Source organism: Suncus etruscus, chromosome 11 (assembly GCF_024139225.1).
Source record: "Suncus etruscus isolate mSunEtr1 chromosome 11, mSunEtr1.pri.cur, whole genome shotgun sequence".
Lineage (NCBI taxonomy): Eukaryota > Metazoa > Chordata > Mammalia > Eulipotyphla > Soricidae > Suncus > Suncus etruscus.
The window spans coordinates 9397060-9540872 of NC_064858.1; the positions used below are offsets into that span (position 1 = coordinate 9397060).

Consider the following 143813-nt stretch of genomic DNA (forward strand, 5'->3'; position numbering starts at 1 on the left):
CTGAGTCTTCAGGTATGGGGGCTAAAGAGCCATGAATCACTCGCTTCCTTTCCTATTTCCTTCATCTGTTTCTGCAGACTGGATTGTTGCAAAGGACAGTATTGGCTTATTTTAAGACACAAATCACACCCAGGAAATGGGGCCCAAGACATCAAGTTTCCAGCCTGAGACCCCAACTCTAAACCACAGACACAGATTTTAGATTCAAACTGTGTAAAATAGAGGTAGGGATAAAGTATGTCAGCAGAAAATTCAGTAAACTGTGAATAAAAACAAACTGACCCATCTTGGTGTCTGAGCTGCTTGCCAGGTGGAGGGAGCACTTTAGGCGAGCACCAAAGGAGATGATCCTTGGACCCACACAGAATTACTGATCTCTGCTTCCAGACTGCAAAGGGCAATAGGAGAAACTTGGGGGACTGGTCTGTGAGATGGGTGCTTGTGTGAATCTGGCCACCTGATTCTGGGTTGCCCATCAGAGACACTTAGGGAAGTCTCTTAGGGAAGCCTAAGAGACACAGTCCAAGGGGGAGCACCCCAAAAAACAGGCTCTGGGATTACCACACAGACCTGGCCCTCAGGGACTCCTCACAGACCTGGTACTGGGGACCAATCACATCTGGTCCAGGAGATGTCTCGCAGACCTGCCCTATAACTAACTCCCTCACAATTTCAACCCTGAGGACTCCTAAAGTCCAGCCCTGGGGACTCCTTAGAAACTCTGCCCTGAGGGACATTCACAGGCCCACTCTGAGGATACCCAACAGACCTGGGCCTGAGGAGTCACCACAAACCTAGGCCTTGGAACATTCCTCACAGACATGGCTTTGGGGACTCCGCACAGAAGCAACCTATGGAAACTCAAAGTACTGGACATTGAGGATACCTCACAGTCCCAGCCCTGGGATATCCTCACAGACTCTGTCCTGGGGGACTCCTCATAATCCCAGCCTGAGGACCATCACTGACACTTACAAACTTGGCCCTGAAAACTGGGATCAGTCCTCCTCTGTCCCCGCAACAGCTCACACTGGCTATGGGGTCCTAGATATACATTTGTTTCCATAGTCTTCCTCCTCTAGTTTGATTAGCAGCAGCCCACAACCTGGCCAAGAATTAGGGTGATGGGGGACACCTGGATGCTTAAGGAGTGAACACCAGTCATGTGAGGGTCACTCAAGCTGCCAATTGGGCCTCTGAATAGCAGCCAGAGAATCTTGGGGCACAGACCCCAGGACCCACAAACTGTCCAGGAAAGCACCTTCGTCTGACAGCCATCCATATAGACAAGCACAAGGCAGATTCCACTGTGAGCCGCTGTCCCACCTACTGAGCCCCGCCTGCCCAGGTGGGGTGTAGGGCTAGCACTGGGCACTCGCCCACCTACAGGCCAGCCCCACCACTGTGCCATGGTGCTCCATCCTCTCCCTGCGCCTCCTCGTCCTCGGGCCAGGCGCATGCCTGGATCTGTCGGTCCAGCTCAGAGAGGGTCTCCAGAGAGTCAGAGCTGTTGTCCAGGTTGTAATCAATCTCCTCTGCGCAGGGGGGCTCATCGTCCGGCTCCAGCTCGGCACCACCACTGCTATGGCTTTGGGAAAGAAAGGAGAGGAGGATGGGGAAGACACAAGGCAAGGACAGGGGAGATGGGGGAGAGGAAGAGGACATTAGTTATTCAGAGGGAAGGGCCATGCACTCAAGAGAAATGTGTGTGGGGGCCTCCCCCAGTTTCCTGGCTAGCAAATGGGTCATCTGGAGGACCTAACCTAATCTCCAAGATATAAACAACAATCTCCTCCCTTGATTTAGGACCTCGGGTGGAGGGGTCATCTGAGCTGGGGGGCACCAATCAGAGATGGTCAGAGAGACAGCAGCAGCTCACCAGCTCCAGTACAGTGCTGGGCTTAGAACTCGGTTTCCAAGGACACTCAGATCCCCTGGGATCCTCAACCAGAAAGGCAGAGCTCTGTCTCCCTCCACTGGGGCCATAGACCTGCAGACAGACTGATGGACAAATAAAGCTCTGCAGTGTGGATGGGCCCTGGCCTTGCAGACAGAGACAGAGCCATGCAGAGTCTGAGGAATTCAGGGAATGAATGGCCAGGGAGCCACAATCTCTTCCTGCCTTGCCAGGCCCCAGACAGCAGCAGGGACAGGAGAACAGAGGGCCCCTCGGAGATCCAAGGAAAAGTGCTTCCCTTGAAGTTGCCTCTGTCCAGTCAATTTGAGGTGCTCAGGACACTCAGTGACCAACAGGAACATGTCCTTTACTGGTCAGGCCCAGCTCATCTGCCTGCCACAAGCAACATCACTATGGTAGATGTGTCAGTGGACCCAGCGGACAAGCAGCCCAAGGCTTACCCAGGCCTTCAGTGCCTGTTCCCTAGCTTGGGGTGGGAAATCACCCCAGGATGCTGGGGAAGGGGCAGCTCAAAGGCAGGTTCTGCCAGGACAGAGCTGGGACTGAGCCACATCCCCTCTAAGGAGACTGCCAGTGGCTACCATAGGGCCAGGTCAGGCCTGGCTGCCCCAAGCTTGGTCTGCGGCTGCTCCAACTTGGAGTGTTTCCTGAGCTATAAGTCAACGTCCCTTCAAGCAGAACACAATCACATACTGGAAATCAGGAACAAGCGTGCAAGGACAACAGCCCTAAATGCTGGGAACTATAAAACTTACAAACAACCCAGAAGGTCAAAAAATTAAAAGGGGGCCAAAGTGATAGCACAGCAGTAGAGGTTTGCCTTGCATGCGGCCAACCTGGGAGGGGCCTGGTTCGATTCCCAACATCTCATATGGTCCCCCAGCCTGCCAGAGGCAATTTTTGAGTGCAGAGCTAGAACCCCTAAGCATCACTGGATGTGGATCAAAAACCAATCAATCAATCAATGAAGTTTTTTTTTTTTAAAAAATTAAGAGAAAAAGGCATTCAAGAGAAAGAAATACATGGAACTAAGTAAACATTAAATTATAACATCAACATGTATGGGGTACAGAGACATGGTGGGAAGGAAATCACGGTGTTCAACATTTTTAGTAGAAAAGTCAGAATTAGAACAATAGGGGCCAGAGAAATAGTACAGCGGTAGGGCATTTGCCTTGCATGCGGCTGATCCGGGATGGACCCAGTTCAATTCCCGGCATCCCATGTGGTCCCACAGCGTGTCAGGGATGATTTCTGAGTTCAGAAATCAGGAGTGACCCCTGAGTGCCGCTGGGTGTGGCCCAAAAACCAATCAATAAATAAAAATAAGGTTTTAAAAAATAATTAAAATAACTAAGTCCCAATGCAAGGGAATATAAAGGAAAGAACAAAATAAATTCAAAACCAGCAGGACCAAAAAGGGGGGGGTGGTGGAATAATAGAGATAAGAGAGATAAGAGCAGAAATCAATGTCTTTGAAACAAAGCGGTAGAAAAATAACACCAATGCATCAGAGGAAGGCCTGGCTGGAAAATTTTGAGGAAGGGCCAACCTCTGTAAAGGCAGATGGAGAGCAGGGAGGCCTCGCACCATGGGAATGAAATAGCTCCAGCCCCTGGAAAAAGGTCGGCTGCATCCCAGGAAGGACCTTCCCAGCTGCAGCAGACAAGCCCTTCCCTCCTTAGCAGGCAGGAACGGCTGCAAACAGAGTGATCTAGATTATCTGGACTGGATAGGAACGAGCGAGGTACTGGGATTAATCATTGACAAGGCTCCAAAAGGAAGCATCGGGGCTCGGAGCATTTCCCTAGAAATTTCTACTGCAAGATCAAAGGAGCCTGAATGCCGGTTCTTCATAACCTAGTGCAGAAACTGGGAAATTGGCCACTCGCTCTGTGTCTGAGTCTTACAAGACCTGGTGTAGAAGCTACACGGGGGCCGTGGAATGAAACTGATGCAGGGCGGGAGCTGGAGAAGTGGGAAAGGCCCATTCAAGGGGTAGCATTCGAGAAATGCAATCATCCAAACAAGCGAATAGCAAATGAGGTGCAGCGTTATTCAGAAAGCCTCCTAAGAGAAATCCAGCGATGCCAAAGTGGTTCAATATTCACACACCAGTAATTATCAGCTACCGTATTAACAGGCCGAGGAAGGAGGAAACTCCTCTGATAAATTAAATTTCTCCAGAGAAAGCATGTAATAAATTCACCACGGAAGGGAGGGGAATAAGAAAGAGAGGGAAGAGCCAGAGCCCAAGCCGGGAGAATCAGAGGAATGAAGGGGAGTTCTGTCTGTCCATGCATCTGTGCATGTCTGTTTTATTCCTGTATCTCCAACTTGATCATTACCCCCCAAAGTAATGGAGCTGGTGGGGGGAGCATATTTTAAATGCACACCTGAGGTGCATCTAGGTGCATTTATATTTAGATTTAAAAATGAAATAGTTAAGTCATTTTTTTTACATTCGAAACATCTCTAGCTGCTGCCTTTGAGCGGATACAGAAATAGGCGCAAAAAAAAAAAAAAAAAAAGAAAACCAAAATTAATTCTAAAAATAAATGAAAAGCCATTAAAAGATTCCCTTGTCAGCTTTTAAATCATTTGGATGACTTGGAGAGTGCAGAATAGAGCCCTACAGTTTTCACTCTTGCATTGTTTCAGGAGGGCAGGAACTGTACTTCCATCTGAGTGCCTAAGTGCGGGGGCAAGGTTGGCGCCTCTTTTTAACTTTTATTAGTGGTTTCCATTTCAGCAGCATCATCTCAGCAACCCCACACGCAAAGATGAGGACTCTCTCTTGTCGCTAATATGGGAAGATGGGGGTCGGGGTTGGATTAGCTGATGCTTTGATCACATCTCAAGAACACACGAAAGAATCAATGAGGGACCAGAGCAATATAGCACAACGGGGACCCAGGTTTGATCCCTGGCATAATATATGCTTCCCAGGCAATGCTGGAAGTAAGTTCTGAGCACAGAGCCAGGAGTAACCCCTGAACGCTGCCATGTGTGGTTCAAAATCCAAAAACAACTGTGGCCCCATCCCCCATTCTTCCTGTACAACTTGACCTTACCTGCAAGACCCCGCCCATTCGTGGGAGAGGTCTTGGGAAGGTTAGATCAGGCCTTTGACCCAAGGGATTAGGGTCTTTTGCCAGAATGGAAGTTGGAGGAGACATGGATGAAAGAAGTAAGATGCAGGGCTAGCTAAGAATGGCCAATGCTTACATAGGTTTATGATATAGGCCACAAAGATGTTGGCCAGGGCAATAAAGATGTTATCTCTCATGAAGCCTGTCTGAGTGAGTCTGATTCCCACCGGTGACCACCTGAAGATAATGACCAGAGGGTTAATTGGGGATGGAGCCACGTGACCAGGGCCTAAGGACAAAGGCCTCCTTCTCCACCATCCAAGCCCATCCTAAGGGCTGCACTGCTGGAAGTAAGTTCTGAGTACAGAGCCAGGAATAACCCCTGAACGCTACCATGTGTGGTTCAAAATCAAAAACAACAACAACAACAACAACAAAGACAAAGAGCCCGTGAACATTTAAAGAGTATTGACTTCTCTGAGAGAAGCATCCAGATGCCAACTGGCCCAGGAACAGAGACTCTACAGGACAGGATGGGTGAGAAAGTGGGGGGGGGGGGTGACAGGGCCCCTGGATCACAGTCCTGCGAATAGAAATAGCAGCTGCTCCAGGCTGTTCATGAACATGATGGAAAATTTTGAGCATGCTTGGCCAGCTTTACTCTGCAACCTAGCAGCCATGACCCATCACAGACATCCCCAAAACAGCCGAGATGCAGAACCATGCAGACATGGGGGAGCCCTGGGCTGCAGTTGGCACCTGCCTAGATCAATCCAGGCAAGGCCAGGTGCGCATGGCAGGTAAGAGAGGGGAGAACACGATACACACAAAATTGGGCAGGGCTGTACAAAAAATGATGAAAATCTTGCTCTTTTTTTTTTTTTTTTTTGCTGCACCCAAGTCGATTCTTTGAATACAATTGCAGCCGTGACTGTGGCAGAAAATCAACTTACAGCCTTACCTCCGATGATCATAAAAACTTAATTAGAAGTGGCTTGAAAACAGTACAGAAATACATCACAGAAATATTAAAAGAAAACATAATTGTAACTTTCCATCATTGACATTTTTTTTCCCCTAAACTTGACACCAAAGACAGTTTGACTCCTGAGACAATTTCAAAGGAGCCTTTTGAACAGGAACTAGAAATCTGAGACTCACCAAAGCAGCAGAAAAAGTCTCTAAAAGCAAAGATGCTTCTTCGCAATGTACATATCAAATGGTGATTTTTGACCTAACTGAACTGCTGATGAGGTAGTCAGAGCAAGCCCCTCACCAGTGAGAAATGAAGGAAATGAGAATCAGTCATAAAGGAAGACCACAGGAAACAGAATAAAATACATATAACATGCAATATATATCATATATATGCCAAAAATAAAACTTCATCTGAAACTGAAAAGAGAAACGTGAGTCAAAATTCAGAAATGTTGTTTTTCTCATTCAAAATGAACAAAAAGAAGTGTGTCGAGGGGGTAGTGGCATCTGGGAGTGAGTCCAGCTGATGAAGGGCCCCAAACGAGGTACTGTCGGGGGGGGGGGGGGTGTAAGCCAGAAGAGGTGCAGTTCAGTGAACAGCTGGCCTAGCTAGATTTCTCTACTCCCGAATGTTTGGAGGTGAGAAGGGAAATGGCTGAGGTCTCCAACAGAGCCAGAGGGAAATGATGCGCTTCACGCCTGCTTTCTCAGGTTTACCCACAAGGAAAATGTGGAAACAGGGTTCCACCTCCCCCTGCAAACCTAACCTCCCCTCTAAGGAGCAACCTGGGCCTACAGGCTCTGGAAGATGCGGGCGGCAGCCTGACTGAAGCGCTGGCCAGAGTTCCAGTGGCCTAAGATTCCACCCTCTCACCGCCCCTAAGCCTTCTGGGGTGCAAGAAAAGTCTACTCTGGGAAAAGGGGGAACCTCATGGGGTGTAGGAGTGACAGAGGAGAGAAACTCCAGGCCATAGCAGGTAACTCGACTGCTCCCAAGAGCCTAAACCAGGGTGGCCCCTGCCTGCGAACATGTGGTCACCAGGAGAAAATGCAACAATGAGAGGATTTCAGGAGGTAGCTAGAAGATTGATTGAGGTCAGAAAGATGGGAACAACCAAAGTTTTTGGGGGGGGGCTCTGAGAGGAAATAGCTCTCTCCCCCTGCAAATGGAAGCATGGTCTGGCTCAGCCCTCTATGAGAAATAAAATGAGACATTCCATAAAAGATGAGTATGGCCCTAAGACACACAGAAGTTCTGAGCATGAGCCAGCCCCCCCACCCCCCCAAAAAAACCACAGAGCAAGATGCGGCTCCTGCAGCCAGGAAAGGAAATCCAACCTGATGTCCCACAGTAGATGAGTGGACAAGGATAGGGCGGCTGGACATGGGAGAAGGGGCTGCTTTGGGGAAAGGCCTGGTGGCTCCCAGATGGGAGGCCAAGAGGCTGAGCAAGTCCGAGGGAAACGAATAAATTGGGGATAATCTCACCCATCTGTGGTCTAGACAGACAGCACTGGACATCAGTAACACCTTGGGCTTGAGTTCCAAAATGGGGCTTGTGAGTATAGAACGATGGTGGCGGGGGCCTGGAGCACCTCAGGTGGGGTGAGTGGACCATGGACATCAACAAGACCCGCACCCTAAACATTAAACATGACCTAACGTGTAATTCAAGTTTCACACACGATAAAGAGCTCAGCAGAGCAGCTGATCAATACAAAAGGTCTAGCTGCTCCATTACAGATGAAGAGTGAATTCTAGAAACAAGTTGATACCTAACCAGGGAAGGCATCTGCCTTGCCCACACTAGCCCGGGACAAACAGTGGTTCTATCTCCCGGTGCCCCATATGATTCCCCAAGCCAAGCCAGGAGCCGTTTCTGAGCACATAGCCAGGAGTAACCCCTAAGGATCACCAGATATGACCCAAAAACCAAACAAACAAAAATAAAACCAAGATGGCCAGAATCCCCAAATTACAGGAAAACAAAGCCAGGGAGTTCCAGGGAAATAAATCAAGCTCAGAATAGATAGCAATGAAGAAAGCAGGACAAGTTCCAGAAATGGATGTTGGAGATCGGTGAGAGCAGCAAGGGGTCCGAGAGGGGTATGCGAGTGAGGCTTTTCCGTGAATCCGAAATGACTCCACCTTGGAAACATTTTCCATTTCAGTGTTTAAAAAGCAATAAAAATGTCACAGCCAGCCAGGATGAAAAGTGTCAGTGTCCCCAGGGCACTGAGGGTAAACATTTTCCAAGCTAGAGTTACACCCCAGGAGACAAGGGCCCTACACTTCATTTCTTTCTAATGAAGTTGAGATGTTTTCCCAAAATGTGTGTAGTGAGTGGCTCAGTGTACTAACGGGTGCAGTTGGCTAAGGAGGACAATGAACCCACGAAAGGAATAAGATCACAAGCAACCGTTTTTATTGGGGGGGGGGGAATTACAGGATATGTCGGGTGACAGGGAAGGACACATAGAGTTGGATGTAGGCTGTGAAATACTCACCAAGACCCAGTGAATTGAGAGTTTATAATACAACTAGCCTAGCCCTGCACATAGGCCAGACATGGTGATTTTATCCACCAAGAGAAATAAATGTTGGGGAGACCAAGGAAGAAATGTGAAGGAAGAAAGAAAATGTGAAAGGAAGTGAACAGTGAAAGAAGGAGAAAGGACGCAGGAAGGAGGAGGCATGGAAGGAAGGGACAGAAAGGAAAAGAGAGAAAGAGATGGGGTTTAAGGAACAAAGGTGGGGAAAGGAGGGAGAAGAGGGAAGGAAGAAGAAATGTGAGGAATAAGGAAGAATAGAAGGAATAAGGAGAGATGGATGAAGAAAAGATGAAGAGAGGGAAGGAAGGAGAGTGGCAGAGGGAAGGTGAGGGAGGGAGGCTGAGCAGCTCATCCCATCTTTCACCAGCTCAGCCCATATTTCTCTGTTCAAGCTTTGTCAACTGTATAGCATAGGTCTTGCGTGCATGAGACCTGTGTCCAGTCCCCAGCAACCCCTACACACATATACATACATACACATACACACACACACACACACACACCCCAATGTGTTTCCTTCCATATGTAAGGCACCGGGTTCTCCCCAAGAACGGGTACACGTCAAAGCAGTAAAATTGCTCCTATCACCCTTGTGTTTGTTTTGGGGCCATACCTGGTGGTGCTCAGGGCTTATTTCTGGTTCTGCATTCAGATGTCACCCCTGGCAGGGCTCAGAGGTCCCTCTGGAATGGAACCTGGGTCTACTGCATGTAAAATGCACAGCAAGTGCCCCACTTCACCCCAATCACAGGACAGGGCAAGGCCGAAATCTACAATTCATGCTGGTCTTTCCTCATAGGCCTTTGACCCTCTTGGCAGGCATTTAGGGACTTCCCTGTTCCTTTTGTTTCTTTTTTCTCTGTGCCTCAAAATTCTATCCCCTAGCCCCCCTGGCCCCAGGTGAGGGTCCCCTGGGCCCAGGCCTTGCATTCCACCTGTACTGGGGCATCTCACTTATTAGCTTCACTTGTGGAGCTAGAAAGGCAAAGGGAAGACAACTTCAGAACCCCCAAAGTTTATCCCCAGTGAATTTCCATTCATTTCCCTCTTTTAGCATCTAGAGACGAGGGTACTAGAGGCTAGACCCTGTCCGGTTCCTCGTCTTCATCCTTAAGCACAAACCTTCCGCACAGCTTGCAAGCAAAGCCATTAAAAAAAGTCTCTCTCTTTTCTCTCTCCTCGCTCTTCCAAGCCAGCCTGTATACAGCAATTTGCAACTTTATGATGTGATAAATAGAATTTCTTTGTTTTGATTTTGCATTTGCATATTTATTGAGATATGACGATCTTAATTAGTTCTGCTTTTTTTGTTTTGTTTGTTTTCATGCTTGGGGAAAGACAGTTTTCTAGAGTGCGAAAGAATCCTGCCTGCTAACTGGGAGAGGCGTCCCTCTGCCAGGGGGTGAGGGAGCACTGCTTAAAAGCTGGGGAGGGCATTTGCCTTGCAAGCAGCTGACCCGGGGTTGGATCCTTGGCATCCATCCCATATGGTCTCTCAAAACACTGCCAAGAGTGGTTCCTAAGTAGAGCCAGAGTCAACCCTGAGCACTGCCCCCACGGTGTGGTGCGAAACACAAACAAACAAACAAACACAAACAAAACACAGCTGGGAAGATCGACCCCTCCTTTTCTTTTAAAATGCAGAAGGTCTCAGGGACCCAGATTTCCTGCATGAGAAGGGTCTCCTGAGCTCTGCCAGGGCTGTTAACCAAACACCTGGCCTAGAGCAAGCCCTGAGCTCCACTGGCTAAGTCATATGCCTGCCCCCCCAAAGCGTGGATGTGGCTCTGGACAGTCCCCTCAGAGGAATCAGGTCCCATTTCCAACTTGGAACTGTACCACTCTGCCAGCCTTCGAACAACTGCTTCATGGATGCAATGTGCTGTGTCCATTGTGGTGACCAGTGGCTTGTCTCACCCCAACCAAATGACAATGTGCCTTGGCTCTCCCTTAGCGCCAGAAAGCAACCCGCTCCTCTCTCCTGCACCCCTTCCTCCTGCTGACACGACCTCATGTACTGTGCACGGTTTGGACTCTCTGCAGCTCACCAAAGACAGCTCTGGGGCCGTGGGTCGGGCAGGGTGGTGAGAAAGGTAGCCTAAGACTGGGCTCCGGAAATGGAGCTGCAAAAGCAAATGCAATCGGAGACCTGGGGGTAATGCCAGGCACGCAGGAGCTCTGGTTCCATCTCCAACACCCCCATCACATACCTCTGGGTGATACCCCAAATTCAGCAAGTCCCGGCCCAGGCTAGCACACAGCTCTGTGGCGTTCACTGCCAAGATCCCCTTTCACAGGGACTTAGATAACCTCCACCCTCTTTGATCCTCTGGAAAATTCCATCTCCCATCGAGGCCGTGCAGGGGATAAAGGTGCCTGGTTTGTACTTGATCCACCTGCTTACGGCTCCAGCACCCAATAGGTGCTGAGCACAGAGCCAGGAGTAAGCCCTGAATGCTTACTCTCCCCAAAACAATCCATTCCCCACCAGCCTCCTGTACTCCCCTCCCCAAAGCTGCCTGCCGCATTCACATTGACGGGGCCTCTCCAGGGCTTGAATTGGGCGAGTGGAATTGAATTCTGGGATCAATGCTGCCTTTAAAATGCAAATACCAGCCCGGCTCAACTCAGCCTTTGACGGAGCCTGGGAGCCTCTCCGCTTCCCCGTGGGCGCCCAGCTGAGCCTTCAAACTCCTCTGCACATCTGCACCTTGCAGCTCCCACATCTGTACAGGTCACCCTGTGGACACCGACGCCCCCTCGTGCCGGCGCCAGGAAGCCCAACCTTTTGCCTGCGGTTGAATCTGTGGCCACTTGCCCGGCCCACCCCTGTCCAGATACACATCCCCAACTCCAGAGCTGGGACCTGGGGGATTTTTGTTCAGACCAGCTCAGCTCTCTGCCCCACCCATTAGCACCTTTTGGATTTGCTTGGACCCTCCCACATCGGAAAAGTTTTCCACGTCCTGTTCGTGGGACATGCACTGCCTGGCCCCCCTCTCTCATCACTAAAAGACCCACAGAAAGGGGCAGCTCTGGCTTTTTGCTTCCCCCTGCCAGCCAGGCTCTTCCTGCGGCCATCTGTGAGTGACAGGAATCCTTGGAACACTGGCCAAGTAGCAAGGACCAAAATAAAATGTTTTCAAGGGTGCAGGCAAAAGACAGGGACTGATGGAGAGAGAGAGAGAGAGAGAGAGAGAGAGAGAGAGAGAGAGAGAGAGAGAGAGAGAGAGAGAGAGAGAGAGAGAAGAAAAGAAGAAGAAAAGAAGAAGAAAAGAAGAAGAAAAGAAGAAGAAGAGAAGAAGAAGAAGAAGAAGAAGAAGAAGAAGAAGAAGAAGAAGAAGAAGAAGAAGAAGAAGAAGAAGAAGAAGAAGAAGAAGAAGTAGTGTTGGAATCTTCAAGCATCAGGAGGAGAATCGAGTGCAAGGCTCAGTTTTGTTCTCTGAGGAACCAACCTTGAGTCAGGCTCCCACGTTCCAGGTGAAAGGAGTTTGTCCCACCCCAACAGACAGAGGGATTCTTCCATGGCCCTTTCTGTTATCAGAACAGAATATGGCTCTTTCTGAAAAACTCATTTAGTTCTCAGAACTTTGTGTCCTGCCTCAGTTACAGAAAGGACCAGGGGTTCCCATGTTCAAACCCGGACCATCCACATGGTCCCCAGAACCAGAAGGTTGACCTTTACTACATACAACATTGCTTTTCCCTGCCATTTCTATCCAGATGCTACCGTGTGTTTACAAGCACAGTTCTCTCTCTGGCCCATTAGCATTCGACATACAGATTTGAGTATAGCTTGTTAAGGGAAAAAAAAAAAAAAAGAACCCACTGGAGCACTGTATTAAGTAATATTTGACACCGTTAATGAGGGTGCAATTTCAGGTGCTATTTAAAAACCTTCATGCAATACCAGTATTTTCTCCAAAAATAGAGCAAAAGTTAAATAGAGCAAAAAGTAGCTAGAGAGAGACCTAGGAGTTTGCGGGTATTCATTTCGGATCTGCATGCCAGGATCCGGGAAAAATTTCCAATGAGAATTTCAACTTTCCAGAATCTCACACGTGTAAGGAAAATGTAGGAATGTTATGATCAGAAACTGGTTCAGTCAAAAAGGAAAAGGGTGTGGGAGGGGGCTGGAGCTATAGGGCATTTGCCTTGGACATGGCCATGACCCGAGTTTGATCCCCAGCATCCCATACGATTCCCTGAGCCTGCCAGGAGTGATTCCTGAGAGCCACCGGATGTGACCCCAAAACCAAAACCAAACCAAAACGGAAGGGGGAGTGGGAGACAGGGTGTGGCTCCCAGATGCCAGAGTGCTCAGCCAACCCTGCCAGTGTCCCTGCGGGCACCCGGCCCCTGGCATCCAGCCTGAAGGGAAATGCAGATGGCTCAGGAGATGAAGGGATCAGCGTTTGATAAGGTTATGATTAAATCAAGGTCTTTTTTATTCTAATTACACTGCATTTGAGTAACTGCAGTGTAGTAAGTAATTGTAATTGATATGCAATTAAACTTGTATTTATGTCACCATTGCCAGCTGCCTCTTCCTGGCCAGGGACACACAGCTGGGGGGAGGGCACCCTCCTGTCTCAGGGGTTCAGTGCTCCAAGGCCTTCTAGACATGCCCTTGCTACACCCCAAAACCTGCCCAATACCTTTGGATCCTCCCGTGGAGAATGGGGACAGAGCATCCCAAACGCGGTTCCCCCTGCCTGCTGTGACCTGGACAGGTCGGCAGGGCGGGTCAGCGGTCATGTCCCAAGGGTCCTGCAGCCTTGAGCTAAAGCAGGCTGTGGTGCCTGAAAATAGGTTATCTATACTCCTCAGGACAGTGCCCAAGGAAAAGAGCAGCACCTTGAAAACTAAGAAAACCCAATAAGAGACCAGAGCGATAGCACAGTGGGGAGGGCGTTTGCCTTGCATGCATCTGACCAAGGTTAGATCCCCAGCATCCCATAGGATTTCCCAAGCCTGCCAGGAGTGATTCCTGAGCACAAAGCCAGGAGTAAGCCCTGAGCACTGCCAGGTATGGCTCCTCCCTCCCAAAAAAACAAACAAGGGTTGTCTAAAAACTTTGAACCCATAAGGCAGTGCTCAGAGCAGAGGCTGGAATTTTGATCAGAAAATAGCAAACATGGAACAGACTATGAATTCCCACAGGACAGCACCTCTGGTCGCCTGGACTCTGAGCAGGCCCCTCTGCTCCCAGGACACCCAGCTTAGTGGGGGGACAAACCCTGGGGCTGTGTGATTGTTTAACTGCAAGGTCTGAGGCAAGGAGAATCACCAGGCTCAGTGAGGGACCCTAAACAGTTAGCTGGGAGAGGCAGTATCGACCCACAATAATGAAGGCAGAAAAGCCAGAGCAGAGCTAACTAAGCTCAGACAGGTCAGGCGGCTCTCCCCCGCCAGATGAACCATAGCCTTGTTCAACCCGTCATGGCATTTCCAGAGCCTACAACCTCAGGAACCAACGAGCATCCTGGAGACAGGGCAGCTACAGCCAGATGGGGATCGAACACGGATTATGGGGGCTCAGACCCTGGATCATGGAGGGCTCAGACACGGGTCATGAAGGGTTCGGACATGGATATTGAGAGGCTCAGGCATAGATTGTGGGGCCAGGTATGTGTTTACTGCCTCAGCTTTGACATGCTTGGTTTGAGGAGGAAGGTGGCATAAAAAGCATCTAGGAACCATTTTTCCAAGAAGGAAACTAAAAAGCATCAGGAGTCATGCCCCGGCATCCTCCTACACACATGTGAACACACAAGCATATGTGTATGCATACACTTGTACACACAAGGACACGCACGCACACACACACACACACACACACACACACACAGTTTGAGGAAATTGCTCAGAAATAGCCTGAACCAAATGGAAAATCTTTGGCTTCAGCCCGGGTTGACTCCTCCCCAATTCTGACCCGAGTACAGAATAAGGCCGAGCTTGTTAGGGACATCTCTACCCCTGAGGCTGTAATTCTAGGCAGGATATTTGGATACAGGAAAGGGGGGGTTCACCCTAGGACGAAGACGATCACATCTCCGTCCTCGTCAATGTCTCTGGGGGATCAATAAACGTTCACTGAGTACATTATTGAATTAATTTCCCAAGGAGAAAGAGAGACTCCTTCCTTGATAACTGCCGCTGAAGAACTGCAGCTGTGAGTGGAGTCAAGAGGAATGGAGAGAAAACAGTCAGGAGAAGGGGGCAGCTGCCGGAACCACGTGAATGCTTGGGAGGAAGGAGGGAGAGAGGAAAGGGAGGGAGGGAGGTGGAGGGAGGGAGAGAAGAGAGGAAAAGGAGAAAAGGAGGGAGGAAGGAGAGGGAGGAGGGTAGGAAAGAGGGGAGGTAGGAGAGAGGGAGGAAAGGAAGGGCAAGGGAGGAAGAAAAAAAGATGGAGGGAAGGAGGGAGGGAAGAAGGAAGGGGGAGGGAGGGAGGCAGGAGGGAGTAAGGGGAGCACTATAACTGGACAGATGTGGGTGCTCCTGGCCCATTTCTGCCTTCTTTGTCCTCCCTACTGGGCACCCCCAGTGGGTCAGAACTGGGACCCAGTTTATCATGAATCCCAAGAACCTATCTGGACAAGGCTAACGGGTTAAAGATGGGGAAAGGGGAGAGGATGACGAGGGAGTACCGGAGAGCAGGAGAGATGTTGCCTAGGGAGGCCATGCAGTGAAGATCGGAGCACAGTGACCCATGAGGGGAGGAGGAAGAGGTGCCAGGACCGGTGCAGGGTCCAAGTGGGAAGGATGGTGGAGACTGTGAGTGCTGGAGATGAAGAGAGGTGATGGTAGGGGCAGGAGGACTGTGGCAGGCCTGGCAGTGACAGGCAGAGTGGCTAGTGGGCAGGGATTTAGGAGAATAAGTGTCAGGCTAGGGTAGCAGCTAAAAGAACCCAGGAGGAAATGGAGGCAGGGAGAACCCCAGGTCACAGCTGGGAGGGTCCAGCTGGAGGGTCTCAGGGAGAAAGAGAGCCGGAACCAGCACAGGGAAGCTCCAGTCCAGCCGCCCTGGGCTAGAGGGATCTCACCCAGTGTTTTATCCCTTTGGCCCTGGCCCTCAAATCCCTCACTGCTGCTCTGGGGCAGAAGTGGGCCCAAACCCAGCCTAAGCTCAGTTGTGTTCCCTGAGCCACTGTCTCCCTCTAGCCCTGAGTGGGACCTTCTGCTGTGTATCAAGGAAGCTCCATAGAATATCATTTGGGGGCGGAGTTAGGGAGCTGACAGTCTATCAGAAAGTCCCCAAGACCTGCCAGGTGGAGGCTGGGAGCATCTGAGCTCCATCTGAGCCACACTGCTTGCCAAGTCCTGCCTAAAATCACATAAAATCCAACCACCACCCCCGAAACATCACAGGCCACGTGCCTCAGCCCGAGTTGTCTGAAGACTAAATATGTGAGGTGAGAAGAGGAAGATGAAAATGAACAACACCAGGGAATTGCCAAGAAGAGAGAGAAATGCAGAGACAGAAGGAGAGAGACGGAGACAGAGGGAGAAACAGGAGAGAGAGAGGAGACAGACACAGAGAGACTTAGTGTGTGTGTATGTGTATTGTAGAGTATGTGTGTGAGTGTAAGTGTTGAAAGTGTGTGTGTGTGGGGGGGGGGGGGTGATGCCTGGATCCCAGACTCTGGGAATTCCGGTAAAAATTAGATCCCTCTAGGCCTGGGTCTCCCCACTTCTTCCGTAGCAAATCTGCCAGCAGGTGGGAAAGAATGAGCTTCCCACGGCCTGACTGTACTCAGATGTCGAGGCACAGGAGAGTCCACTTGGGGTGGAAGGTACCACACTGTAAAATATAAATTCACCCAGGGAGCACAGCATCGCCTTGCACACAGCAGATCTAGGTTCAATCCCCAGCATCCCATAGAGACCCCATAACACCTCCAGGAGTGATTCCTGAGTGCTGAGCTAGGAGTAAGCCCTGAGCATCGCCAGGTGTGGCCCAAACACAGAAGGAAAAAAAGAAAAAAAGTGGATTGGGAGAAAGTGGCAGTGACCTGCAGCAGACCAGGCCCCCGAGCAACTCTGGGAGTAATTCCTGAGCATAGAACCAGAGTAGCTCCTGAGCACCTCCATGAGCAAATAAAACAAAATGTCACTCCAAATCCATGCAGATGGCACAGGCCTGTCAGTCACCAGGGCTGAGAAACAGGAAGGGGCTAGAGTGTGGGTCCAGCCCGCCAAGGTTGCTGATGACGACACTCAGAGACAATGCCCAGGGTCACCCTCCCTATGGCTCAGGGATGGTATCCAGGCCCGGCCCCACCAGGGTCCGGGGAGACAGAATGAAGAATTACACAGCACCCTCTGAGGTGCCCATCACCTTGCGGGGGTTATGTCATGTTCTCTGCCTGGGTAATTACGTGGATGTTCTCCCCATTCTTTGCTGGAGTCTTCATTTTCTGACCCAAATGCTGCCTGTTTCATGGAGATTCATCTTTGAACTTTCTGACAATTTGCGAGTTATGTGCTATCATGGTGATGTGTAGAACTGTTTCATGACGAGGTCATGATTAGTGTCAGCGACAGATCCAACTTCAGCTCTGTGTTTCCCAGTGGCCACAGGTCTGGGTGAAGATGATGATTTGGGGCCAAAGTCAACAAAACCTTAGTGAAGGTCAAGGTCTCTTTTCCACCTTTCCAGCTGCCCCAGCATGAAATTCTATCTAAATTTCAGAGCAGGGTGCAAAAGACCCCACATCACAATCAAATCCCCCTGTTCCTTTTTGCTTAAGCCCAGACTTGCTTGGGCCCATTCTCCTAAGATTATCAGGAAGCAAATTAAGGTGGGAGAAAAGCAGCCCTGCTCCCCCTCACCTCTGCCCAGCTGTGGCCTCACCCAGGAATGCTGGGAGTCCAGGACATGGAGGGGAGGGCACCTGCCTTCTTTCTCTGCCACCCAATGAGCCTCCCTCTGACCTTTATCCACAGTTCTCAGGAAGTAAGCAGCACCGATTCTGGATGGTTGGATCCCCATCTCAGGCATAGTGACCTCTTAGGTCCCTCTGGGACACAGTTAGAAACCTCCAACGCTGGCCCAGAGCCAGTCTGGTTGGTCTCAGAATAACCAGGAAAGTCTTCATTGATACAGAAATGACTTCTCACTGTGAGACAAGACCAGAAGGGACAGTGGAGGGTGACAGCACATCTGGGGTTTCAGGAGTGGGCCCCAGAGACTTTAGGGATGAGGGAACCACCGAATCACTATTGTGGGGGCCTTTTTGCTCCCCCATCAGTTCCCATTAAACAACACAACCAAGCTAGGCAGCTACTTCTCTTCTTTTACAAGCCCCAAGTCTTGGAGAAAAAAAAAATCACTAAAACTTGTGATATTTAGTGATTTTTAAGCAATATCCCTGGGTAAATGAGGCCAAAGGGGGGACCCCAAAGGTTTCTTGCCCTCATCAAGGGCTGAGGGAGAGGGGGACAGTCAGGGTGGGGGTCCCTGGCACAGGGCTGGCACTAAACCCTTATGTAGGATGTGGCAAAGAACAGCCAAAGAACCAATGGTGGCTGGAAAGCCAAAGGCAAGAGGTTTGGTTAATGCCCAATGCCCCTGGAACCAGGTGGGATGGGGAGTTGTATGGGACAGTGGGGCCAGCGATGCCTCTGCTCAAATCACCGTGTCCTTCAATACATTCTTCCCAAGACTGTAGGTCCTGAGAGTGTGAGTCCCCAGCTTAGAGCGGGGAGTGGCTGATGAGGGGTTTGAGAGCCATGGAAGCCCCCAGAAAACATACCCAGGGCCTCCCAGTTTCTGGTCACTCCCTCCTTTTGAGCAAAGTTCCATGGGTCAAAAAAGATTCTAGCAATTGGGTTTGATCCCTGGTGACATGTGGCCCTGATTGCCATGAACCATCGCTCACATACACACACACACACACACACACACACACACACACACACACACACAAACAAACCACCACCACCACCACCACAACAACAACAACAACAAACACAAACTTGGGGCTGGAGTGATAGCATAGCAAGGAGGATGTTTGCCTTGCATGCAGCTGACCTGGGTTCAATCTCCAGCATCCCATAGCATTCCCCAAGCCTGCTAGAATTTTTTTTGTTTGTTTCTGGGTCACACCTGGCAGCACTGAGGGGTTACTCTTGGCTCTAGGCTCAGAAATTGCTCCTGGCAGCTGCTAGGATTCTTAAGCTAGTAGGGTGTAACTCAAATGACCCCCTAAAGAAAGGAAGGGAGAGAAGAAAAAGAAAGAAAAGAAAGAAGCAAAGCAAAGAAGGCGAGACTGGAAAGAATCAGCGTGGGTTCTCTTAGAGGACGCATCCTTCAGGGCTAAGTGTCCCCTGGGGCTCAGCTCAGGGGAGCTGTGAGATGATCAGACAGACTTGCAGGCTCTGGCCTGGCCCTCAAAAACATTATTCCTGTCTCTTCTGTGCCCTAACAGGCCCCAGATTGGAACAGGTGCCTCATGGGAGCTTTCCAAAAGGTGCATCCCCTGCTTGTTCATGGGTAGCAGCACCATGGCCGCCTGCTCACGCAGCACCCAGCGGATGTGGCAGCCCCCCTGGGGTCCGGGGGTCTTTTTTCTGTGCCATATTAGCTAATTAAGCACCATTTAAATTGTGCTTAGTTGGGGCATGATTTCCACCCTGTGCATCACTCAGCGCATTAAATTTCATCTCAGAAGCCAAAAATCACCCATCTCAGCTTTCACTGCCTCTCTCCCCTCCGCTGTCACAATTCTCCCCTCCATGAGGCTGAGAAACAAATGGAACTATGGGAGGAGGGACAGCGTGATGCCTGAAGTCATGGGAATGAGGAGGGGACACATGTTTTTGTTCCTCATTCAATGATGGGGCCTAGAAGCAAGGGTGAGTGGAGGGAGGGAGGGTTTCTGGACACTCTGGGCCCTAGTCTAGGGGGACAATCTGGATGGCATAACAGGAGGAGAAAAGGCAGGCTTGGGAGGCTGCAGAGGGGGCAGCAGAGAGGGCAATTGCCTTGCACGCAACAGACCCAGGTTCGATTCCCAACTTCCCATAGGGTCCCCCCACAACCTCTGCCAGGAGTGATTCCTGGATGCATAGCCAGGAGTAACCCCTGAGCACCGCTGGAGGAGGACAGAGAAGGAATAAGAGGAAGGAATAAGAGGAGAGGGGTGGAAGAAGGAGGAAAGGGAGAGAAGGGAGTAGGTGGATGGGCAAGAAAGGAGAAGGGAGAGAAGAAGGGGGAAGTGAGAGAGGAAGTAGGTGGAAGAGAGAGAAGGAAGAAAGAGGAAGATAGGGAAGTAAAGAAGGATGTAGGGGAAGAGTGGGAGAGAAAGGGAAGTAGAATGAGAGGAGAGAGAAGGAAGTAGGGGGAGAATGAAAATAAAGGAGAGAGAGAGAGAGGAAGAGAACAGAGGGGGGGAAAGGAGAGGGGGCAGACAGATTGGGGGAGGAAGCCCAGTCTGTGCCCTAGTTTCCTGCCTTCCAATCAATAACACCCCTTCCCCCCCTCCATCAGGGGTCCAGCCTCTCTCCCTGCCCAGGATCTGCAATACAGTCACTAGCTGGACTCTCAGCACCAGAGGCTGGACAGCTCCAAGCTGGCCTCTTCCCCTCAGGAGTGAAGGACATTCCTGTTGGCTGACAAATCTCAGCTTGTGGCTGTAGGGACAAGGGGGATGGGAGCCCCATTTCTGTCCTCCCTCCTCCTCCCCGCTGTCCCATGGCTCAGATCCCCACCTTAACTCTGCACACTGCGCTTGGCAGGCCCCACACCCCCTTTTCGAGGACCAGGGCTCCCCTTTGCCCCAGTGAATGCTTTTTCTGCCTGTTAGGCATATCCAGCGGGACAGTGGCTACTCCTACTCCTGTTCCCCCAGGTTCGACACTTGCGCAAGGACAAGGACGTTCTTTCCTGGCCAGCCTGGGCCCCTCATTTCTCCCAAGACACCAGGCAGGTATTGGAGCTTGAATCTTGTCCCACTCAGGGTCCTTCAGGGCCAGCCCCTCTCTCTCCCCCAAGAGGCAGGCTCGCTCACAGAGATCCCGCTTTTCCAGGTTACCAGGCCCGTGCCACTCCTCGCTTCAATCTGCGTGTCTATTTTGGAGCATAAATATCGCGTAATTGTCCACCGCGGCGTCCTGTTCTCCAGAAAGGAGTAATCACCGCTTTTCCTGTTGGCACTAAATGCTTCCTTGCTAATTTATCAGAACGGTGGGGCAAAGCAAACCCCGAGCTAAAGCTGGAACTGTAAATCCTCATTTGGGTTGGTAAATACCAGTTAGCCGCTATACGTTAAATTTATTCTTCCAGCTAAGAACAATCATACTGAGTTATGCGATTATTATTCTGTCCACGCATCTCCATATTTTCCCCATAAATGAGAGATGGAAGACTTGGCAAGGACACGGGGGTGGGGAGTTGTTGTTATTATTGGGTTTGGTTTTGTTTGGTTTTGTCTTTTCATTTATCTACGGATCGCTTCTCCTGCATCAGGAATCACTGTAGGTGCTGGGAGACAGGGCAAGGTGCTTGTCTCAAGGGCTGTAAATCGAGCTGGGAGTGACGGGTTCCATGAAGAGGAGTCTCGGCAGAGGGGGCCAGGGGCGATACTTTAGGCCAAGTGGCCAGGCAAAGTCTTGCTGAGACAGTGGAATTGAAGCTTAGATGATGACATTTAAGCCAAGGCTTGAATGTCGAAGAGCAGGTTGTGATGGGGGGAGAGGGAGGGAGGAGAGAGGGGTGGGGAGAGGAGAGGCAGAGAGGGAGGGGAAAGGAGGGAGAGGGAGAAGATGGAGAGGGAGAGAGATGAGGGTGTGAGAGAGATATGAACACATGCAAGATACAGCTGCCCTGGGCTTTGGGGGAAGAGACAGACAGACATACTGCTCTGGGGCCAAAGTAACAGAACAGCAAGAAATGGTGCTTTCTTTGCACGTGGCCAACTGGAGTTTGGTCACCTGAGCACCTTCAGGAGTGATTCCTGAGCACCAGAGCCAGGAGTCAGCCCAGAGCATCCTTAGGTGTGACCCAAAAACAAAACCAGAGAGGGTTAGGGTGGGGAAAAAAAAAACAGAGACAAGATAGGGCTGCCCTTCTCAGGCTAGATGGGCACCATGTGGGAGGAAGAGGTACAACAAGGTTCCCCAGTTCCCCAACCCTCCTGCTCCACCACCAGCATCATCAACCAAAATTAAACCAGGTACCACCAGGGAGAGATCTTGGGGTCACAGGCCCCCAAGGTGTCCAGAGCACGGCACGGGTCTGGAACTCCAAACAGACTGAGCCGTGCTCTTGTGGGGGAAGGCCAAGGACGGGGGTGGGGGGTGCCGGTACTCAAGGAGGGACTGGGCATCACTTTCGTTGGCACAGCTTGCCACTGTCTTTGCTCTGCATGCCTCAATCTACCTGGTTTTGTGAGGTTTTAAGACTGTCCTGTCGACCACAGTGACATTTCCATCAAATCTGATTTGAGCCTTTTCCTCACAGGAGTCTGGTCAGTGGCTTCCGGCAACTATGCCCAGTTCCCCAAATCCCCTGTAAGGCTCCTTGGTAAATACATTCAGGACTCGCCTGCCAGTGTCCAATAGGGTGAGTAGATCTCAGACACCAGGCAGGTGTCCCCCTCTGGTCTGCACCTCATTTCTGAGATGCTTTGATGGGGGAGGCAGGATTTACTGTCTCTTCCAGGAAGGAGAAATGGGGAGGGGGGAGGCCCTCTGGTGGTGACTAAGCCCTGTCATCCAAATCCACAATGACCCACTTTCCCGGCATCTTTCCAGACTCCATGTTCCCTCCCCCAACTCAAATGCCCTCTGCCCCAGTTTCTTCTCCTGGAAGTAGCTCTTTTTCCTCTTTCTCTTCTTCCTCCCCACTCCTCCCTTCCTTCCCTAGGCTGGTTTTCTTCTAGCAACCCCTGGCACTGAAGAGCCTGGACAGCTAATCCAGGACAAGATCTGAGGTTCACTCAGGGCCCGGATATGCAGACAAAGTCCAGGCAGGAAGCAACAACAGGCCACCGGCTGGACTGTGGGACCTTGAACGATCACTGCTCATCCCCTGTGGGCCACCTTCCGGGCTTTATCTGCTTTTCCCATTTTTAACATCAACAACACACAAAGGCAGCAGAGGTGAAGGGAAGAGAGCAGGACAGGCTGGAGGCTGGACTGAAACCCTGTTCCCGGGGGTCGGAAATTCATTGGACTTTCAAGTATTTATGGATTCATGAACAGGAGACAAAGATGGCTCCCTCAGCTACCAACACCAGCCAGTTTCTCGGCTTCCACAGAATCATCAAAATAGCAATTCTTTGAGATGGACCGTCAAACCCAGCGCATATCTACAGCCCTTTCATCCCACTGCTGCGTCGCATCTGCCCTCTGCCCACAGGCCTCTGCCTGTGTGTATGACACCAGATAGACACGCTCAGCATCCTGATAGTTTCAGAAAGAACACAGCCCCAAAGCTCCCATCACCCAGGTTGAGACTCACACAACAAGAAATGGAGCATCACATGCTACCTGCAGGCACTTCTGGGGACAGGCAAGATGGAACATGCCTGTGGCTCTTGGTGCAATGATGCTATGTCAAGTCACAATTCTGTCACATCATTGCAGCTAAACCCCTCTGCAGACCTGAGCTAGATGCTGCAGAGCTAAGAGTCAAGAGGCGGTGGTTTCTTCCAAGATTCGTGGTACCAGGCGAAATTCTGAACTTCCGTGAAGCATTTTCCCCTTGTTCGGAAGAGGTGCCGGCCTCAGGAGGGTATCAGCCACACACAACTTTGTGACTTAATGATACCACAGCTCAGGGCACCAGTTAATATTTGCCCTGAATATTATCTTACACATACTCCAGCATACTCATTGTGTCCAAGGTTCCCTCATAGTTCAAAAGTCAACAACGTCTCTTGTATTTTGTGATTACCACTGCTTGGGATTTGGACTGAATCTGCAGACAAGTCCTTCGTAAGATTTCAGTGAATTCACACAATCACTTTGTGAAAATAACAGAGGTGCAGACAGAGATGTTCAGGCATTTCTCTTGCCTTCCCTTCCTCACACAATTGCTCCAAATTGCTCCCAACTACTACTGTCAGGAAAGAGAAGGGGCACATCCAAAGAAGAGCACCTGAGCTTGGTGTCTGAGATTAAATATAAGCAGAACCACTTGTATTTAATGTCCACACTGTTGTCAAAGAAATCTCACAGCAGACCGAGTGGAATTCCTACATAAGGAAGAAAGAGCCACACGCATGCAAAAAACATACCATGCAGATTCGCCCCAAAGTGAAATGAAAGCTATTTTAAAAGGTAGTATCTGAGAAATAAATAGATGAATCGATATTAAGGAATGAGAAGCTGATTTCACAGAAGGGCTAGAAATGAGCCAGGAGAGTAATTAAATACAAAACTGAATTTTAAAATCACCCGAGTGTGACTCTAAGACTAACCCAATACCACTGATAATTCTTCTTTGGGAAAATAACGAAAAAATAATTTTGTTCCAAGTAAAGTGAGACCATTTTATGGGCACTGTGAATGTGCACAGGGTCCATTAGGTTCTCGAGAACTCCATGTGTTCCAGATCACAGAACAGGGAAGGCCGAGCAGAGGTCCCACCGTGCCCCACACCTAAGCACTGACCTTCCGGTTTCTAGCCATTAGAAATGTCCGGTTCCGTGATGCACGTTCCTGCCTCCGATAATGACTGATGGGTCATGGGAAATCTATTCGCATAATCTGAGGCATTTTAAATTCCAAGGCATAATTGCTTTTTAGGACCCAAAATTTATCATCCAGTTCTGATTTTTAATTAAGCTAGGACCAGATAATGATTAATAACGAAGACTTGGGGCATTAATACCACACCAGTTGACATTTTGCTTAATTCGTTACTGCTTAGATCTTGCCACAGTGAAGAAGTCCATATATATTTTTACAAGGGATGAGGAGGCACAGGCCTGAGTCTTGCACTTAGGGGGGTCACTCCTGTGCAGGCTCAGGGGGTCCTCTGGGGGTGCCAAGGATTGAACCCTGATTGACTTGTGCTGAGCAAAGCCAAGCACCCTGCTCATTTTTGAAGGTTTTCCACACGCAGATTAATAAGGAGCGTGAAAAGTGAGCAAAACCATCAAAACGTATCAGCGAGATTAGGATCTATCTAGAGAAACAAAAATCCATACAAACACTTTGAGGCATAATAACAAGGCTTAGCGAAATCCCATGAAGCACATAACATAAGGCTGGGCCCAAGTTACCAAGAATTTTCTTATATAATGGAGAAAAGCATAATGGAGGGAAAAATCCTGTTTAGGGTCACAGGAACACACCAAATGATAAGATCTGGATTTGTGTTGCTGGGCCAGAAGGAAGTGGTCTTAACGACTTAACTGCCCAGGAGAGTCTGAAAAAAGGGGCCAGCTATGAGAATGTTGAAAAGGCAACGTAGGCAAACAACCAGGTGCCCCCCAAAATCAATCCTTTCATTGCAACCACAGTCAGGATCCCAGCAAGCCCTTTCACCCTCGGCAGTTACCTCATGACAGAATCAGTTCATTGGGAGAAACAAAGACGGGAAAATCTCAAAGCTCCATTTCAGATGCGGGTGGTGAAGCTGGCTGCATCCGCCATGAGCTCAGATCACCCAAATCACACTCAGGTCTGTGCAACAAGCAGACAGGAGTCCAGAACCAGCGCCCGGGACTGTGCACAGGCAAACACAACGAAGCTTCTAGGACTCCGGAGGGTTTGGTGATGGTGAATGAGAATAAATCTAAGAACTTCATGGTTCTTAGTCAAGTAGAGAGAGACTTAGTAGCCAACACTCATTATATTGCATTTGTTAATAACCTTTAAAATTTTTTTTTGAAAAAAAATTTTTTTTTTGGTGTCAAGGATTTAAGCTCAGGCCATAGACACACACACATGCTCTGTTGCTGGAACTCCAGACCCTTTCGGTGAATTAGCACCTTTTCAAGCACTTTTAGATTTATTATTATGCTGTGTTATATGGGTTTAGTAAAGGTGAAAACGAGGGCTGTCACATTTTTGTTAAATAACCTGATATAAGAGCCAACAAGAGATATGAATGACACTGGATGTGAGAGATGGGGAAATATTTGTGATATCTGTGACAAACGGAGACAAGTTGTCTGTTTTTAATATAGAAATGTAAAGTCAAGTATAAATTTAACATTCTGTAAAGTTGTTTGGAGAAAATGAAATAAATGAAAACAAGAACCCAAGGAATTGTGTTTAGCTTTCTTTTAGTTTGTTTCTTGTTTTTCTTATTTTGTTTGTTTGTTTTTGAGGCCACACCTAGCAGCGCTCTGGGATTACTCCTGTCTCTGGATTCAGAAATCGCTCCTGGCAGGCTTAGGAGACTATATGGGATGCTGGAGGTCGCACCCAGGCCTGTCCCTGGACGTCGGAGTGCAAGGCAAACACCCTATCACTGTGCTCACTCAGCCTCTGTTTGTTTCTTTTGGTTTGGGACCACACTCAGCAATTCTCAGGGTTTACTTCTGGCTCTGTGCTCAGGGCCCACTCCTGGCTCTGCGATCAAGGAACCAACAAGGATGCCAGGATCAAACCCAGGTTAGCTGTATGCAAGGCAAGTGCCCTACTGGGTGTATCATCACTCCAGCTTGTATTTATTTAGAGCATTTTAAAGTATAAACCACTCGTGGTACACGCCAGGGTCTGCATGCTGAAGCCCAGAGCTTTGGTGTCTGCCCCTGCCCTGGTTACCACCCCAAGTCCTCCCAAGATCATGCAGCCAGCAAAAGGCCCAGACCACTGAAGGCCATGTCTCTGGGCCAAGCCCACCTGCTGAGACCCAAGTGGAAGAACTGGCAACACCCTGAGTCTTATCTGCTGGATTCTTTCATCTGTGATCTACACTGATGGTATGACCCACAGGGTGCGGGCATTTGCAGGGCCACTTTTTTTCTCTAAGTGGCCCTTTTGGAATCTGTGCACAGGAATTCACACTTGCCCGCTTTGACCAAGACCCCAAGAGCACCATAATCCATTTATAATTGGGCACTTGGGGGAAAACCCCATTTCCATCCCGGGCCTCCCCACCAAAAGGCCATTCCATATTAGTCTTATTTGAGAGCCCCCCTAGAACACCCAAGGTGTGGGTGTCCTGTGGCAGATGGCCTAGATCTCTCTAGGCCCTAGAGAGAGCAGCAGCCAACTGGGTGTAGAATGAGGGCTGGTGGGCATGGCTGGCGACATCAGCTCTGCAGCCACATCCAACTCCAATTCACGGATCCAAAAGGCCAGCAAGATCGATCCAGAAACGACAGCTTCACTTCATCTTCCCACAACAGCAGCCCAGCGGGGAGGGAAAAAGGGGAGGGAAGTGGCAGGAACTGGGGGAGGACAGTCAGGAAGGTCCAGCCTGGGGCTGCCTTTGGGTGCTGCCCAAACAGGCGTGGACAGTGCCCCTGGCAGGGCTGGGCCATGCTGTGCCACTCATCCCCCTTTGTCATCATCTATGTGGGATGGCACCTAGCAAAGATCAGGTCCAGCAAGCCACAGAGGAAGCAGAGATTTGCAAAGCAGGATGCATTTAGCTTCTAGATCTTTCACTTCACTGAGAAGCCAACCGGCCCGGACAAGCGGACAAGAACAGGAAGGGGTGATATTAAGAGAATTCTGGAGAGGAATCAGGACCTCACTCCCAGGTCCTTCCAAAGTGTGACCAAGGAATCTGACTGCCCTTCTGGCTCTACTTTCTCTTCTCCCTTAGGATCCCTGCTGGCTCTACTCTCTCTTCTCCCCCAGGATCCCAGTGTCTGTCCTCACACCCAACATGCTTCCAATGAGTCTGATTCCGCAACAACAGCTAAAAATGCAATCAAGGAACCTCTGGGTTCTCAGTTCTGCCCCTCTGGGCTCCTCCAAGATGCTTCTAGGTCCTTAATACCTTTCTCTGCCATGTATGTATGTATGAATGAATATATGTATGTATGTATGTATTTATCTAGTGTCATGCACCTCCCTGGAGGAATGGGAGGTTTTGGCCAGTTCCTGCTCCCACACTTACCTCCACCATCAGAGAAACTGCTCAGCAGAGCCAGGTACATACACACACACACACACACACACACACACACACACACACACACACACACACACACACCTGGCAAGCCCGGACCCCTGCCATTGTGAACGCAGGTTCAGATGGCCAGTCCCTACATTGTATTCCAGACCGGGGTCCTGCCTCCGCACCATGAGGTGGCCCCCTCCTGCCTCTTAGGCGATCCCCCAAGGCTCCCACACTTCCCCGGAGGGACCTACCTGTGCAGATGTTCCCCCAGAGCTTCCCGGTCAGCCTGGCTCAGCAGAGTGGCTGCACGACCCAGGAGCTGACGGCTGCAGCCCGCCGATCGCAGCTCCAGGCCCAGCAAGCCCAGGCAGAACCAGGCTCCCATCTCCTCCAGTTCCCTCGTGCTAAACTGGAGGCCCTGTGGGGGGCAGAAGGGGGCAATGGTGAGTGATCCTCAAGTGCAGAGCCAGGACAGAGCCCTGCCGGGTGCAGCCCCCACAGAGAGCCAAACCTAATCACAAGGGTGAAAAGAGGTTGAGGGGCTGAAATGCTTCACCCTGGACCCCTGTGTGTTCCTATCTGAGCTGCACAGCACCAGGAGTACTTGGTTATGTGGGTGATCGCTTAGCTCCCGCCCCCTCTCTCCTCGGTCATGAAATCCTCCAGGGATGCCTGAAAAAGAATTCTAAATTTAGGGGCCGGAGCGGTGGCGCAGGTGGTAGGGCATTTGCCTTGCACACACACTAACTTAGGATGGACCACAGTTCAATACCCCTGGTGTCCCATATGGTCCCCCAAGCCAGGGGTGATTTCTGAGTGCATAACCAGGAGTAACCCCTGAGCATCACCGGGAGTGGCCCAATAACCAAAAAAAATCATAATAATAATAATTCGAGGATTTTTAGCTGGCACGGGCGGGCAGCTGGCAGGCCTCCGCATGTGCCAGCGGCCTCTTGGCCCGGCCTAGGGTAGGGGGGCCCGGACCTGGGTCACCCGACCCCCCTCTCCCCCTTTCCTCCGGATCTCCAGGTGGGTTCCAGGAAGGAGCTGATGGGGCACCCTGGGTTTTCCCCACTCCCAGGCCGGCTCCAGAGGTTGGCTTAGGGGGTGGAGTTTGTTCTGGGGGGTGGCAGATAGCTGCTCAGCTATACTCAGGCTGTCACTGGCAATTTCATACCAGTCTACATTTTGCAAACATATGCTCCTCCCAACCATTAGTACCCCAGATTTACCCTTCTTTTTTTTTTTTCGATCCCCCCCCCACCCCGCCAGATTTACCCTTCTTAACTTCAGTAACACAGTTCTATTCTCTGACCAAAGACATACAGTAGATCTAACAAATCCCAGAACTATCTAGAAGGACACAAATTGAACACATATTGAACACATATATCTTTTGAATATTTTATGGGTATTTTCTTTAACTGATGTAACTCTCTATATATTCTTCTACCATGATGTTTCTATCCACTTTTCATCTTGTCTTTTCTTTGTAAGCTGTTCAGTAAGGATTGTTGGTGGAACTGTCCCTCAGTTTGATACCTATGATTGAACTATGTCATGGAAATTGCTGGTCTTGTTCTTATTGCCTCCAGATGCACCAATAACGCTTCATGGCATTGATCCTTGTTTGCATAGACACATTAAAATGGGAAAACACCATACATACAGATAAGTTCTTATCTAATAAATCTCAGTACAATGTACCTTACACCCTGAACATTGATATAATGACCTGGCACAGGCCTCAGAAGAATGGGCATCCTCCATTCACGCCGGAACCAGGCAAGCTATCTACGAAACATCCAAGGTCTTTTATAGCAACAGCTGGAAGCAGTCCTCTACCAGGAAAGACTCTACCAAGGGTCTGACATCAACCTCCTAAAAAGAGACTTCCGTTTACACTGAGAAGACTTGACAACAACAATGACCTGCTCTACAGGACATGGTTCTCTCTATTGCCCCTTAAGTGTGAGGTGAAACGAGAGGATGCTCTGCACCATCCTGACTGCAATATGGGATATGCAGACTCCAGGATCTTTAATACAGAAGCATGATACCAACAACAGAGACTATGTGAGGAATGGAGGTGTATTGCCACTACAGAGGATGACTTGAATTGGACAAACTAGTTTGCCTGGAGCCTAGAGTCAGTCCTGTGCCAGGAAACGTCAGGGGTAGGGTCTCCTTGTATTTAGACCATAATTTGCCTTTCCATGTCCCTTATGTTTTGGTGGGCCTATGCAAACAAATGCCACTTTAATGCCGTTTTTTACTATGTTCCCTTGACTCCAATCCTTAAAAAAAAAAAAACCACTAAAACTTTTGAGGCTAACTTAAACTAGTAAGCATGTGCATGGAACTAGAGAAATGTACTTTGCCCTCAATGTTTAAGGAGTTACATAAGTCTAATGTCTTTAGATTATATTGTGTGCTGCTAAGAAATAGTATGTACTACAACTGGGGATTTGAGGGACAAAGTAATTGTATTGTACATGGGTTCAGTTTTGTTTTTCTTAATGTTCTTTGGCTGAAAGTTCAAGGCTGGGATATCATCGATGGGACTACCGAGAATTCTGTTTATGGGTGATTGGTCTTCCACTGTAACTTTACCCTGTCCTCTTTCTTTGAACCTTTGTTGTCATAATTAAAATAATAATAATAATAATAGTAAAATAATAATAATAATTCTAAACTTAATGATGGGGAGTGGGGCAGGATGGATCCAAACAAGACAGGATCTGGGGACTCTGATGGAGAGACATCAGCAGCAGCAGCATTGGTGGAACCTCCCATCCCCAACATACTCTCTCTCTCCCCTCTCTCTCTCCTCTCTCTCCCGCTCTCTCCCTTCTCTCTCTCCCCCTCTCTCTTCTCTCTCTTCCTCTCTCTCTTCTCTTTCTCCCCCCTCTCTCTCCTCTCTCTCCCTCTCTCCCTCTCTCATCTCTCTCCCTCTCTCTTCTCTCTTTCTCTCTCTCTCTCTCTCTCTCTCTCTCTCTCTCTCTCTCTCTCTCTCTCTCTTTCTCAGACAGATTGCCATCATTTGCAGACAGAATGCCTGAGCTCAGAGGCGGTTGGTCAGGTAATATTATTACTGAGGACATTTGCAGAGACCAGAGTGATATAGCACATTGGGGAGAGCATTTGTCTTTGCAAGCAGCTGACCCGGGTTTGATCCCTTGCGTCCCCTAGAGTCCCCTGAGGACCACCAGGAGTGATTCCTGAGTGCAGAGCTAGGAATCATCCCTGAGCACCGCAAGGTGTCGCTTGAGAACAAAAGCATAAAAAGGGGTGTGAGCATCTAGAAACCAGGGAACATCTCAGCTTTAGGGGAAGAGTGGAAAGTTCCTCACTGCAATTGCAGAAGTGGATCTGGGTGTGTGTGGGGGGCATGGTCAGTGAAAAGAGAGACCAGATCTCATGTGTGGGCAAACACAGGAACAGACAAAAGTGAATGAAAATAAGCTTTCTGGGGAACTGAAAAACAGCACACAGCAGGGAGGGCTCTTGCCCTGCACACACCGATCCAGGTTCAATTCCTGGCATCACATAAGGTTTCCTGAGCATCACCAGGAGTGATGCCTGAGTGCAGAGCAAGGATTTAGCACTGAGAACTGCCAGATGTAGGAAAAAAATAAAAAAACAGAGAAAAAGAAAAATGAGTTGTACATATTAGGAAGGAAAGAACCACATTATTCTATTAGAAGATGGATTGTTTACTGGAATAAACCAAAGGAATCAACTGAAACAAAAGTCTATTATATACAAGCCTAGCACTGAGTAAGTAGACAGGCTGCAAATTAAATACATAAAAATCAATTTTCCTTCTATAAACCAGCAAAATTATTAAGCATAATAAAAAAATCCCTCTCACAACAGCAACATGACTATAAAATATCTCCAATGGAATTAATAAGACCTCCCCCAAGTTGTAGGACAAATCCCAGGATGATATGGAGAGAGATAGGGAAAATTCACATAAATGCGGGAGCAGGCGGAATTCTGGGAAAGCAAAGCCTGCTTGCCTCACCTCTGTCTAGAAAAACAGGAAATCAAAAACCCTTGGGTTTTTTTTTTTCCAGACTTTGTAAGCTTCGTTTTCGAGTACATGGCAAAAAAAAAAAAAAATTGTCAAGAATGATTTTGGAACTGAGATAAAGCATCATTGGGCATTTTTCCTTACAAATACACCCCAAATATCTTGCAAGGTCAAGATATTTGACCTTGGTAGCAAGCTCAGAGGCCAGCATGAATTCCCAGAGGTCCCAAGTTCAGGAAGGTTTTGCCTATGAGAAAGGCTACCAATACAGACTCTTGTGCAAGGGGGAAATCTGACCCCAAACTCCCCATGGCTGCATTTCTGACAGGGTTAAGTGTTCCCTTGATAAACACATGATAAGGAGAAACCAAGATTATGGCTTTATCACTGCTAAACCAGCCAACAAAACTTTCCATATATTTTCTCTCTAAAAGTGAGAGAGGAAAAATTAGACAGCAAAAGGGGAAAAACTGAATGGTTGAATAAACCAAATACATCTAAACTGCCGGAAATAAAATGGATATGGCAAATGGCAAAAGAAACCTGATTGCAATAAAGGAAATAAAGCTGCTTTGGGGGAAAATGTAAATTGACTCAGAGCATCATACTTGAGTTTGAATGCAAATATGCCCTCCCAACCACCCCATAATTTTAGGGTGCTGAAAGCTAGACCAGATAGTCATGGGCAAGGGCATCCCCTCCCCTGAGCACAAAATCACAGATCTCAGAGTTGTGTAGGCTTTGAACAGTCACAACTTAAATTTCAGAAATTCACCTTCAGAAACTATTCCCAGAGCCAGAAAAACAGTCCAGAGTGTGGTGAAAGTTCCAACAACAGAGCTTCAAAGGATCCCCCAAGCACCACCAGGAGTGATCTCTGAGCAAAGCACTAGGAGGAGATCCTGAGCAGTTCTCTAGGTGTATCTGCTGAGCACTGTGCTAGGAGTGGCTGCAGAGCACTGCTCTAGGAGTAGCTGCTGAGCCCTTCTGGGTGCAGTGCCAATAAAACATTCAGTAGCAGCATTTGCCTCTGACACATGGGCTGGTGACTGCCAAGCAACACTATACCCCAAGCCAGGAATCCTCCATGCCACAAACATTCTCTACTAGGTGACCAAGCAGCAGGAGTTGACCAGGGACTAGGGACTCAACAATCACTATCCAGATTCAGGGTGTGTGGGGGTGGGGTGGGCCACACCCCACAGTGCTCAGGGGGTGATTAAAGGTGGGGCAGGGCGAAGTGAGTCTCCCTGACCAGAGTCCCAAAAATCAGGTAACTGAGGTTGGGGGTTCATAGAGAGAGGAAAGCAAATGGGGCGGTGGGATGGGGGGGAGAAGAGTCTGCATGCACTCCCCCTCCCCCAGGCACCCACCAACCAGCAAAGGGATGGGGCACTGTGAGCCATCAGTTCCATCGACCCAGGAGGGACAACTTCGTTCTGGAAGCTAGTGGCCAAGGAGTTTCACACTCCACAAGGAGAAGGAAAAAGCCTTTTTTGTCTTGGACATTAAAGCCGGTGTCTCCTTCAGATCTTTAACTACAAAGAGCCAAGATGCAGAGGAGGGGAGAAAAATGCGGATGGGGGAAGGAATATGTGAGGAAGTGCCGAAGCAGACATCGATCCTGTCCACACATCAGTAAAAGGGACTCAGGTCCAGCCAGAAGTCCACAGAGAAAAAGAGTCACAGGGCAGAAGGGTCCTGGGGTACCAATTCAGGCCAGGGTGCTGGGGTGCCAGCTCAAGCAAGCAACCTACACAGCAAATGTTCCCTTCCCTCTCTTCCCCATTGCAGTATCACTCTGGACCTCTAGGATATTGTTTCTGTATTTGTCTTGTCATTTAAGAAGTTGCTTTATTGGGGGGGGGTGCTCTGGAGGCCATACCTGGTGGCACTCGGGGGTTACTCCTGGCTCTGTGCTCAGAAATTACTCCTGGCAAGCTCAGAGGACTATGGGATTCCAGGGATCGAACCCAGGTCATCCGCATGAAACACCTTACATACTATCTCTCTGGCCCCAAGATTCCCCCCTTTTTTAAGAGCTCAGGTCAATTGTTTTATAAACCTTTCCATGCACCCCAAAATATGGACACATCTCACCAACCAACTGAGGTGGACAGAGGTAAGACAGGCAGAGTCAGAGAAGAGGGACTGAAGACTTGAATTTTCTCGAATGCAGTGGCTGTGCCCTATGTGCAAAGCATTGGCTCACGCACAGACTCACAGAAGCAAGTCTTTGTCGAAATAAATTAAGAAATAGAAAAGATCATCAGTGGAGTCACTTTAATACACGTTCACCGTATTACGAGTGAAGTTGCCAGAAGTATCTAGAGAGCAATGGCTGGTGATCAAACAAACGGTGTCTGGGAAGGGCGCGTGTCTGATGCTGAATGCCATGTGCAGGAAATTAGCCTGACATTTTTTAAAGCACAAAAAGAATGATTTTGAAAATCGGATGCACTGGGGCCAGAGCAGGAGCACAGCAGGTACTGCGTTTGCCTTGCATGAAGCCAATCTGAGTTCAATTCCCAGCATCCCATGGGGTCCCCGAGCCAGCCAGGAATGAGTCCTGAGTGCAGTATCAGGAGTAACCTGAGAATTACTGATATGGCCCAAAAAGCAAAAGAAAAAAAAATTTGATGTACTGAGTCCCATAACTAGAATAGGTCCAAAAGTTTGCTGAGCCCAGAATTAATTACAAAATAAAATAGCAGGCTGTCAGATGTGAGCCCAATTGGCAGGGTGTGGTTGCCAATTCCAGATGGTTGACACTGTAATTAGCCCTGATGGACAAGTTGTTTTGTGTGTGTGTGTGTGTGTGTGTGTGTGTGTATTTTCATTTTGGACCACCTAGCAGTGCTCAGGGCTTACTTCAGGCTCTGCACTCAGGACTCAACCCTGGTGGTGCTCAGGGGACCCTCTGGGATGCCGGGGATCAAACTCAGGTCAGCCACACGCAAGGCAAACACTTTTACTTGCTGTAGTGTCTCTCCACCCTCCTATGGGCAAGTTAAGACAGACATGAATTATGAATACAAAAGAAAGCATGTCAAAATAGTTGGAAGGTATCACACTGAAGCTATAATTTAAATCTTTTTATATTGACTAAATGCCACATTGCTATGTTAACATATGACATCAACTAATATTTAATTACATTAGCTAAGATATAATAAAATGTAATATAAGAAAAATAATATGTGTGGTGTATGACATATTCGATATATGTATATACATTATACAGATAATGTATATTGTAAAGTATATAACATATTTTGTATATGATATAATAAAAATGTAATTGCAGGGGACAGACCTGCAATTTGATCTGGGGATCAAACCCAGATCAGATACATACAAAGAAAGCAAGCTCACTCTCTTTCTCTCTCATCCTAAAATTTCAATTCTTATTTTGCTTAATTTACCGGTTTCTTTCCTTTAACTGCCATATAGCTTTAAAATTATAAAATTATACGTGGTTCTCATTTTCAGCTTACATTATATATCCACTGGCTGAGTTTAGTGGGGCAGTTTGTTGAGGAAAGTAATTTGATGCAACATAGCATTAAGGTTAGAGAAAAGACACATTGATCTAGGAAGAAGCTGTCTTGAGCAAGCATAAATGCAGATCATTGGGTCGGAGTGATAACACAGCGAGTAGGGCTCCATCTCCAGCATCTCATAGGGTCCCTTGAGCACTGCCAGGAGTGGTGATGATGCCTGAGCACAGAGTCAGGAGCAACCTCTGAGCGTTACTGTGTGTGTGTGTGTGTGTGTGTGTGTGTGAGAGAGAGAGAGAGAGAGAGAGAGAGAGAGAGAGAGAGAGAGAGAGAGAGAGAGCGAGCGCAAGACTCTGATACAGAGATTATCCATTTGGAAAAATAGAAAATCAGATCCAGGGCCCGGAGAGATAGCACAGCGGCGTTTGCCTTGCAAGCAGCCAATCCAGGACCAAAGGTGGTTGGTTCGAATCCCAGTGTCCCATATGGTCCCCCGTGCCTGCCAGGAACTATTTCTGAGCAAACAGCCAGGAGTAACCCCTGAGCACTGCCGGGTGTGACCCAAAAACAAAAAGAAAATCAGATCCAGAGGTTGGGGTTGGAAAAAAACATACCTGGCATCAGAAGGAATGACTTTTTTCTTTAAATAAGGTGCTAGAAAAGGACAAATCAGGAAGGCAGCAGAAACAAAGAATTCTGTGAATAATTTGATGCATTGAACTAAATATCTCATCACCTAAGAGAGTCAGGCCATAAATAGGAAAAATTTATTTGCAATGCATATCCTGACCAAAAAATTAGAATAAAAATACAGAAATAACACCTGTGGTTAAATTAGAAAAGGGGTTTCTTGAGAAGAAAACTAGGGGGGTTGGGGACAATTTAAAACATTTCTGGGAAAGAAAAAATGTTTAAATTATTCCTGAACATGTGAATTACTTCAATAAGGGCAAATAGCATTAGCATCACATGGAAACAAAACTCCATTTACATGTCCGAGAAGAACAATAAAGAGCCAGGGGTCCTAACTCAGGCCAGCACAAAAAAAGAAGGGGGAACAACTAGGGGGCAGTAGGAGAGCCATAGTCCGCATTATGTAGACATTTCACACCTGCACACACTCGGGGGATATCTAAGTCGAGTCATGGTAGGAGCTAGAGAGTGGGGTGGTCTTTGTAAAACACGAGCAGGGGGCAGGAGAATTAGGTCCAGACAGGGAAATACACCCAGAGGAGGAAGTGAAGTGGGAAGTCCCCAGCTTGGACCAGGACCAGGAGAGTTTGGGTCAGAAGACACAGATCAGGATGTTAATTGCTGGCATTGGCTCCTTCCTTACACCGAGTGGCAGACACTAGAACCATTCACAAACGTAATCATGGCTGAAGATTTGGGGGACACAGTTTTATATTTTTCATTAGCTCCAATAAATGGAAGGGAGCAACTCAGAGTTTCTGAGCATCATACGAAAATTGGACAGTTAAGGTTAAAACAACCAACAGAAGAAACTTAATCAAGGCAGTTAGGGAGAAATACAGCTCGAGACTCAATCCAAATGTTGTCAACAAGCCACTCCTAGAAGAAGTGGGGAGTGGGGAGTCAATCTCAAAATAAAAAAACACAGCCACAGTCCAGCTGAATCCTATCAGCAGAAACTTAAAGGACCGGCTTTTAGATGTAGTTGAAGACAAAGACAGAAAAGCGTGGTCTACTGCCAGAAAAATGCCAACCAACCTGCTCTTTGTAGAAAAATCCTTTGCCAAACACATAAAAATATTTCAGGAAGTCACACCGCTGACCTCATATTTCAACTTTTAAGACTTAAAAGGAAATAAGAGTTTTAGGCAAATGTCTCATTTATACCCAGAAGTAACTGGAACACTTCCATTTAGCAAAGAGGCAGACATGGAAATGGTCAAGAAGTAGAGAAATAATCCAATGTTTCTCTGTTAAGATAAATCAGTAAAAATAAAGTTGTGGGTTTTTTTTTCCTACTAACATCTCTGCCTCCGATAACATATTTTCATGTGCACTTAAGGACCCGGGAAACTGTTTGTAATAAATGTATTCCAGCGGGACATAATAGCTTTCCATGCCCACATAGCAGGGAGCACATAGTTGCATATATGTATAAACATCTTCATTCTACACACATTCATAAACGCTGTTGCTGAGTGCTAAACTGCTGATAGTAGTTTCTTCTAGTTCAAGTTCTTGTTTTAGTTCTAAGTTTTCTTTTATTGGGGGGGGGGGAATCACACCCGACAGTACTCAGAGGTTACTCCTGGCTCTGTGCTCAGAAATCGCTCCTGGCAGGCCCAGGGGACCATATGGGATGCTGGGATTCGAACCACCATCTGTCCTGGATCAGCTGCATGCAAGGCAAATGCCCTACTGCTGTGCTATCTCTCAGGCCCCATAGTTCTAAGTTTTCTACAATGATCTGATTGCTTATATAAATCAAAAAATAAATTAAAGACACACCATGTTTAAGCATACAAGTGACTTTCTCAGAGCTATTTTCAGTCTGGGTTTTAATCCTGAGCCTTACAGCCTGGGAGCATTCAGACAGATGGACAGTTTGAACAGGAACATTCTGGACAGACAGATGGGCAGGGCCTCATAGGACCATTTAGGTGCTCCTCAGAGCAGCCCCTATACACAGCAAAGGTTCCTTTACATCCCTGCGCATGGCCCCAGCATGTCCTTCTCCCTCTCCCCATACAGTTCACAGCCCAGTGCTCACTCTCTATCCCCCCTGCTCAACCCCTCACCCCTTCCTTCTCCCTTTTCACCCAAGCTCTGACATGTGCCCCACCTGAACACTGATCTGGGAGCTGTTCCTGCCGTGCCCAGCTGTCCTGATGCCGCTTCCAACCCCTGCTCACCCGCATTGCCCATCTCTCTAGCTCCAAACCTGGCCATTCGGAATGCAGCCCCTTCCAAAGCTGGGACTCTGAGACCCTGTGCCTGAACCCCAGCAAGGCTCTTGCAGACATGGGACGGTGGGCAGTGATGGACCACCAGTCCCTGGAAGGCCCAGCCCAGTGCAGCTCAGCACAGCCTGGAACCTGCCCATAGCCACCTGCAGGGAACCCCACGAGATGTCTGGAGAGACAGGCAGCAGCAGCACTGTGGCTTCGTCCCTACGGAGACCCTCCTGCCCTTCCCTGGCTTGAGAACTGAAGGTCTTGAACAACAGGGACTCCATCTGGATTCCTGAGTAAGTCACATTGACTGGCAGATCTGACAACTCACCCAATACAGGGCTTGCTGAAGACACGTTTCTACAAAGGACCATCACAGCATATTTGGGGGGTGGGGTGGGCCACACCCAGTGGTGCTCAGGGGTTATTCTTGGCTCTGTGCTCAGAAATCACTCCTGGCAGGCTGGGGTACCCTATGGGATGCCAGGATCAAACCCGGGTCAGCTGCTGCAAGGCAAATTCCCTCCCTGTTGTACTGTCACTCTGGTCCCCATCTTCTCTCCTTCTTTCTCTTCTTCTCTGTGTCTGTCTGTCTATCTCTCTCTACCTCTCTCTTCCTCTTTCTTCCTCTCTCTCTCTCTCTCTCTCTCTCTCACCTTGTCTCTGTCTTTTTCTTTCCAACTTACAGCTATTCTGGATGGACAGGAGATGAATTAGGGTTTTTTTCTGGGGTTTGGCCTCATTGATTGATTCAGCAATGAAGAGGAAAGACAGCACCATAGACATGACTCAATAGAACTTAAGAGGCCAGAGCAATAGCACATCGGTAGGGCATTTGCTTTGTAAGAGTCCAATCCAGGACAGACCATAGTTCGATTCCCGACAACCCATATGGTCCCCAAGCTTTCCAGGAGTGATTCCTGAGTGCAAAGCCAGAAATAACCCCTGAGCACAGCAGGGTGTGGCCCAAAATCAACAACAACAACAAACACAACATACAAAATGTGAACCTTTGCGCTGTGGCCCTGGCAGCAGGTTACTTGACCGCAGCCTCATCTTCATTTTTATTAGAAGCGAACAACACCTCTCCGTGTAATCCAGGGGTGTCATTCTCTCATCTCTCATGCCTACAGGATGCAGTAACTCTGCCCGAGCCGGATGGACAGAACCATGTGTGTTCTATTCCCTTGGATCTAAACACGATGCACAGAAGCGCGGATTTATGGATATAAATATAAATATAAAAATATAAATATAAAAAAAATATAAACTCGCGGACAGATGCATGACAGAAGGGCATACACACTGACGGTTCATGCCACATGGCTTCCATCTACTGCCCTGTTCCCCAACACGCTCAGATGTCCCCGCAGCTTAAAGCAGCCAAATGCAACGTCTCCTCTGGGCTTCGCCAGCTCTGCCCCATCTAAGAAGCTTCCCCCACTGTGAGTGTCTCTCTTGGGGTAGGTGTCTAAAATCCTAAGGACTGCCTGCCTGAGTCACCTCCCGCCTGCCCCAACTCTGTGCACAGAGCTGGAAAGGAGACCCAGCCCGGGTAGGACTTGGGGAAGGGGGTGGGGGGGATCCCTGCTCTGCTTCTGGCCATGGTTGCTCATAGGCGGGAACATCCCAGGGCCTGCGGCTGCAAAGTCCCTTTTATGAGGCTCTAACGAGAAGACAGATGGGGCTCTGTGTCTCCCCGACCTTGAGCGTGCTGGCCGCCCCTGTACGGGCTGCAGCAGGTCTCCCTGGAAGATGGGTAAGGGGCGAGCTGAGAGTTGCCTGGGCCCCAGGGCGCCCTGATAAAGTGTTTCTGATGAGGTGCCGACAGGGCAGTCAGGAGAGGCGGGAGCAGCCCCTCACATCTGCTGGAGGATCATTCCAGGTGACATCATGCCTGGCCCCACCCCCGTGGGAAGGTGCTCGGTGAACCAGGAACACTGGAGCCCCCGACCAAGGGCAGGGCCACCAGAGCACCCCAAGATTCTGTCCTGTCCTCCTGATTCCGAGGGACATGGCCTCACTGCCATCTCCCCCAGCTCCCGGCCTTCTTCCCAGCCACAGACCTCATGTTTCAGGAGTCTGGCCCGTGGCCACCACCCCATTTCCATGAACACATTGTGCAGGGAGGAGGCCTGTTCTGGAGAACACGGCTCACTGAGGAGCACAGGGCTAGTGCTATAGCACAGTGGTTAGCGGGCTGGTCTTGCTGGTCCCTGACATCCCATAGTGACCCCGAGCACTGCCAGAAATGATTCCTGAATGCAGAGCCAGGACTCAGCCCTGAGCACCAGCAGGTGTAACCCCCTCAAAAAAACAAACAAAACTGGGGGAGCCTAAAAGATTTCCCCTTCCACCTGGGGGGACAGCCTGGCTGCTGGAAACAGAGATGGGCTGTCTGTGGCCACCATCATCCAGGGTGAGACACACACACACTCCACAACTAGGAGAAACAGGAGCCTGTGTCTCTCTGTCCGTTGGTGTGGTGGAAAGAACTACCAGACTTCAGAGTTGGTTCCAATGAGGGCAGCAGCTCGAAAATACAACAAAACGACAAAATGTGCTGTCAAGGGGACAGACTCGGGGGCGGGGGAGGGAACATGGGGACACTGGAGGGGGATGAGGAGCATGGATGCCTGAAACTCTGTAAACTAAAAATTGCCCTGCAAACCACTGTGCCTTAATAAAAGACAGTTCTGTTTTTAAAATAAACGAATGAGTCTGCCTTCCTGAAACTCATCTACGAATCACTCTGCAAACCGCAGACTCTTACTAATAGACGCTTTTGTTTTAAAATGAACACACAAATACAGTCTCCCTCCTGGGTACAAATGGTACCACTTTAGCCCATGGCCCCAGAATGAGGTGTGTGAACCCTCCAGTTCCTGTAAACATCTCTTGAGAACTCGTCTCAAACCAGAGCTAAGAAAACGCACCCCGGTTTTCAGGCAAGTGGGTTCTGAGGAGGCTTGGGAGCAGCAGCTGAGTGCGAGTTCAGTCTCCGAGCACCATGTTGCTTCCCAACAAGAGTTAAGGGCTGGAGCGGGAGGCACCCCAGCAGCTGCGAGGTTCCTCGGTGCCAGATACCAGCAAGCAGCCCCACCGCGCCCCTCTGCCAAGTCTGAGCCAGACCAGAGAGCTCAGGTCAGCTCCAAGTCACGCGTAAATCCTCCGCCAGCCAAGGCAAGGCTGAGGGGGGCAGCAAGAACAGGTCAAAGCTTGGTTTCGAGGGAATGAAGGTTAGAATGGTCCAAATCAGTTGTGAGCTGACACAGAGACAGGTGAGCCCTAGATCTTGCATGCGAGCACACACACACACACACACACACACACACACACACACACACACACACACATCACCATGCCCATTTGCAAACTTCAAACCAGACATTTCCAAGAGATCATCCCAGGGAAGCCTGATCTTCGGGCTGAGACCTCTGGGTCTTTCTTGGAATGAAGCTGGGCCAAGTACCCTCACTGCCAGGAGGTCCTACACACACCTCACGCCCGGCATCCTCCAGCACAGAAAGGACCCAGCCTCCCAGCTCCAGACTCATCTTGAGGAGATGCCATGTTGCTCAGCTGTTCTAGCCCCACATTTGCTCCTAATCCACGGCGCTGGTGGCCCAGTGGAAGCCCTACAAATTAGATGGGAAACTTGCACAGAGGCACATTGAGCTCAGTGAACAAAAACAGGAACCCAGAGGACTCAACTCATGCCACACTGCCCGGTCCGCCCTCAGACACAGGCTTAGCAATGCCACTGGGAGGCAAACAATATCCACAGATTGATCTTGCTGTTAGTCTAAGACAGTGTTGGTTGTTCCATATGCGTTTGTCTTGGGATCAACCAGGGGGCAAGCTGGGGTCCGGTGAATGGGAAACTGGTGACACTGGTAGATGGAAGGTCCTGCTGATAGGGGAAGTGGCGTGGGAACCATAGAATGCCTGAAACAACAGGATCACGAATGACTTTGTAAATAAAACATGGCGTCACTTCTGCCCCCCTGAAGCAGGGAAGCAGTGTCCACTCCTAGTTGCCTAGGTGCTCCCACCAGCTCCTCCCTCCCTGACTGGCTTGGACTCAGCTCTGAGGAAGAGGAAGGAGGCAAGGGCCCAAAGCCCTGGACTCCACCAAAGCAGGAAGGAGAAGCAAGACCAGTAGGGGTCTGCACTGAATTGGGGTAGTGCTGGGATGTTATTGGTTTGGGTATTTTTGTTGCTAATTTTGGGCTACACCTGATGGTGCTCAGGGGTTACTTCTGGCTCTGTGCTCAGGAATCACTCCTGGTGGTGCTCAGGGGACTCTATGGGATGCCGAGGATCAAACCGGGTCAGCCGCATGCAAGGCAAATGCTCTCCCTGTTGTGCTATGGATTCGGCCCTATTGTTGGTTTTAAAGCCATACCTGGCTCTGCACTCAGGAGTTTCTCCTGGCAGAGCTCAGGGGACTGTCGGGGATGTTGAGGATCGAACCCAGGTCAGCCATGTACAAGGCAAATGCCCTATTATGTTCCAGTTCTGGATTTGGAGGGTTTTTTCCTTTTGCTTTGGGGGTCACACCCTGTAGTACTTGGGAGACCATAGGTGCCAGGGATAGAACTTGAGTGGGCCACAAATAAGGTTGGACCCCCATCTCGGGACTGAAACCTGGGAATGGAGTGGTGAGTGCAGACAACCTGAAGGGAGGAGAAAGGGGGGCCCCTGCACCCATCTGTAGCTTCTCCTCCTATGGATACCAGGCCAGGCTCAAAGCATAGATACCATCCAATGAGGATGCATCCTCATGGTCATTGGCGTGGTCAGCAGCAGGTCCACACAGTGGGACATGGCCAGGGTCAGAACTGGCTGGGCACTGTCCTAGTGAGGCCACACCAAGGGGCGGGGAAAGGCCTTCTTGAACCCTCAGTTTCTGAATCACTGAGACAGGTGTGCCCCCCCCCCCATTGGGCCACTCACTTGTGATCCTACAGGGCTGTGAGGAGACACCGCCCCACCAAACAGGGTGAGGCCCCGAAAAAGAAAAGACAGATGCCAGCCTGGCCAGCTCCTGCCTTGCACAAGAGCAACTACACCAGGGCCCGGGTCGAGCTGATTTTCCTTCCCATGCCGAGGAGCATCTAGGTTGCTGCGTGAACATGGGCCCCTCGGGGAGAAGAAGCCAGAGAGAGGGCAGCTTGCTTTCTGTCTGTTCCTTTGAAGCCAAATTATGTTGCCAGGCTTTGCAGCCATTTGAGCTGGTCGGATTATTCCAAACATCTGATCTGGCCCCCTTGGGGACCCGGCTGGGCTCTGGAAATGGGCCACTCGGAGAGTTGCTGTAATCCCGCGGAAGGTCCCCGCCGGCGACCTTATTAGCATGGCTGCCTCTTGATTTTAGATTTAATTCCTCTTAATAGCTTTTCTCGATGTTGAGCCTGGCAGATGCCCTGGGATTGAGCTCGGCCGTTGAGGGGGTGAGGGATCATGACTCAGGTGAGCCGCCTGGGAGAGCTGGCAGCCAGCATGCCTGGAGACGGTCTTCAAAAGATGCTACGGAGTCCATTAATAAGGAAGGAAGGAGGAGCACCTCCAGTTGCAGAGGACAAACTTGAATCGTGCCTCACTGGGAAATGAGGGGACAGTGTCTGGGTTTCCTACTGCCCCCCACAAAGCAAAAACATCTCCAAATCCAGGGCCAGAACAATAGTAGGGTGCTTGCTTTGCACATAGTCCAGCCCAGGTTCCATCCCCAACATTCCATAGGATTCCCTGAGCCCTGCCAAAAGTAATCCCTGAGTGCAAAACTAAGAGTGATCCCTGAACCACACAGGGACTCAAAACAGAACTAAAAACCACTGTCTTGTTTCCACCCTGAAATAACTGGCCTTTGAGAGCACAGAGATTTTGCATGGTCCCTGATATCTGAAAGGGATCTGGTCACTGGGAGGAAAACGAGAAAGAAAAGCATCAGTGAGTCAAGTCATCTGTGCCCACACACTGGTACCTGTCACAGCCAGGAGCAGCGTCTCATTTTGGGGGGGGGAGTAACATTGGGGTGGGGGAGGGAGTAATATTGGGGGTGGGTAAAGGCTGGTTTAGGAAATTCTGGCCTGGCTCTCCCAGAGAGTGGAAGCAACCAACGAACAAGCCCAGCATCTGTGGATTCTCTGAGAAGGAGCAGAGTGGGAAAAGCTGCAGCTCAGAAGTGGGGGACAGTTTTGGAACCTGTGGAGCTGCTGGAGGGGCTGAGCAATGTGTGATTCTCCCTCCCCAAATCTCCAACTGTCCCCTCACCAGCCAAGGGTATAGGGGTGATGCAGAAGCACCTCAGGGCTGCAACAGTCCAGGGGCCCACAGCCATGTGCATCTGTCCACACAAATACCCAGTAAGACTCGGGTGACCCCCCCACAGCAGGTCATAGAAGCAGGACACCCCAAAAAGTAAGTCCCCAGGGCCACCACCCCTCATTCCTTTGGACCATGTCCTTAGAGGACACATCCATCTCTCAGAGGTTGGCCAGGGCAGCCCCATGAAATACGGGGGCAGGGCAGACACAGGGCCTTGGGGGCACAGAAGCAAAAGCAGGAGAACTTCATAAAGCGACAGGAGTGACCTGAGTGTGGAAAACAGAACAGAAAAGGCCACATTAATGACGATTATCCAGAGGGAATCGCTTACGCTCCCTAACGCAGCGCGGCACAAATGTCACTGAGAGAAATGACATTTCAAGACTAAGAAATCAGACACTCGGTGTGTTGGGGCGAGTGGCTAGCACTGAGAGGGCGACAAGAAAACAGCTCATACTCCTAGAAGGGGCTAGAGCCACAGCATCCTTGATGGACCCGCAAAGTCCGGGGGACAAAGGAGAAAAGAACCGGACACCGAGCTAGGGTCCCCAGGGAACTTGCCTCCTGGCCGCCCACAAGCATCTGCAAGGAGCTCAGGCCGGAAACATCTCCAGCTCCGCTGCTCACACACATTGCAGTACTGAAGCTGTCCTGGCGCCTCTTCGCAGGGCTGGTGTGGATTGGCCCATGTAGCACCTCTGAAGGGCGGCAAGCAGCCAGCGTGGGCCGGGCTGGGGTGTTTCATATCAAGCTTGGCATGGGGACAGGGCTCAGATATCCGGTCTGGGACAGAGCCAGGGAGATGTCGCTTAGGGCCTCTCTTTCCCCCATATTTCTCTGGAAACCTCCTAGGGCCAGATCCAAAACCGGAACCCCCTGCCCCTTCTCCTGGGCAGCCCTAAAGCCACTGGGATGCTGAGAAGGATGTGGCCTGCATCATGAACCGAGGGGACTGGGGAGCTCCAACTACAACTCACAATAGAGACCAGGGTCAGGAGGACTGTCCATGGGAGAAAGCTTGTCCCAAAGAGCGAAGAATGCAGTGAGGGCAGAGAAGGGAGCACTGACAAGGAGAGTTGGGAATGATCACTCTGGACAAGAACTGGGTGCTAAAAGGCGGGAAAGTGATAGGCAGGATACCCCTTCAATAACAATATTGCAAACCACTGTGAGAGAGAGAGAGACAGAGACAGAGACAGAGACAGACAGAGAGACAAAGACAGACAGAGACAGAGAGAAAGAGAAATGTCTGACACAGAGGCAGGCAGTGGGGAGGGTGAGAGAGAAACTAGAGACATTGGTGGCAAGAAATGTGACCTGGTGAAGGGTGGGGGACATTGTATGACTAAAACTCAATCACAAACAACTTTGTGAAAGAAAAAACCCCAACTGATTTTGAGAAACCTTTGCAACCATATTTAAATAAAGTAACTTCAAAGTCTTGCATGTGGCTGACCCTGGTTAAATTCCTGGTATCCCATGGGGTTACCTGAGCCTGCCAGGAGTGATTCCTGAGCACAGAACCAGGAGTAAGTCCTAAGCACCACCAGGTGTGGCCCCAAAACAAACAAAAAGAAATGAAGATGATCCCAGCTCAGTACTCCTGGGTCAGGCTGAAACTCCCTGAACCTGGGAATTGGAAATGTGGCAGGAAATCACTGTGCTAAGGGCCAGAGTGATAGCACAGTGGTAGGGCATTTGTCTTGCACACAGCCAACCTGGGATGAACCCAAGTTTGATTCCCAGCATTTCATATGGTCCCCCAAGCCTGCCAGGAGCAATTTCGAGTGCAGAGCAAGGAATAACCCTTGAGCTCTTCGGGTATGGCCCACCCACCCCCCCAAAAAAAAGGAGAGAAATCTTTGTGTCAGGGGGCTACAGGACTGAGAGAACAGCTCTGTGGGCAACATATATACACACATACTCATACAAATAATCATGAAAATACATTCACACATATGAATCCCCTCTGGGCTGGATGAAGGGAACCCTACAAGTATATACATACAAGGGACTAGCTCTGAGAAACTGATAAAAAAAAAAGGGGGGGGGAGACAGAGATGGTGATAGAAATGGGAAATGAGACAAGGATGGAGACAGAGAGAGACAGATGGAGACAGAGACAGAGATAGACACAGAGACAGAGTTGGGGAGACAGACAGACAGATAGACGGAGAGAGGGGGAAACAGAGAGAGAGTTGAAGAGGGATACAAGGTCAGAGATAGAACCAGGGACAGAGATGAAGAAAGAGGCATGGGTACTTCCTCTATAGGTAGAGGCAGGCCAGAGAGGCAGCACCCACTGAGCTTCCCTACCTGGTAGGGCCCCCGGTTACAGCCACAGTAGCTGGTCTCCATGGTGTAGCTCCGGGCCACGCCCAACTCCCGCCACACAACCACCCGAGCTGTGGCAGCCCGTGACTTCTCCACCACGAAGCTGCAGCTGCCCATGGTGAAAGCTGGGGCCAACTTGTCCAATATCCTGGGCAGTGTCTGGTGAAGAAACACAGCAGGGTGAGGGGTCAAAAAAAGCAACTTCTAGGGCTGGAGTGATGACACAGTGACAGCTGACCCAGGACGAACTGTACTTGATCCCCCAGTGTCCCATATGGTCCCATAAGCCAGAAGCGATTTCTGAGTGCATAGCCAGGAGTAACCCCTGAGTGTCACTGGGTGTGGCCTAAAAGCCAAAAAAAAAAAAAAAAAGGGCAACATCTGGGGCCAGAGCTATGGCACAGCAGGGAGAGCGTTGGCCTTGCTTGTGGCTAACCCAGATTCGATCCCAGGTATCTCATATGATCCCATAGGTCCTGCCAGGAATGACAGAGCCAGGAAACATCCCTGAGCACCACCAGGTGTGGTCCCAAATCCCCCCACAAAACAAAAACAAGACAACACAAAAAGATAATTCCCAGAGCATGGTGTCAAGACACTTGGCGCAGTTACCAATCACGGTCATGGTCAAGATCACAGTCACAGTGCCTTGAAACCCAGACCCTCCTGTCCTTCACTATCACAGACAAGTCTTGCAGATATTATCCCCAGGGTGCCTTGTCTTGTCATTATTTGTTTTGTTTTGTTTTGGGGCCACACCCAGCGGCACTCAAGATTTACTCCTGGCTCTGTGCTCAGAAGTCACTCCTGTCAGGCTCCGGGGATTATATGGGATGCCAAGAATTGAACCTTGGTTCATCCTAAGTGGTCCGCATGCCTGACAAATGCCCTACCACTGTACTATCACTTTTTGAACAGTAACTTTGGAGGTCAGGGGAGAACTCCCAACAATGCTCAAGGATTGCTCTTGGCAATGCTGGGGGGACCCCTTGTGGTGCCACAGCCCAGCCAGCTAGTGGTTCTGAGAGGGGGGTTGCTGAGCTGTCATGGAACCATGGCAGAAACTCCCAGTCTGCGAGTGCAGGCACTTTTCCAGGTCCTGTCCCAGCTCATGTAGCAAACCAGACCCCGAGCAGAGCCCATTCTCCACCCATGGCCATGCCTGACCTTGGACGAGCCCCAGTGAGCTCCCAGAGCAGGGCATGACATGGCTTTATAAGAGAGAACCAGGGAGCACATCTCCCCTGGACTCACCCGGTAGCCAACATCCTCCAGAAGAGCGGTAGTGTCTGCGGGGCACCCTGCTTGCCACAGGGTCTCCTTGACACTGCAGCCATAAATGAACACATTCTTCTTCTGCGAGTGCCCATGGAAGTCGCAAAAGACCTGGCCAGAGGGGAGAGAGGTGAACAGGTCAGATACAGTTGATGCAGGAGCCGCAAGAGGAAAAGACCCAGAGAGGAAATGTTGGGGTCCCTGCCAGGCGCCGGCTGAGCGGGCAGAGTCTGAGGGAGAAGGGCACACACTGGGCACTCAGAGAGACCAAGGACAGGAACGTGCTGGAAAGTACCAACCCTGGGCCCTGGTTGCAGAAGTGAGGTAGCCCAGACAGGGCAGAACACAGGGCAGGGCTGAAGAGTGAAGGGCACTATGGAAGTGCAGAAACGAAACCCCAAGACCACCAAGAATGGAACATCTACACTAGAGCAAGCAGGTGACCTAAAGGACCGTTGTTTAAAGGGGGTTCAGGGTCTCAGGGCAGCAGCACAGTGGGTAGGATGCTTGCCTTGTAAGCAGCCGACCTGGGTGCCACCCCTAGCACCCCAATAGGGCCCTTCCCCAAGCCTGCCAGGAGTGATTCCTGAGCGCAGAGCCAGGAGTAACCACTGAGCACCGCAAGGTGTGGCCCCCAAACCAATAAATAAATGAATAAATAAATAATAAAAAGGCTCCCAGCAAGCCGGTGTGGGCAGAACCATCCCGGAGACATCAGGACTGAGCAGCCTGAGCTGGGGTGTGGCGAGGCACAAGTGAGCAGGCATGGCTCTGGGGATGTGGGTCTGACAGAGGGAAAGTGGGGGGAGGGGGGTCAAGGCAAGATGAGGGTGATCTTTATAAGAGACAGTTTAATGCGAAAATCAATAGAGAAGTATCCATTGGGGAGGAATTGAATATCCGAAAAGAGAAGAGAATCAATCACTGGGATTTTCTCTAGGGTCCAATCTCTCCTCTCTCCTCCCCTCTCCTCCCCTCTTTTCCTCCCCTCCATTCCCTTCTCTCCTCTCCCCTCCCCTCCACTCTTCCCTTTCCCTCTTCCCCTCCCTCCTCTCTTCTCCCCTCCCCTTCCCTCTTCTCCCCTCCTCTCCCCTCCCCTCTCCTCTCCTCTCCTCTCTTCTCCTCCCATCCCTTCCCCTCCCCTCCCCTCCTTCTCTCCTCTCATCCCTTCCCCTCCACTCTCCTCTCCATTTCTCTCCCCTCCCCTTCTCTCTTTTTTCTTCTCTCTCTCTCTCTCTCTCTCTCTCTCTCTCTCTCTCTCTCTCTCTCTCAATGCCCACCTACAGGGCAGAAGTGGCACCACTACTGAGGACCCTGGCAATAGGGTTCCTTTCTCAGAGTGGGTTCAGCCACAGGGAGTTTCAAGCCTGTCACTTCTCAGGACACAAGTCCAGATCTGAGTTGCCCAAAAACCCTAAATCAATAAACTATTGAGCAAATCAGCAAACAGAATAGGTGAAATAGATTTTCTCACCCCCAATGTGCAGGACTTGCTGTCTTAGACAACTCCCCAAATGGAGACAGATCTTGGTTTCTTGGTTTTGTACTTTGGGGAAGCCCACGTTTGGGGATTCTCAGGGGTCACTCCTAGCTCAGCTCTCAAGAATTATTCCCAGCAGTGGTCATGGTCAGGGGATCATGTGGGTGCAGGGAAACACCCAGTGTGCTGTCCTATGGCACTGGCTCCTTTTGATCCCCTTTCTGGACTGACACAGAGCACACCCCAGTGGGGATTGTTCGGGAGAGAGAAGAAGATGGATTCATTTGGGAAGAAAGGAAGGGCTGTGTGGCCTAAAGTCCCCATCACTCCAAGCTGGACTCAGTGAAGTGTCTCCAACCCTAAGTTCTTGTGCCTCCGTTTCCCTGGTTGCACGCTCACCTGCCCTCATTGGGAGAGATACCCAGTGAGCGGGTCTTCACAAGACATGGAGCTAGCAGCAAACTTCAGGCAGCGGGCAGTGGATGGGTTCTTCCCCGAGGCAGAACCAGCACACAGAGAACCCGTGTTCCCCCCACCCTTACCGCCCCCCCCAGGGGGGATGCTGTCTCTTCAGCGAGAAAGAGCCAGCTCAGTGCTGGCATGTCTCAGGGCTCAGGACTCAAATGGAGGCGGTGGGGCCTCTGTTCTGTGGGGTACTCACTTGGTGTCATTCAACTTAAGTGCTTGTAAATGGGATGGACCACGTGCTCCTGGCCATTGCAGTGGGGGGACAAGTCCCAGGAAGTGCCAAATTATTCCAGCCCTGGGCACTTTTCCTTCCCTATGGGAGGCCCCCAGAGTGTCATGGTCTATCAGGTAAGGTAAAGCTGAGACGGAGAAAGGGAAGGGAAGGTGTCAGCGATGGGTCCCCCAGAACCACTGGCACAGAGGGGGCTCCTGGTTGCTTCCTCAGCCCCATCTCCCCGTCATTCTTTCAGCCAAGTCTGGGCTTTGGGGTGAGGTGTGTGTGTCTTTCTGTCACTACGTCTGTCCAAATGTCCAGTGTATCTAAAGCAGCATGTCCAACTATGAAAGTGATATTTCCCAGTATGTCTGTCTGTCTGTCAGTTTGTCGCCAATGAGTCAAGCCCAGCGTCTCCCCCAGATCTGAGTCTCTAAAAGACCAGGATGAAGCTCCAGGAAATATGTTCTCGTAAACTCAGTAGTTTGGAAACACCTGCCACCCCTTCCCCCAACCTACAGAAACCCAGACAGCGGTGCGACCCTCCGGGCAGACCAGAGAGCTGAGCACTGGAGCGTGAGCTCTGCCGGCTCCCCAGGAACACGAGGCTCTGCCCGCCGGCTGCTCCCTCCCACGGCTCCGATGGGCCCAGCAGGGCACGAGTGTGCAGCTGTCGTGTTTACCGTTAATTACTGTTTATTTATATTTTTAAACAAGCCTTTCACCTGTCACGCTTTAAAATAAATGTTCTGCTCTTCAATTAGGCTTGTCAGAGCAGAGAGGAATCTTGTTTGCACGTGAGCACTGCAACACGCTACAGACAGAAGCCTAGCTTCGCCCACAGGCCCCAGAGCACCCCAAGGTCGGCACCCTCCCCTCCTATCTGGTCTCTCTGGCCATGGAGAATGGGGGTCCAGGAGAAAGGTTTTTCTCCTCCACAATAAAGACTGGGTCCTCTGGGACTGAAGTGTCCAAGTCCCCCGTCACCCGAGTAGGGTCTAGCGTGATATTTCTGGAACATTCTTCCAGACATGAGACCTCAGGCCACACCAGAGGGCAGACTCGGATGATAGTACTCGAGGGCTGAGTCTGGGGCCTTTGATGGTGCAGCTGCGTGTAGCTGGTTGAGAGGGGGCAGAAGGAGGTGTTTCCCTTGCATGTACCCCACCCCCAGGACCTCAAGGTCCCCGAACATCTCCAGAAGTGATCCCCTAGACCTTAATCCAGGAGTAGCCCCTAAGCACGCCCAGGTGTGGCCCCCTCCAAAACCTACAGTGGGGCACACCAGGGCTACTTAGTGTTGCCAACAGGTTCCTGGACCCTGCAGCTCTCTGGAAGAAAATCTCCCTGATCTCAGACATCACCCCCAGTGATCCCATACCAGACCTGTGGTCCTTCACCAATGGTCAGAAAACCCCAAAACAATGACTACAGACCCTGAAAATGGAAGGAAACGGTAAGCCAGGTAAGCCCTGAACCCACCTCCCAGTGACAGGGAAGCCGTCATCCCCAGAACCAGGGTTCACTGCAGGAAGAAGCCAGGTCAAGAGTCCCCCTTATTTAGTTCTTGCCAACCCCCCAAGCGCAGTCAGGTGTGCCACAAGCCCAGGTTCATACACCATATGGATGTGGCCATATGCCATTGTGTGACGCCAAGGAGGTTGGGGGTGGTGCCAGAGAGCCGTCACGAAGGGCTCTGCTCTAGAATTTAGAATTTCTCTAGAATTTCTCGAGAGAGCCCCCCTCCCCTGCACTCCCCCCTGCACTCCAGGACCCTGGGAATCATCCTCAGTTGGGCCCAGAGCAAAGGCATAGTGGGGACTCACCGTGGGCCGCCGGCCCTGGAGGCTCAGGTACTGCAGGAGGCCCTTGGTGTGGTAGACAGTGGGGTGGAGCTGGGCACTCGGTGCCTGCCAACAGCGGTTCAGGTCCTCCCCAAGTAGCGAGCACCGGTGGCTGCAGAGTGGAAAAGGCACATGTACGGTGAGGGTGCGGGGAGCACAAGGGAGGAGCACTGAAGGGAGTATGGAGAAGGGGAGCAATGCAGGGAGCACAGGAAAAGGGTCGCACAGGGAGGGAGGAACCATGGGGAACACTGGGAGAGGGGCAGCATAGAGAGTGGGACTTCCATGGAGCACAGGGAGAGGATAGGATGCACAACAGGGCATAGAAATGGCAGAGCAGGCCATGTGCCCTCCCCGCTGTCCACTGCCCATTGTATGTCCATGAGTGATGCTCACCCAGCAGCAGGTGGCCCAGTCACTTCCCCAGGGCTCATTTCACCCAGAGCCCACAGGGCCAGGAGATTTTTTTCAAAGGGTGTTTTGTGGGGTGATGATGAAATATGGCAGAGCACAGTCCTCCAGCACCCGCAAGCTCAGAGTAGCCCCTGAACACGGTTAAGTGAGATCCAGCACCTCAAATAACAATAAAAAAAAAAAATCTCAGTGCACACTGGCCTCGGTCCCAAGGTACATCAGGGAAGGCTCCTGCCTTTCATAGGGCCAATCTGGGTTTGATCTCCAGCATGATCTCTGAGCACTGCCAGAAATGATCACTGAACACAAAACCAGGAGTAACCCTGCGCATCACTAAGTGTGGTCCAAAAACCCAAAATATAAAACAAAAAAACAAGCCCTCTACTGGCCTGAGAACATGGTTCATTGAGCCAAAGACAGTGATGCGGCTTCTAAAAAGAGCCTCTCTCTGCCCCCCCACCGCCCGTTTCCCTGCAGCCCTGCCCGCCACGCTTGAGAGTGAACCCTGATACAGTGAAAGCAAAGTGTGTCCATTCTGAGTTGTTTTGACACCCTGATTTCACAGTCTCGTCCCAAATGTCCCTGGGAACCGTTGGAAGGATGAACAAGGACAAGGTGAGAAGCCGAGAGGAGGAGGGGGAACAAGACGGCAAGTGTGGCCTGAGTCAGTGTGACCAGACCCAGGGCCCATTCGCACAGCCTTCTGGGGAGGCCCAGAACCTACCAACAAATGCCCCCCCACCCCTCCCACAGAGACCCTCCTTCTTAGAGCTAACATCTAAAGCCAGTCCCCATGCACTCTTGAGTGCAGAAACAGACAGGCCCCCAAGTCTGGAATGGCAGCTGCTCTCCCAAGTCACCTGCTGAGGCCCAGACAAACCATCTCTAGGCAGGAAGATCCCTTAATCAATTTTGCAAAAAGAAAAAATAAGGGCCAGAAATGAAAAATAAAACTGAACAGATCAACTACTGATAATGAATGGTGATTATATCTGTCATGTTTTTGTTTGTTTTTTTATTTACTTCTGGGTCTTTGGGGAGGGCATACCCAGTAATGCTCAGGGGTTACTCCTGGTAGGCTATATGGAACCATATGGGATGCTGGGGATCAAACCCAGGTTGACTAAGTACAAAACTAGAGCCTTCCCTGCTATGCTATCACTCCAGTCCCTAACCTTTCTTTTTTTCTTGTTTTGTTTTCTTTTGGGGCCACATCCTGCAGGGCTCAGGACTTACTCCTGATGGTACTCAGGAAACCCTATTGGGTGTTGGTGATCAAACCCAGGGCAGGCAAGGAAAATGCCCTCCCCACTGAGCTATCACTCTGGCCCCAAATTTTAAAAAAAAATAATAATCTTCCTTAGAAGAAAGAATTTCTCATAGCCCCATAAGAAAATAAGAACTGAGAGACTGGTAATTGGGGCCAAAGTGATAGCACACCAGTAAGGCATTTGCCTTGCACACAGCTGACCCAGAACGGACCTGGGTTTGATTTCCATTATCCCATATGGCCTCTGAGCCTGCCAGAAGTGATTTCTGAGCACAGAGCCAGGAGTAACCCCTGAGTACCACTGGGTGTGACCCAAAAATGAGAGAGAGAGAGAGAGAGAGAGAGAGAGAGAGAGAGAGAGAGAGAGAGAGAGAGAGAAGAGGCTGGTAATCAGCACATTTGCTTTTCCCCCTAAATCCAGAATTCACAAATGTCCAAAAGGGAAGATGAGAGGAATTTCCGCTGAAGGGAACGAGGCAAAGATGAGAACAATGTCTGTGGTTCCTCAACACTAAACAATAAACGTGCAGGAACCAATGAACTGCGGGGAGACATCAACCAGAAACAACGATGAGAAACCAGATGGGGAATGACATCTGTTTGCAGCCACTAAATAACCATTTTTAGCAGAAATCTTTGGGGTGACCAGTTACATACAGAAAGGAGGATGCCAGGGAAAGGGGGAGCAGGGGTGGCAGTAGGCCATCTTAGCTCCAATTCCCCCTGTGGATGCTATTTACCCATGTCTGTGATCAGATAAAAAGAGAGGGTCCCTCTTTGCTGGGTCAGATTCCCAGCAGAGTTCAAAGGGTGAAACCTGGCTGTGACAGGAATGTGTCTCCCAGAGGCCATCTCGTTCCCTAAGGACAAATAAGTCCACTCCTCGAGGCTTTGACTGACTGTCCCTGTTGGTCGGGCTCATCTTTAGTAGTTCAGCCACACCCTTGAATCTGGGAGTCCTTTTAGCAATATGAGAAGCCAAGGCAGCCTTGAGCTAGATCCAGGCACCAACAGGCGGGGGAGAAAAGCCATCCTTGAGCCATGCCTATTTTAAGCGAAACGAGACATCTTAAGATTAAGGGGAGTTAATATAATTTTTCATCTCTTTATCAGAGAGAACAGTTACCAAGTAACGCTTGGAAGGAAAGAATCCAACCCAGGATGAAACCTGCTTCTCCTCCTCTTCACGCCTGCCCCCAAGTGAGATTTAAAAAATGGAGCTTTTCCTTATTAATTGTGGGGGGGGGGGATGGCATCTTCCCGGCCCAGGGCAAGTTAGGATCCTGATGGCATCTGAGTCCAGATGCACGGTCCTTGTCTCTGCAATCTGCTCTGTGGTTGCATGGCCATTGTTGGCCCAAACCCAACCAAGACACCTGCTGGGCATCATGTGGGAACAGTGAGGAAATGACACCAAAGGGAAAACAAAAGGCTGGGGTTGGGGAAAAAGCCCCTGGGGGTTGGGGATATGGATGCTCCCCTGTAAAATCAAGTTGTAAACAAATAGACACAAAGGAACCGGGGATGATCTTTGTTTTGAGTGAAATAATGTGTAACTAAACAACTCCCTTTTGTGTTTAAAAATTGAGATGGGAGGGGCTGGAGTGGTGGCACAATTGATAAGGCATCTGCTTTGCTGGAGCTAGCCTAGGACGGATCACAGTTTGATCCCCCATTGTCCCATATGGTCCCCCAAGCCAGGAGCAATTTCTGAGCGCCTAGCCAAGAGTAACCCCCTGAGCATCACCAGGTGTGGCCCAAAAAAACAAACAAAAAAAAAAAAAGATTTGAGAGGGGAACTTTAAGTCTTGGTCTATTGTTCTCTGCAAGAGGCAGGAACCCCAGATCCGAACTTATAAAAGAGGTTGTTATTTTGCATAGGCTCAGTAAAAGTTGGCTGTAACAGCATCAAGTTTAAATTGTATATAGCATTCTCAAAACTATCAGCTTTTTCCATATCTTATACATTTCACAAAAAATTTTAGACTTCTCTGAACATAAACATTAGAAGCTCTCTACAGATAACACTTAATCTGAAATTTCTTAAACAGTTTTACACCAGCACTGTAATAAAAGTTTAGATCACCCAAGTTCCTTTTCATAAACTTCTCTAAACAAAATCCCAAGAACATTTCTGCAAATATATATACACAATTTGGAAATAAGTTTGCTAAAACAATCTTATAAAGAGCACTGTAATAAGAGTATAATATCCAAGTTCCTTTTCCATTGACTTATGTGAACAAAGAGATTAGAACATTTTTGCGGACATAATTTGAGAATAAGTTGCTACATAATATACACAAACACCTGGGCTGGAGTGGTAACGCAAGCTGTAAGGCGTCTGCCTTTCGACATTAGCCTAGGACAGACCATGGTTCGATCTCCCAGCGTCCCATATGGTCCGCCCAAGCCAGGAGCAATTTCTGAGCACATAGCCAGGAGTAACCCCTGAGCATCAACGGGTTTGGCCCCAAAACAAAACAAACAAATACAAACCAAATATACACAAACACCACAGCAGTTGAGAAACATTCACTAGGATAACTGAGAACTTTTTATAAATCTAACAACACTATGCATTTCCCCAAAATTGTGCAAACTATTATTAAGCCACTGAAGCTGGATACAAAATTTTCTGACTGCAGTGGGGCAAAGAACAAAACAGTAGCTATTAAGATCCATACAGATAAAATACAGTTTAACCAGCGATATAGTAACTGATGCAAATAGGGTCAAGAGATTAACCTAGAAGAAAGTTAATTTTTTGGAGGCAACCCAGGTGTAGGAGGTTCTGAAAACAGCGTATCCTCAGTTGAGCTTTGGCTGAGCTTGGATTCACCACCCTCTGTGGTGGCTTCTGGGGTCTCCTGGATAAGCTTCTCAGCTTGGGGAGTTGAGGTCCTCGCACAAAACGTCTCTGGTAAAAGAAGTTGGTTGGCATTGGCATCTGAGATACTGCCTCGAGTCTTCAGCTCTTTCCACTTCACTGCCTTCTTCAGTCCTGCCTGAGTGTATCTCTGCTACCATGGGTGGTAGGGTGGCTGAGCAAGATGGGGGATGAAGCAACAGAATCTATGTTGATTGGGAGCATATTGGCTACCTTTCATTCTGCCAGGTCCAGATACATTAGTAGCTTTTGGTCCCCTCTCTCTCTTCATAACATCAAACTTCACCGTCTCCCCATCTCCAATGCTGCACAGAAGCTTCCTGGTATTGTTTCACCTAATAGCTCTCCAGTGAACAAAGACATTTTCTTTGGTGTCATTTCTGTTGATAAATCCATAACCATTCTGGACATTGAACCATGTAACAGTGCCCAAGACTTGGATTGCCAGCACTGGCTTGTCCACCTGACTCAATGCTTGGGGTGAGGGAATACCTCGAGTTGCGCCATTTTTAGACTCTGAGTCTGCAGGGATGGTAGCTGGCTCATCATCATCCTTGGGAGATGAGGGTCTCTCTGGTTTAGTGCCAGTAGTCAACGATAAATTCTCAGCCCTAGGAAGGCCTTCAGATCAAGAAATCATCACCTCTGGGAAGGCATCCTTCCACTCTTGGGGTATGTGCACAGGAGAATATCTAGGGATCCTGGCACGTAGTCCAGAGTTAGACATACAGTTGGATCAGAGCAACATGAGGCTGTTCAGAAGGGGGGGCCATGTGCACCAATGTTACAGCAAAAGGCATGGCACATTCAGTCCAGCTCAAGGGGGCTGTCATGGTGATTATCCACCAGAGGGTCATGTCATTCACCATCGTTGGGGTTTTCCCAGGTCCTTAGGATTTGTTTGAGTGTGCGGTATCTCTAACCCCTGGTGAATGGGTCTGAGCAGCGTCATGCATGAAATAAACCAAACGAGGTTGATGGTGAAACACATGTAGTCCGGCAATTTTTTTACCTCGTACCCCAAGCAAGCTGCCTACCAGATCTGCTTTTATTGAGTACAGAGACCACCCCCCAGGTGGGTGAGTAAAGACAGAGTAAGGGCAGATAGCTCGGGCTATCCTGAGCCAGTTTCACCCAGGTTTGCATGTAAGATAATCTCTGTTTTGGGGTAAAATCCATTTGTAAACAAATAGATATGAAGGAATCAGGGATGATCTTCATTTTGGGTAAAATAAGGTGTACTCTAACACTCCTCCATGTATCTTCTGGCCAATGAGCTGGAGAGAGGGTGACCAAGATGGTTTGGGTGTCTGAGGCTCTGAGCAGAAGCAGGAGGGAAGGACAAAGGCAGGACCAGCAGATCCTTGAGTCAGGGCAGTGGTATCCCCCTTATGTCTCCACCCAGCACCTCAGTCCCAGTAGACTCCAGTGAAAATCACTAGTGACCAAAACTCACCTCAGCGCCCACTGAGGGCTGATAATGTCAACCTTGGGAGGGTCCATTTCCCCACTATGGCTACAGCAACAGCCATGTGCCTGGCAGATGGCAGAGTGCTGAGGTGGTTCCTAGAGCAACAGCACCAAAAGGTAGACTTTGTAGCTCAGAATCATGGCAGGGAAGAAACAAGGAAAGCAACCCTGGTAAAGTCCATATCCAGGAAATAAGGCAGTTGGCAAAACCCTCCAGCGAGTACATGGTGGGAAGCTTGTCGCAAAGGACGAGGGATGGATTGAGGAGAAAGAAGAAAGCACTGTGACAGAAGAGTTGGGAGGGATTACTCTGGACAGGAACTGGGTGCTGAGAGGAGGTAAAGTGATGTGCAGGAAACCCCTCTAGTAACAACAGTGTCTGGTGGGAGGAGGAGGGAGGGAGAGAGAATGTGTGTGTGTGAGAGAGAGAGAGAGAGAGAGAGAGAGAGAGAGAGAGAGAGAGAGAGAGAGAGAGAGAGAGAGAGAGAGAGAGAGAGAGAAACAAGGCAGGAAAGATATTACAGGAGACCTGAGACATGAATAGCATAGGCAGGGCATTGTAACAACCCAGTTCAATTCCCCAGACCCGCAGAGACCCCTGAAACCCTCTCACGGACCCCACTGACAGCAGAATCCCAGCAGCTTTGTACCCCCAGGTCCTTATGCTAAACCACTGGTCCCTTTGACCAAGAGTTTCCAGGAGGAACCTGGAGCCTCCAAAGCATTATTCATGTGGGTCAGGGGTCTTGGGTACTCTGACACTGGTGTGGGGGGTGGACAGCTACATCAGGGCCTGTCCACTTCAGTCCCAGGCCCTGCCGGTGTTTCTGGGTGCCCAGAAGATAATGCTGAAAGAACATTTTCATTTTTATTCTCCTCTCCTCTTCCTCCTACTCCTCTTCTTCGCTTCTCCTCTTCTTCTCTTCTCTTCCTTTTCTCCTCCTCTTCCTTTCCTCCTACTCTCCTCCTACTTCGCCTCTTCTTCCTCCTCCTCCTCCTCCTCCTCCTTCTTCTTCCCCAGACCCTTATGATTAACCCCATTCATGTGCCATCCTCTTTGAAAGAAAACAAAAACAGACTGAAACACAGCCCTGCCATCATTCCAGCACTGTGAGAAGACATGCAGATTTTCTTTTTTAAGTTCGGGTGATAAAAAGCCCTTCTGTGATGAATAAATGCAATCCTGTTATTCTCTCATTAGCGGAAGCCTCAAACCACCTCATCATGCCAGTTCCTAAAACCAATAATCAATCAAGGCACGTAATCAATGGGGGAGAAAACATGAGAGCAGAGAGAACATCTGGCTGGAAATTTTTGCCAACAGGCCGAGAGGCTCTTCTCAGAGCCGAATATTTTTGTGCTAATTCCGATCCTAAACAATTGCGTTTTTCTCGAAGAAGCATTTCCGAGGCAAAGGCCTTACATCAGACACCCAAGAGGGACAGAAGATGCTCGAATGCAAAATAATAATAATAATAATAATGTGTCTTAAATAGCAAATTGAAATCTGCCCTGAGCCCCTCAGCCCCTGAGCCGGCTGCCAGGCCCTACTACGCAAGGCCCACCACTACGTGAAGGAGACGGAGCAGGGATGAAGAAGCAATTAATTCGGAATCGGGGGTCAATTATAAAGAGGAAAGCATAACAGCCATTTATAATTACAAGTTAATGTGCTATGTCTCCCTGGGATATTTCTAATTATGAGATGAAGGACTCTATCTCCCGTTAATAGAATTTTCCAGTGCCGGTTTAAAAAAAATCTTAATGGGAAGGATTTTTGTTTAAATGTAGGAGATTGTATTCCAGCGCTCAGTCGCGATGTCTCTGGGAGAAAACCCCTTCTCTGAAAGCTCTGGAAAGGATTTTTTAAATATTTATAAATCTTTCGACACGGAGGAGAACGTGGGAGGAGGTGACAACAGGCAAGAAACTCAACCTGGGAGCGAATGGAAGCAGCTGGAGATGAGGACAGAGACGGGGTGCAGAGGCCGCATCTGCTTGGGAGGCCAACAGAACTTTCTGGAAGCCAGGATTGACTGAAAGTCCACCTGGATTGGGTCAGCCCCGAGCCCTCTCTCCCAGGTTCTCGGATGAGTCCACAGTTCCTCCACTTTCTTTCAAAGGATCCACAGTGACCTGCATTTCCCAGCGTAGGTTTGTTTTAAGAAGGTCCATATCCAGGGGATGCTGAAGGATCTTTTCTGCCAAGGAAATGCGTCAAGACACGCCAAGAGTGGAGCTGGAGCAAGAGCACAGTGGGGAGGGTGTAATTGGTTGAACCGGACTTGAGTTTAAGTCTTGGCATCCCATAGAATCCCCTGAGCACAGCCAGAAATGATAGCTGAGAGCAGAGCAGGGATTCAGTCCTGAACACCGCTGGGTGTGACCCAACAAGCAAACAAACAAAAGGCATGCTGGGAGTGATGCCTGAGCACAGAGCCAAGAGTCAGCCCTGAGCACTTCAGGGTGAGGCCTAAAAAAAAAAAAAAAAAAAAAAACTGGGGCTGGAGAGATAGCACAATGGTAGGGCGTTTGCTTTGCACACAGCCGATCCAGGACGAATGGTAGTTCAAATCCCAGCATCCCATGTGGTTCCCAGTGCTTGCCAGGAGCGATTTCTGAGCACAGAGCCAGGAGTAATCCCTAAGCGTCACCGGGTGTGACCCAAAAAAATAAAAATTAAAATAAAACAATAAAATAAACAAAAATACTCTGGGCAGTAGTTCATGTAAGTTTGGCATCCTCAGACCTAGAGGACTGGTTTGAGGGGACAGCGAGGGAGGAGACAGACGTTCCTGAACCAAGACATGAAAAGAACCCACTTCCGTCAGGGGCCATGCCAGTTATATGGTGGGAAACCCCCAAGATGTTGGGAGCAAATAATGACAGACTGTGGAGGTGAAAACGCAGGATTTGCTGGAAAACGCCATCACCATTGGCGAGAGCTGAGCAGCTCGCAAGAGGGCAAGAAGGGAGATGTGGAGACAGTTTGGGGTGCAGAGTAAATTGCAGGACTGACTTTCCAGTTGATGATGAAATGGGTGTCATAGGATGAGACTAGGGGAGATGCGCAGGGGCCCTGACACCTTTGGGGACAGCAGAGAATGAAGGGACCCTACTAGGAAACTCAACTCCAGCAGCTGATATGAAAAGTCATTCACGTTCAATGTTTCACTTATTGTCTGCCAATGACATCCATGTTCAGTTTGTGAGAAATTCATTTTTCTTCTGGGTGGTTTTTGCATGCAAATCACGTGTCAATATTTTGTAATTAAAGAGAAATAGAAAAAAAATAAAGAAAATGACTTGGCAGCTTCCAAACTAGTGAGGGGGACAAGAAAGGAATTTTTAATAAATGATCATTCTAGGGGCTGAAGTGACAGCACAGAGGTAGTGTGTTTGCCTTGCATGCAGCTGACCGGGGACAGATCTAGGTTCGATCTCAGGCATCCCATTTAGTCCCCTAAGTCTCCCAGGAGCGACTTCTGAGCACAGAGCCACCGGGTATGGCCCAAAAGGCAAAAACAAACAAAAAAAGAATGATCATTCTAAAGAGGTAAAGATAAGGACTTTAAAAGAAAGGGGGGGGAGAAAAAATAACTATAACCAATAGGTCAAAATTAGTGAAAGAAATTCATCCAAATAGATTAATGCTCATAATACATATACAACTTAGTGGCATATAAAAAGACATGTGGCATATTCTAGAAAAAAGAAAAGAAAAAAGTCATAACCTCCCAAGTACAAACTCTTCTTACACCGCCAGAGCAAGACTGGAAACGTTTGGAAATGAAAGAGTTACCAGATGAGTCAGCAATAACAGTCTTGGGTGGGAAACAGGCTGTAAGACAAAGGCAGAGGGTTCCAAGGACTAATAATATTGTTTTTCGACTTGAAAAGAGATTGATCAGAGAGAAGCCGGGGAAACAGGCCAGAAATGGGAGCTACACAGTCCAAGTGCTTGACTGATCTGAGAATAACCATAAGAAATCATGAGGTTGGGTGGAGAGATGCGTCTGTGTCGCGATCAAGGACAGTCAGGACACTCGGGGCTGGAGGCTGGGTCAGAACCCACACTGGATGCAGATGGCCTCTGGACCCTCCCTTTGGTCTGCCCAGCGGGCTCAGGCCATGGCGAGGGGCTCAGAGGTGAAAATCTCCTATGTGAGGGGTCAGAGCTTGAGTCTGGGGGGCACACAGGAAGGAAAACAGGCAGGAGGGGCCCTTCGTTCAAAACTTAGCAGTCGGAGCTGGGCTGGGGTTGGGAGTAGAGCCTGGTCTGCTCCTGGACAAAGGCAGGAGCCCAATTTGCCACCCTGTCTGTGCAGGGTCCTAGCTGGGGACAGGGGGAGGATGAGCGAGTCTCAGGGAGGGGGGTGGCCTGTGTGCTTCTGCCCCGCAGTCTGGACCCTGCGTCCCCGCCACTCCAGCTGCAGGATCCTGCCTACAATTAGTGGCCATGACGCGGTTCCCTGGTTCTGAGACATTTTCAGGCTGCAGCTGGCTGGCGGGCGGACTGTCAGCTCCCAGCTGTTGTTTAGCTGAGACGCCACCGCCAAGGCTGTGGGCCAACAGGACCGGAAACCAAATTGGGGGCTGCGCCGGGAGGCCAGGATTAGCTCACCGCTCTCCAAGTCGGCCAGGTGGGCCCCACTTGTTGGGAAGCAAGCAGGGGGGACTAAAAACTCATCAAGAGACTTTGGGGTGTGTGTGGGGAAGTGGGGTGGGGAGGCTCACAGGACTCAGCCAACTGGGCTGGGCATTTCAGAGCTGGGGACCACCAGGGCCATCTCAGATGTATAGGGAAAGGGGGTATGACCCATCTAGGTTAGATCCCCAAGCACCCCACAGGGTTCCCCCAAACCCCACCAGGTATGGGATACTTGAGTGCAGAACAGGAGCAAGTCATGAGCACTGCCAAGCAGGGCCCAACAACCAAACCAAATGCAAAATAAAGTGGAGGACAAAAGATGAATCTTTTATGGGAGGTCTTCTCCACCAAAGCTATTGTCAGATGGACGGACAGATGGAAAGACGGATGGACAGACAGATAAGGTCTCTCCATGGCTGAGAGAAGGGCATGTGCCACTGCGCCATTACAGTCTCCACTGCACGGACATCACTGGAGGGGTGATGGGCTCCAGAAGGTCCATGTAGAAACGGGTGCATCTTTCTGGGTGAGGCCCAGAACACCCAAGACATGAAGACCTCCATTACCCACATGAAATTACGGGGTGCGGATGATTAACCAGGTGTCGACGACTTTCCATGCAGAGACCAGCAGAGATTCTAAAAGTACATTATCCATGGTGCTTCACAGCATGGAAATGAAATGGGAAAAGAGGGTTACAGAACAAAGTTTCTGCCTCCCCAGGGGGACCATGAGGACCACAGAGTGGCCAACAAAGGCCGAGGGGGGGAGGAGGAACCCTCATGGTTTGTTTAAACTAGAAGCTGCCCCATTTTCCCTTCCAATAGAAAATTATTCCCCCACCCCCCACATGCCAAGCCATCGAAGTTGGGTGATGAGAGAGAGAAGCCAGGGGTGCTACTGGGAGATGAAGGGACTCAGAGGGTAAGTCTGCAGCGCCAAGTGGGGATTCTGCCCAGAGAAGGAAGGATGGTTGGATAGAGAGAAAGAATCCCTGGGAGGCCCCAAACGGAGACTTGAGATGTAAAACTGAAGTCTTGCGGCCACTGGAGAGATGGAGCAGGATTTGCTATTCGGGCAAGGAGACAATTCCAAGTCCCACATCAAGGCCTTAAAAGGAGGAGTATGTAGGGTGTGGACAGACAGATGGACGGACAGATGGCCCTTCACCACCCTGATATGCAGGAAAGACGCAGGATGTGCTGGGGCGCTGCCACATTCACTTGTACCTCACTGAGCTGCCCCCTGCTCCATCCCTGTATCCTTCCAGACTCCGTGGCCCCAAGGCTTATCCATAATAGACTCATGGGTTTCCTGCACCCACCTTTTTGTATCTGAGTCTCCCTCCAGGCAGCCACAGAGGTTACCAATGGGCCCCACTGATCACAAGGAACTGGGGCTAGACTGTGTATACAGCAGGCTTGGGGCCATGGTCTGCTCCACCATGGCATTCCTGGTAACCCCACCTAAGCTGCAGGTCACTATGAGCTGCCCAACAGCAGGAGACATAGACACATACAGGGAGGGTGATTCGAAGTGAGCTTCAGGGGTGGCAGGGGTGTGTGTGGTGAGAATAAGGTGACAGAAATCGATAGGGAAATTTGGTTGGGACTTTTCTCAACTGCCACCACCACCACCATCACCTGTTGAACTCACCAAAGCGTTGAGAAGTTCTTCAGAGCAGCTCTACAGAGAGATAGAGATGAGAGAGAAGCAGGAGCCAGATGGACAGGGTCAGGCTCAGATGTCCCCTAAAGGTCTGTGTGTAGGGATCTGGGGTACCCCTACCCGTCTGGGCACTGCCCCAGCATTACCCTTAGACTCAGGCAAAGTCCTGTCCCTATACTGACTGCAGGAAAGCCCCATTTGGTTGATACACCCTGCTTTTGATTAGTGGAAACAGACCCATCTCAACAGACCACGGGGGCCACCTCTGAGGACTCAGAGATGACAAGGCAGTGGTTCAGGCTGCCTCTGGCTCCATCACTTCCATGGGCTGCCCCCCAACCAATGCCAGCCTATTAAGATTCTCAGCTCCAGGGGCCGGGCGGTGGCACTAAAGGTAAGGTGCCTGCCTTGCCTGCGCTAGCCTTGGACAGACCGAGGTTTGATCCCCCGGTGTCCCATATGGTCCCCCAAGCTAGGAGCAACTTCTGAGCACATAGCCAGGAGTAACCCCTGAGCGTCAAATGGGTGTGGCCCAAAAAAAAAAAAAAAAAAAAAGATTCTCAGCTCCAGGTGGCAGGTTCTCGGGTCCACATTACAGGTTCTTGGCTCCAGGCTGCAGTTTGCCAACTCCACGTTGCAGGTTCTTGACTCCAGGTTCCAGGTTCCCAACTCCAGGTTACAGTTTCCCGACTCCAGGTTGCAGGTTCTTGACTCTAGGCTGTTGTTTCCCAGCTTGAGGTTACAGGTTCGTGGCTACACATTGCAGGTTCCAGGCTCCATGCTGCAGTTTCCTGACTCTACATGCAGATTCCCTGCTCCATATTAAAGGTTCCTGGCTCCATGTTGCAGTTTCCCAGCTCCAGGTTACAAGTTCCTGGCTCCCTGTTGCAGGTTCTAGGCTCCATGCTACAGTTTTCTAGCTCTGCTTGCAGGTTCCCAGCTTCATGTTACAGGTTCCTGGCTCTAAGTTGCAGGTTCTTGGCTCTAGCTTGCAAGTTCCCGGCTCCAAGTTGCAGGTTCTCAGATCCACATTGCAAGTTCCTGGCTCCAGGCTGCAGTTCCCCAGCTCCAGGTTACAGGTTCCCAGCTCCACGTTGCAGGTTCTCAGCTCCAGGTTGCAGGTTCCTGGCTCAGGTGGCAGGTGCTTGGCTCCTCAGCCTTGCTTCTTGCTTGGGGGAAAGAAAGTGCTCCCTGCCCTGACAGCTCCAACCATGCAGACAGGAGCTCAGGCCCTCCTCAGGACAGAGCAGGAGGGAAAGGATTGGCCTCAGCAGGTGATGTTCAGCAGGTCCTCGTTAACCTTCAGGCTGTGCAGGGAACAAGCAGACGCAGTCGCTCAGTCACGTGCTCGGGCAGCTGAACGGCAGCTCCCGCGGGCTAAAATAGCGGCTGCTCCATTTGGAGACGTCGGCGGCATTTAGGCCGCCGGATTCATTTAAGCCGCATCTGTGTCGCAGTAATTGCAGGGGGAGGCAGCGAAGTTTGTTTATTTTAACTGCTCAATGTTTATATTTCCAAAACCAGTGAAACTTTTCTGTAATGGCTTCGGAGATTTTCTTGAACCATTGCATCCACCCAAATCTCTCTGTATCCCTCAGCCACAGACAATAGGCCGTGATTGGGGCTGGGAAGTGCCACCTGCTTCCAGCCCTCAACACCAGCAACCCTGCTGCTGGGGGAAGACCCCAGCCTGCAGCATAGGCTCCTGTGGGAACCATGAGGACCCAGAACATGAGGTCCATTAGAGACACTCAGTCCATACTGAGCGTCCTAGCCAGGAGAAGTCTCCAATGCTTACAGGGCAGAGACCAGACCACGAGCCACAGCACAGGACCACGGGCCATAGAACCAGACCATGGGCCACAGCATCAGACCACAGACCAAAGAATCAGACCATGGGACATGATGCACCCCACACAGCCTCAGCTAACCCCCCCCCAAGTCTGTGCTCTTCTCCTGAGACACAGAGCTACAAATGCACCCCCTATGTCTGCCCCCATGACCCAGCATCAACACACATTCACTCCCTGGAACTTTAGAAAGGGTCAATAAGATGCTTATCATCGGTTCTAGAACATTTCACCTTTCTGTCATACACCAGACTGTATCCCAGGACCCTTCTCTGAACTCTAAGAACAAAACCCCCAGCATACACGGATACCTGTGTGCATGGAAGAATAGCTCGCAGCTTAAGTGCGTTCTTTAGGGTTTGGGGAAAGCGTGGCACTGTTTTTCCACAGCCACCATCTTTTGAAGGCATGTTTCTCCCAGGAGGAAATGCCAGGCAGAACAAAGCTGGATCTGCTCCTCAAACATCCGTGGGGCACCCCTGTTCACAAGGAAGGTGGAGTGAAGCCTATTACCCTGTTACAATGCTGAGATGAGCGTCTCCGCGTTGGGATAATGGGCAGTTTCCGTTTCGTTCTAGCCGACCTCTCACTTCAGTACCACCATTAGCGCTCTCTCCAATTAGAGTGTGATCAGATCAAAGACAGCTTCCCAAACACACACTCTCATAACTCCACTCTCTTCACAACATGGGAAAGGGCCTTGTCATCAGAAAGCTGGGGACAGAGGTAATTCTCGGGGATGCGGTCACCATACATCTGAGTGTTCCCTGAGTGGGTACTGATGGCTTGGTGGTCCCTTGCTTTCCCTGGAGACAGTGAGCAGGAGGTCACTGCTGGCCACTAAGGTCACTGCTGGCCCCTTGGAAGCCTTCACTCATGTCCGGCAGCAGGGGGAAGATGGGACTAGGGCAAGTTGCTTTTTGCAAAGACTTACCCCATTCATCTCAGAGCGAAGTGTGTGAGAGAGAAGTGGTTGGGAGAAACCAAAAGCAGTGGCCAGTGGGGGGGAAACTGAGGCTGAGTTTCCAACCAACGTGTTCCAATACCACTCAAGGGAAGCCAAGAGACTGGCGTCTGCCCAGGCAGGCTGGAAAACCCTCGCAGGGAGCATCATGATCAGAGACTTACTCTGGAATCCGTGTTTCAGAAAACTCCCCAGGACAATCCCTGGACAAGGCATCTTACGAGGACAGAACAGAACCAACTAGTCAGAGGAATTTGGAGCGAACAAGACAGAAAAGGACCCACTCGTCCAAGCCGCCCCGTGTTTACTCTGCTTCAGGGGAGCTGCGGCATCTCACAGAATGAGTCGTCCAGACTTGGGGGATGATTTTGTGTGTGTCTCCCCAGTAATTATCTCCTCAAACTCAGACTCAACACCCCAGGGTTCTTCTTGGCTGCTTCATGAAAAATCCTTCACTCCGGCACCTTCTCCCCTGCACGGCGTCACTCTGTCTCCTTTGTAGGAGTTGGCGCAGAGACTGGGCTGTCAACACACATTAACTGGGGGGACAGCAGGGCCCCCCCAGCTCCCACACAGGGACAGCCCTCACAGCCTCATCCTGCCTTTGGGGAACCCCCCACTCCCAACCACACTCAGCACCAGGCCTGTCACTTCGTAGAAACACACGCAGCACTTTTTACAGAGGAGACAGAAACGAGAGAATATGTTCCCTTGTCCAGGCCCCACTAGCAGAGAGCCAGGCCTGCCCAGGCCCAGAGACTCATCCCTCAGCAGTGGGGACCCTTTGCACCCCACGAAAGCACGACTCTTTTTTGTTGCTGATTTGCTTCGCAGTCTCCCACACTCTCCTCTGCTTCCTCTGCCAGACCCCGCCCAGCTCATTCACCATGGGGTACCATGAATCCCCTCACATAATCTCCCCCCTTTTTCCTTTCTACCTTGCCCAGTCCTCTGGGCATGGCTGCTCTGTCTTGAGTTTCCAACCAGGTCTAAGGGAGCGACTGTGTGCAAGGAAAGTTAAGCAGCATTGATCACCACCTGCTTAGGGCAATAAAGTGGGTTGAAGCATTTCCCCAACCAGTGCCTATCTGTCTGGATGGAGCTGACTAATTTGGGACATCACTGGGCCACAGCGCCCCCTGCTGCTGGCACCAACGGAGCCAGGAACAGCCACCTGGGTCTGGCAAGTGTCCATTCCGAACCCCACAGATCCTCCTACCCACAGAAGGTCTGTCTGGGACCATGATCACTCTCAGGGCCCAGTCGACCCCAATCTAGCTCAGCCTAGCCCAGGCCAACCCAGGCCAGGTCAGCCCAGTCCAGGCCAGTTTTGTTCTGCTCAGTCCAGTGAAGGGAGGGAGGAGGAAGGAAAATACAAAGGGAGGGAGGAGAAGAAGAGAAGAGGGGAAGGAAGAAGGGAAGAGGAGGAAGAGGAAGTGAGAAAGAGGAAGGGAGGAGAGGGAAGAAGGAAAAAGGAGGAAGAAGAGGAAGGGGAGGAAGGAGAAAAAGGACGAGAGGAGGAGAAAGGGGAGAAAGAGGAAGGGGTGGAGGAAAGATGAGGAGGGAGGAAGGAAGGAAGGAAGGAAGGAAGGAAGGAAGGAAGGAAGGAAGGAAGGAAGGAAGGAAGGAAGGAAGGAAGGAAGGAAGGAAGGAAGGAAGGAAGGAAGGAAGGAAGGAAGGAAGGAGAGGAGAGGAGAGGAGGAAGAAGGAGGAAGGAGAGGAGGAAGAAGGAGGAAGGAGGAAGGAGGAAGGGGTGAGGGAGCCCAAAGGAACCATATCCCCCCCTCACTGAAGCGCCACCTGGCTATGGTCTGCCTGATTGGCCTTAGCCAAGCACAGAGAAGGCCCCAGAGGCCTGAGGACAACCGGGCCCTCCTTCCTGCACCCACAATGCCACAGGTGGAAGGGGCAGGAGGCAGCGTCCCGTCCTTTACCTGCGACTTGGGATTTCCCAACCTATACTGGAAGCTGAGGTGAGGAAGGGGGAAACTGAGGCCCACTTTGCCCATGCGCACCCCCTTTCTTCCCTGGAGCTCCCACAGATGGAGGGCCAGGAGAATTCACCACACAGTGCCCTCCCCGTCTGCCCGCGTGATCAATGAGTCTGTGCGGCTGGATCGTTTTGAATTTAACGCTGCTGGGAAGTGAGGGAGGGGCGCAGTTGGCAGACGCAGGGCATTAGCATTCGCACGGTTTACAGCCGCATAAATTAGGTTTACGCGGGTATAATTAATAACCCCAAATTGAGAAATAATAAATAGTAATATTTACTCGGAACTGCTGTGTCTGGGGACGGCAAGTAGAGAAGGCAAGTTATCCCCAACTCCTTCTCTGACAGGCTTCTAGAACTTTCTGCCCCAGCACCAGGCTACAGGAGTATGTGCAAATGACTCAGCAGGGCACACACACACACACACACACACACACACACACACAACACCCCTTCCTCCTTCCTCCTCTTCTCCTTCTTTCCTTCCTTTCTTCCTCCCTCCCCCTTCCTCCCTCCCTCCCTCCTTCCTCCCTCCCTCCCTTCCTTCCTTCCTTCCTTCCTTCCTCCCTCCTTCCTCATCTTTCCTCCACCCCTTCCTCTTTCTCCCCTTTCTCCTCCTCTTGTCCTTTTCCTCCTTCCTCCCCTTCTTCTTCCTCCTTTTTCCTTCTTCCCTCTCCTCCCTTCCTCTTTCTCACTTCCTCTTATTCCCCCCATACACACACACACACACACACACACACACACACACACACACACACACGCATACATGGTCCTCATCCGAACTCAAGGAAATGAATAGGAACAGCTGTTGGGGAGTCACATGGGCCCTAGGATCGGGTCCCGAAAGCTGTCTCAGCCCACCCTTTGGGAATGTAGTGCAGGTCTGCAAGGGGGATTGGTGTTTCCTGGGCAGCTATCTCCCCTTCTCAGAAAACGGAGTACCACAAACACACCAGGACCCACCTCGAACTCCACTGGCATAGGAAGTGGGCAGCAGGCAACCCACCCTCAGACTTGGAAAGAAAGTTAAATGTGGGGGCCGGAGAAATAGCATGGAGGTAGGGTGTTTGCCTTGCATGTAGAAGGATGGTGGTTCAGATCCCGGCATCCCATGTGGTCCCCCGAGCCTCCAGGAGCGATTTCTGAGCATAGAGCCAGAAGTAACTCCTGAGCGCTGCTGGGTGTGACCCAAAAAACAAAAACAAAAACAAACAAACAAACAAACAAACAAACAAAAAAGAAAGTTAAATGTGTCCCTTTAATGTCCCATAAATAAATCTTTTAATCTGTAGGGTGAAAACATTCCTCTCAGGGATCCCTTTCTGGAATCTTTGAGTGTGAAAGCAGATCTGGGAGTTAGTTCCCTGGCCCAGGGGATCCCACCAGAGGGAGATAAGAAATCAAAACTCTAATTAGCAAATTATGCTACCTACCCCATGGTACTGTGTCCTGATGGGTCTACTAAGTAGCAGGACTCAGGTGTCAGTGGCACCAGGACAATCTGGTGGCTGGTTCTAGGGTATTACCACCCCATGGAACTGTATTTGGTTGGTATTAAGGTAGCATGACTCTGTAGGACCAGAACAGTCTGGTGGTTGGTACTAGGTATTACCTTGTGGTACTGTGTCCTGGTGGTACTAAGTCAGCATGACTCAGTGCTCTGTGTGCTACGGTGACAAACGCAGGGACCCACGTACTTGCCGTTGACAACTCCATCCGGGTTGAGCATAGGGATGACCTTGAAGATGAAGTGCTCCCTGAGGAGGCTGGCCACGGGGTCTCTGCTGAGTAGGAACTCCAAGGCGCCCTTCATCACCCAGCTGCCATTGCTCTCACCTGGATGCACGCGCGCTGTCAACACCTGGTAGGGCTTCTGTCCTGGAAGAGACAGGTGAGGCCATGTCCAGACTGAGTTGTTGGCCTTATTCCCCCATGGCCTCTCCTGCCAAGCTGAATTTTTTTTTGGGGGGATGGGGTGGGGGTTACACCCTGCAGCACTCAGGGTTTACTCCTGGCTCTATGCTCAGAAATCGCTCCTGGCAGGCTCAGGGGACCATATGGGATACAGAGATTCAAATCACTGTCCTTCTGCATGCAAGGCAAATGCCCTACCTCCATGCTATCTCTTCGGCTCCCTAAGCTGAACTCTTGGGAACCTTCCAGGGCCAGTCCTGGGCTCTGGGAGCAGCTGTATCTCCAAGGGTGGGATCCCACAAAAAGCCTCCATCCCTGTGAGAGCTGGCGAACCCCTGCTCTGTCCCCAGGGAATGGCCCCAGACACGGACACTCATGCTCTAGGAACCTGGTGTCTTTGAGAAGACACGAAACACCACAAAGGAACGTTTGAGGGGTACTGCCCCCCCCCACACACACACAGTGCAGAGGGGCCGGAATTGTACCCATGGGGTTACTGGCAACCTCGAGGGGTGAAGGAAGCAGTATTTCTTCCCTAACATTAGGCATGTCCCCATTCCTAGCTGGGCTCTCCTCTCATCTCCCCTCACCCCTCTTCTCCGTCCTTTCTTCTCCCCACCTCTCCGCCCCTCTCCTCCCCTCTCCTCCCCTCCCCTTCCTTTCCCTTCTCCTCTCCCCTTCCCTCCTCCCCTCCTCTTCCTTCTTTGCCTCTCTTCTCCTCTCCTCTCCTCTCCTCTGCTCAGTGATTGAAGACTACCCCACAGCCTACTGGCGTGTCAAACTTATGAGCCTTTCAGCAGGAGGAGTAAACGGTCCACCAGAAAGCCCTGAACCAGCTCCCGCAGCTGCCACTGGCCACACAACGGGTGTTTCTCCCCATAATTGACCGTTTGGCTTTGAATAATTCATCAGAGGGGCAGGCACTTGCATAGATAGATATAGATTTAGCTATTTTTCCCTCTTCGATGTATAAAATAGGTCCCAAGGGCCTTTCAGCTCTGAGCAGGGCTGTGCGCAGTGTTGGCTGCACCGATGTCCCTGCAATGATGCCCACAGAAGGGACGTGAGGTTGAGAGCAGCACCCTGCTACCAGGCCAGTCACCCCAAGTCCTATGCCTGTGTATCTCAATGCAGTGGAGCACTAGGGCACTATGGTCTACGGCAGCCCCGGTGCGGCCTGACAAGGGTCCTGCAGGGTGGAAGATCTCCCCTGCTAGATTCATTTTGTCCTGGGCAGTGAAAGCGGGTCCCATATGGCCAGTGAAGGGAAGCCCAGACACCCTGTCGCAGCCTCAGCAGTGGAAGTCCTGTCCTAGGACAATCTCAGGCCCAGAAGAGCTAGAGTGGCTGATACCTGCCTTCCTGGGCATGAGGCCCAGACACATGCCCTGATTTCCTGCATCATGGAACTGAAGTTTCCCTACTTCGGCAACTACAGGAACTCAGCCTGCACCCCAATATTCTTGCCACTGCATTTCCCTCCATTATGGTTACCCCAGAGACAGACCCCACACACACAATCCCAAGATGGCGGGGATGGCAGCTCTGTGTGTGGAGCTGGCATGGATGGCAACCCCATGGGCTCCATAAAACAGACTGTTGTTTCCTAGCTCGCCCTAGAGAAACGTATGTGCAGCGGGAGACTCAGACTCAACATTAATGCCACTAGTGCCCAATTAGAACACACACACACACACACACACACACACACACACTGCCACCATGCATGGCTGGGAGGCCCAGAGCCCCCTGCCACTGGGCTGGAACCCAACCATGATGGGGCATCCACTCCTTCCAGGGACAATGAGAAAAACAGGGCAGAGGTTCCCAATGACCCTGGACAGGGTGAATGTGGCCTCCCCTGCCAGATGGACAGAGTTAGGACCCAGCCTCTGGGTCCTCTGGGCCAGGACATTCCTGGGAAGGGTCATTTGTGTAAACTCGCTCCTCTCTAGAACCTTTGGGCCTGGTTCTAAAAACTCAGGATCGGGGCCAGAGAGATAGTACAGAGAGGCGGCCATTTGCCTTGTATGCAGTCGACCCATGTTTGATCTCAACATCCCATAGGGTCCCCTGAGCTGGCCAGGAATAATTTCTGAGCAGAGTCAGGAGTAACCCCTAAGTACCAGTTGGGGTGCCCCTCCAGAAAAATAAATAAAAACCCAAAACCTCAGGACAACTGATGTTGGGGACCCAGAATGGAGAGATGGGAAACCCATCCCAGGGACCAGACCAACACTTTACTATTCATTCTTTCTGCTCACCCGGCCCTTTCTAACCTTGGTTCTTTCTTTGGGGGAGGGGGGCTACTCTAATGGGGGCCCCAAGTCTCATGCCATTCCAGCAATTTTCGTACTTGCACCTCTTGGTTATATTTTTATCCGGGAGCCTTCTTTATCCCTGACTAATAGGCTGTCCTAAAACTCGCTGTCAGGTGATCCATTATGATTATCCAAGTTTGCTTTGCGTTTACATGTGCAGAACTTCTCAAGGGCCATCTTAGCGTGCCTCTTGTTAGCAGAAGGGAAATCACATTCACTCGTACCCATCGGATGGCACAGGCAAAAATAGCTGCTTTAATCCAATCACTTATTGATGTCCCCGAGATGTCTGGACTCTCCTTTCAGCCGCCTTCTTTTCTGTTTGCTGGTGGGGGTTCTCCTCACTGTCCCCCTTATCTCCCTCTGGACAGAGCTCGGGTTGATAGCGCTCGATAGATTCTGCATTCTCCTCATGCTGCTTTCAAAAGTATAGATTTTTTAACGTCAGTGTTCTTAGTGGCTATCTTTATCTCATAAATCTTCAGAACAAAAGTTAAATTATTTACAGAGTGCCCCCACACACACGCTAAATATGACTGGAACGATGGCATATTGGAAGCAACTATAAATGCTGCCTCCCTCTGACTGGAGCGGTGAGGGTTCCTTTTGGCCGCAGGAAACTATCGATCCCTTTTTGTCACCAATCCTAGCTCAGCTGTCCTGTGCATCTGTCGCCTGTTTGACCATTCTCTCTCAGTCACCCGCCTCTGTTCTGACTTCAGTGTGTCCACTGATGTCTCCACTGGTGAATTCTTTTCATCTTCTTGATGGTCGCTTCCTCTTGGCTTCCTTCCCCTTTGGAAATGTGGCATCTTTCTGCTGGCTGACACTTGTCGTTTTAATCATCACTTTCAAAATCACCTCTCTTCCCTGCCTTGGATAGTATCTTTTAAAACTTTCTTTTTGGGGGCAGGAGGGCTGGAGTTATAACACAGCGGTAAGGTGTTTGCCTTGCATGTGGCCAACACAGGAGGGAACCTGGTTCAAATCCTGGCATCCATTATGGTCCTCAGAGCCTGCCAAGAGCGATTTCTGAGTGCAGAGCCAGGAGTAACCCCTGAGCATGGTCGGGTGTGACCCAAAAACAAAAATAAACTTTCTTTTTTATTCTGGGGTTTCTGTTGGGCCCTTCCTCAGCACGACTGTCCTGTGACCCCTGTTCAATATTCAAGGTGTTCTTTGCAAAGACCCACCTCTCTCCCTTTTCTCCTGCCTGTTCTATGCAACTTTCTTCCCTACATGGCTTTCTCCTCCACCCCCCATTGTCTTCCAGAGGTCACAAGACATCCATCGGGGCCCCTCAGCACATCCCCTGAATCTCGCTGTGTCCCTTCAAGGACACTCCCTTTCCCCTGATCCTTCTCTTCTGCTTCCTGGGCATGTTCCTTCTCCTACATGGAGAACTGATAGGAGCCAGAATAATAGTACAGCAGTAGGGCATTTGTCAGACATGAGGCTGACCCAGGACAGACCTGGGTTCGATTTCTGGCATCCCATATGGTCCCCTGAGCCTGCCAGGAGTGATTACTGAGCCTGGAGCCAAGAGTAACCCCTGAGTACTGTGTGACCCCAAAGCCAAAAATAAAAAAACCCAAAACTGATCCCCATCACTCTTCTGAGTGAGGCCATTGGCTTATGTATGAGACGCCTGGTGGCCACACCTCACTCACTGGGCTTTTAGCCTTCCTTCTATCTTGTGACCTCCCACATCATTTCATGCTGTCACTCAGGATCCCAGTCGGGTCCTAGGCTCCTAGGATGAAAGAGCCATTGGCGGTTTTTCCTTCAGGGAAGCTGTCTCTAAACTGCACTGGGCTATAGACTCTTCGTCCAAACCATGCCACTAAAAACAGCTTCCTCGTGGCCTCCCCACGGGATGGACCTCGGGGCCTGGCACACTGATTCAGCCTCAGCCCATGCTTGAGGCTTGAGGGCATTGGACCAACAGGAAGAAGGGCCTTGGGTTCCCAGCCCTGCCAAGCTCCCCAAAGGAGCCCCTGAGCCAGGAAGGGGAACAAAGGGCGGCAAGAGGGACCCAGAGACCTAGAAAATGTCTCCACCTACGCACAGGGCCACTTCTGGCTCTGATTCCAGCTTTTTGGAGAGGAAAAGACATTTTATTTCTCTCCTTTCCTTTTTTTTTTTTCTCCTTTTTTTTTTAAATTATGAAAAGGCACTGTAATCAGAGGCTCCATTATCACATGGATAAAATGTCAATTTTGGTCAGGATAAAATGAAGCACAGATGGGCCTTGATAGGGAAAATTAAATTTCTGGTCTCCACTTGATTTGATATTTATCACTCCTTTACCTCCAGAAATGTTCTGTCACAAAACATAAAAAAGAAAGAAACAGAAAAAAAGGAAGAAAAGGATTCATCACTCTCCAGACAAATGGGAAGGCTCTGAAAACGGAGACTGGAGAGTCACAGGGCTGAGTGAGAAAGGGAACAGAGAAAAGAGTCACTGAAAGGGAACATCTGGGGTGGCTTCACCAAGTGGGGAGAGGGTAGGGAGAAAAGCAGGCAACCCCCAGTTGATTCAAGTTGGGTCCCCACAACTGTACCCCATAGGACCCGCATCAAGCCTATCAACAGAGATGCTGAGTGCTGAGCCAGGAGGAAGCCCAGAGCATCGATGAAATGGTCCCAAAATCAAAGGAACCAAACTCTCTTGTTCTGACTCGTGAGGGCAGGTGGGCAGAAACCATGGTAACAGTTCAGGGCCAAAGTGAGACCACTCTACCGGCACCCCAGTCCCAGACAGGACACTACCCCTAACTGCAGGGAGAGTTGCAGTACCACACCTGCTCCGCCTGGGATCATCACACACATTATCTTTGGAGGGTGGAGACAGCCTAGACATGAAGAAACCCACACACATAACACACCCATACATCAGCTATCCATAAGCCTACACACAAATATATATACCACACACAGCACCACACATATATAACCATATACGCCAGCCATGCATACAGAGCACACACAAATACACATTGGATATGTACAGACCACACACAAACACACATACCATATTGTAACTCCACCCTGGATTTAGGTGTACCTATCTGAGACCCTCCCATTCCGGAGAGTGGTCTTGAAAGGTTATATAAGGCCTTTGACCCAGGGGATTAGGGCTCTGCCCTTTTGGTCTTTGGCCAGCATGGAGGTCAAAGGGAAGATGGCTGAAAGGAGTTAAGATGCAGGGCTAGCTAAGAATGGCTGTGCTTGAAAGGTTATGATATAGGCCACACACATGTGGTGAATAGGGCATGAATAAAGTTGATGCTTCCTGATGCCTGTCTCTGGATGAGTCTGATTCCGCCGTTCACCTAAACCTGGGACCCGCCAGCTGGATGGGGGTTTCGGAGCCACGTGGCCTGGGATGGCAGAGAAAAATCCCTCCATCCATCACCATCCAGATCCATCGTTAATTATTTAATGCAACACCATATAAATGCACACAGACCAAACTCATGCTCCAGCCATGCATACAGGTCACACATACTACACACGCACACACACACAGTCACGTTCATACATACCATGTATATTTAGACCATATGCATGCATACATGGTGACACACAACCAGGCACATATATAGACCACCTATCACATGCCAGAAGCTACTCTTGCTAGGTCTGTGGTCTGTCCAGTTAGGTTAGGATGAACGGGTGTGAAGTAGTTGACACAAGAGGTCCCTGGCTTGCGGCCCTGCACACTGTGCATACTACCCTGCTCCCTTTCTGGGCCCCGGATCCTGGCTGACCCCTTCTGGCTGAGTCTCTCCCGAGTCTCTGCTCTGCCCAGTGGCTCCAGCCCAGGTGACATGTTTCCAAGTAGTTGTCCCTGCTACTTGCGTCTCTCCTGTACTCGCCAAATGCACCCTTCAAATGTGTGTACCATAAAACCATGTGCCGCTGTCACTGGCGACACTCCCTGAATGAGAACCTCTTCTCTCTCTCTCTCTCTCTCTCTCTCTCTCTCTCTCTCTCTCTCTCTCTCTCTCTCTCTCTCTCTCTCTCTCTCTCTCTCTCTCTCTCTCTCTCTCTCTCTCTCTCTCTCTCGACCTCCCTCCTTCCCTTCCTTCCTCCATGCAAGATCCTGAACAAGCTACCAAGTCCCTGCTTCTCATTCATTAGGAAATGGAACCTGTCCGGAGCTGACCGGGCCACAGGCCTGTCCAGATTGCCTAGTCTGATGACCTCAGCTGTCAGGCCCGAGAACGGACAGGGAGGTGAGTTCCTGTCCTCACTGGGCCAATCTCATTTCCCAAAGAAGGTTCTCCCAGGCCTGCCTGACTCGCTCCTGGCAGCCGCCCGTCTCTTCCAACAACCTGCTGCCAGACGCTGATTCTCGCTCTGCAGCTCTGCTGTGAAACAAGCTCAGAACTGTCCGCCTGGAGCTGCTGTTGGCACGAGCAGCCAGCGCTGAGAATCCATCTGAATCCTTTTGGCCAAATGCTTCTCTGGCTCCCCAGGTTTCTTTTTGAGGAGTTGGAGCCGTACCTGGCTGTGCTCAAGTGCTACTCCCCGCTTGGAACACTAGGGCTGCTCCTAGCTGTGCTCAGGGCACCAGTTGGTGCCAGGAATCGAACCTGGGGTTCCAGGATGTGAAGACTGTGCTCTGATCTGTTAGTCTTCTCCCAGCCCCCAGTTCCTTTTGGCTGGCATCCGCTGCAGCTGGGGCCTTCTGGCTCCCAGGGCTCTGCCCAGTGGCTGCCAGGCTCTGCCCACTGACACCCAGACCACACCCACTGGCTCCAGGCTCTGCCCATTGGCTCTCAGGCTCCACCCATTGCCTTCTAGGCTCCACCCATTACTTCTCAGGCCCCCCCACAACTATCTCCGACTCCAACTCCTGGCTATACCTCATTGACTCCCAGATTCCATCCCCCTGGCCCCAGGCTCTACCCACTGGTTCCAAAGCTCTGCCTACTGACTCTCAAACTCCACCCACTGGATCCAGGCCCCACCCACTGATTCCCAAGCTCTGCCCACTGCTCTCCATGTTCCACCCACTGGCAAAGCCTCTGAGTCCCCTGTGCTTACCTTGCTAACACAAATACACTGAAAACTCAAGACCACACAGGACAGGAACCAAACACAGAAAGGGTCTCCAAGCATCTCTAGTACAGAGTTGGAAGAACAAGTCAAGAAATCCCCACGCGAATACTCAGCCACTCTGCGCTGCAGGCCACAGCCATGAGGTCCCTTCTGGGCCATTCTGAGTATGATCAATGACATCCCAGGACTGCTAGGCCATGTCCCTTGTCATCCAGAACCCTCTTCTTTCAGGGACACGTGTCCACAAAGGTCCCATTCACCACCTCCGGGGGGCATGAGTGTCGGAACACCAGCTGTTCTCTACCCTCCTCACCTCTCCCCTACACGCTCATCTCACCATCCCTTGTGCTCTGGACCCCAGAAGCGGGGCATGGAGTTTAGGTGGGTGTATCCAGGAAGTGGGGAGAGCCTGTACTTGGGTCTGAGGCCTCTTCTACCCCCCAATCCTCTGTCCTCCTCCTCATCACTTCCTCCTTCTTCCCCTCTCCTCACTCTTTCCTCTCTGATGTCCCCTTCCTTTCTCCACCTTCCTGCCCGCCGATCCCTTCCCTAGGGGGGAACGCTGCAGGAAAGTCTGTCCCCTTCTAGCAGTTTATTAAACCCATCCAGTGAGAGGAACTGTTAAAGGAATCATGAAGTCTGGAAGAAAATTACTTTTTTTAAGGTTAAGTAGCATGACAATGAGGCTGATGGAGCAAATTAAATTCACGCTGCACCAGCTATCTCATAGATGCCATTTTGCTAAGTGCTCCGGAGAAAATGCCTTCATGGGGACACAAAGCTCCAATTCAGGATGAACCCTTGTCATTTGTGGCCTCAGATTCTATTAGGTGAAATTCATTAATAGAAAGAGGGTGAATGGGAATGTCGAATTTTGCAAAATGGGCCCCAGTGTATTTTCATGGGGAGACACAGCCGTCTCTTCAGAGGAGAGCTCACTAATGGAACTCGGGGTACAGAAGGGAGGAAAACGTTTCTTCCTCCTCACTTCTGAGAGCCGTGCAAGGGTTCCTTTCTTGTGACATTTGATAAACAGGCACCGGCTTTGCTTTTCTCTCACGAGCCCAATAGAAGGCTCATCAATAACTTAGGCTTGGCAAAAAAAAAAAAAAAAAAAAGTCTGTGCCTGGGGCCAACCCCACTGTCCAGCAGAAAGAGGAAGCAGAGACCGGAGGGGTGCCCCACACCTCCAGAGTGCCATCCACAAAACAAGAACTTTCCATAACCCCTTGAACAGATTCATCCAATGGGCATTTGCCAGGAAATATTTATCGCCCATTTAGCACTGGGCTTTTCAGGCGACGCTGGTGGGAAAAAAAAAATAAATAAAGAGTTTCAAAAATCCTATTTTGCCTCCATTCGTGCAGAGGCTGCCTCATTAGTGATCAATTACCAGCCAGGTTTGCTCCAATAAGTCATTAATATGTACCTTGGACTGTCAGGTCCTGTAATTGGGCACCGTGTGTCCAATAAACCATCGGATGTTCTTATTAATAAAGCGCTCAATGTCCTGCCAGGATCCGAACGCACAAAAGAAGCGCCAAATGGAGCCATTTTTCATGCCACTCAGCTGGGCCGCCCAAGGGTCAGAGCATGGGAGACCTGTGTGCTGGGCTGGATGTTGTAGGTGGGGCCTTGTGCTGGGGTGTATTGGTGGCCTGTCTCTAAGGGCAGTGGGTGGGTGGGCCTTCTCAGGGGCACAGGTAGGTGGGACCTTCTCTAGGGCACAGAGCAGGCTGGCTCTAGACACAGCCTCCATGTGGAGAGGTCTGGACCCTCCATGGCTGGACTCTCACGTACCAAACAGTCCCTGATGGCAGGAGGGGATGAGGCGAGATGTAGGGTCATCTGCTTTGGCATGGGAAGCACCACCACCACCCTATGCCCATCAGTACACCTGGGCAATCCCTAGCCTTGCAGCCCATGGCCCTCTTGCTAGTTCACACCCTGCTCACTGGGCAACCCCTGCAGCCCAATGAGAGACTGGGGAACACCCACTGAGCCAGCTCTTCTTGAGTACCATGGGGCATGTGCTGGGCATTCTGGCCACTAGGGCTGAGGAAGGAAAGAGGCGACAGGTCAGTGCAGGGCTGAGGGTTAACTCGGTCCTCAGGATAGCAAAGCTTTGCAGAGCCTGTGCCTTGTTTATGGGAAGGAGAAAAGTCAGACTGGAAAGCGAAGCTGCTCAAATACATGCAACTGGGAACTTTGGGTCCGTGGCAGGGATGGGGAGATATCAGAGTCCTAAACCCCAATCGGCTCATACTACATAGCTTGGAGGTCCCTCAGGATGACTGACCCCTAACCACCCCTCCCGGCCACTGAGAGGTGGAGCAGTTTAAGTTCTAAAAGGAAGTTCCTAAAATTACAGAAAATTTAAAGACAAAGCTATCTGGGGCAGAGAGAGAACAATATACCCAATAGTTAAAGCAAACATATTGATTTCATTCACACATGAGATACTTAACAAATTATATACCCAGCCATAAAGATAGAACCAACAATTACCAAAGAATGGACCAGACACAGATAAATCCTACACTCATAATAAAGATAACTGAAACTACTGCTCAGTAAATCACCATTAAAGCTCCATGGATTTGAAAACATGAAAGGAAGGACAGCCCCATTCAAAGGTCAGAAATGAATCCTAGAGCAGGTTAAAAATGCTGGAAAAGGATAATAATATAACGACACATCGCTGATAACCAACCACACGATGTTTGGGGGGAAATGAATGACTTTCAGTGCATATAGAGGAAAAGAATAAGATGCAAACAAGCATAACAATGAAAATAAAAGCCAGCTGAAGAGTCTGTAAAGCATGTAAACAGATAAATGTGATCCTGGTGATGATGGCAATTTATAAATTGAGAGTAAATGGACACACAATGAGGGGTTAGGAAATGGTAACTTTCCAATGGTCTCAGAAAAATAAATTGGGAACAAAAAACAACCCATCTAACACTTTCTTTCCAAAAGGAAACACTGAATTCTAGAAGCAGATCACCCAGATTGGGGGGAGGAGCTTCACCAAGGTGGCACTCAGGACTGATTCCTGGCTCTGCACTGAGGAATCACTCCTCGCAAGACTCACAAGGCCCTATGAGATGCCGGGGATGGATCCCAGGTCAGCCTGCAAGGCCAGTGCTCTCCCCACTATCCTATTTCTCCAGTTCCAGCGAGACCTTCTCTGAGCCACATAAACTCTTCCAGAGAACAGAAGAAGCAGCAACAAAGCAAACACGCCTCATCTCGTCATGAGGGATTAGCACATCTTTGGTCCTAAAATATAGACAGTAAAAGAGAAGGACAAGCCTCTCTGGCTCAGCTCTCCATGCAAATCTCAAACAAAATAAGAGCAAATTTCATCAAGCAACGTAGCAAAAAGACAGTTGATTATACCAGATAGATTTATCCCAGGACTGCAAGTTGAGTATAATATTAGAAAATCAATTAATGTCATTTATCTCCATGAGAGATTAAGGGGGGGAATTATCTGATAATTATAATAGATGCCGAAAGAAGCACTTAATAGAATTCAGCATCCATTCACATTCAAACATCTCGCAGCAAATGGGGAATAGAAAAGCACTTTCTTCTCCTCGTAAATTATACACACATATGTGCACACACCTGCATACACACACACACACACACACACACACACCAATCTAGGCACACACAGACACCTTGAGTATGTGTCCTAGTGACTCGGATAGATGCTGAAACCATTGCTTTAAAACAAAAAAAGAACACAACGACATTCACTACCTGTTTCCACAAAACACTGTTCTACAAGTACAAGCAATCTAGAAAAACAAGACATAACATTTAGAAATAAAAGCAATAGTCCCCATTGTTGCCAAGTGTATGATTATCCATTGTAGAAAGGTCTGAGTGGTGTGCAGAAAAAATTCTTAGAGTTGATGAGCACTCCATTTCCCAGATGAGCATGCTATCAAGAGTCAATCTCTTTTAATCAGCAATCATTTTTAAATAGCATCTTAAAATATATCATTACAATAACCCACAGGTATGTAGATTTTTCAAGAATAAAATCAGGGCGCACAAGCTAAGTCTTTATACAACGAGAGGAAAATACGTAACTTTCTGAACGCAGATGGAAAACCGTATCTAAAAGGAACTAAGGATGGATATTTGGCAAGTTCTTTAGATAGCAGGATTTGGTACCATAGAGATGCCCTTTCCCCTGCAGCTACTCAACCTTAATGAAATACCAATAAGTATTTCCAGAAGTCTTTGTAGATTTTTGCTCCCTTATTAGAAAAATTGATACTATCGACACCAAGCAAAAAAGGCAAGACAAGACCATGCCCTGAGACTACTCCTGAAGGGTCCCTGAACAGCCCCATCTTTTATCCCCCATTGAGGCCCAGCTCCTGCCCATGTAGTCCCCCAAGACTCTGGAGTGGGCCAAACATGCAGGTGGGATATGTGTACAAGGGAAAGTAGGCCGGCTTGGGAAGTGGCACCCACCGGCCTCTTCCTTAGAGCTCTTGAAGTTTCCATCTCAGCCTCAGACATGGGCTATTCTAAGGCACTTGGCCCACATACATCCTAGCAGGACTCCTCCCAGCAACCCCCATGAACCTGAGCCCCATCCCTGCCAGATGTGTCCCAGAAACCCAAAGGAAGGGAAGGCACACTGAGTGTGGAAGGTGATGGGCTGGAACATTTCCTCACTTCAGAACTTCCACACAATGAGCAACACTGCCTCCTCTGCACCCCAGATAACCCACCTGGGCAACCCCCCTCTCCTCCAGGAGACACCCATCCCCTCCCTGCTTAGACCTGGGCTTGCCCCCAACCTGGTCACAGGCCTCTCCAATTCAGTCTTTTAATTCTCGGAGCACCTGCTCTCTCTGACTCACAGACCAGGACAGAGGAGGCCTCCCTCACTCGCTCACCCCAGCTTCAACTGAACCCCTTCTTGTTTCATCCAAACTCCACGCTAGGCCAAGAGTCTGCGCAGTTCATAATTAACAGGGCGGCAGTGGCGATGTGAACAAGGCAAACGCAATTCAAGTAGGTCGAAGTCAATAATTCATAAACGATAATGTATTATTTATCAATTATCGAGGTCTGAAACACACTTAATGAGATTAAGCTGATTGCCGGCTGAACTGCTGGATCCAGCCCGGTCCTGTTGGTGTGTTTAATTATACGTTGACGGTCCCTTTGCCGTGAGTCGGACTGTGTGTTCCATGGGGAGGAAACGGAAAAGGAGCCTGATTTCTCTTGCTTTCTGGAACACCAATGCTGGGGCTGGGCTGCTTTTCAGGGTCCCAAGAGCTAGAATGGGTGTGTGTGTGTGGCCAACATTGTTTGCCCTGACATTTCATGGTCAGTCCATGACTGTTGCTGGGAGTGGCCCTAAAACCAAAAGAAAAAAAAAAGAAGGAATTTTTTGTTCCCAAATGCATGTGTCTAAATGTGTATATATATGCATGTATGTATTAGTATGTGCTTTCACTGGTGTGTTTGAATATGGAAGTGCATAAATGTGTGTGAATGCGTGTGTGATTGTATGGATATGTTTGTGTGTCCATGTAAATGTACTCTGAGAACATGTGAGAATGAGTGTGTGTAGGTGTGAATTCATTGTGAGATGTGTGAGTGTATCTGTGTACGTGTGTGTGTATACGTGTGAAAGTATGTGTGTGCGCAAGTACTATGGGTCATGGTTTGAAGCAGTCTGAAAACGGAGTGTCAGGTCCAGGAAAGGCTCCTGGGTGGACCCAAGACAAGTGTCCCCATGCCCAGTAGTCAGTGGAGACACCATCAGATCTGGGATACAATCAGCGCAGCTGATGACCAGGATAGAGCGACAATGGCCTCTGGTGCATGAAGGGAAGAGGCGGGTACAGAGCTCTGCCAGGAGCCTGAGCAGAGACCATGGGCAAACCCAGGGTAGTGCATAATGAGCACCTAGACCCAGGGGCAGCACTTACCAGGTATCTAGATGTTACCCCCTTCCCAACTTCCTGTTTATCCCACCTGGATGGTCAGACCCACCCACACCAGGGAGGAACTGCTGTTGGGAATAAAGATCGGGCTGGCTAGGTCGAGAGGAGGGAGAGAGAGAGAACGGACTCAGGAAGGTTGCTTGGAGGGCAGCGAAAAGAGGCTGCAAGAAAATCTTAGCTGAGAATCCATGTGAAGAAATGCTGGCTGGTTCCTGAAACTTCAACTGAACTTCAACTGACTCCACCTTTACCCTGCAACCTATAGACCTCCCGGCCAAAGGAGCTACAGGCGCCAGGCCAAGCCGAGGAAGGCCTCACCCCCAACCATAGGACTCTATATTTTATATATGTCTCCAGAGAGGAGACAGCACACACAGCATGTCACCTCCTCATCACCAGAGACAGTACTAAGCTGCAACTCAGCGAGCTCTGACTTCGCCTTGCACCAGGCTCTTTCTTGGCATCTCTGAGCAACCATTTATAACAGGAGGTTAAAAACTGCTTTCCCAGAACCAGGAATAAAGATAACACAGGAGTTATTTCTTGGCATGCAGCCAACCCAGGTTTCACCCCTGGCACCCCCTATGACTCACCTCCTTGTCCCCAAGCCCTGTCAGGAGTGATCCCTGAACACTGCTGACTGTGGTCCCCAAACTCAAAACACAACAATAAGAACAACAAAAATCTAACGCAATCCCTTTTCCTTTTCTTACTTCACAAAGCTGTGATGTGAAACAATTCATCATAAACACTCCGTAAGCAGTTATTACAAGATAGCAATGATTGTATCAAAGGAACATGTTGAGGGCTGGAATATTCCAAGATAAGTTCTGATGAAATGTGTTTCACCTGTTTCTGCTCCAGTAACCACAATCAACTTTCAGGATCCTTGCTAATTGGGAAAGTTATTCCGTTCATGCCAAATGTGTTTGATTTCCCTTGAAAATAGATTATTGTATTTTATAGCATATCGGCTTCATAATTACATTGAGCCAGAGTTCGTATATAAATGACTCCGAAAATAAGCTTTCTGGAACTCAACAGTCTCTATCTCTCATCATCTCTCCAGTATCTCTCCATCTCTCCTGCAGCATCTCTCTGTGGAGGTGAGTTGAGCCCTCACGGACCTCTGTGATAAGTCGCTCCTGTCTCTCTCCCCAGATGAAAACTCACCCAACCTCTGAGCAGGAGACCCTGCAGCATCTCTACCCCTTCTTTCTATCTTGGGCACACACACTCACAGACACACAAACATACATATAGATCCTCACACAGACACGCATTTGCAAACAAGTGTGTGGACTTGTACAAAGACACACACGTGATACACATAATTGCCCGTGTACATGCCCATACCCTGTGTGCTACATGTGTCCATGCATAGAACATGTGCTCACATAGCCCATACCCATGGGTGCATACACCCACATGGGCTTGAACTGTGCAGCTCTGTACATAGATGTGGACATGCAGATACAGCCACATACACAACATAGACCTGTGGTGCCTGGATGGTCCCGAGTGTATATACTCCTGGGCACATGCCCATGAGCATCACACATGTGTGTATGGACACGAGCATGCAAACATGTGCTCCATTTGGGAGATGGCCACGCCTGCCCTGCCTTGGCATACCCTTCCCAACATCCCACATTCATGGTGCCTGCCCAAAAGCCCTCCACGGGAGCCCAAGGAGACAGACATCTCGAGGCAGTGGAAGGACAATTGACATCTCTGACCCCCTTTCTGAGATGCCTCCATGGAGAGCGGCCGCTGCTGGCTAGTTAACATTCACCCTCCGCCTGTCAGCAGCAGAGACACTTTGGGGAAGAGGGGCTGGACGTGGTGGGAGCAAAGCTGGAGCAAACTGAGCCTTCCCAGGTAGGGATCCCTTGTGGGGTCCCCAGCCCTAGGCCTCTTCCCCATAGGGAGATCAGGACCCTTTACAGCTGCACATTTTGCCCGAGTCCTGCCCAGGCCCTGCCCTGGTCTCCCCTACCCTGCCCAGTCCTGCCACAGTTGGCCAGCCCTGCCCTGCTCAGCCCTGCCTGCCTGCCTATCCTCGGCCGGCTCCACCTAGGTCCACCAGAGTCCCCCCACCCCAGATGCCGAGGCCAGACAGGAAGGGAAACGCCCTTGCAAAGAGGCAGGCAGGGGGCCTCATCGACTTGGAGTTTCCACCCACTCCTAATTAAAAACCACTCACAAGTGACAAGTCCCCACCTCTGCAGGTGCTGGCGGCTTGGTAACCCCTGGGGCCCGTGGCCTCCAATCTCCTCAGAGAACCGCTATTGTCTTCCCAGGAAAAGCTTTTAGCATAATGGCAGGCTGCACCAGAACACAGCTTTGTGAGAATATTCTTAAGGAGAGAAAAGGGGGGGACGGGTCTTTCTTTCACAATGAAAAGAGGCCTCGGCTCCCCGGGGTTCCGGCAGCAAGATGGAGCGTGAACCCCGGTGGAGTTGGAGACCGTCTCAGATGTCAGCAGTCGGCTCTTGCCCTGTGCGGTCCCCAGAGGAGCCGAGTTGGGACATCGGGGGACACTTCTTACCGAAAGAGCTGCCTGCACCCTAGTCCCAGGGGATGGGTGGAGACATCGGCGATGCTCTCAAGACCCACTAGTGTGACTGGACCCTCAGATGTCTTGGATGTGGGAGGAAGTGGGAACTGCCATGATGCCAGTGCCAGGATAGCCACACAGGCACCATGCGGACTTTTTTCCTGAGACTGTGGCAGATACCTGAGGAGGCCAAGGCCTACTGTGCTGCTGGCCATGGGTCTCGCTTCCACCTTAGGGTCTCCCAGGGACACCCAGAGTCCCTCAAAGGCTGTGAAGTTCAGACTCTTCCTTCAGTTCATATAATACATGTGTGCCAACATGCTTACATCACATTAATGTGCGTGAGCATGTAAGAAATGACATTCCACCTTCATAGAGTCCCTGGATGGCTGTGAGCACTAGCAGCAAGAGCAGCGTCTCCACTGGAAGGATCTCCCAGGTTTCAGTCCTTCTCCGCTCTGGGTGGTGGGGGTCCTATGTCCCAATCAGGACAGCGGAGGGGACTCGAGCTCGGAACCCCCCTGGGCCACCTGCCCTGGACACTGACCGCAGTTCACCCCTGTGGCCCTGCCCCTGGTACTCACGGAATTCCTCCAGGTGGTCGGGCTGGTCCCCTTGGGCATGGCCGTGATGGTCACCACAGGACACACATTCCCACCCAGCGTGTGGCACAGAGTCGCCTGCCGGAAGTAGATGTGTCTGGGTCCACACTCTGCTCACAGCAGCTCCAGGTGGGTCTGGGCAGAGAAGCAGCCTTAGTGTGGATGTCAGGGGTGACATGGAGACTCACAGGCACCCACAGCACCAAGGACTCACGGTCACCAAGGGAGCCTGTCACCTGGGTGTTTCTGGGGATGCTGGGGGGGGGGATCTGCAGGCCACCCCAGTGCTATGAGACTGATGGATGCAGACAATCCATGCCAGGGTTCACTGGGTCATACCAGCAAGTCTATAGGTTGTGGGAGGTCACAGAGCTGGGGTCAAACTCAGCTCCTTCTCTGCTGGAGGCATCCCAAGTTCTGCATCGGATGGTGCCTGATGTGGTGTGCTATCTGCATGGTATGTGGTATGATATATGGAGGGTAGATTGTGGTGTGTTCCTATATGCTGTGTGTAAAGTTATAGGTCATGTATGTATGGTAGATGGTATTTGGTGTGGGTATGTATGTCATATGTGTGAGGTGTGTGGGATGTTGTGCGCTACATATGTCATCGTGTGGTGTGTGGCATGTAAGAATGTGTGCTATTGTGCTGCTGAGGAATGTGTTGTGTGGTATTATGGACATGTGGATACATGTGGACACAAAGCGCTTTCTGGGTCCCTGTTCTGCTGTCCCTGTCCCCTGCCAGTAAAGAGGAGGGTGTGGTGTTGGACAATCCAGAGGACACACATGCAGCCCAAGCTTTGCTCAGGAGCAAATTCTCGCCAATACCCCTGATTTGTAGGTGCCGGAAGTCCCCCTATGCAGACTGTACTGAAAGGACAGCCCGGAGATAGAGACAAACGGAGTCATGGACAGGAATAAAGAGCAGTCAACAACCTCAGGTCTAAGTGATGACCAGAAAAACAGTCACTACTCAGTGAAAATAGGGTCATCCTCTAGGAAAATCCAACTGCCCAGTTTGGTGAACACTAGACAGGAGGAAATTAGAGAGAGCCATGGGGAGAGGGCAAACATCAAACAAAAACAGTCTCTTTACCCAGCCTCCACAGATAAGAACAGGCAGGTGAATTCACACTCAGAACCTGCAGTTGGACAAGGGTCCCTGAGAACAGCCCTGACACATCTGCTGTGGCCGTTTCCTCGGAGAAGAGCCACCCGGGCTTGCCCTGCCAGACACCTGGGAAACTGTGGCCAAGTTTCACTTGTGTCTGGCCCCAGGGGGGCTCAGAAGCCTTTCGCCTCTGTCCTGTTTTTCACGCCCCTGCTCCTAGCAGACCTGCACGTTGGGGTGGAGCCTGGGCCTGGCTTCTCTGGGATCAAATAAAAACAGCATCACCACATCCCAGAGGGCTCTGAGCCAGAGGGAAAGGGCTGCCCAGTGCCAACACTGCTGCCCATGGAGAAAGCTCAGGCTCCAATGTGTTTGCAGAACTGAAAGGGAAATGCTCGGGAATTAATTATACGTCAGTGAACGGCAGGTGAGAGGGGGCGGCGAGTCTGGCCACATTTCCTTGGGGGGAAAAAGAAAAGAGGGAGGAAAGAAAATAGCAAAAGCAAATGACAAGAAAAACCAGAGACTATTGCCAGAATAAATCAGATTCCTCCACCTCACGGAATGACGGAAACTTTGGATTTCGTTCTTAAAATCCTGCATGTCATCTGGTCTCCATGAAGTGCTTTGAAAAAGTGAGGGCCAACATGACAGGAGGGGGGAAAACACTCCCAAATTAAACCTTTTTATTTTGTTTTGCTGCTACTAATATAATTTATAAAGAGAAATATGAAAACTAAAGAAGATAAGGAAATATAAATTCTATACAGGCATGGTAACAGTAAACCCAGTAATATATGACAAAGTCATATTCGGGGCCCAAGTACATTAAATGGGACTTAAAAAAGCTTATTATGATAAAGGGTACAATTCACAAAGAACATATAAAACTCATAAATCTTAAGAATCAAATAACGTAGGATTGAAATACATGTGGCAAGATGGCAGAGGGGGAGAAATAACATGCTTGGGAAGGGAAGAGCTGAGGACAGGGGCCTTCGTCGTGAATAAATCAATTGTGGTAAAAATAATGATAGAGCGTATGTGAAACAATATTGTTTTTATCGGGTGTGTGTCAAACTTCATACCGAGAACATCCTTCATTTTTGTCTCTGTGTCCCCCTGGAACCACTACAAAAATCAATCAAACACTGAGCTATCAAAAATGTCCACCGAGCCCCCCGCTCTCCCCACGCTAGCTGAATTTTCCGACGACCAAATGAAAGAAGACATGCAAGAAGGTGGAATTTTTAACCGCCGAAATCAAGCCATCAACCACAGAACAATGGTCCTCAGGGCACAGCTTCGGGGTGGTGGGAGAAATCACACGGATTAGAGGAAAAACTCACATAGTTGCTGAATGTGGGTGAAAGGTCTGATAGGAGATGGGACATCTGGTCTCCAGGAGACACGCACAGAAGCAGTATCTGGGAATCCAAGCTCCCGTTTTAGGGCGCCACAGGAGTGCATGGGGTACATCGGCATCTCAGCTAGGTGGCAACACGAATAGGCCTCCCTCCTACCCCCATACTGCTCTATAGGGCTTCCGGGTAAAAACCTTCGTCAATGAGGGCCATCGCAGGGAAACCAGGGGCCTGGTTAGCAAGACAAGGACCCAGGAAGTGAACTGGGGAAGAGGCTGAGAAATGCTGCCTTGGTAGATATTATATGACCAACAGCTGTCAGGGTTTCGGTTTGGAGACAAGAAAGGAAGGGGGTGGTCGGAGCCACTCCTGGCAGTGCTCAGGGCTGAATCCTGACTCCATGCTCACTTCTGGCAGGGGCTCATGGGGAGCCTATGGGGTGCTGGGAATGGAACCTGGGTTGGCCGTGGACCAGGCCAGCACACCAAACTACACATCCTCACCTGCAGTTTCTTCAGCCCCTTGGAGAAATTAATGTTTTTCTTAAATGTACTTTTAATGTATAGGATTATTTGTGGGAGGGTCCTGCCCCCTAGGGTCAGCCTAAATGAGAAAATGATCACTCCAGGAGGGAATAAAGGGATCACTAGGAAATCTTCACTTCCAGAAAAGGGGGATGGAGTCACCTCTCTCGGAATGAGGACTCCGTTCAGGAGACTCTCTTCCTGCCCTCTCACTTCTCATTGAGGCTTTCATTTCCTTGCTCACTAAACTCTCCATCAGAAACTCCAATCTTGGGGACCGGCCATTTTCAACCAATTCTAAGGGGGTGAAACTCGGGGTTACCACAGACACGAGCTTTCACCTCATCATCCCAGGTCCAAGCAACACTTCCGCCATCACTGTGATTATTGATGGCCTGACAAGGATGACAAAGGGAAACTCCTTTTGCTTGCTTCATATTGCCCTGATATTGTATTCCTGCCTCTGAGCTTTATTTTAATACTATAATTTGGACAATTATCCGACAGAGTTCCCAGCACGCATCTGGAAGACATCAATTGGAAACCAGGTGATGCTAATTCTCTTATTAGGAGACAATCATAACCATTTTTTTAAACGTTTTAAAACCATACTCATGTTGAAAAGTAGCCACGTACATGTCCTCTGTAGCCAAGTCTGTGATCGAGAAACATCCACCGCTCCTCTCAGAGATAGACGAACTGTGAATTCCAGGGCTAAATGTCTTTCCCACCCTTCGACCTGAACCTGGGGACACAGGCTCATCCCTCTGGGTTTATTCGCAGAGAATCTATCCTGGGATGATTGCTCGAAGGAAAATGTCCCTCCTAAGGAAGCATCCAGAAGCCAATGGGAGGCCGGGGATGGAGAAACCCAAGAGCTCACACCTCCTAGAGAAACCTGACATCTGGTTTGGGTACCACTCTCTTCTTCTAGAAGTGAAAGCCACCAAGGGACCAACAGCCAGTCCTTCCCTCCTCTCTTCAAGAACGAGCAATGGGGCTGCAGCCTAAGAGGGGAAAACAAGCTCTAGCCAGCTCAGCCTTGCTGCTACTGCTGGGGCTCAGAAACAGGAGAGTTAGACAGCGAGGGGGGGGGGATCAGTCGGGACCATCCAGTCACCACCTTCTGCTTCCCTCCCCATGCTCCCCATGCTCGAGTTACCAATAAGGGCTGAGTAGGTGTAGGGGAAGTTGTAGGCCCAGGTAGCAGGGTGTCTCCGGCATGCGGGAAGGTGATTGAGAAAAGTGAGGCGTGTAGTTAGGCCGCTTTGGAGCTCTGGCGATAGTGGTTTCTGGAAGAGGAGAGGATTGGAGACAGTGACGGGGGAGAGGGGTGGGGGGAGTGGTATCTCCGAGCATTCTGGGAACTACAGGCAAGGGTGATAGGCTGAAGTCAGTATAATGCAGTGAGGAACCGGTTCGTAATGATGCCCACTGATTCTCCTGGAGGCACAGACAAGTGGACTCACCCCACTGCGCTGGCCACAGAGGGTATCCTTAAAAGAACCCAGATACTGGGAGTGACATAGGGCTCCCTTAGAACCTGCTCCCAGGCTCCAGTCTCTGGCACCTCCAGAGAGCAAGGCCTTTCATAAGGAAGAGGATGTCCCAGCCCCACACTGAGCAGGCCATAATGCAGCATTTCCTGTTCTCTCCTCTCTCTTTTTTTTTTCCCCCCATTCCTGCTGGTGGAAATCTGGAGCTGGTTTTCAGCCTAAAAGCTTTTGGCCCTTAAAACACTGCAAAGGTCCCTAGAGGAGTCCATGAGAGTACAAAAACCAGGGAGGTGACATGGGAAAGCAACACCTATGATGTCTGGTCATCACTCCTCCAAAAAAAAAAAAAAAAAAAAAACAGAAGTGAAATCTGATGCAGCTTCCTCCAGGGATCACTGGCTTTGCTTGGCCACAATCATATAGATGCAAAACAGCCCTGCATGCAGTGGTTTGGGCCCTTAAATCTGATTCAGACACAGGCCCTGGCCCCTATAACTCTTCTGTCCTCGCTTGGAAATAAGCATCAGAGCTCGCTCGCTCTCTCACTCTCACATCCTGAACCCATTCTGATAATAGCTTCTCAATCCCAGGGCCTGGCATGGTCTCAGAGAGATCCAACTTGATCCCACTAAATGAAGGGTCTTGTCTTGAGTTAGAAGCTAGAGGCGAGCAGGCCAAGATTGACTTGGCCCCACCTGCCTGCTAGGGCGTTTGTTCAGTTTTGGGTTTATTTTCTCTTTTTCCTTATTATGGAATTTCAGTTTGATGTGTAAAGGAAATGCTCCTCAGATTCAATGGAATAGACTTGAATATTTCTGAGACAAACCCTCAGGTAGATGATCATTAATCTTTGATGTGGGAACAAAAAAACCCAGAGTGAGGGAAGAAAAGTTTCTTCAACAAGTGGTGCTGGGGAATATTAGTCAGGTACATACAAAATAAGGAACTCAGACCCCTCTTAACACCATGTAAAAAAGGTCAAATCAAAATGAATTAAAGACCTAGATATCAAACCTGAAACCATTAAGGTACATAGAGGAAAATGTAGGCAGAAACAGTCATAACATTGACGCCAAGCATCTTCAAGAATGAAACATCACACTGGCCAAGCAAGTTGGAAGCAAAGATAAATCGATCCCCTGGCATCTCATATGCATTCCCCCCTCCCCAGCCTGTCAGGAGTAATGTCTGAGTGCAGAGCCAGGAGTAATCCCTGAGCACTGCAGGTGCAGTTCCCACCCCCCAAAAAATAAATTTTAACTAACAGAAATGGTCACCTCAGTAAGTGTGTCTGATTCTTTCATGCTAAGATATAGACAATCTGAATATTCATTATGATGGAGATGCTCCTAAGGGACAGAAGGGATGGGGACACTGCCTTTGGATTTAGCTTTGAACCTTGACACACTGACCTGTCACCCATTCATATCCCCATAGTGTCTCCCCAGCTGAACCACACGTAACAGATTCGTTCCAGGGGCCCTCCCTACATCATCAACACCCCACAGCTATGTCTGCACTTTTCCGGGGGTCTCAAAGAAGCACAGGCCTGGGGCCTGAGACCCTGCTGTTTCTCCCAAGGGCAAAGAGAATAGCTGAGGCAGGGTACAGGCAGGGGAGCAGTGGGGAGTGAAGGGCCGTCACTTACTTGTAATAGCAAATTTCTTCTCCCACCCGGGTCCAGGAAGGGTTGCCACGGAGGGCCTCCTTCACAGAGAAGAAGGCCACCTGCATCCCTGCAGGGTAGAGGGGGAGGAAGAAAGGAAGGAAGGGAAGGAAAGAAGAAAGAATGAGGAAGGAAGGAAAGGAAAGGAAGTAAGTGTGGGAGCAAGGGGAGGAAGGGAGGAGGAAGGAAGGGAGGAAGGGAGGAAGGAAGGAAGGAAGAAGGAAGGAAGGAAGGAAGAAGGAAGGAAAAGGAAGGAAGGAAGGAAGGAAGGAAGGAAGGAAGAAGGAAGGAAGGAAGGAGAGGGAGGGGGAGGAGGGAGGGAAGGAAGGAGGGAGGGAGGGAGAGAGGAAAGAAAAAAGGAAGGAAGGAGGGAGGGGAGAAGGAAGGAAGGAAGGAAGGAAGGAAGGAAGGAAGGAAGGAAGGGAAGGAAGGAAGGGAAGGAAGGAAGGAAAGGAAGGAAGGAAGGAAAGGAAGGAAGGAAAGGAAGGAAGGAAGAAGGAAGGAAGGAAGGAGGAAGGAAGGAAGGAAGGAAGAGGAAGAGGAAGGAAGGAAGGAGGAAGGAAGGAAGAAGAAGAAGGAAGGAAGGAAGGAAGGAAGGAAGGAAGGAGGGAGGAAGGAGGAGAGGGAGAGAAGAAAGGAAAAGGAAGGAAGGAGGAGGAGAAGGAAGGAAGGAAGGAAGGAAGGAAGGAGAAGGAAGGAAGGAAGGAAGGAAGGAAGGAAGGAAGGAAAGGAAGGAAGGAAGGAAGGAAGGAAGGAAGGAAAAGGAAGGAAGGAAGGAAGGAAGGAAGGAAGGAAGGAAGGAAGGAAGGAAAAGGAAGGAAGGAAGAAAGGAAAGGAAGAAGGAAAGGAAGGAAGGAAAGGAAGGAAGAAGGAAGGAAGGAAGGAAGGAAGAAGGAAGGAAGAAGGAAGGAAGGAAGGAAAGAAAGAAAGAAAGGAAGGGTGGAAGGAAGAAGTCAAGCCCTAAGGGAATATTGACTTAGACTGTATCCAGAGCCTGGGTGGCAGCTCTGGTCCCCCAGACTGCCACTGCCACAGCCGTGGGGCTGCCCTGTTTCCACCTGATTCCAGGCCTTCAGCCCCTCATTTCCTCAGGCCCATATGTCTCCCTCAGCCCCCAGAATGCTGGCTGGGAGATCAAAGGATGCCAATTATGATGGAGGCAGGTAGTGGGCAGGATCCACACCTGGGCACAGTGCCCACAGAGTGCCGGAGCGTGGAAGGGGAGTCCAGGGTTCTGAGGGTTCGAGGTTGCTGGGTGAAAGAGTCCGAGAGCACAAGGCCCAGGATCGAAGGCAAGCTCATACCATAGTTAAACTGGCTGTTGGGCTTCTCACAGTTGACCACGTTGAAGCGGTAGCACACAGAGGGCCTCATGCCGCTGACCCGGAAATAGAACCACTGCTGGTGCTGGGCACTGTTCACATCTGAGTTCATCAGCAGGTCGTATTCGAACCTGGCACAAGGAGCCAGAGCTGGGCTCAGGGACACCCAGGATTCCCAGGGTCAGTCCACAGCTCAGCGGGGAGGTTTCTGGCCTTGCACACTGCTGACCTGGGTTCAATCCTGAGCATCCCATAGTGTCCCCTAAGCCTGCCAGGAGTGATCCCTGAGCATCACCAGGTGTGACCCCAAAACAAAATAAAAACAAAAGGAAAAACAAATCTGGTACCAGGGAGTCACACACAAGGCCAGACCCAGCCCAGGAGGGATGACTTCTGCTCTGTCGCTATCCTATTTGGGGGGCCATAATGGACCCTGTCGTGCCTCCACCTGTTCTATCGCTTGCGCTCACCCTCTCCTCTGGGCCTGCCTGGTCCTCTGCCTGTGGGTGAACAGTGTCTCCCAGATTCTGGGGGGTGCCTTTCCCATGCTGTAACCTGCCCAGTGACAGGCACCTCCATGGGGATAGGACATCACTGAGGAGAAGCAGGGATTCCCACAGCATCACACTTACTCTCGTACCCGGATGGCTTTGCGGAGGTTTCCAGATTCGAATCCTGAGAAGAAGTGTAGGGCGCCGGCTGCAGGGTCATAGGGGGGCCTGGGAGGATGATGTCGGTGAGAGCAGTGTGACTAGATGTTGGATGTCATGACAGGACATGAGGGGTGAGAGGGGAAGTGAGGGCAAAGGGGAATATGAGGGGGCACTGAGTCGAGCTGCCACTGAGCCAGAAAAGGGGTCCCCTTTCAGGGGCCATGGGTCTGAGGAGCAGCCGTACTCTCATGCCACCCAGAGTCCCCCAGAAGCTCGAGTCACCCACCGAGGCACATCATCATCAAGGCTGAACACCACATGGTTGAGGATGTCCTGAGGCTGCATCAGTCTCCAAATGTCCTCCAGGATCTTCCCTCTGCAAGAGCCAAACGCCGTAAACACACACAGCCCAGCCACACCAGATTTCCTGCCTCGCCCCTGCTCCGTGAACAGGCTGGCCAGGATTGATTCTGAGCACAGAGCCAGAAGTAAATACCTGAGCATCGCTGGGTGTGGCCCAAAAGCCAAAACTGAAACTAAATTAAATAAAAATTAAAAGAAAAAACAACCTTCACGGGATCCAGGCTTGTTCCCAGGAATTTTCCTGTGTGAAGTCCAAGTTTGGGGGGAATGAGACTCCTTTCCCCCAAAACTGGAGGTCTGCAGTGAGCAAGGACAGAGGTCTGGCCTGAGGACAGAGCCTCAGCCTGCCTTGTGCTCATGGCTGGTTTTGAGAACTCTCAGGCCCAAGTGCAGGCAACAGGGTCAGAGGCAGCGACATGTGCCCAGGTAACGGACCGGTCAGTGCCTAGAGAAAAGGTACCCAAGAGGAGAAGGACAGTCCCAGGCTGGGTCCCACTTACCTCTGGACGCCATGTTTGCGCTTCAGCAGGGACTGGGCTGAAGGCGGCGGCTGATGGCCCCAGAGGTCGGGAAAGGCCAAGTTCTGAAAGTTGGCCACAGGCCGCGTGCTCCTGGACTTGGCCACATAGAGTCGGGGGTCATGGAAGGAAATCTGTCCAGAGTGAGATTCTAGAAGCTTCTCCAGCATGTCAGCAGCAACTCTAGCCCCATGAAGATGGCATCCCCGTCCACGCATCCCCATCAATGACCTCAGCCTGCCAGTTGGGGGTCTCGTTTTGGGAAGAATGTGGAGCCGGTCCCTCCTCCAGTGGTGCATTATGGCTTGGGTTCATGGAGGATCTTCTCCTGGAGCCAGAGGCATGGTGCCTTCCCCAACTTCCCAGTGCTCAGGAGGAGGCCCGCACCCTGCCTCCTCCTTCTACCCTCAAGGAGTTGAGGTCCTCATTCAAGCCCCAACGCTCCAGGGTTGCATCGGCTGGGGATGGGTGCGAGTGTAAGTTCTGATGGGCCCCATGCTGGGACTCCAGCTCCTTTGGAGAAAGCAGAGAAGTTCGTCATTGTGGTCCCTTCTAGGTAAACAGGACAGCACAGCTTATGGGGGATAAGACTGAGTCTGCCTGATACTTCCGACAACCACAAGTCAACAAAGGTGCTCCCCAAAATAAATGGGAGCCAGAGTGATAGTTACCAACACTCTGCACAAGGCCATCCCAGATTTGATCCATGCATCCTATAGGGTCCCCTGAGCCTGCCAGGAATGACTCCTGAAAACTTCTGGGTGTGGACCAAAAAACAAAACAAAATAAAAATGCTGCCCCAGGACGTGGGAGCCTCACAGGGAGAAAGAGTCTCAGTTTGCTCCAGTAACAAGCAGACCCAGGAAACCCGTCTGTGGTTCCCTCTCTGATAGGGACATGAAAAAACGCCAAAGATGTTCTCTCACAGGGGACAGACACTTGGTACCCCCAGGAAAGGACTGTCCCATCCTGAGTTCCTTGGGGTCCTGTCCAACAACAGGACCTGCATGCACCCCACTGGTCTCCCAGCCCGTTCTTCCATCTGCCCCTCCGAGCTGCAACATCAGGGAAGCAGATTTAGATGTGGGGCTATGACTTCTGTCTGCAGATGTTCGTTTGTCCCCATGCCCAGCCACCACTTCACCACCTCAAATTCAGCAAGGCCCCTTAGCATGAAACTTGCATCCACCCTACCCGGAAGCAGCTTGTGAGCTCAGGACATAGGCCTGCATACTGCTCTAGATCCTCCTTCGGCCGGTCCAGGACTGGCACCGAGCTCAGCTTGCTCAGGTCCGTTTCCAGATCATCATCCTGGGAGGGGACAGACAGAAGTGAGGAACGACTCGTACAAGGGCGAGTGACACAGAAGGCACAGCCTAAGCCGGGAAGGGCGCTTGCCTTGCACATGGCCAACCCAGGTTCAATCTCTGGCATCCCATAGGCTCCCCCAAGCACCACCAGAAGTGATTTATGAGTGCAGAACCAGGAGTAAGCCCTGAACAATGCCTGGTTTGGCCCCCAAACTCAAAGAGAGAGAGAGAAAGAAAGAAAGAAAGAAAGAAAGAAAGAAAAAGAAAGAAAGAAAGAAAGAAAGAAAGAAAGAAAAGAAAGAAAGAAAGAAGAAAGAAAGAAAGAAAGAAAGAAAGAAAGAAAAAAAAAAAAAAAAGAAAGAGAGAGAGAGAGAGAAAGAGAGAAAGAGAGAAAGAGAGAAAAGAGAAAGAAAGAAAGAAAGAAAGAAAGAAAGAAAAGGAAGGAAGGAAGGAGGGAGGGAGGGAGGGAGGGAGGAGGGAGAGAGAGAGAGAAGAGAAAGAAAGAAAGAAAAGAAAGAAAGAAAGAAAGAAAGAAAGAAAGAAAGAAAGAAAGAAAGAAAGAAAGAAAGAAAGAAAGAAAGAAAGAAAGAAAGAAAGAAAGAAAGAAAGAAAGAAAGAAAGAAGGGAGGGAGGGAGGGAGGGAGGGAGGGAGGGAGGGAGGAGGAGGAGGAGGAAGAAGAAGAAGAAGGAAGGAAGGAAGGAAGGAAGGAACGAAGGAACGAAGGAACGAAGGAACGAAGGAACGAAGGAACGAAGGAACGAAGGAAGGAAAAGGAAGGTAGGTGAGGGAGAGTTCTCAACCCATTACCCCTCCTTATGCATCAGTTTCTCCAAGTCTAACAAATGTGTCCCTGAGGGACCTACTGCCAATGTCTCTCATTGCCATGATGGCAGTTTCTCTCCTTGACAGCCCTCAAAGCCCAGAGATCTCCACGCTCCAAGTTCAGCCCCTGCCAGAACAAAGTCAACCAGCTTTGCTGGCAGCGACTCCAGAACTGAGAAGGCTCAGGGTCTGTCTGTCTCCCAGCCTCATGTCTGCAGCAGAGGCTGCCCTGTTTCCCAGGGGACACCCAGTTTGCTGGAGCCACCACAAAAGTCCAGATACTCCCACTCCATCCTTGCTGGGCTTCTCGACAAGTCACCAGCATGCGGTTGTGAAGAGCAGGGAGGGAGCCCCCATATGCTGAAGGCACTGGTGTGGGGCTGATCCAGCATCATCCTAAACACCTAAACAGGCGATAAGGCTCCGTTACCCAAGGGGGAGCAGGGGCACTGATGGACGGATGGCTGATCGGCCTGTGTTATTCAAATCATTCCGCAGCCGCCAAGAACCAATTTGCTACTGATGGCTTCCGAAATGATTCTATTTATCAGCAGAGCCCGAGAACGCCGTAGGGTCAGGAGCAGCGCCCAGTCGAGCAAGAGGAGGGGAGGAGGGAGCAGAGGGACTCCTCTGCTCTGCCAGGTTAGGCTGCCGGCAAGGTGTGTGACGGTCGTGATGGAGACAGCGAGTCTCTGTCCAGACAGCTGAGAAAGGAGGAGAGGAGGGAAGGAGGGAGAGAGGTATGGGGTGGGGTGGGGGAATCTGGCTGGACAGAGCTGAGTGGTCGGACAGGGAGGTGGGGAACAGACTGAGATGGAAACAGACAAGCAGACATACATACAGAGCGAGAGCGAGAGAGAGAGAGAGAGAGAGAGAGAGAGAGAGAGAGAGAGAGAGAGAGAGAGAGAGCTGGCATGGGCAGGACTGAATGATCAATGAATGCATCGATCAGCAGATACAACCACGACAGATAACACAGGCGAATAAAGAACATGAGACGCCTCAGCAGATAGGTCAGTGATGAAGAAAGAGGGACAGGGAACAAGGACAGGGAAAGGGACAGGAGATAGGGGCGGGGCGCGGCCGGACGCATAGATCAGAGATCAGAGCAAATACAAAGCCAGCAAGTGTGGACTTGCACCTAGGAAGCCCACAAAGGCACCAATTGCCTCTGGGTTTCTCTGCACGGCACCAGGGTGAGGTCAGTGGAAAGAGCCGGTTCACCCTTGGTGGAAGGACACATGGGCCAGGTGCCTCGAGAGATGGGGCCACATCCCCTGGAACTCAGGACTTATCAGGAGTCCAGACATCGGGATCCAGACAGAAGGGAATTTTGGTCCCTAGGAACATAAAAGCAGGCAGCGGGAAACCAGCCAGGAGGGACAAGTGGAGGGAGGGACAAGTGGCATCTAGGGGATGGAGGCCTGGGATGTCAGTAAACTCTACCACACACACACACACACACACACACACACACACACACACACACACAAAATAATGCCCCCAAGTCTCTCCAGTGCAGGGTTCAGACCCCAACTTCACTATATCCATCCCCCTGTGTTGAAATCCAGCAGGACATCTGTGGTCGAACCCACATGGGTACCCTGGGAGTTGTCTGGGATGGAGGCTAGGTGGCATCCAATGCCCAGGCACAGAGACAGAAGGACTCAGAACAGACAGAGACCCGATAGGAGACAGGCCAGCAGAGAAAGGGGAGATGCCTTCGGGAGCCTGCCTGAGTACCCCCCCAGCTGCTGAGCTAGTGATTGGGGTCAGCAGCTGACCCCTGGGTTTCAGGGAACCATGGCTCTGAGTTCTGGGGGGCAACCATGGATGAATGAAGTTGGCAGCCACCGGCCCTCTGCCTGCATCTGGGCACAGCAGACAACTGGGCTGGGAGGCAGTTTCCAGAATGGGCCCATGCAAGGAGGCGGGACTTACTTCCTCCTTCGCATCCTCAGGGTCCAGCTCTCTGTCCAGCTCATCTTCATCATCATCATCCTCGAGATCTTCTGTGGGGAGGGTAGAAAGGGCACATGGTTGGGTTTCCCATGCATGGTACCGGGGTCATGCTGCACCCACCAAGGGCTTCATGTGGCTCAGACCCTGGAACAAGGGGCATGGGTTTCCTCACCCAACTTTGAGGCGTTGGGTCTCCCCTGGAACTGGATCCAACTGAGCTTAATCCAAGGTCCAGAAGCACCTTGGTAATACCCACCTGGGGTAGAAGGTGAAACCAACACTAGAATCTTCCAAGATTTTTGACTTTTTTGGTTTGGTTTTGAAGCCACACCCAGAGATTCTCAGGACTGGCTCCTGGCACTGAGCTCAGAGACCACTCCTGGCAGGTTCAGGGTGCTGGGGTCAAACCTGGGTCAATGGTAAGCAAGGCCACCGTTGTTCTCTCTGTGCCTAGCCTGTTCTCTTGGGGACAGGAAAACCCTGCTTTCCAGGATCCTAATGGGCTTGGCCATTCCCACTTGGCCCAGAACCACTTGGTATCCATCAGCCCTTACCTTGGTGGCCTCCCCAAGGGACAGGAAGGGATTATATTCCCAGCTTGCTCGAATGACCCCCCCCTTTGTCTTTTGTGGAAAATGAAGGGCAACAGAAACAGAGAGTTTTCCCTGTTCATAGGTCTCAGAGATTGACATATAGACAGATGATGGACAGGATCACACATACACTCCCATCTGGACAGGTGCCTGAACCCCAACTCTCCTTTACCTTCACAGGGGTGGTGGGTGGATTCAGGGGAGTCACATCCAGGCACTGGGAAGGAGTAGGCACTGCTAGGCATGAGCAGGGGCAGGGGGGCCCTGGGGTGGCACTGCCGGAGCACTTGGAGCCCTTCGGCCACCAGGGCCTCAACACGACTCTCAGCCAAGCAGGTCTGCAGAGGGAGAGACAGACAGATGTGTCTGGGCTGGGACCTGCCCATGACTCACAGGGCCCTGTCTGCCTAAAGATCATCTACTCTCAGCTCATCCCGGGGAAGTTTCTGGAATCCCAGAGGGTTCTCTGAGTCCTGAATTGATGTATCAAGTTCCCAGCTCCACCGTGACTGGGGAGAATTAGGTGAGAAATGAATGAGTGCCATGAGTGGGATCCATGCATGCACCCTGTATCCACACCAGCACCTTGGATGGGAAGTATCTGAGCCCCCAAAGAAGTTGGGAAATGGGTGTCAGAGGGGCCCGAGTGATAGTACAGCAGGGAGGGCATTTGCCTTGCATGCAGTCTACTCAGGTTCGGTCCCCAGCATCCCATAGGGTCTCCCCAAGCCTGCCAGGAGTGATTTCTGAGCACCATGGGTGTAGTCCCAAAACAACAAATAAACAATCAGGCATCAGGAACAAGCATGCTATGTCTAGAGTCCCCACATGGATGGGAGCTGAACCAAGATTGTTTTGAGGGTGAAAGCTATGGAAACCTAGACATGGGGTGCAGGAGGAAAAGCCCCCAGGGGTCTTCCCTGGAGATGGTGGGCCCAGCTCCTCCATTTGCCCTTCATGGTCTGAGGGGCCCTACTCAAGCTTCACGCCTGCCCCCACTTTCCCTCCCACACCACAAGTGTTTCTGGCCAGCTTCTATTTAAGCTGCTTCCTCTGCCCCTCCAAGTTCCCCTCAGCTTGGCCACATCATCTCCCCTAGATGGTCTGAAGGGGAGGATAAACTGAGACTGGAGGGAGCCCCATATTCCCCAGTACTGAGCGGGGATTTGAACTACGTCTCTCTGCTTTAGGGTTCCCCCGTGATCCCCTGTCTCCGCACACATGGACCCCCCCAGCTGCTCACCACCCCTGTGTGTGCAGTATGGGAGGAGCAAGGGGGTCTGAGGGGTACCTTCGTGGTGCTGTAGAGCATCTCCAGACCCTGAGCAGCCAGAATGGCCTCCCGACCTGAGCGGAGAGCAGCCACACGCCGCAGGCACCGCAGAAGTGCCCGGCGGATGGGCACAAAAGCATCAGTGTGGTCATGGCGGTACCAGTCCTGGTGGAGACGGAGCAGGGCAGCCACATAGCCCCGAGTCACCACTCTGCGGCCATTGGACCCTGCAACAGGACAGGACACAGATCAGAGACCCGCACACCTTCTAAAGGGGAGCTCAGAGGACAGATAGACAGACAGATCCAGAAGTGCCCCCATGAGGCTGCCTGGAAAACTGGCAGGTCTGAGCCCCGTGAGCAGAGCTGGTGCCCAGTACAAAAGGTTCTGGTGAAGAAAGCACAGACCAGGAGAATGGGCACAGGTAGCACCATAATATTCCACATGACCCAGAGGGAACCAGCTCTCTGGTCCCCAGGGGCCCTGAAGACTAAAGAATGGGGCCCCAAAAGGATGGGCCATTGGCCCTTCTCAGAACATGATCTTTTGAGGGTCCAGTTAGCCTCTGTATAACTGGGCTGCTGTCCACCCAACCACAGCAGGGGATTTCACTGCCCCCCAGATCCTTGCAGCACTCCAGGGTGAGGAAGTGTTTCCTAATTTGGAAAATGCTAACCTAGGATCTACAGGCAGAGAAGCCTGGGTCCAGGGCTTTGGAGGGGCTGGACAGGCTTTGGGGGGCTGGGGCCTGGAATTTGAAGGTCTGGGCAGGGCTTAGCTGGGGTCCAGGCAGGGCTTTAGGGGTCCGGGTGCAGCTCTGAGAGTTTGTTTTCTGAAGGCAAGAGATGCCCCTGACTATACCCCAATGTCCTTCCCATGTCTTTCCTCCTCCTCCTCCTCTACCTCCTCTTAAATCTCCTCCTTCTCCTCCTCCTCCTCCTTTTTCTCTTCCCATTCTGGGGGGGGGAGGGGGGCTGGGGGAAATCATTAATTGTCTCAGAGAAAAATCCCTGATTCATCTCCCGGCTCTTATCCTTGATTTCCTGTTAATCCTCAGCAAACACCTCTGTATCCTGGGCCCTGTGCAGCCTCCCGGCTCAGTGCTCCTGGGGAAGGAGTGTCAGGGAGGGTCTGACCCAGAGAGGCAGGGAGGAGAGGAGGAGAGGGACCCCCTCATGCTGTGTTTCTAGAAAGTTCTGCAGGAAAAAGGCCATTCCGGGGACTGGCAGAGGGCAAGAAGACCACACCTGACTCTGAGAGGATCTGAGGGTCCGAGGTCCCCATTAGTGGCAGGCCATTGTCTATCATTCCCTCAGCTGACCCCAGAGGGGGTGGGGTGTACCCAAGGGTGGTGGTGGGGGCAACTCTCCTGACCCCTTCCTGGTGACCTGGTAGGAAGGACATTTGGCCATATGGTCTCAGGGTCACTTGGCCACTCAACATGACCCAGAAAAGAAACAAGAAGGGATGGGCTTAGCTGGGGGGACAGAGGGTGGTACTGGATGAGGTCAGGATCTGGGGAGCAGCCAGCCCCACCCTGGGAGGGCCCAGGAGGATGGAAGAGGCTGCCTGGGGTACCAGTGTCACAAGCCACTGACTGGATGGAGGTTCCTTGCCATCCCCACCCCATCCCTGCGACCCTACCTCCCTGCCCAGAGGGGCAGATCCAGCTAAATTCCTCCAAGACAGCCCATGCTGAACCGCCAATACGGCCAACCCCGAAGAAAACAGCCTTCTGGACAACAAATCACTCAGGGAGGAAACAGGGGAGCGGAGGGGCAGGCAAGGCTGGGGGAACATCGCCACCACATGGCTTCCAGGGGCACTGCAGTGGGATATGGGGGGAATGAAACTGGGGCCAGATTGCAGGTGGACAGAGATTGTAGGGAGCAGTGGGAGGAGGAGATTCAAGGTAGCCGGTGAGCAAAGGGGACAAGGGTGAGACCTGGGCAGAACAGGGAGGTTGGGGGAGGGAGCGACAGGGACTGTGGGGGCTGCGTGTGTCTGATTCACTCAGTGTGTGGGGTGCAGAGATTCATGTCTCTGCGCAGAAAGAGCCGGAAAGGCCACGTGTTCCCTAGAGGTGAGTTTATTATGCATGTATTAAATATCTGGACCCTCGGCTAACCTGGGGGATGGGAGACAATAGGGGTTCCCTGTACAGTGGTGGGGTTGTGTGGGATCTTTCTTTTTGGGGGGGTTGGGTTACACCTGGCAGCACTCAGGGGTTACTCCTGGCTCCACACTCAGAAATCGCTCCTGGCAGGCTCGGGAGACCATATGGAACGCCAGGATTCGAACCACCGTCCTTCTGCTTGCAAGGCAAATGCCTTACCTCCATGCTATCTCTCCGGCCCCAGTGTGGGATCTTTCTTGCCCACTGAGGTTCCCGTGTGAGTCTGTGCTCAGGGCCCTGAGCTGCTCAGACAATTCAGAGCAAAGTCAGGACTTTGTAGGCTGCTCGGAGGATTGAGAAAAAAGCCCAGTGCCTGGCCCAGGACAGGTGCTGATTCCAGCATCTATCCTCTCCGCTCACCCCCACCAATCTCCTAGAGCTCTTCTGCCATGCCTCCCGCAGCCGCCCAGAGTGGGAATTGGACGGTGGTATAGATACCATCTGCATAGCTGTCCCCTAGCTCCTGTGCAAGGACGCATGTGTGAGCCCGGCTGGAAAGGTCAAAGAAGGCCCCCAGCCACAAACAATATTCCTGCTCCAAAGCACAGCCCAGTGTGATTGGGTTCGTGGGGGCCCAGGCCAGCACCAGTCGTGATTCTAGCAACTGAAACCCCCCAGATTTATACATCTGGAGCGGGGCCCCACCATGAGCCCCACTGCACCTAGAACAGCCCCCACTGAAACCATGGGGACACTTACTGGATCTCAACAGCTCTGCCAGTAGGTCTGCAGCTGTCCTGTAGGAGGGCAAGGAAAGAACCATGTCAGTTTGATGCAACCACAGGTCCCATGGGCACTTGCTGATGCCCAGGACTGCCCCCACATAGCCCTATCATTCATAGGGGGCAGGGACCCCAGGGCCTGCCGCAGAGTAAATGCACTATCATCCCCTTTAAGAATCACCCTGTGCCCCCCTGAAATCAGCCTTCTGGGAACATACCCCAGGCTGCCTCTGCAGAACATTTCAGAAGGGGAAGCAGTTCCATGGGGAGGAGGCAGCCTGCACCCCTGGGCCTTACCAGGGCTCACAGACTGCAGAACAGGCACAGAACATGGTTCTGCCAACCAGAGGAGCAGCACAGCTGATACACCCTGCAGGAAGATGCCAGCAGGACCAGAACAAAAGCACAGTGGGGATGGCGCTCGCCTTAAACACTGCAGGCCTAGATTCAATCCCTGGTACCCCACTGGGTCCCTGAAGCACAACCAGGAAGGATTCCTGAGTGTAGAGGCAGGAGTAAGCCCTGAGTGTTGGAAGGAAGGAAGGAAGGAAGGAAGGAAGGAAGGAAGGAAGGAAGGAAGGAAGGAAGGAAGGAAGGAAGGAAGGAAGGAAGGAAGGAAGGAAGGAAGGAAGGAAGGAAGGAAGGAAGGAAGGAAGGAAGGAAGGAAGGAAGACAGCATGGGAACACACATGTCTCCTATGGCACCTCTACCTAAGACATGAAGTATTTGGTCCTTTCCTGTCTGGGATCACACTGGGGCCTGGGCAACCTGGTCTTGCTGGGACCAGTCTCCTTCCCCTTCCCTCCAAGCTGGGGACCCAGGTTCCATCCCACCCTCTGCCTGTCATTGCCAAGGTCACTGCCAAGGTGAAATGGTTAGCGCCGCACAAAGTGCCATCTTCCAGAGCTCAGGCCAAGAGCACTCAGCTTTCCAGAAAGTTCCCTCAAGCCACCTCCCCTGTAAGCCAAAAAGCACAGAGCACGGAGCTGTCTTCTGGTTTGGGGGGCACCGAGCGTGATTCTGTCATCTTCTCAGGCAAACAGTGAGCAGATCCGAGACCTCACACCCCATCAGTATTGTTGCTGGGGCCCAGACACACCAGCCTGACAAATGGGAGAATCCTGGGAGGAAGACAGCAGCGAGGGAAGGAGTAGCTGACAGATGAGGAGCGAAGAGAAGCCCTTGAGACCCTCATTAGGAAGCAGCACAGGCTGAGCTAGAGCAGACGGTTTCTGGTCTGCCCTTGGACGCACTCCAGGACGACACCAAATGGTGGGTTGCGAGAAGGGGCAGGAGAAACCCCTGAGCTACGGGGGGGCCAATGCCCCAGCTCTGGCTCTGTCCAGACTGGCCTGGGAGCAGTGCACCCCTCTCTCTCCCCGCTTCGGCGCTCACATTCCCCCCTCGACGGATGGGTCAGCCAGAGGCCTTGCCTTCCCCAGTAAGCAGGACCCAGACTACGTGGCCTCAACAGTGTGGAGGTGCATGAAAGGATGTGTCAGAATGTTCCAAAGGCCCCTCTGGAATCTGTTAAGGGTAAAGTGTTAAGAGTCCCGGGCCCCTTGGGGCCAGAGCAATAGCAATATCAACCCAGGTTCAGTATCCTCAACATACTATAGGATTCCCTGACCACTGCCAGGACCTCTGAGCACAAAGCCAGGAGTAACCCCTGAAAATTTAAATGCATACTAAGAAGTATTTTGAGGGGGTTGGGCCACACCCAGAAGTGCTCAGGGGTTACTCCTGGCTCTGTGCTCTGAAATCACTCCTGGCAGGCTCAGGGGCCCATATGGGATGCCAGGAATCGAACCCAGGTCCATCCTGGGTTGACCACGTACAAGGCAAACACCCTACCACTGTGCTATCTCTCTGGCCCCAAGAACTATTTTTTGTTTGGGGGACACACAAGACGTGTTCAGGGCTGACTCCTGATACAGAAATCACTCCTGGCTCTGCACTCAGGGATCACTCCCGGTGTTGATGCTTGGGAGACCTTTTAGAGTGCCGGAGATCGAATCTGGGTCACCGTGCTCCCTATTGAACTAGCACTGTGGCCCCTATTTGGGATTTTATCATGCCAGCTTCCATAGAGGTAGAGAAGAAAAAATGAGAGGAAAAGCTGGCAAGGGCTAAACAAAAGGGGGGAGGAAGAGGGAGGGAGAGGGGGCTATTGATCATGTTAGACACACCATCTTATAATCTATATCTGTATTTTTCAACTAATAATGCCTTTCATCATTCTCTCCTCACATAAAAATGCTTTAGTGGCTGCGCGGTCTCTGACGTTGCGCCTTTCCCAACAGCGCCTTTATCAACATGCTCTGGCTTCCTTTTCATTTCTGGCCTTTTGCTATTAGAGACGAAGATGCCTTGGGTACCAGGAAGTGTCGCATCAGTAGAGACAGGGTGTCCGGTGGGGGGTGGGGCAGAGCCATGGACGTAGAGATGCAGAGATCTTGTAGCTCCAACATCCAATTCATGCATGGGCTAGTCATTCCACAGCACCCATGTCGTACGTGGTTGGGTTTGTGGCCCATGCAGTGCAAAGTAGGACCTTCCTGTGATGTGGAATGGGACCCCTTTTCACTAATCAGTCCAATGAATTCGCATTGGGACACTGGATAGTGATGGACACTCATCTGTCTACTCATCTGACCACTCACTTGATCCTTGATCACAATCACTGTCTCCTCATCTTCCAGAGCAACCTGCTTAAGGCAGTACATGCCTGAAACTGGGAGGAGTGTCCATAGGACCAGGAACACAATCAGGCCCTGGGAGCTTCAGGCTCTGCCGGAATCTTTGTCCCCACAAACCCAGGAGGCTCCTGGCCTCTTCTTACTCTCAGGAATTTCTCGCATCTCTTCTTAAACTCGGGCCTTGATCTTTCTTTTCTCTTGCAGGCATATCAACAGCAGCTTTGTTTTCTTTTTTTCACTTTTTAATTTTCTTTTTTTTTCTTTTTTTCACTTTTTAATTTTCTTTCTTTCTTTCTCTTTCCTTCCTTCCTTCCTTCCTTCCTTCCTTCTTTCTTTCTTTCTTTCTATCTTTCTTTCTTTCTTTCTTTCTTTCATTTTAATGCTGACTGAGAACTTCTTGACATGTAAAAGCTCCATGTAGTCCAGCTATGTGGCTTTGCTGCTGTGGCACCCATGTGCCCTGAAAAGATGGCCCGGTCAGTTGAAGGTTAAGAAGGTTTTTTTGTTGTTGTTGTTGTTGTTGTTGTTGTTTTGCTTTTTGGGCCACACCCGGCGGTGCTCAGGGGTTACTCCTAGCTGGCAGGCATGGGGGACCATATGGGATACTGGGATTCGAACCAACCACTTTTGGCCCTGGATCAGCTGTTTGCAAGGCAAACGCCGCTGTGCTATCTCTCCAGGCCCTTAGATCTGTAATCTTAAAAAAAAAAAAAAAAAAACTCCCAGCACACACAGAGAATCCTCATAGTCACAGTTGTGCATCAGTCACATCCCGTCCCCCAAGCTCACCCATCTTGCAATTTCAACATTTTGCATATCCAGTCATGGTCCCCTAATTTCCAACCCCCAAAATGACACTATAAAGGACCTTTCTGCCTCTGCTTTTCTGTATTCTAGCTCTTTAGAGCACAGACATAAGCAGAATCATAAGCACAGATCATAAGCAGGATATTTTGGAGATTTGCTTGTTTGTTTGTTTTGGCTTTTAGTTTTTTGAGCCACACCAATCGGCACTAAGGGATTACTCCTGGTTCTGCGAGCAGGAGTCAATCCTGGCAGGCTTGGGGGACCCTGTGGAATGCCAAGGATTGAACCCTGATCAGCTATGTGCAAGGCAAATGCCCTCCCCCCTGTGCTATGACTTTGGCCCCTCAAAGTTTCTCTGACTTATTTCACTTAATATAGACTCTGCATTTACACCCATATTGTCTTACACAAATTTTTCCATTGTAAGGCTAAATAATATTCCACAGTATCTACGCATACAGATGTAGATAGGCCACATTTTTGTTTGGGGGAGGCATGGTTAATAGTCAACGATGCTTGGGAATTCTTCCTGGTGGCTTTGAGGAACCAGAGCAAATTCTCCAGAGACTCGTGTAGCTTCTTTCTAACTATCAGAAGCTTCACTAGCAGGTTGGTACTATCATGACCCACTCAGAGGCTCTGGCTACTACCCCAGTTGGCCCTGCTCAGCAGTTCTCTTTGCCCAGGTATTGGTGGGTAGGTGTGAGAATATAGGAGCATTTAGAAGACAAGGGGAGCCCTGAGAGAATGTCCAGGCAGAGGATGGAGCAGAGGCCAGGAGGGCTGGGCCAGGCTTGGCTCCGGCCCCAAGAGTGTCAAATCTGAGTGGCTCCAGCTTCACAGAGGGGAAGAAAGCACTTTACTCCTTCTCCACATCCTAGCTCTGTCTTCTTCTTCTGAGCTCGGCCTGGGCCATGCACCACCCTACTTGGCTAAGTGCTGGGAGTTCCTTTGACCAGCCTTGCTCTGCTCCAAGCCAGCTTTGATTTAATCTGGCTTCTTTTGGTCACTTCTCATCAGCTTGGTGGTTTCCTGGAAGTCAAGATTCAAGCTCGAATTTTCTTCTTTATTTCCTTTTGGGTGACCCTTCCCCCACTCCCCCTTCTCTCTTGCTCACTCTATTATCTTAGTAACTTAAATTTGAGTTCTCAAGTCCCTTGAGTTGTTGAGTCTCTTGACACCAAAGCTTTCTGATCCTGAAATCCTTGGGATTTTTATCCACGAGCACGAACAGCTTTTGTCAAGTGTCTTGAGGGTCCGGCCGACCTTCTCACCCACTCAATCTGGTTTCTTTCTTGTTTTTTTTTTTTAAATGTCCTGTGAGGCCCCATGATTTGCAGTATTGCTGATGATGAGGTTTCTTGCAAACAGCGTGAAAGGTTTCTATATGGGTCTCAAGTATCAGTGATTTTAAAACACTTGGAAGCAGGACCTCTCCAGAAAGAAATAAATTTTAAAAAGGAAAAGAGGTAGTTTTCAGAACAATTTGAATCTGTAAAGCCAAAATTGTGTCCTGGTCAGCTACATTTTAAATAGCTCTCCTCTCTCTTTCTCTCTCTTTCTCTCTCTCTCTCTTTCTCTCTCTCCTCTTTTTCCCTTCTCTCTCTCTTCTCTCTCTCCTTTCTCCATTATTTCTCCTCTCTCCTCTTTCTCTCCACTTTCTCTCCTCTCTCTCTCCTCTCTCTCCCCTCTCCTTCACACACACACACACACACACACACACACACACACACACACACACACACACACATACACGTCTCCATGTTCTACGACAACCTAAAGAAATTCAAGGCTGCTAGGTCGCTCTTGCATGGCCCCAGTCATACTCCTCCGAACTTCCCTGCAGCCTTGGAGAAAGGGCGTCAACATTGGCCTGAAAGTTTACCCCCTCTGCAACACCCCCAATTCCCCCACCTCCATCATCCTCTGGCTGCTTCCTCCTCTGCACATGGGCTATTCTTTCAGAGACAAAAATTCTGAGTCTCAAAAAAAAAAAAAAATTCTGAGTCTCTTGTCTTGTCTGTCCAGTCACAAGCACCAGAGGATCACATTGATGGTTGTTTTAAGGGACACGTGTGTTTGTCCACTATGACATGGTACAATTAACTTATTGTGTGTATAGATATCTTTGATATATTGACATATTAGGATATGTCACTCTATGCCACTGTGTACTCCAAATATAAATTAATTATAGATATTAATATTTAATTGCATAATTATTTGACTCAGTTATTGCATACCAAAATTGTAGTCATTAGTACTATTATTATCACATAATTAGTTTACTATAATTATAGAATTAATAATCCTATTTTTCTATAACCCTATTACATGGGCATTGGCTTTGTGTACGTTAAGCTAGCAAATCTGTCCCAAGACGCACTTGTATTCAGTTTCTCGTGTGTGTGTGTGTGTGTGTGTGTGTGTGTGTGTGTGTGTGTGTGTTTGGTACACACCATGCAGTCAGTACTCAGGACTAACACCAAGCTCTGCATTCAGGAATTACTCCTGGTGGCACTCTGGGGCCCTATGGGGTGGCAGGGATCGAACCTGGGTCTGCTGTGCGTGAGGCAAACATTCTCCTGCTCTCTCTTCCCTACTTTCTTGTTTCCCCTTCGTGTTTCATTCGCGAAAACTTCCTATTCTGAGTCAATAATCCTTTCTCCTGCACATGGTTGTCTTCCTTCATGCAACATGTCTGCTGGTCACACAGTGACTTTCCTCTCTCCAGCTGCCATCCCAGGCTGTGTCAAAGAATCTTTTTCCCAGCCTCGACCCCCTCTAGACTCTCAGTAGAGCGGAGCTCAGAGGCTCTCTGTCCTGACGATTCTGTCTGGAAATAGCAGTCCCCATCCCTGTACCCCATCCCCATGTCCTATATCTGGGAGGCAGGATCTGAGCCCTGTTCCCTCTGGACAAGGTGGTCTCGGCCATGCCCTTCCAGCTCCCAGTCTGTTCCACCCACCTGCATATTTGCCCAATCGAGGACCTTCTCACCATGTCTGCAGTATTCATCACCCAAGCCGCTATGAACCCCGCACTGCAGGGTTCTTACATCTGGGGTGCCTACTCACCACCTGCCTCTTCTCTCTCCATTTTCCCTTCCAGGCAGAGACCCCACTTTTTCCAATCTTGACATAAGCACAATCTTCCCCTGTGGCCACAAAGATGCTGATTTGGGGAGCACAGCTTTTCCCTAGCCAGGGTTTTATGCTGAGCTCTGACCGAGGGCAAATCTCATGCGGCTTCTGTTTACAGCATCAACAGCTTGACATTAGGATGGACACATGTATCAGGATTACTCTGCGCCTAACACAACTCACCCATTATCATGGCTCCCTGACGATAAATATTGTTGGAGCTGATGCTGCCAGGCAGGAATTTCTATCATTGATTCTCAAGTTCTGTTTTGTTTTGTTTTGTTTTTTTCTGGACAGGTTTTGTCAACCTGCGATAGATGCCCGGGTTCAGGGTGCATCATTTTCACAACATGCCGAGTCACCCCCATTTCTGCATAAAAACGTTTCCTCCATTCACATTTCCTTGCAGCATGCACAGAAGCTGCCATCCAACCAGATAGACCCTTGCCAGACACAAATGGCCATGTTTTCCATGAGCGCCAGTCACTCTGGCCACAGAACTCGGGTCTTCAGTCGAAACCACATTTTTGGGACAAGAGAGATAGCACAGCATTAAGGAATTTGCCTTGCGTGCAGCCGACCTAGGATGGACCCGGTTGGATTCCTGCATCCCATATGGTTCCCTGAGCTTGCCAGGAGTGATTTCTGAGCACAGAGCTAGGAGCAACCCCCCTGAGCATCACTGGGTGCATTGCCAAAAACAATAAATTAATAAATAAATAAACCTTAAAAAAAAGAAATCAAGTTTCTCTGATTATGGGCACATGTGTCTTTGGATTGGTCCTCATATTGCCTTCTAATTAGATGTCTCTCAAATGGTTCCTTTGATTTTCCCTTGTTAAAAAGATAGTTTCTCGGACCCGGAGAGTTAGCACAGCGGTGTTTGCCTTGCAAGCAGCCGATCCAGGACCTAAGGTGGTTGGTTTCGAAATCCCGGTGTCCCATATGGTCCCCTGTGCCTGCCAGGAGCTATTTCTGAGCACACAGCCAGGAGTAACCCCTGAGCACCGCTGGGTATGGCCCTAAAACCAAAAATAAAAAAAAAATGCTTTTCCACCACCATCCTCATCTGGCTCTTTTCCCTTCCCTAGGAAGTGGGCTTTGTTTTTTCCAAGTAAAGGCTACTCAGTAGGCCTGGAGCAAAAGCTGCCATCTTGGCTCATAATTCCACGTGGTGGAGCAACTGGCTTGTGGGTGAACAGCTTGCGGTGTGTGAGTCTCTGGTCTGCTAGACCTTTCCCAGGATTATTTCCTGCATTGGAGTTGCAGCTGGGACCTGTGTCTCTTGTCCTATCCGGGCTTGAGGCATGGGGAGCCCTCTCTCTCCTCTCTCTCTCCCTCCATCTCTCATCTCTCTCTCTCTCTCTCTCCTCTCTCTGGGGATTGTGGAACTCACAACCCACCATTTTCATAGGCACATGGCACGTTTACATGAGTACTAACAGTTTTTTCTGAATTATCTATTTTCTTTGTGAACACTGGCCAGCAAAACGCTAGATCCAGATCAAAGTGGGTGCGTCCCTGCCCTTCCCCTCTGCAAGCACCCCAGCCCTGCTGAGCCCAGGAGCGTGTATGTATATAAGTGTATTTATATGTGTATGCGTGTGTGTGTGTGTGTGTGTGTGTGTGTGTTTGTCTGTGGTCTCCGTGCTGTTCTCCCCTCTGATCCCACAATCATGCAGCTCAGGCAGCTCCAGGCTTTGACCCAAGCTCTGCGAGCTCTGCTGCCTTTATTTCCGGTGCTGATTTCCCTGTATCTCCTAAGAGATTATTCCTCACCAAAGCCCCCAATATCCATGGTGGCAGCTTCTTCCATCACCCTCAGCTGCATCGGAGCTTCTCCCATATCCCACGGGGGCTTGGATACACCCCTTAAAGAACACTTCCTCTTGAAGCCATAACAAATGGCCAGAGACACTCAAAAACAGATCCACTGATGTATGTTCCTCAGAGAATGCTCCCCAGGCCAAAACCCAGGAACTTCCATGGGAATCCTCTGGTGCCCTTTGCAAGAAATTGGTCTCACTGTGCTAACTCAGGGTTCTAGTTGTTTCCCCTCAGCTTTGCGAATGGGAATGATCAAGTGACCCCCAAAATCAATATGAAGTCATGGCCACAAAGGGGGGACATGAGGTGCTAAGTTGCCATCGCCGCCTTACTGTGCTCTGTCCTTCAGTCACCATCACCCACCGTCACTAGAGGGAGCATCTTTCTCAGGAGCACTACATCACACCTAAGTCCATACTCCACTCCTGCCAGTCCCCCCCCCACCCTCAGGGCTCTACATCAGGTACCCCTAGACAGCAGGAGCAACCTCAGGCTCCTCCATCAGGATCTCGGCCCAGATATTAGTTAGGGACCCCCGAGATCTCAGTGTGGGGGAGCTGAGATTTAGGACCTTGCTTGCCTCTGCCAAACGCCGGACACCTTTCTAGGAAATCTCTCCAGGTGGAGCCTAGAATAGACCGCCAGGTGCTCAGGGTGAGTCAGAAAGGGCTCCGTTGGAAAAAGGCTGGGAACCACAGCACAGTGGGGAAGGCACTTGCCTTGCACGTTGCCAATCTAGGCTAGATCCCTGGCATCCCATAGGTCCCCCTGAGACTGCTGCAGGAGTAATTTCTGAACACAGAGCCAGGAGTAACAGAGAGCCACCGGATGTAGCCCCCCAAAAATAGAACCAAAACAGAAATATCACCCCTGGTTAGAGAAGTTCTCACATCTCTGCGGGCAAGCCAGGCACAGTCCCCATAGTCTCATCGGCCCCACAGCAGCATCAGCAGCCAGGGGGTGCTTCTACATTCTCAGCGTCACCACCCCCCAGAAGCCCTAGTGCCAGATCTAGAGGGCCCAAGGGTTTCTGTAGGTCTGGGCCCAGCACTTCAAGGCAAAGACTTCGGGGACCAAGCCAGGGCTTGACCTTGTGGGACGCTCCGGCAGCAGTTCCTGTGACCTGCCCAGGTCCAGCTCTGGACATGCTTAGGGCTCCCCAGGGAGATGAAAGCCGTGAAGGCCACAGGGCCCCTCGCCAAGCCTGAGAGTCGGAACCTTCATCCTGCTGCGGGCAGCGGGCAGCAGGCACCACGTCCTGCCAACCAGTGCCGCGTCTGTTCCTATTTCAGGGGCGGGCACAGACTCTTGAACCACACCCCCAGAGCACAGAGGGCCATCGTGGCCAGTCTTGGCTCTCCTGGCATGGTGAAGGGCAGGAGCTATTTCCAGGCCTATAAGTGAGCGTCTGAGTCACACACACACACAGAGCACGCATGACCCAGGGACCTGTGGATTGTGCTGGGGTGTCTGCACTTGGACCAGAACCCCAGATCACACAGAACAGGGCTGAGAGAGTTCAAAGGGGTGCATGCAGGGCCTAGAGATGCTGGATGTAGAATCAAAGCTCCAGGTCACTGTGGCCCTAGGAACCTGGATCTGGCGGCTTTCTCAGCTCCCGGGGACAGGGGCAGCACTGGAAAACACGACTAGCCCAGATGTATGTGAAGGAGAGAGATGGCGGATCAGCACTAAGTGACGGTAGATGTTGGAGCATAAGTGCCCTTCGTGAGAGGAGGAAGAGGAAGAAGAGGGGGAGGAGGAGGAGAGAACACTTGCTAATCAGGCACCCGGGGAGGCAGAAAGGGGCACCAAAACGTCTCGAACATGAAAGTTCACAAGCAAAATACAGAGCACAGAGCATGGAGCAAGGAGTGGGCTGGGGTCAGTAATGGCCGAGTCAGAAGCAAGTCTGGGCCCAGCAACCCTGGGCCTGGCCCTGTGTGCCCCACTCCCGGGAAGGCCACCCCAGGGCCAGCTGGACTCAGGCCGAGAGGCAGCTGCTTCTCTAATTTTAGGGCACACCCAGGGTCCAGCAGCTTTGGGCTCCAAGGGAGACAGCTCTAGGCACCCAGAATAACTCACTGGGGTCTGTTTGGGGCCAAGGTCCAGAGGGTCCTTCTGTCGCCCATAGGCTGCCCAGTTCTGAGCAGGGGCTGGAGTCCTTAGGGAAGTGAGCCTGGCCAGGACTCCCCAACGCTCACCACCAGGGGAGTCTTGGTGAGCAGTCCCTGCTGCCTGATGCTGAGGGAGCATAAACAACCCTCAGGGGATGGTATCGGTCTAAGCCCAGCCCTGTGGCAAACGGAGGTGACAACTGTCCACACGCCATTGTCCAAGGTCTGCACAATGCAGGAGGTGGGACTCCTGGGAGACATGTTGCCTGGAGCTGAGTCTCGGAGCCAGGGTCCAGAGTGCTGGGTCAGGACAGCACGGTACCAGACTCTGACCTCATGTCCCAGCACACACACCCCTGACCACCGGGTTCTTCCCACAGCCCCCAGACATAGATGTATAAAAGCAAATTTGGGTTCAACTTCCAGAAAATAAAGAAAGTTACATTTGCTGGTGGTGGGCCCTGAATCTGGGCCTTTTCACACAGACCCTTGGGACCAGAGACTTCACCATGCGAGGCCCAGACTGGACAAGAGGGAGCAGAGACTCTTTATGTGACCATGATGAGGGCCAGGGGCCAACCTGGGTTCATCAGCTGAGGGATGTCAGAAAGAAACAATAAGCCCCTGGCCCTGGGAGCCAGAGTGATAGCACAGCGGGGATTGCTTGCCTTGCATGTGGCCAACCTGGGCCGACCCCCAGCATCCCTGAGGGTACCCAAGCACCTCCACGTAGAACCCCTGAGCACTGCTCAGTGTGGCCAAAGTAATAAAATAATATAAAGCACATGACTGAGTCTCCCCAACCCTCCTGGGTTTATTTTTATGATGAGCTGAAATATCATCATTGTATTATTTTGTCATCATCATCATTACGTTATTATTACTATCATAATCATATTGTTGTTGTTGTTGATATTATTATCCGTATTATCCGAGAGCATCTGTGCTTCTCCCTCCAATCGCTAGGGCCAAGTTCAGGAACTCAGAATGAAGAGCATGGCGGCTAAGGACCCTAGAAAACCAGAGCAGCACCCACATATCTACACCAGAGCTGGGACCTACCTGGTTGGCGGGGAAATGCCCTTCACCCCGCCACCCTCCTCGCCTATGCCAGGTTTCACAGCCTAAGTGACAGCCTGGCAGGGCTTGGGGTAGTCTTGGCAGGGGTGACATGTGTCTCTTGTTTCAGAGCAACTCACCCTGTATCCTGTGTCCTATTTCCAGCCACAAATGTGTCCCTGACGCCAGCCCAACCCATGAGAAACTTCCCACCCGTCCCTGCAACTTCCCACCCGTACCCACCTCCTTCGGGGGGTACCAGGAGTGAAACACCCTTAAAGGCACAGAGGGGCAGGCAGTGCCCAAAGAGATCCTGACCCTAGCACCACAGTGGTTATAGCCTCTGGCCCAACACAGAGGCCCAGACCCCTCCAGAGCAGCCACGCGGCCAGGCTGGGACTCTCTCCCTCTGGGGCTCCCATGCGCCGTACCTGATGAGCCTCGTGTGTCTGGGTGTGTAGGGCCCGACCACCTGGAACAGCAGCTCCATGGCTCCACTGATGCCAAGCATGGCGGCTGTGGACTCTAGGGATACAGGGGACAACAGTCCTGACACAATTGGGGCCCACGAAGAGCCAATCATCTCTCACCCACCAACAGCCCCGATGCCCTTCTGTAGAATGCGGCATTTATACCTCATTGTTCCCTTTTGGTATCACCATGAGTCCACATAGACACACATGTTCATGCATCCACATACATCCACATACATAAATGTGCATGGATCCATGTATGTATACAGACTCACATAACACATGCCCCTAGATTTCCATGCATACACCTGTCCATCTATAGATGCACAGTACATACCAGCTCAGGCATACAGTTTCATATACAGTTTCATGTAGCATGCATAAACAGATGCTCTTATGCATGCATGCACCTGTCCATGTGTTCTGTGCCTGAAGACACTTCAGTGCACATGGATCCACATGTGCTCACATCTGTATGAGCACACAGGCATACACAAGGCTCATGGTCTACCATGCGTGCATGTGCTTGCAGACACGCATGTGCACAGAATCAAGATCTTCTCATGCATGATCCCTTATTGTCCCAGCAATGAAGCAGTCCCACGGCCAAGTGGCCTATGACACAGGCATAACCGGTGGCCTCCCCCTGCCTGGAATAGGCCTTGACCCCATCCATCACTCTTGCAACTTTGTAAGGAAATCAGGGGAGGTGAAAACAGAGTATGGGTGGCAGGAAGTAACAGGAAGTGGAAGAAATTACAGGAAGTAACAGGAGACAGGAAGCAACAGGAAATGATAGGAAGAGACAGGAAATTGCAGAAAGTTACTAGAAGTAACAGGAAGTCGCAGAAGCAACAGGAAGGGATAAGCAATTACTGAAGTGATAGAAAACAACAGGAAATTACAGAAAATAATAAAAAGCAACCGGAAATTACAGGAAGTGACAGGAAGCAACAGAAAGTGGCAGAAGCAACTGGAAGTGACAGGCAATGACCAAAAGTATCAGGCAAAGACAGGAAGTGGCAGGCAGCAACAGGCATTCTCAGGAAGTGGGGCAGGCGCAGACTCACGACTGGTGGTGAAGGCCCGAAGTGCCCACAGGCAGTGCAGGAGGTTGTGGTCACAGGTCAGGTTCTTCCGGGCCAGACTCAGGGTCGTGTCCAGGGCATCTAGCTCCAGGGCCTTCTGACCGAACCGCTTATCTGTTGGCACACAGCAGCTCAGCCACCTGCCAAGGAACCCCCGACATTCTGGGCCCCCTGCCATCCCCCAGGACACTGCAGAGGTATGAGGGGTGTAGACAGAGAACAGAGGCCAAGACAGCAAAGCAGCCAGGAAGGCAGGATTGAAACTTCCGGCACATTCTGGAAGGCAGCCCTTGCCTCACTGTGCTCTGAGGTTTCTCCCCTGGCCTGCTGGGACCTGGGATCCACCCCGAGTGTCTGTGCAAGTGCGTATGGGTGGCGTGATGTGTGGGCACCTCGGAGGCCCATCCGGGCCAGCAGCCGCAGGAGGGGCAGGAGCACCGCGTAGTCAGGCTGGGCTGGCCGCGCCACCTTCAGCACAGTCCGTAGAAGCGCCTCACTGCCACCCTGCTCCAGGAGATATCGGATCCTGCGCTCTGAGCCTGCACCAAATGGGGTACAGGGAGACAGAGGAGGGGGAGAGATGGGGGGACAGGGGATGGGGATGAAGAATGGGGGATGGGGGACAGAGCAGCTGAGTTCCTGCACCCCAACTGTGGGGGGTGCAGGTAGTGGACAGTGGGAAGTGAATGCAGCAGCTGAAGCAGGTAAGAGTGTGTGTGTGTGTGTGTGTGTGTGTGTGTGTAAGAGAGAGTATGGGGGGTGTCTATAGAGATGCTTGCTGTGTGTGGTACCATGCATGGCCATGGGGATGTGAATGGGGCTCTTGGTGTAAATTTGTAGATGCATTAAAGGATCTGTAAGAGATGTGTATCTGTATGTACATACATGAATGACGTGTCATGTCTGTATATAAATATGTGAGGCATGCCATGTGTATATATGTGTATGGTGTGTGTGGAATGTATATATATATCAATAATGCGTGTTGTATTACTTAACTGTGTAGGACACGCCAAGCCATGGTGGATACCCCTGTGCTGTGTTTGGGGACCTGGACTCCAGTAACCCTGTGAATGGTCAGGAGCTCACATGAGTGGCTGTGGGAGACCAGACACCTCTAGGGACTGTCTACCTGGAGCAGGGAGTTCCCCACACAGGGCAGGAAGCTGCAGCCTCATGGCCCGGGCGGCAGGACCGTGACTGTCTCTGAGAAGGTAGGGTCCTGGACCCCAGAACATGCACCCGAGACCCCCTCCCAGCCCCTGTCCCGACTCACCAGCAGACAGCAGGTCCCCAAGCACCTTCAGGAGAGCCAGGATGGAGGGCCCATCCGAGCAGCCCTGTGGAGACAGGGATCAGCATTAGGGTTAGACTGAAGGTCATACTCAGGTAGCAACGTGAGAGGAAAAAGGGAAACATGTGAAGGAGCGATAACATGGCTGGGAAAGGATTTGCCTTGCACGCAGCTGACCTGGGTACAAGTCCAGCACCCTTTATGGTCCCCCAGCCTGCCAGGAGTCAACCCTGAGCATCTCCAGGTGTGGCCCCAAAACAAAAGTAAAAATGAAAATAAAAGATGAAGATGCAAAAACACGCGGCCCAGGAATGAACAAGACAAAAACAAGGCCTGGAGCCATAGCACGGCATGGAAGGTGTTTGCCAACCCAAGTTCAATCCCCAACATCCCACAGGGATCCCTGAAGACTGCTAGGAATGATTCCTGAGTGCAGAGGCAAGAGTGCCCCTAAGCACTGCTGGGTATAGTCCCCAAATAGGGAAGTAATAAATTCACATATAAGTAAAGGAAAATACTAAAAGAGGCCGGAGCGATAGGGCAGCACTGAGGGCGTTTGCCTTGTATGTGGCCAACCCGGGTTCAATCCCCCAGCATCCCGAATAGATTCCATGGATTCCATGATGGATTCCGAATAGATCCTCATGGATTCCATGAGGAGCAATCCCTGAGCCCAGAGTCAGTCCTTGAGCATTCTAGGTATGGCCCCCATTCCATAAATTCTCAGAAGAAATCACTGGATGGTCACAGGTGGGTCAGAAAGGTGCAGCCATGTGCCTGTTGCACGCACAAGAATTGGGGGACCATCATCACATTCACAGGCCTCTGTTGCCTGTTTATAAACAGGCACCTCCCTAGCAATGCCAATGCCCTGCCAGGAGATGTCTGGTCCACAGATGTGCCCTCTGGCCATGCCAGGGCCACCAGCTATGCCTACAGGGGAAGCTACCTGACTGGACCATTCATGCCGGTCAAGCACATTGTGGACTTCAGTGAAGTAGAGGAGCAGGAGAAAGTAAAGACAAGGCTGAGACCAGGCCTGTGATGCTTCCTCTGCCTCCTTCCTCGGGCCCAAGAGGCTAGAAGATTTCAGGAGGGCCAGGATCCACAGTGTGGGTTGGATTTTTGATCAACTGGACATGGGCATGGAAAGCAGCTGCCATGGGGATGGGGAACACTCAATGCACCACAGGGTAGGCTGGGAAGGATGAGCCCCGCTATTAAAAGCTTCGACTCACAGGCCAGTGGGACAGGCTGGAAACATCCAGAAAAGTGGCTGCAGCTTTCTGGGATCAGCTGGCAGCAAAGGTGCCTGCTTAGAACCCCCCGAGAATGGCTGGACTGGACTCCCAGAAACAAGGAGGTACGTAATGAGGTGAGCCCCAATTCCAGCCTCCTGCGTGGATTCCAGCTCCACTTCGAGGAGCTGGTGCTCAAATCATTTGAGAGGTTCACCCAGAGCTTTCCTGTCACCCCAATTATCTAGGAGGGTCCCCTGATCCTTCTGCTATTACTAGGAGTGATTGTTGGACAAGGTAGACACCAAGCACCATGGATTATGGCTCAAAAACGCAAATATCAGGATCAGAATTGATGTCACAACTGGGAAGGCATCTGTTTGCATGCAGCTGACCCAGGTTCGATCCCCAGCATCTTATAAGATCCCCCATGCCTACCAGGAATGATTCCTGAGCACAGAGCCAGGAGTAGCCCCTTGAATGCCACCTGGTGTGGCCCCCAAACAAACAAACAAACAAAAACCACTAAATATATCCAACTTACATTATATTGACTCCAAACCAAATTTCCCCTAAGAAGTTCCTGGGCATTAGGGAGAAGGAAGCTAGCAGGGTGGGAAGTTCCCAGAGACAGAGCCAGCAAGTCCTTCCTACACGCTCCAAGGGCCCATGCCCAAGACAAGCTTCTTCCAAAGCCTTCAGATTGTCTGGATTTTCCTGGCTCTCATCTACCTGGACCAGGCCCACCAATGATGCCAACTAAGCCCTAGCCATGAGCCTGTTACTGGAATGTCTTCATTCTCCCTAACAGACTTGAGCTGGCTCAGGAGCATGAACCAGGAGACTGTGCCACCTTGAGGGGCCTTTCGGTGTCTCCCCAGTGTCCCTTTCATCTACCCCTGCCCAGAGCTCAGCCCGCCCATGGTACACTTCTGCCACCACCAGGCTTGACTGGTTCCCGGGAGCCCTGAATCCATCAGGACATGGCCAGGGGACTTCACTGCGTTTTCCTGCTTCAGTGACTGATTGTCCAGTCCTGAATGGTCTCTTGAAGTCCCTGGGGGCATGTGGACCCCTCAGGACAAACTGATCAAGGAGACTCAAATAAAACCAAGAATTGGGCCCGGAGAGATAGCACAGCGGCGTTTGCCTTGCAAGCAGCCGATCCAGGACCTAAGGTGGTTGGTTCGAATCCCGGTGTCCCATATGGTCCCCCGTGCCTGCCAGGAGCTATTTCTGAGCAGACAGCCAGGAGGAACCCCTGAGCACTGCCGGGTGTGACCCAAAAAAAAAAAAAAAAACAAGAATTGTCTTTCCTCCTTCTGCAGTTGGGAAGAGGGCTGAAATGAGGGGGCTCCTCTCTGAATTTTGAGAGATAGTAAAAAGAGGCCTCGAAGCTCGTCAAATAGCACAGACCTCTCAGAGTCAGCAATCTGAGGGGACAGAGACAAACAGCAATGTACAAGGCTGCCCCACTCTAGTGCCTCTGCTGAGGGCTGGACATTGCACGCCTGCAAAACAACCACTGCAATGTGAGGACAGAATGTTCAGTCGCCAAGGTCACATTTATGAGTGCAAGAGGGCAAGCCTATCCCGTTCTTCAGGGCCCCAAAGACACCCAGGGCGCTAGGGGGCTCCCCTCTACATTTGCACACAGGCCACATATCCAGGCCAGGCGGGACAGTAGGCTTGGGCCCAGCCTTGTCCCCACCCCCATGCTGGGGCTACCAAGTCCTGCTTGCCAGGGAAAGTTCAATGCTCGCCTTGTTCCCTGACCGTGTCTCCTAGGAAACTCCACTGAACCAAGACAACAGGCCCCAAATGGCGGCCTTTATGCTAAGGCCCTGCCAGCCCGAGACCCAGCAAGGTTCCGCTCGCCCCAAAAAGGAGTGTGGCACTGCTTGCCCCGCCCCCTGCTGTCCGCTGGCCTCAGTGATTGTGATCAGGTGACAGTCACCGCTGTAAGCACAGTGCTTTATCGGTGCCAGATGCAGAATGAGCTCACCGAGCAGCATCACCCTCCTTTTCCATGGGAAGGTGCTCCCGTGAACAGGCATCGGCTGTTGCCTGAATTTAGAGTGGCAGAGCCCAAATCCAAAGACCTTGCTCTTCCCAGCACTTTGTCCTTCAATAGCATTTTTTGAGTATCTTCATGAAGGGATGAATATATGGGTGGGTGGATGGATGGATGGATAGATGGACAGACGAATGGATGGATGGATGGATGGATGGATGGATGGATGGATGGATGGATGGATGGATGGATGGATGGAAAGACGAATGGGTGGATGGATGGATGGATGGATGGATGGATGGATGGATGGATGGGTGGGTGGGTGAATAATGGATGGATGATAAATGGATGAATGGATGGATGGATGGGTAGGTGGGTGGATGATGTATGGATGGATGGGTGGGTGGATGGGTGGGTGGATAGATGGATGGATGGATGTTAGATGGATGGATGGATGATGGACGGATGGGTGGGTGGATGATGGATGGATGGATGGGTGGATGGGTGGGTGGGTGGATAATGGATGGATGATAGATGAATGAATGGAAGGATGGATGGATGGGTAGGTGGGTGGATGATGGATGGATGGGTGGGTGGGTGGATGGGTGGGTGGGTGGATGGGTGGGTGAATGGATGGATGGATGTTAGATGGATGGATGGATGGATGGATGGATGTTAGATGGACGGATGGATGGATGGGTGGGTGGATGATGGATGGATGGGTGGATGGGTGGGTGGATGGGTGAAGGACTGGATGGGTGGGCAGATGGATGGATGATGGATAATGGATGATGGAGGATAATGGAAGATGAGTGATAGATAATGGATGAGTGATGGATGAATGTATTATGAATGGATGATGATGGATGATGGATGGATGAATGATGGATTATGATGGATGATGTTATGGAGAATGAAACTGGCCGAACCCATTCCAGCACTCCCCCTCTTTAGCTTGTGGGGACTAGAGCATTCCCTGTATAAGGGTTATGGACACTTGGAAAAGCAACTTGGGGCAACTCAGTCCTGTCCTGAGACAGGACCCCTGGCCCCTCAGCAGACCCCCCTCACCATCCACAACAGAGAAAGGGGCTGGGGCAGATAATGGGGCCTGAGATCAAGTGGGACCTGTTGGGGAATAAAGTATAAATGAAAACAAAGAAAAAGTGCCTTGGGGTCCTGGAAAGATGGCCAATGGCTAAGCACTCAGCCTATATGGATCTGATCCCCAGCACTGTGTTTTCTGAACCCCACCAAGAGTGATCCTTGAGCACAGAGCCTGGAGTGACTCCTCAGCACTGCCTGTTGGGCCCTAAAAGCAAACAGGGAAGGGAAGGGAAGGGAAGGGAAGGGAAGGGAAGGGAAGGGAAGGGAAGGGAGAGAAGGAAAAGGAAGGGAAGGGAGAGAAGGGAAGGGAAGGAAAGGGAGAGAAGGAAAGAAAAGGGAAGGGAAGGGAGGGAAGGGAGAGAAGGGAAGGAAAGGGAGAGAAGGGAAGGGAAGGGAAGGGAAGGGAAGGGAATGGAAGAGAAGGGAAGGGAAGGGAAGGGAAGGGAAGGGAAGGGAAGGGAAGGGAAGGGAAGGGAAGGAAAGGAAAGGAAAGGAAAGGAAAGGAAAGGAAAGGAAAGAAAGGAAAGGAAGGAAAGGAAAGGAAAGGAAAGGAAGGGAAGGGAGAGAAGGGAAGGGAAGGGAAGGGAGAGAAGGGAAAGGAAGGGAAGGGAGAGAAGGGAAGGGAAGGGAAGGGAGAGAAGGGAAGGGAAGGAAAGGGAGAGAAGGAAAGAAAAGGGAAGGGAAGGGAAGGGAGGGAAGGGAGAGAAGGGAAGGAAAGGGAGAGAAGGAAAGGGAATGGAAGGGAAGAGAAGTGAAGGGAAGGGAAGGGAAGGAAAGGGAGAGAAGGAAAGAAAAGGGAAGGGAAGGGAAGGGAAGGGAAGGGAGGGAAGGGAGAGAAGGGAAGGAAAGGAAGAGAAGGGAAGAGAAGGGAAGGGAAAGAAAGGAAAAGAAAGGAAAGGAAAGGAAAGGGAAGGGAAGGGAAGGGAAGGAAAGGAAAGGGAAGGGAAAGGAAGGAAAGGAAAGGAAAGGAAAGGAAAGGAAAGGAAAGGAAAGGAAAGGAAAGGAAAGGAAAGGAAAGGAAAGGAAAGAAAGGAAAGGAAGGAAAGGAAAGGAAAGGAAAGGAAAGGAAAGGAAAAAAGGAAAGGAAAGGAAAAGAAAGAAAGGAAAGGAAAGGAAAGGAAAGGAAGGAAAGGAAAGGAAAGGAAAGGAAAGGAAAGGAAAGAAAGGAAAGGAAGGAAAGGAAAGGAAAGGAAAGGAAAGGGAAAGGACAGTGGGAAGGAAAGGGGAAGGAGTGGAAAGGAAAGGAAAGGAAAGGAAAGGAAAGGAAAATAAAGGAAAGGAAAGGAAAGGAAAGGAAAGGAAAGGAAAGGAAGGAAGGAAAGGAAAGGAAAGGAAAGGAAAGGGGAAGGAGTGGAAAGCGAAGGAGTGGAAAGGAAAGGGGAAGGAGTGGAAAGGGAAGAAGTGGGAAGGGAAGGGGAGGGGAGAAAAGAGGAAGGAAAGGGAATGGGAAGTGAAGGGGAGGGAAGAAAAGGGGAAGGAAAGGGAATGGGAAGTGAAGGGGGGAAGAAAAGGGAAGGGATGGGGAAAAGAAGGGACAGAGAGAAGGAAGAGGAGGAAGAGGAGAAGGAGAGAGAGGGAGGGAAGGGGAGAGGGAGGAGCAGAAGGGAGTGGTGGGAGGGAGGAGGGGAAAGGAGGGAAGGAGAGGGAAATGTGCCTGAGACTTAGCCCAATTCTGGATCTGATTTAAAGATCCTGCTGCTTTAAAGAACCTCCAGTCCTGAGGACCTGGAGCACCTCTTGCTCCTTCCCAGCCCCTCAGCTCCAAACTCTAGGGGAGTGTGTGGTAGCCCGACTCCCACCCCACCCCCGCCTGCCCCACGGCACATGTCCAGGAAAAAGCAAGGCAGGCTGACAAGGGGAACACTGGGCACCGGGCACTGGGCACTGGCGGGAGGTACCGAAACAGCTGGTTGGAGGGAACAAGAGCTTCACAAATGGAGCCTCCTAATCCCGCTCAAAGCCCTGAGACCTGCTCTGACCCCCTCGGCCCCCACTCCACCCCCACACTTGCTCAGCTCAGAGTCTGGACACTTGGGTGAGGAAGCACAGCTGGAAAGTTCCAGAAGAAGGTGAGCTCTGTCCTCATCCTGTTCCCGCCCATAACACAGTGGCCCCTGCCCCCAAGAGACCTTAGAACCTGAGTATCGGGGCAGGGCCTGGAGGAAAAGGGGTTCAAACTGCATCTGAACCTGTCCAACTGGATTTAGATCCCTGAGCACACATTAGGGTCTCATCTGGGATCCCCTAAACTGCAAATGAAGTCAAGAATGGGTGAGCACAGCACAAAGGGAAGTGGGTCCCCCTGAGCAGTACCACAACCCTGGGAGGAACCCCGCAAGTTTGTCCATCCCAGTTAGGGGGTGAAATCCCTGAGCATGGTCTGGTGAGGTGCTCAAAGCAGAAACAGATGACAGTGAGGGGAGGGAGAAAGACTTAAAGTGACAAGTGAGGGCCAAAGCCTCAGCACGGTGAGAAGGGCGTTTGCCTTGCACGAAGCCAACCAGAGTTTGGTCCCCAACATCCTGTAGGGTCCCAATGAGCCTGCCAGAAGTGATTCCTGAGTACAACACCAGGAGGAAGCCCCAAGCACCACCAGATCTGGCCCCAAAACCAACAAAAGTGATCAACTGAGGCAGGAGAGCAGGATTGGGTATTGAAGAAAGTCCTCAGATTCAAACACCAGATTCAAGCACTGGAAAAACATGGATCTGGAAACCGATGGCAGTCTGGAGAATAATTCACACACATGCATGGAGGAAGAAAAGGATTTTCAGAAGTTCCCCCACATTTGTCCTTAGCTGCTAAGAAGCAGCCATCTCTGTGGAGGTTTGGAAACACCAGAGGATGACTTTCTCACAATCCAAGTATTTAATCTAAGAGAAAATGACCACACCTGGAGGTGAGTCCAGGTGGTCTCAACACCAACCCAAGGTGCTACATTCAAAGATGTTTCTGTCTAGTCCAGCCTTTATGCAAAACAATATGGAGATTGCTCAAAAACTAGAAATCGGGGCCAGAGTGATAGTGCAGTAGTAGGACATTTGTCTTGCACGCAGCTGATCCAGGATGAACCTCAGTTCAATCCCCGGCTCCCATATGGTCCCCAAGCCAGGAGCGATTTCTGAGCGAATAGCCAGGAGTATCCCCTGAGCATCACCATGTGTGGCCCAAAAACAAACAAACAAATAAGCAAAAAACTGGAAATTGAGCTCCCATAATCCAGCTATACCATTCTTAGGGATATACCCTAGCAACACAAAAACACAATATAAAAATGCCTTCCTCACACCTATATTCATTACAGCACTATTTACAATATCCAGAATCTGGAAACAACCAAGAAACTGGTACATATACACAACCAAATACTATGCAGCTTTCAGAAAAAAATGAAGTCATAAAATTTTCCTACACATAGATGGACATGGAAACTATTATGCTGAGTGAAATAAGTTACTCAGAAGGAGAGAGATAGACACAGAATAGTCTCATTTATCTAAGGTATTTAAGAAAAATAATACGTTATTGTAATAATACACAGAGACAATAGAGATGAGGGCTGGAAGGACTGGCCCATGGTAGGAAGCCTACCACAAAGAATGGTGAGTTCAGTTAGAGAAATAACTACTGGGGCCGGGCGGTGGCGCTAGAGGTAAGGTGCCTGCCTTGCCTGCGCTAGCCTTGGATGGACCACAGTTTGATCCCCCGGCGTCCCATATGGTCCCCCAAGCCAGGAGCAACTTCTGAGCGCATAGCCAGGAGTAACCCCTGAGTGTCACTGGGTGTGGCCCAAAAACCAAAAAAAAAAAAGAGGAGAGAGAAATAACTATGCTGACAACTATAATGACAATGGTAGTGAGTGAGAGAAATAGAATACCTGTCTCAAATACAGGCAGAGGGTGTGGGAGGAGGGAGATGGGGGGGGGCATGGTAGTGGGAAGGTTATACTGGTGAAGGGGGTTGTTCTATTTTTATAACTGAAACCCAACTACAAATATGTTTGTAATCATGGCGCTTAAATAAAGATACTATTTATAAAAAAGAAAGAAAGAAAGAAAGAAAGAAAGAAAGAAAGAAAGAAAGAAAGAAAGAAAGAAAGAAAGAAAGAAAGAAAGAAAGAAAGAAAGAAAGAAAGAAAGAAAGAAAGAAAGAAAGAAAGAAAGAAAGAAAGAAAGAAAGAAAGAAAGAAAGAAAGAAAGAAAGAAAGAAAGAAAGAAAGAAAGAAAGAAAGAAAGAAAGAAAGAAAGAAAGAAAGAAAGAAAGAAAGAAAGAAAGATGGGCCCGGAGAGATAGCACAGCGGTGTTTGCCTTGCAAGCAGCCGACCCAGAGGTGGTTGGTTCAAATCCCGGTGTCCCATATGGTCCCCATGCCTGCCAGGAGCTATTTCTGAGCAGACAGCCAGGAGTAACCCCTGAGCACTGCTGGGTGTGGCTCAAAAACCAAAAAAAAAAAAAAAAAAAAGAAAGAAAGAAAGGTTTCCAACCAATGAATAACAAGGCGTATACTAAGTAAAGTAGAAACAGATCAATCCTAGTAATCCCTTGACTGGGCAGTGCCAAGGACGGGGCATCGTCAGCATGGAGCCCCAAAAGGTATAGGGAAGACACTCTGAGGTTGGGCCTCCAGGACAGGGGTGCTCCTCGCAGGGCCAGGCCTGAATCCCAAATCCTGAGTCCCTTCCATAGCCAAGTCTGACAACTCTTCCTTTGGGTCCTGGAACCTACGTGGGGTCTGTAGGACCCAACAGGCCTCTCCCAGGACGACACAGAATGAGGGGATCCCTATGGGGACCATTCTATGTCAATGACAAATCCTGCCAATAGGAAGGTTTGACCCCTACAGTAGGGGGAGCTCAGCCTCCAGGGTGGACACCCTCTCTGCTCACCCCTAATCCCAGGGAGTGAGGAAGAGTACCCAGCCTATACTCGGGCAACACCTGGGTCACTGTTAATTGATGCTTTGGTTCCGAAATCAGAAAGATGGGCAGGTGGGAGAAGACAGGGGTTAAGAAAATCTTGCTGGGCCGGGAGAGATAGCACAGCGGTGTTTGCCTTGCAAGCAGCCGATCCAGAACCTAAGGTGGTTGGTTCGAATCCCGGTGTCCCATAGGGTCCCCCGTGCCTGCCAGGAGCTATTTCTGAGCAGACAGCCAGGAGTAACCCCTGAGCACCGCCAGGTGTGACCCAAAAACCAAAAAAAAAAAAAAAAGAAAGAAAGAAAGAAAAGAAAACCTTGCTTTGGGGCCAAAGCGATACCACGGGGGGGGGGGGGGGCACTGGAGTTCCATCTCCAGCAACCCATTTGGTCCCTTGAGTCTGCCAGGAGTGATTCCTGAGCACAGAGCCAGGAGTGACCCCTGAGTGACTGTGTGTGGCCCCAAAACTCACCCCCCCACAAACAAAAGAAATGTGCCTTGCAAGCGAATGACTGGTGTGAGACCCAACCCTGCATTGGGTCCCCTGAGCCCCACTGTGTGATGCCTGAGCATAGTCAGGAGTAAGCTCTGAGCACTGCGAGATGTGGCCCCAAACTCCAACAAATAAACAGAAATGAAGTGGCTCCCATGTCAGTAAGCTACAGTGCATGTGCAAGGAAACAAGGGACAGAGCTTGCCATGCACAGCCCCCTTCTGTGCCCTAGAAGGACCAGCCAGGAGAAGCTGGAGGGCATTGCAGTTCTCAGACGCTTGTCCTGGGCCCTATGGAAGCCTAAGAAAAACATCACAGGCGGGACATGTGCATAGCCGACAGGGGCTCCAGCACCTGCACGCAGCACCAGACAGAAAGTCTGGGATTAACCTAGACAAAACCAAACCCTGCCAGTGCCCCCAACCTGGGTCTCAGCCCCCATCTATTCCTATACAGGTCAACAGGTGAAAACAGGAAGTCAATGTGCCACATCTGTGCCCCATTGCTGGAAGAACCCCAAAACCAGTCCACATACTTCAGGTTCAAAGTCCTGCAGGACAAGTTCCCCACATCCTTGGCCTCTGGGTTCCCTGCAGCCCGGGGGTATGTGCTAGTCTCCTTAATCTCCACAGCATTCATGGCTGACAAGAGACCCCAGACCAGGCTGCACCCAAGTTCATTCAATCCAGGGGTCACAGCGGCAAACCCCTGTTCCCAGAGTCCTTGGCTGGATTGGGCTGGGAGTGAGGGGCGGGGCAGAAAGAGCTGGGGGTGCTGGGAGCCACTCTCTAGGGATGGATTGATGCCCCCCAAGTCATCATCCTGGCCATCAGAGACCCAGGAAGATGCAGCCGTGAAGCCCTCTCAACACTCCTGAGCAGCTCCCAGCACCCCCAAACTTGGTACAGAAAAAGGCTCTTTCTGGGTCCCCCTCTCCCAGCCTGGCCCAGTGGAAGTCCCTGTGGGATGGGACAGGGTCATGTTACTGGCTCACTGTAGCAATGAGAGGCTCAGCTGCTGAGCCAGATTCCGGGGTCTCTAACCATCCCACTGCCAAGCCCCAAATCCAGCCCAAAGACCCGTCCTACCTGCAGTGTCTGCAGAAGCGCCTGCAGCCGCCCGCCTTCCTGCTCTGCCATCCCTCTGGCTGGCACCCCCTGGCCTCAGCACCCAGTCATACCCGCCCCTGGGTCCCGGCAGGATTAGGTGGGCTGGGATTAGGGTGCCTGAGTCACCGGGCAGCACAGTCCTAGGAGACTGACGGGCATTCCCAGCTGACCGCCTGCCCCGCCCCACCTGCCCCCCCCTTTATTTTGATCTGTTGCCGCCTCCTGAGTAACCAGAGACTCAGGAAAACTTATGCAGTCACTGGAGGAATGAGACGGGTGGCAGCCTGGCCCTCCAGCCCTACTGGGATGGGTAGAGGGTGGAGGATTTTCAGGGGCCACGTTTCTGGGGCTCCCTCTTTCCATCATTCAGCTCCATAGAGCCCCGCCAAGTTTCCACAGAGCAACTGAAGCACAGAGGCCTCTGCCTGGGGTGAGAGCAGAGCAGCCATGCCTGTCTCAGACACTAACCATGACCTCATCCTGCCTGCCTCCAGTGGCTGCAAACACACCGATCCCAGGGGTCAGGGGAGGCCCCTGTTCTTGTTCCAAGATCTCTTGGTGTCCTCTGAGGGGGTCCTGAGCTACCTAACCACACTGGTCATGCTTGGGGGCATCCCCTGGGCCCCCTCAGTTCCCAGATCTTGTCCCCAGACCCAAGGGGCTCATTGCTGGTCAGCAGCTTTCTCAGGGAATGGGAACTTTGATGACTGGAGACCCAGGCATGGAGGCCCCATCATGAGGACCCCATGATCCGAAAGAATCTTCCTGGTCTTCACAGGAGAGAGCAGAGAGACCATGACCCAGCCCTACAGTGTGGCTATCCAGTTTCACTGCCAATCAGAGGGATGGCATTCAGAGAATACTATCCAATGAGAAACAATGTGGATGTTGATTGACATAGAGACAGACAAGTCCTGTAATCCCACACCGTGGATTCTGGGGAGCAAACATCTGCATCCAGCTGGGCATGAGGTAGAGACATGGTGACCTCATGCCTCCACAGCTGAACCTCCAAAACCAAGGTCAGCCAGCACCATGTCACCTGCCCCAGGAAGGTGGCCTAGGGACGTCCATTCTTGGCTATAAAATCACTCCATGTGCCTTATCTCCAACCCCAGGTGAACAAGTCCTGAATCAGGGTCACACATGAAATAAGCTAAACCAGGCTCAGGGTGAAACACGTGTAGTCTGGCAGTCTTCTACCTCGTATCTCCCGTGCAAGCTCCTGCCAGAACTGCCAATTTTATTGAGTTTAGAAACCACTCCTGGGTGGGGCAATAAGGACAGAGTAAGGACAGATAGCTCAGACTGTCTTGAGCCAGACCCACCCAGGTTTACAAGTAAGACAATCTTTTGGGGGTAAATCCAAGTTGTAAACAAACATACTAGAAATCAGGGATGTTCTTTGTTGTAGGTAAAATAAAATGTAACCTAACACTTGACTGGGCTCCTTGGACAAAGAGCCCTGTGGACAGAGCTCAGTGCTGACTGCCCCCTGCTCTAAGCATACAAGACACCTCTGAGTGTCTGGGAGGGATAATGTGGGGGTTTGTTGATGCCCATAGTGGGGGGTTCTCTAAGCAGAAGAAAGACCGGGAGCAAGACTCTCCCTGCACTCTTGAGTGGCCAGTCCACAGAGGGCCCCGAGGCAGGCATGGTGTTTCAGAAGAAATGCTGTCAGTGAGGCCCCTCATAGACTCAGTATAGAAACCCTCATGGAAGCAGCAAAGTTAGGGCACCCTCTGGCCCTGGACAAACCGTCCCCTCCATGCATGCAGGGGCTGCGTGGGGCCTTCGACCTGAACACCCCAGGGTCAGTCTCTGCCCTTCAACTTCCTGTTAGTTGGGGTTTGCCTGTACTGGGGGTCTGACCCCAACTGGCCTTTCAGAGAGGGCAAGTGCAGTTCTTGACCTTGGGAAGCAAGAATAAGGGAAACTGAGGCTTAGGCAGCACTGAGCAGCCCAGGGTGCTACCTCTGGCAGCCCCAATGAGTTTGAGTGAACGTTGGGGACAACTTCAAGACCCAAGAATTTCCAAGACAAAAAAAAAAAAAAAAAAAACAAGGGAGGGAGGAGGCAGCTGAAGTAAGGTGTGGGGCCCAGGGCAGCCCCTGCCCCAACATTGTGCAAGGCAGGCAGCCCAGCTTGAGTCTCCAGCCTTCTCAGAAGCTGAGCTGAGGCCTTGGAGCCCAGTTCCCTCCTGAGCTCTCACGAGCAAAGCCAGAGGATACCTGACATGGGCTGGTGCAGCAGAGGAAGTTGGTGCCTGTAGCCAGAGCTGGGCATCCCCTTGCTGCCTGTCCCGTGCACTATCTTCATTGAGGACCTGGGTGAAAATGAAGACAGCAGCCTGTCACATTTTCAGTGACACCCAGTCGAGAAGGATAGAAATCTGTCAGGTGACACTGACAGCATCCAGAAAGATTTCAGCAGCCGTGAGTGATGGGCTGAGGCCGGGAGGAAGGAAGGAGCCAGGAGCCAAGTGTGGCAGGCTGCTGTCCCAGGTCTCAAGCATGCCTGAGGAGCCGCCTGTAGAGAGGGGATGAGGGGGTTGCAGATGCAAGGCTTGTGGAGTGGCAGCCCTGGCTCTGCCTCTAGGATGTCATTTCTGACACGGGCTGGTTTGATCTCTGTCCCCAATGGCCTGGCGCAGGTGCTGGTCTTCGAACAGTGACATGCCACAAAGAGGCCTCGGCTGTGGGAAGCAACTCAGCTGCAAAGGCAATCGTGCAAGAGGCACCGCTCACTGAGGCTGGCAGGGGTGTGGAGGCAGAGGGCAAAGGTTCTCAGGGTGAGATCAGGAGCAATGTGACTTTCTGCATTAACCTCACACACAGCCTGAATGAAAGGAAGGGAACTGGGAAAGAAAGGGAGACTCTGAGGGCCAAGCCAAAGCTCAGTGGGGAGGTGACTGGCCTTGCACACAATTGACTCAGGTTCGATCCCTGGCATCCCATATTGTCCTCTGAGCACTACCGAGATTGATCCATGAGTGCAGAGCTAGGAGTAGCCCATGAAAACTGAAGGGTGTGTCCCAAAAGCAAAACAAAACAAATTTTTTTCTCTGACATGGCAGATTCAGTCTGGAGCGACCTACGTGATGTTTCTCTGTGTCTGTCCATGACCTTCCATCTGTATTCGCTGAGGCCCATTGGGGGTCTGAGTCTATATTTCCCATCGTGCTTCTGGGCTTCAGTCCCATCTACTTTTGACCCCTTGCAATGGTTCCACTGGTTCCTGGACTTGATTCACTTCTTCTCCACTGATCACCAGAAAGAATCGCTGCTAAGGTCATCAGCCAAGCTTCTTCTTCTTTTTTTTTTTTCTTTTAACATTTTGAGCACTTTCCTCTTTAGTCCCATAATGAATCCCCAGCAGGTTTGGGTTTTCCCCCCCTTTCCCTACTGATATCCTCCATCTGTTCACTCATTACGACCATGTGTTTCTTTACTTTTTTTTTCTTACTTAAAACAGATGCTTTCGAGTCCTGGTCGATAAGAACAACGTCTCTGCTGATTCCCATCTATTGCCTCTTCACTTAACTAAAGAATACATTTTCCCTTTGTGACCTCAGCTAGTGGCACTCAGCTTTGCTGACTCACGGGGCACGCAGGGTATACTCCCACGAGGCGGCAGATTCTGTTGTCAGGAGGACTTCGGGGAGGGGGGGAAATTCTCTACACCTGGAAGGGTTCAAGGAGATGTCAGGGTCTTCCTCGGTCCATTCCTGGCTCCACTGTGAGCAGAAATTCTCCACAAATCTTCCCCCAGCGCTTCTAGGAGCCAACAGCTCCCTTCCCCAAGGACCGCAAATGCTTTTAATTTATTTTTTAATATCCACATAATTTTCTTTTGGGGCCAGAGCGATATCACAGTGGTAGGGAGTTTGCCTTGCACACAGCCGATCCAGGATGGATGATGGTTGGAATCCCAGCATCCCATATGGTCCCCCAAGCCAGGAGCAATTTCTGAGCACATAGCCAGGAATAATCTCTGAGCATCACCAGGTGTGGCCCCAAAACATATATATACATATATATTCATATCATTTTCTTGTGTGTGTGTGTGTTTTAGCAGGCTCAGGACCCTAAGGGATACCAGGGATCAAACCTTGATTGGCTGTGTGTGAGGCAAACACCTTCCTTGCTGTGCTGTCACTCCAGCCCTTGCAAATGCCTTTTAACTTCTGCACATTCAGATCTTGCCTTCCATCCCCCACTGGCCCAAGATCCCCAAGTAGCTCCTGGGGGGGGGGGTCCCAGGGACCACCCAGTGGTGACCAGCCTTGCCCTGACTGTCTCTCTCACCCGTTCCGAGCAAACTTCTCCCCAGCTACATTCACACACCTCATATGTGGGTAACCCGGAGCCACTACCAAGGTGACTGAGCTTATGTCTGTGGTCACTTTTGCATCATGTTCGAGTCAAAGTGTGGGGTCTTGTGGCCTCTGGGGAGTATGGATCATCACTCCTCTGCCCGCTGGGCCAGGCTCAGGCCATACTGCCAGTGCCCACAGGTGCAGCTCAGAGGTGGCCATGCCCTTGGCCCCAGGAGCCCGGAGGCCAGTCCTCCACTCCAGGCCCATCTGGGGCTTTGTCGCCATGGACACCTGACAAAGTGGCTCCAGCCGCTGGTCCTGGAGTACTGACAAACGCGGGCGTCCCGCTGGGTGCAAGCTGAGGGATCAGGTCACAACGCACAGAACCAAGGGCCCCTGAGGTCAAGCTGGGCTAAGGGGATGGCCAGGAAGGACTGAGACAGCAGCAGCACGTGCTGTGCCCGGCCCTGACAAGCACTGACCAACACTGAGTCCAGCACTGGCTGACACTAACCAGTACCTAACCAGCACTAACCAGTACTAGCAAGCACTAACCAACATTGGCCAACATTGACCGGTTCTGAGTCCAGCACTGAGTGGCCTCCATCAACCCTTCTGGAAAGATAGGCCCAGACTCACAGGAAGGGCATCCATGACAGTCTGGTCCATTTTTTGTCCCCTGCCCAGTCCACCCACAGGACCCAGTGCTTCCTGCCTCCGATCCACATTGGACACTCCCTCCCAGAAGCAGTCTCTAGGTTGGTTTCCCAACACCTGGAACACAAGTCCAGCCCCCCCCAACCCCCCGACCCCAACTGTTCCCCTGCCCTGGATACAGGACTCAGGAGGCAGAAGCCAGTCTTGAGGACCAAGCCCAGGGCTCTGCTCTCACCCCTCCCCTGGGCAAGGCAGAATGGGGAGCTGCGGGGCATCTCTCTCTGCCTCGAGTAGCAGAGTTGGGGCTGGGGTCCCTATGCTGTCTGGAGTCAGCGTTTCTCCCACATGTTCCCGGCCCCGCTGAGCTGTGTCTTTACCAGTCTCTAATCTCGAAAAAGCTGCCGCTGGTGAGTCAGTGTGACTTTCTAGGGGGCTGGAGACACACAGGCGTCGGGCCCCAGGGGGGGTCTTGGGGGTGGCAGGTTCTGAGGCAAAGCCCAGAGCAATTAGCAGGCAACTCAACCGCCCCTTTCTAAAAGCATTTTTATTACTTAATCAATCACGAGCCATTTCTAAACAGGGAGCCGGTTTACAAGCAGCTATAAATCTCTGCCCGCTTCCAGGAGACAGAGCCAGGCTGCCTGCCACCCCAAAAGGGGCATGGTGCCCACTAGAGTCAAAGTATACTCCAGGCTGGGCACCCTGGGGGTGCCCCAGACCAGGGTTCAGCACGGAGGGGAAATGAGGCTGGCCTGAGAATTTGGGGCAACCTGGACCTCCCTCTGCACCTGGGTTTTTCTATCTGAGAATCGGACGGACCTGATGCATGATCTCCTAAGCACCCTCTGGCTGACGAGGTCTCTGCAAGGAATTTTGGATTTGAGGAGCCCCTTTGCCTAGCTCAAATCTAGGCTGACTCTGCCTTCGGACTCTCTGGCCTTTGAGCCCCTGATTCTTGGCTCTAGGCAGACACAGTAACTCGGGCCATGCCAGGCAGGACAAAGGCTGCAGGGACCATTCTCAGTGCTGAGTGCAAAGCCCAGCTGTGCTCTTCCCTCCCTGGCCCATATCTGGGCACCCCCAGAATGGGGCCAACGATCAGCTCAGTAGTTCTCACCCCAGCAGGAGAGGCGGCATCTGGACGCACCGGCGAGCAGGTGCAGCAGTTGGTGGGGACTGTCTGAGTCTATCGCGCAAGCTGTCAGCACCTCTCAGAGATCAGCATGCCCCTTCCACCTAGTAGGTGGGCGGCGGGGCAGGGCCCAGAGGAATTAGCCCACGGGAAACACTGAATCTGTAGCAAAATACATTTTTTTCTTTCTGGTATCAGGGAAACAGGGTCAAGTTCAAATGCTTCTTCCTGCTGAACACGGGGCGTGTTTAGGGGCTTTTTGGGGTCCACAGCAGCCCCAGCCAAAGGGACCTGCCTGTGATTATGACCCCTTAAGAGCCCCTAAGAGCATGCCCCCATATGGTTGCACCCTGAAGCCATGGTACCCCAAAGACCTCGCCCCTCACTCTCCCATGCCATCTGGCCCAGCAGTGATTTATTTCCCTGTAGCTGCTCCTCCTCGGCCCTGCAGCCCCCAGGACTGTCATCCCCACTCTGCGGCCTCTCCCGCCTCCTGCGCCACATATTAGAGCCAGGCAGGGCCACGCCGGAGGCCAGCGCTGGGAACTGGAAATAGATTGTGCCGAGCCAGCGTAGAGCCAGCGAGCGAGCGGTAGCTTGGGGAAAGGGCAGAGCCCAGGACCGCCCGCCCACCCGCCTGCACCCTCGTGCTTCCTGCTGCTGACAATGTGCCTGATTGCAGGCCTGAGTCACCTGCTCTGTCCTTTTCTTAGTCTCCATCATCACAGCCCGGGTCATCCCCGAGTGGGCAGCCCCAAGCACAGAGGAGGGTGAATCGGGAAGGGGAATAAGCTTATTAGGGGTCAGGACTCTCTGTATAGCTTAGGACCCCCATCCCTGGGATTGGATTTGGGAGTTTGTTTGTGGTCTGCTCTGGGGCCAGCTCTGCCGTAGCTAATGCAGAGTCCCAAGTCACCCCTCTTGGCCTCTTTGCAGCGGGCACAGGAAGTGGCAGGCGCTGGCAGAGAGGGGCTCACACCAGCCTCTCTCTTCGCTGCTTGCCTCTAGGAGCAAAGCAAATCCCACCTCCCCCTAACCAGCCCCCATTTTTTCTTAGGAACTTGACAAAGCCAGAAATGAGGTCCCTAGAAAAAAGTGCTCATGGAAACGGGTCTTTGCTCAGGCTGACTCTTAAGGCCCAGGCAGCCCCATGGGAGAAGCATTTTGGCATTAAGATATCAAGATTATTTTTTTCTTTCTAATTGCTCAAACCTTTGACCCTCTCTACTAAGTAATACCTCTTCCAAGACTGTATCCCAAGCACAAACACTCATGCCTTTCTTACTTTAAAATCACGTTAAAAGGATACTTGCATCAGCATTGTTTAAAATCTGGCCATATTAAACTCAGAACCACACAGCCAATCTGCTAGGAGGTGTCCCGTAAGACGGCACATTGCCTTTGGGGAAATTGCATTTGGGCACATTGCATTTGGGGAAATGTCTGTGTAGACAGCAGTGCAAACAGGGAAGGCCACCAAGCCGAGCCACGTGCACTCAGGGAATTGAAGGGAACACATTGGGGTGACTCATACACAAAATGTCCCTTGCCATAGGTCAGAACTGTCATATGCCCTCAATTTCCTGTGCTGCACGTCAGTCGAGAAAAGTAAACCCAGCAAAATGGCTGCTTCTAAACCACATTGGTGCCTTCTCCCTTTTCTCCCTTTTCTTATTTTAAATTTCTTCAATGGCTCCTCCCTCCTCAAAGTGACCCTTTGCAACATGGTGTTGGGGAGATAAGGAAGGGAGGGAAATGTCATTCCAAAAGGAGCAGAAGTGGGACCAAAGACATAGGACAATGGGGAGGGAGGGTGGGTTTGTCTTGCACATCGTCAAACCAGGTTCCATTTCTGGCACCCCATAGGGTCCCCTAGCCCTGCTGAGAGACATCCTGAGTGCAGAGCCAGGAGTCAGCCCTGAGTACCTCCAAAGAAGGTTAATAAAGAAAGAGAAGTTTTGGATCTGTCCTCATCCATGCCCTGGACACTGCCCACTGTCCCCCAGTGGAACTTTTCCTCCTTTCTTTCCACTCCCAAAATGCTCACAGACCCATGGGCCCTGCTCTGATGTCTCTTCATTACTCTCCATTGTGCTGGCCACCCTTATACTAGCATGCCACACTCACACTGGCAAACCCACTGGGCACACCAGCTGTCCTGTGCCATGCCTCATGCCCGCACATTTTTATGCACTTTTTCATGTCCCCAGCTAAGCATCACTGAAAAAGTGGGCCAGTCCTGGCCACATGGCCCTGAGCTCAAGCATTCCTGGGGTGCCCCCAGCTCCCAGACTTACTTCTACCACCCCCAGTTCCTTCTCCAGAACTTGGAGTCTTGCCAGACCCTAGAGATACAGTGTTTTCGGGAAAATTTCACCCTATCAAGGGACCAGAATGTTATTTAAGGGCCACACCAGCCAGTTTGTGGGGCCTCCTCCAGGACATAGGTCACCAATCGTCTCTGGTCACTGCCTAGACTCTGGGTGTTCAAGACACCATCACGGGGCTTTTCTGGAGCAATCGCATCATGCTGGGGTCTCTGCTCAGCTCCATGCAGCAGGGTGTGGGCCCTAGGCTCACCAGTCCTGGAGGGCCTCTTATACACTCACACTCTTGGGGCACTGAGCAGAAAATGTGGCCATGTCTGGGGATGGAAGGAGACCAGCTCAGACATCATTACCGTGTCCAAAAGCACAGGGGACCAGACCCAAATTTGCCCTCGGGGTGTCAATGGCCCAAGTGTCAGCTTTCCTTGCCCCTTGCGTACCAGCCACCCAAGTACAGGATGAAAATCACCACCACCACCACCTATTACTTCTTTGATTAATCAGAAACAAGGCAGGTCCCCTTTAAGGCCCCGTCCCGAAATGTCCTAATTGTATGGTCCCCACTAAGGGCCCTGTGGGGAGGATGACAGAAGTAATCACCCAGGAAGAGACTTCTAGGTAATTTATACTTAGTCAATCCAAACCTAATTCCTGAGTGACCTCTGCTGTGCCTAAGCAGCCTGAAATAATCAGGTATTTACTCTTTCCCCCGAAATTAGATGGCACTCACTCTGCAATTACCCAGCCACTAAGTGACAATTACCATGCAATTAAATGGTCAGCCGCCACAGTGTTATGAAATAGCGTGGACCGATGCAATGTGCGCGCCCAGAACCAAACCCCCCACCAGGAACCGCGGCCCCTCCCGGAACTTCTCTCGTTCTTAGCTCGCTTGGCTGATTCTCAGCCTGGCAGCTGGAACAGGGCTGGGAACTGCAAGGAGCCCCGGGGCCAGACAGCACCAGGCACCTCACACTCCTTCTCCAAGGCCAGTGCCACTACCCTTCACTGAAGATGGGGCACACAGGACTGGGTGTCCTCTTTCGGCCAGGCTATACCCCTAACCTGTAAAATCACCCCACGCGCTGTCTCTCCAACCCCAGGTGAATGAGTCTGAATCAGAGGCACGGAAGAAATAATCTAGAGCAAGTTGAGGGTGAAACACAGATAATTTGGTCATCTTCTACCTAGTACGGAGACCCTGCTGCCTGTCAGAAGTATCGTTTTATTGAGTAAAAAGACTACCTCCAGGTGGTGCAGTAAGGATATAGTAAGGGTAGATAGCCCAGGCTATCCTGAGTCAGTCCCACCCAGGTTTACATATAAGACAATCTTTGTTTTGATTGAAACCAAGTTGTGAACAAACCAAGATACAAAGAAACCAGAGATGATATTTGTTTTAAGTAAAATAAAGTGTATCCTAACACCCACCTCCCCTGCCCAGGCCCCCCAGCATGCTCAAACAGTCCAATCTCTAAGCCTAACAGCCTACCCCCCTGCCATTCCTTCTGTTCATTATTCCTTCCAGTCCACCAATCCATCCACCCACCCTCCCATCCATCTACCTACAGACCCACCACTTTCCCCTCCTCTTCACTCATTCATCGTTCCTTCCTTCTTTCCACCCACCCACCCCACCTGCCCTCCATCTGTTTATCAAATTGTTCCACACGCATGTTGCCAGCTGGGAATCTGCAGTCTGTTGTGGTCTGTGCTATGGGTCATGCAAGGAATGATGTGACATTATACAAAATCCACTAAGCATCCACCATAGCCCATGTTCGAGGTCACCATTGTTGCAGGTGTGAACTAGACAAATAGAAAATCTGAACTCAAGCTAGTTATATGTCCTCGACTCATGTTGGCTGAGAACTTTCCAGAAAAGCACAATTTACAACCAGGCACCCACACTCTAACCCACAGGCATGAGGTTTGAGGGAATCACCCTCCCTCCACTCCAAAGGAAGCTTGAGGATTTCTGCCTGTCTGCTGGGGGACTCTAAGGTCTTGAGGTGCCATGCTGACAGTTCCTGGGTCCCCACCCCACACACTCAACAGTGTGCTACCCTCCCAGATCTTGGGAGTCCCTACCAAAGTCCCTCCAGGCCACTTTTTCAGCCTGCCTCTTGACTGGGGTCCTTCTCCTTTCTGCACCCCTGTCGAAAAGCACCAACATTGGCGGGAGGAAGTATTGGTGAGGGAAGGCAGTTTTTCAACCAAAGACATGGGGGTGAAAGGCAGGGTTGGGGGCAGAGACTTGCTGGAGTCACACATCAGGAGCACCATGCCCCTTTCCCACATCCACCTGAGCTCCAGGTCTTCGCTGTGCCTTGCACCCTGGTCATTGTCTGGGCACGGTGATCCCTGATTATGTCGAATGGGCCTGGCCATGCCCCACTATTTGGATTCTCTGCTCCCAAAGGTGAGCTCCAGACAGTGGGGTAATATCCTGGGTCATTCAGAACTGGGGTCAATCCCTTCCACAGACAAACCCAGAGAACGTTGCAGTGTGGACAAGGTGGGTGCAGCCTCTGCACATTTATTCCTCCTGCAATGTCACCAGTTTGTCCCAGGTGTGTCCCAAGCAAGACTGGGGACACTTGGGCTGTTTGGATCTTCATCCCATTCTGAGTTTTAATTAACACACTCAAGTGTCTGGACGGCACCAGCTGCCCAGATCATGGGCTCAAGAATCCTGGCTTGAGGCCAGGCCGTCTCCTTTGGTCTCTCGGATGTGCTTAGCGCTATTTTAGGAACCCTCATTGCTTCCAAATAAAGAGTCTCAGTTCTTGAGACTTTGACTCTCGCACAAACAGAGCGTACCTGAGAAGCCGGAGAGAGGAAATCGTGCCCCAGACTGCGGGGCGGAACGTGAGACGGGGCCCCCTCCATGTGCCCTGCCAGTCTCCCAGGCAGGAAGGACAGAAACCAGATCTCCTCCATGTTTTGGGAGCCTCGGGAAACAGTCTGAGTTACCCTAGGGGGTGCAGCAGCATGAGGGACCCCCGAGCCCAGGCCAGTTGAGTTCTGTAGTAGTTAGCAGGGTGGCACTGCAGGGCACTGACTGGCCTGCCCCAAACACCCCAAGGCCCAAGGGGCCACTATCCTGGATGCGGAAGCCCCAGAGCCTGGCCTTATGCCTGTTCCCCAACCCGGGGCCAAATCTGTAAGGCATCCACAGCCATTGGGCCCCAAGGCTGCAGAGGCACCCACAGAAGCTGGCTTGGGATCACCAAAAAAAAGCCTGTGAGGGGACTCAGCCCTCACATGTTGCTCCCATAGGCTGAAAGGCACAGCCAGGGTGCGATGGAGATAGTGTCCACCTCGGTCCTTGTGGGTAGAAGACCTCAATGTTGCAGTCTTCATTGTGCCCCCAAAACTGGGGTGGAAGCCCCAGATTCCATCCTACAAACTGTGAGTGCAGCCAGGCCAATGCACACCACCAGTGGCCCACACTCCAGTGTGGCATCATTAACACAAACCAAGACGCCAGCATGGGACCATTTGGTGTAGCAGGTAAGGAAGGCACTTGCCTCCCAAAAGCCAATGCCAACTCAATGCCCCACAACACAGAGGGAGCCCCGAGCACTTCCAGGAATGATTCCTGAGCACTGCCAGGTGTGTCCTCAAAACCAAAATAAATAGGGCCAGAGCTGTAGTATGGTGGGGAGGACATTTGCCTCGCATGCAGCTAATCCGAATTCAATCCTCAGCATCCCCATAGGGTTTCCTGAGTCCTGTCAGGAGTGATTTCTGAACAGAGTCAGGAGTGAGCCCTGAGCACTGCATGCCAGATGTGGCCCAAAATGGAAACACACACACACACACACACACACACATACACACACACACACACACACACACACACACACACACACACACACACACACACACACACACACACCAGAAGCCTAAAATCTTCTAGAAACATGACCCTGCCAACACCCACATTTCCAACATGTGGTGCAAGGGCCAAGAGATAACCATTCCTTTTCTTTTTTATTTAAAGTACTGAACTTTTTTTTATTTTTTTTATAAAATCTTTATTTAAGCACCATGATTACAAGCATGATTGTAATTGGGTTTCACTCATAAGCAGAACATCCCCCCTTCACCAGTGCAATCTTCCAGTCGGAAGATTCCAGTCGGAATGCCCCCTTCCCATCCCCATCCCTGCCTGTATTTGAGACAGGCATTCTACTTCTCTCACTCTTTAACATTGTCATGCTAGTTGTTAGTGTAGTTATTTCCCTAACTGCACCCACCATTCTTTGTGGTGAGCTTCATTCTGTGAGCCAGTCCTTCCGGCCCTCATCTCTATTGTTTCTGGGCATTCTTACAATAATGTCTTTATTATTTTTTCTTAAAACCCATAGATGAGTAAGATTATTCTGGAGACGATCATTTCTAAGTGAGTCCTGTAGCGAAACACATTCCCTTCCCGCCCCTTCTGAAATGTAAAGACCCACTTAGGCTTAATTGACAATAAGTACATCTGTTTGTTAAC

The 143813-nt window shown here is 50.8% G+C and overlaps 1 protein-coding gene across 1 annotated transcript; it reads right to left on the reverse strand.

Annotated features, from left to right (window-relative positions):
* Window positions 1–1339: 1339 nt before the first annotated feature.
* AGBL1 (AGBL carboxypeptidase 1) lies at window positions 1340–120961 on the reverse strand. Its single transcript, XM_049783946.1, is given in 26 exon segments — window positions 1340–1588; window positions 27828–27994; window positions 46686–46862; window positions 47958–48089; window positions 51967–52096; window positions 70849–71029; window positions 87591–87611; window positions 87614–87744; window positions 91775–91818; window positions 91821–91902; window positions 93755–93842; window positions 95077–95225; window positions 95727–95813; window positions 96034–96123; window positions 96611–96910; window positions 96999–97141; window positions 97823–97939; window positions 100703–100773; window positions 101489–101654; window positions 102608–102816; window positions 105465–105502; window positions 117572–117665; window positions 118684–118815; window positions 119094–119240; window positions 119978–120041; window positions 120950–120961. Coding segments are annotated over 26 exon segments (3177 nt in total). The 3' UTR covers window positions 1340–1383.
* Window positions 120962–143813: the final 22852 nt, after the last annotated feature.